The sequence below is a fragment of the Agelaius phoeniceus genome, chromosome 6 (genome assembly GCF_051311805.1).
Source record: "Agelaius phoeniceus isolate bAgePho1 chromosome 6, bAgePho1.hap1, whole genome shotgun sequence".
Taxonomy (NCBI): Eukaryota; Metazoa; Chordata; class Aves; order Passeriformes; family Icteridae; genus Agelaius; species Agelaius phoeniceus.
This window is the reverse complement of record NC_135270.1, coordinates 38,715,735-38,848,578: the sequence shown is the minus strand read 5'-3', so window position 1 is coordinate 38,848,578 and position 132,844 is coordinate 38,715,735. Positions and strand designations below refer to the sequence as shown.

The following is a 132,844-nucleotide window of genomic DNA, read 5'->3' as shown; positions in this document are numbered from 1 at the left end:
ATCTGTGACTGAATTGGAGTATATAAATAGGCTGATATAAAAGGAAAACTGAATGGGTCATAAAAAGCTACTTCATAACCCTACTACCATGTGAGAAGAAAACACCATGTTGGAATGTTTTTCACTTTTTCCAGAGGTCCTGAAAGGTCTCCTGAATCAATTACCAGGACTTGGGGCTCATGGTACTGGGTATGATCTGTGCCCTGCACCTTGTTTTGGTAATATGGGAACTACAACTTTCATTGCAGTTGTTTCTCCTCTTCATGCTGAGTCTTCAAATACTTTTTTTGGGTGTTGATCTCAGATTAAAAAAATTTCAATAGACCGGAGCAGATCACCAGCATATTTAATGACATCTGTATCCTCTGACTGAAAATAGCATGCACGCATCTGGAGCTCATATGCAGCAGAGGGTGCAAAAGGGAAGCTCCCCCTGTCTTTTTTAGACATCAGGAGAAACTCAAGAGGTGAGTTCAAGCTGCTGAAGTGTGTGTTTTCCTCTCCTGCCCTTGATGAGTCCTCGGTGAAAACCCTCACATTGACACGTTCACTTGAGAAGAGGTGGTGGTAATTCAGTTTGGTTTTATCAAACTCATATTAAGAGATATATCTCCTCTGTCCTTTTAGAAGCCTCTTCCTAACTCGACTTCCTAGGGCCAGAGATCACAGGGCCATTCTTTAGGATGTTATGAGCTGCCTAACTGACCTACTGAAGAGCTAGAAACAGCCAGTGTATCAACAAGGTAGTAATTGTCTCTTTTCCAGCTGGCCCCTTTCAGTCCTGTTACACATTCCCACACACAAGGGCAGCAAAGGTAAATTGTGATGTAGTTTGCAAAACCTCCTGTGAAAGGGGGCAAATCAGTCCTCCCTGTGCCGGCTCAGAAGACCTCAGACATCAGCTGAAATCCTCACCAGAGTGTGTGTCTTGCCTCAACTAAGGTTTTGCTGTTTCAGCTTGAGGAAGCTGCCAGAGTTTATTCAGCATGTTGAGTCCTTGTTCTTAGTTCTGCTACTGCTGAATTGCCTGGTATTTGGCCAGTGATTGAACTTTTCTCTTCCTTGGTGTCTACAGTGACATCCAAAATCAGAGCAAGGCTGTGAATTAATTGAGTATCAGTTGCTTTGAGATTGTCATATAAAAAATGTTAAACAGTGGAGCTCTTCTTTGTAAAGTGACCTAATTTAAAAAACCTGAAAGGCAAAGATAATACCAGTACCTCTAAGATACTTTCTGGCTCTTTCCTTCACCTGACAGCATTGAAAAGGAAGCACAGATTAACCACAGTCCAGTGTTGAAAATGCATAAATAATTGTTTCCTAGAGCTCTGTTTTTACACTGTCCTTGCTGTTAGCTGGCCCCTGATGTTGGGAGGAAGGGAGAGGGGAGTATCTGGCACCCAGATTTGTAGGCCTGCGTGCACGGCAGCCCTGTGACAGCTGCTGGAGATGTCACGGTGGCTGCCATAAGCTGCCAGCCCTCGCTGCCCTGCACAGCTCTGGGGCTGCACAGCTGGTGTGTGCTGCCACTGCCTGTGAAACCCAGCTCTGTATGGCCTGACAGAGGTCCCCACCCCTGCTGCAGCAGCAGTACACTGAACAACTGTAAATCCAAAAAATTCACTTTTGTAGGCCTGAGTTAGAAAAAAATTAATGTGGGAGATGAATATCTACAGCACTTAGAACAGCCAGGAGTTCCTGTCACACATGGAAAGCAGCTCTGCTATTCCCCAGTAGCATAACTTCCCATGCAGTACCCTGGTTTCTGCAGAAAGAGCCATCTGAAATTTGAATCCATCAAGAGCTAGTAGTAAAAGAAGTACTCTCTAATAGTAAAAGAAGGAAAAAAAAATACTCTGGATCCACTGTAGTAGCACAAAAAAAAAAGTTAAGCTATAAGAATGATAGATTCACTTTGCAGACAGGACATGTTGCAAATATCTTTACTTGAGACTGTCTCCAAAAAATCACCAAATGCCTAGTGAGAACAGCCTGGCTCTCAAAGGGGTGTCATTTTCCATGTGCCTTTTTTCACAGTAAGCAATACTGGAAGGGGCTAATGGCCCATGCTTAGGAAATCTTGACAGTGGAGCAAGCTTGAAAACACCCAAATCGAGCTCCTTCATTCTTCACCATCTGTATCCTCCTCTCTTTCCTAGGTTTCTCCTGTCTCTTGTCTCTTCTCAGCTGTCTTTTCTCTCACTGCTGCCAGTGCCAGGACCAGCCATGGTGCAGCAGGAGTGTGCCTGAGTGTGGCTGCAGCCTGCACGTTTTCTCTGTTACTGGAAGACAATAATAGAAAATGTGACCAGTAACTTCAGCTGAACAGCTTCTAGGACTCACTGCAGGCTGGAATAATGACAGAAACATTTTTAAGGGGTTGATTTGTGCTCTCCAGGAATTCCTGGTGGGGACTCCAGTGAAAAGAGCAGACCCTGCTCCATCTCATCTCTGAGGCCTCAAAGCAGACTCAGGCTCTGGCTGCCCCCTGCCCACCCTTGGTAAAGCAGGGGTTGACATGCACAATGCCAGTATTCTTTGCCAGCATTTTAACAAATGGCCTCTCATATGCCCTTGGGCTGTCACAAGCCCTCTGCAGTAGAGGGAATTGTATTTGTAGAAATAAGTGGGAGAAGAAGGCAGTGCTGCTTTTCCAACAAATGCATGTTAAATGCTCCTGGAAATGTCTATACTTCCACACATTCATTATTTGAGAGCAGATTAATGTGGCACAGTGTTTTAGGGAAGGGAGATGGAACATCATGCTTAAGTGCACGTCTTTTAAATTCCTTTGCAGAAACTCAGTGCAGCTTGTATATCTTAAAAAATTGACATGTTTGTGTCACCCTAGGGGTGAGTCTTTTCCAACAGGAACAAGGTAGCAGTGTGTTGGAAGGCTTAGTTAGAACTGATCACCTCCAGTATCCCTTGTAGCTTGTAATGTAGGAGTTCTTATGTGAACACATGCTGGAGTCATTCCCCATCCAAGAAAGAGATATTAAAACCCCAAACCCAGAAGTTCACTATTAGTTGTAAGTCTTTTGCACTAGGTATTTGCTTCCCCCCTTTTTTTCTGCTGCATGCCTTGTGTGATGTCCCAGCTCCCTGGCAGTTGTGGTACTACTTAACCTGGAGACTCTGTCTTGGGGATTTTTGCATTCGTGCTTCCCTGGAGACTCCTCTCCTTCCACTTGGATAACAAAACAGTTTTCATTCTTCATCACAGGATGCATCAGAGGTCCAGGTTCTCCTGACCTGCCCCTCTCTCTGTGAAAGTGGCTGTGATGGCTTACTTTCCATCACCTGGCTCAAGCCCCACCAAACACCTATGGGGCGGGGGGAGAGGGAAGGTTCTGAATCTTTGCTCAGCTGTTCTTCCAGGGGTTTACCCAAGAAGGCAGCCAGCCAAAACTGTCAGCCTGAGCTGGAAATAGCAAGGATGGGCAAAGTTGGCAAGAGGTTTCATGCCAAAATTTGCAGTACAATAATTTACCAGAGTTGCTAGCAGCCCCAACAGAAATGGGGCCCCAATTATCTGCAGTATTGTGTGAGCATATGTATTGTGTGTGTGTGTACATATATCCACCAACATAGTGAGACTCTGCTTATCCTCGAGAATCAGCCATGTACACAGACAAAGGTAGAAGAAAGGAAATAATATTTCCTATCTTCCAGATGGGGCATTGAATTTTGTGTGGTTATTGTGACTGTGTAAATGAGGTAATTGCACACACGTGGTCTGCTGTAGGATTGCTGAGTGCACTCTTTGTGGTCAGTATTTTTAGGGACTTAAAGAGCATGAAAATACATAGCCGTTAAATAATCTTTATTTTAAAAATGACATTAAGAAGATAAGTAGTACACAATTTACTGAGGGGGGTGGTGGGGTGGTAAGGGAGGGGAACAGGACATCACTGGTGACTTCCTGGCAAAACAATTAAAGACACAAGCACCAAGCTGACACACAGATAAACATTTTAAGGGCACTGGTGTAATGAAGAATTTGGGTGGAGCTGCCTGCTTCCAACTGCTTGAACAAAGAAACTAACAAAGAAAAAATTACTAATTTTGATAGTAAGCTAAACAGAAAGTTAACAAAACATCAGGTTTAGCATCTTAAAATGAGACTAAGCATGATGTTGTGGAAGCATTTGCTGACTAACTAGGGTTGGATGCTGAGAAGCAGTATTCTCTACTAGAGATCACAGATGCCTACATGTTTTCTTTCAGCCCTGTGTAAGGTGTTCATGCTGAGAATGTAAGTAAACAAGTATATCAGCTTTGTCATTTTGAAAGCATTTTGAATAGTAAGTACATTTCAGTTAGGAGCTGTGGCAATTAGGGAAAACAATTATTTGAGTTAGTAAGCTCAAGTAATCTTGACCTACTATGCTACACATATGCACTAGAGGTGTCACTCTCAGAGGTCTGCACAGGAGCATCTTGGACATTTCCACTGATTCCTTTCCACTTGTGTATGTTAGAAAGACTGAACCAGTGACTGGTAGGTCATTGTCAGCTCTCCATTTTTGCCAGGGCAATAACCCAAAAGGTCATCAGCAAAAACATCCAAACCAGAGCCAGGCAATGAGGGGGTTGCCAAGCATTCAAGGATTTTATGGTCAAAACTGCTGCATGTGTGAGCACATGTGGTGTTGCAATACTGTGAGTCTGTGTTTCTTAATGCACTTACTGAAATTAGTAAGGACCACCACTGTCTGTTTAAAATCTCTGTGTCATAGTCTGACTCTCTATTTCAGTGTCATCAAGGTGTCAGCCAAAAATTCTGAGGTGGCAGTAAGATTTGCTATGGAAGAATCCAAAATATGTACAGCTTTTGGCCTCCTTTTGGGAAGGGGCTGATTGAGGAGTACAGTACATGTTGTTGGCCTTTATTTATTTTTAATGACTCATATTTTGGACCTTATTCCTGTTTGTCGTTCAATGCCAAACAGAAATTACTATTTAGGTCAAGCTGCTGTGTGGTACTAATAGAAGCAGACATCAGTTTTGTTGATGGATTTCACAGCTATGTGTTTTGCAGAATGAAGTTCCCTCTCTAGGCTACTTCTGACATTTAGCTGTGATGGTGTTAATACCAGCTTCCAGTGCTACCTCTGCTATTTTACTTGCACATGCTCAGCTGGGGAATATGGCTGGGAAGCTACCTTTCAGCTATAGCTTTTTTTTTTTCATGCAGACTCTGAGTACAGCATCTTCTGCTCCCAGATCCAGCTTTCAGGCCATTTCATGCTGCTGCTGCATGGTCCCAGCTCTTTCCTTTTCAGCTCTTCCTATGCATTGGTGTGATCCGTGGTCCTCTTGGCCCGTCTGTGCCTGCTGCCAGCTTTGCTATGTTCTGCTTCTTTTACAGGGTTGTTTTCTAACTCTGACTCCCCTGGCTCTTGCTTAATGCTTCCTGATGAGTGACAGCTTTGGAGAGGAGCCTCAGCTCATGCCCTGAGGTTTGCAGCCTGTGTTCTGGTCCATGCCTCGACTCAGATGCTGGTGTGTCTCTGCAGTGAGGTTTGCTACACTGCTGCCCTGGAGCCAGTGCCTTGGGCATGCATGGAAACAGGAGACCTGCTAGCTGAGGTGCCAGAAGGCTGGCACCAGCAAATGGGGTTGCTGCAAGCCTCTCATCCCTTCCCACCAGGTAACAGAGTGAATTGAAGTATCTCTGCAGTACAAAGCTGACACAACTTAAGAGCCACCATGACCCATTAGATGGTCCATGGGAATTGTTAGATAAAATTAAAGAGGGGTGGGGCTGGTTTGGCTGACTGCTGGTGTAACTGTGTCTGCAAGACTTCACTGAATTTCCTCCAGTTCTCATCATCTGAGTATTGGATCTCTACCTTCAACTCTGAGCATCAAGATTTCTGAAGATGGATCTTTAAACCAATTTATGCACAGATGCTCAGACCCTGAGCTACAGCCAAAGATATGGGCTGAGAGAGAAAGTACAAAAATGGATCTAAGGTACCTTTGAATTTCCGCATTATCTGTATTACTTTGCTTGCTCTGATTAAATGATACTTTAACTTGCAGAATAGCCAGACATGAGGTGGTTAGCAGTCCTAATGTCTAGAAGGCTGAACGTACCTCTTAAGGCTACTATTTTCTTTCTTTCCATCCTCAGATTTTTCTGCAGGTAAGAGGAACCCTAAAATCACTTGATTTTTTTTTCACTTTCTGAGAGGGCTGTGCTAACAGGAGCAGCATGACTGAGCACAGCCTGATAATTAGGTCTGGTTTTACTTACATAGATAACAAGATGGTTTCTGTGAAATTTCCCAATCCCTTTCAAATGGATCCTCTTTTACAGTACATGTACGATATAAAATCCAACACTGCATTAATTTTCTCCTCCTGGTTTTGTCTCTTGTTTTTGTGTTTGGTTTTGTTCAGTGGGGTTTTCTTTCCTGGTCAATTTTTTCACCCAAACTTTACATGCAAAACAGTTGATGCCACCCTGAAACTCTCATAACAGAAAGATGTTCTTACCACTTACTGCTTTGAGATGATAGTTCTGCTCTGAACTAACAGTGTTAGTTGCAGCACCCACATTTAATCATAACTGTGCATATGGTTCAGCTCTCACAGATAATAGGGATGAGTATTTAGTAGCTAGAAAGATGTATTTTACTGAGACTTCGAAGCAGACCATTCAACCCAGAGCTAATGGCCTTTCAGAAATAAGGATTTATTTTATTTTACTGTCTTGTAGCTACAGTGATAAGTGACTTGGGATTATTCCTTCATCCTTCCTGCAAGTGGCTGCAAAGGGCATGGAGGGAGTGGAGAAGACAGAGCTGGTCAGAAACTAATTCTGTCCCCTCCCCATGTAGGCCTTAATAGTAATGAAGGACCTTGGCAGAGAGGAGAGCAGACAAACATCCTGTATTTGTGGATGACATCCCTGCTCACAGCCTAAATTAACTGTCAGAGATACCTAGGCTCCAAAACAAGTATTTCCAGTGCATGGGAACGGGCTCACCTTACTGCTGTGATCACAGCACAGGAGAAACAAGGTGCAAATTTCTCAGCATGACCAGAGCAGCCTGGTGGCTGTCTGGTGGGAAGAGCAGTCATACACTGCTCTGTGCCCCAGAGAGGAGGCAAAGCCTCCAGACCCAGCAATGACCTGAGCCTGGTGCTAAACCCTGTCTAAACAGGGTGCACTGCACCACACTTGAGCCCTTTCCATCACTCCCAGCCCTGAGCAGCCATCTGTCTGTTCCTGCAGCCATTGGGTTTGCTAAGTCAATGAGGACTTCTCCCCATAAATTCCCACTTTGCTTCTGGCATGACCTGGACTGTTTTCTCTGCCCTGCCTTGCAGAACAATCCCACCTCTTCCAGTCATGTTTCCTTTACTCTTCCTACAATGTTTTCAGAAATGTATATGAGCTATCCAATTACCTCACCCCTTGGTGAGGGAAGTTGGAGAGTACAGAGGTCAATAGACTGGGATCTCTTTCTGCCCAAACTGGTTCACCTGGATATTGGTTCCCAACCAGTCTTCCTCTGAGGTGGGGAAGGGGCAAGGCGAGAGGAAAGTAGGAGAAATCAGGAGCAGGAGGGCTTGTTCTGAAAGAATTAGGGGAAATTGTGCCAGGAAGGAAGCTGGGAGTGATGCACATCTGATGGACAGCCATCCCTTTCTCCTCTGTGTGCTCCACGTTTCCAGGACAGTTTTAGGGCACTGAGCATCCAATCAAGAGGAAGAGGTGGATTAGGGGGAAGAGGAAGCAAGGAGCCAGCGGAGGACTGGCAGCACCTAATGAGTGTGTAGCATGGGACATCAGTTAACACTCCTCCTTCCATGGGGAACAGCTTTCTGGAAGTGGAAGTTCTGGTCTTCCACTGCTATGCTCATTGGCCAGAGAAGATCCTGAGCGGGAAGAGAGCCATAAGAACCCTTGGATGCACCTGTCACCTGTGTTTTCCAGAGAAAGGCTTTCCAGACTGGCTGTCAAGAAGGCTCTTTCCCATCTACACTGCACTCCGACCCTGGTCTTTGAAGCTCTCCCTGTAAAGCCAAGGCTCAGCCTAATACTTTTAATCACCCCTACCAGTGTTTTTTTCAGAAGCTATATTTATGACAATGTATACATTAGATACAGATTGCTTAATTTGCATAGGTGCCAGACACAGAGTTGCATGAAATTTGGCAGGTAAGCCCAGACGCAGAGGGTGTGAGTGTTGCAAAAGGGAGGAGACAGGGCCCTTGTTTGTGTTCCTGTGAGGATTGCTGCTGGCAGAGCAAAATGGGTTTAACTGGAAACCAAAAGGTTTCTGATCAAAGCTGTGAAAAGGCTTTAAAACACATTCTGCTCTCCTCCTGCACTGCACCAGTACTCTCTTATTCTTTGCTTTAAGCAAAAACTTCGACTGTGGTCAAATTATTATGCGTGTGAAGAAGGTGCCGCAGGAGGCAGCTGCAGCAGGTTTTGGCAAATCAGGGAAGTGTGAGACATCCTGGTGGAACCCTGTCAGGTTTAGCAGTGATGGTTACACATTGTCTGCCTGCCATCTCCCCCACCTCCCTGATGGGGTCCTTGCCCTGGCAGTGGCCAAAGCAGGGGCTTGCTGCCTCAGCCCGCACAGACCCCACGGAGAAATTGCCTTTCTCAGCATCTGCTCGTTTCCCCTGCTGCTGGGACAGACGGCACTGGAGAGGGCACTGCAGACATGGGGGAGCTAAAGCGTTACAGATTGCTGCTGTTCAGGTCGGCAGAGCCCATCTGTCAGGGCCTTTAAAATGCATCAGTCCCAAGATGGAGGTTTCCAGTTCAAATCAAGCGGCTTTACTTTGATGTTATTTAGTAGAATCTGCTCATAATTAACCAAAACCTTGGATAGGCACCTCTAGCCAGGCAGTTCAGTGCATTAGCACAAGCAGCTTGCTCTCTTCCCTGCAGAGTGGAGCAAGGTCAGGAACACACCTCATCCCTTCCTGTTCACAGCCCAGGGCTTTGTCTTAAGCCAATAACAATGGTGGGCTTGCGCAAAAACACCCAGCTGTAAATGAGAATATCCCTCGCAAATGCTCGAGTCCTGCTCTGCTACCTGGCAAAAGAGATTAATATTCTGTGACTATGATACCTCAAGAAGGGGAGATATGTTAGAGTTTTGCAGACCCTTTGCTCATGAATGAGAGGATCTATGTAGAGTTTAAGATGCCTTAAATCGTACACTTTTATGAGTTTTCTAAGTGGAAACATGGCAGAAATTTGCTAAAAAGCTAATTGAAATTTTGCCTGTTGGCAAAAGGCCAACTACAAGTAATTATATTGGAGGCACCTGTTGACAAGTGAGGTTACTTAAACCCTCTTTGATTTGATCACTTGTCTTTGGTAAGCAGAAGGCACATCATTGGACATTCTGCTGTCTGAGGATGACAGCAGACTGGGGATGTGGTTATCTGCTTTCACCTACTCCACTCTGAACACTCCCTCTCAGAGGCTGAGTGGGATGGCCAGAAAATAGGGAGGATGTGGTTTCTGAATTCTGAATCATGACAGTTTTCCTCCAATACTCTTATTTGTAGTAATGTAAAAATTACAGCCTGGTAACTAGACTGTACTTGGTCTCAGGCTCTATGGGCCTTGACACTAGCTTTTTAAATTTCAGGACTAACCAGACTAATCAAATTTAATTTTTTAATTAAAAGTTCTCCTAAATTGATACTCAATTGGAGGTCAAGCTGAGCAACAGCATTTTGGAAGTCATTCTGTTACTTACACTTCTGTTTGCATTTCTTCCCAAGGAACTCTTAAGTCCCACAGTAATTCTCTTTGTAAAACCTTGTAGTAGAGTCAGATTCAGGCTGCACACTAGAAACAGATAATATGAATGAAAATATTCCAGCAATTTGATCTTTGCTATTTCAACCTGTGTTTGAATAGATGCCCCTCAGAAATTCCTTCCAGCCCTATTTGTTCCATCCTTCATAATACCTGTGGGAACATGATGACTGTAATGAGGTGGATGTCTCTTGCTTGAAAATATTTATTTCTAACTGGTAAACCAGTTAATTACATGTGTACATGTGTAGTTAAAAAAAAATCAACCAAATTCGACTAACCAATGAAAAAACAACCCCAAAAAAACTTTGTGAGGCCTCCAGAACCCTTAATCTGTACCTTAGAATAGCTGAACTCTATGTCTGTATTTTAGACAGTAAAGATATTATTAATATTTATTCTCAGATCAGGTTAGAGCACTTGGAAGGGAAATCTGGTACTTTTGTCAGTTTTTACCCAAGTCCTTTCTGGCTAGAGGGTTCAGCTGGTGCTTGGGTCACTTCTCTTCTGCATCTGGGTAACAGCAAGTGAACAAAGCCTCAGGTGATTAGCAGTGGTTCCTGCAGGGCCCCAAGAGGTGGCTTTTAGAGATCTCTCAGCAGACTTCAGTTCTGCCTGGTGACAGGATTATCTGGGTTCCTGATCAGGACAAAACAGAGATGTAGTACATGCCACAGATATTCCCCATGAGAACTTGTGCTTACAGCCTGAAGTTCTGCTGCACTAAGCACCAACTCCAGTAGTACATACAGGATTAGATATTGGTGTAGTACCTGACCCTCTATGTAGTTTAACACCAAACTCAAATTCGTTCATACATTCAAGCTTCACTTGATTTAATGATCACCTCTTCTAGTCTTTTCTCAAGTTAGCTGACTCATATAAACCTGTTACTACTGTGATATTAACCTTTTTCCTGGCTACTGTTCAGTTTATCTCTGAAATTCATCTTCAGGCTTTGGACCATTCTTGCTGTGAAAGCTGAGCAATACTAAAATGCAGAAATCTGACCATCACAGTACATCATAAACTGCCTACACCTCATGGAAAAATCTGACAGATGCCTTACTTAGAAATGCTTTGGTTTAGGTGTGTCATTCTATTTGGTTTTCTTAATACGTTGCTATGAAAACAGGGTCATGGTTTAGAATTTAATCTTCTCTCTATTCCTGACTTCAGTTGTAACCTCTGTCCACGTCAAAATTAGCTGGAACTTCATCTTTACAGCACAGACCAGGTTTGAAAGAGATCTTTTAATCTTTTTTCTTTTTTCCTGTAAAGATCTGAAACCTGAGCAGAAAAATAATCAAAGTTTTCTCATCCTTTTAAATTATTCTTAGTGTGAATTGATTTTGTGGTATTGATTTTAGGAATACTATCTGTAAGCAGCTATATTTTGTGCAATATACTAAATAGTAAAAAAAATGGAGTGCATGCATTTATAAAAAATAGAATACTTAATTTATACCTGTAACCCATGCCCCTATGTACACAGATGTAATCATAGAAATTCTGTCAATCAATGTAGCTGCTGGTTACATTATTTCATTTATTTTCTATTCTATGTTCTCACTAGAAAAGATGATAATAACCTTGCAGTTGTTTTTTTTCAGCGTAGAACAGCATATACATTTGAAACTTACTGGGAAAAAACACCCCATGAATTTCCATGCATAGTTGAAAAGGTAAGAAAATTAGTGAAAGATGCATTGCAGCATCACACAGAATAAACCAGGCAGCACTTTAAAGTTCCATATTCACTATAGGAAGGTGGATTTAAATTCAATGTCACAATGCCATCACCTGCCCTAGCTGAAATAATGCCTTGTTTCGTTTCAAGGTGGTTGCATTTAAGCTATTAAAAAAAGAACCTCAAAATAAGCAAACTTTCCCTGGAAATTTTCTGCTTCTTCCTTGCTTCAAAAGGATCCAGGAAATGGTAGACATACACATAGTTCAAATCCAAGTCCAGGGCCTGATGAATAGGCTACCAGTCCTTTCCCAGGGAGACACAGCAGGGAGGGCTGGAGAGGGCTGGTGCAGGGATGAAGGGCTCCTCGGGGCTCTCCCTAGTTAGGGCAAGAGCTGCATTTATGCATAATCATTTCTGAACTGCATATTTTCCACTCTTTTATGAATTGTCTGCTATTGCTTAAGGGTTCATCTACATGCTGGTTTTGGGATTCATTTACCTGTAGAGCAGTTCAGAAAGAGGTATGGGTATAATTCTATGGGTATAAGCTATAGTGCTAAAAGTACTGTTAGCCCAGTAGAACTATGTTCACCCTAGCAGGGCAGGCAGTCACTTTATTTATATTCTTAAGTTTAAAACATTACAAAAAATTAAAGCATTCCTGAGAGCAAAGAGATCAGATGAATGAGCTATATTGCAAAAGCTGGTTGGTATATACTTTAGTGTTTATAATGCTAATGTTGGTACTTTAGAATAATCTGCTATGTAACTTAAAAATAAATTCATAAATCTTTCTGTTTATTTTAGTTGTGATTATTTTGTCTCCAGCTCTCTTGTCAATGTGTGGCTGCTTAACAATAATTAAACTGCACCTTATGAAATGCATTCATCCAAGATGGTTTCTTAGAAATCTAGCTTGCCATGAATTGCTTTAGTCCACTTGGCATTGCAGGTTGGGACTCATTTGCCTCACCACAGTAAGGAGAACAATTTAAGTAATTTCACTTGAGGTCTTGGTTAGTATTTTCTACCACTGTGAAATGATGTAAGAATTAAAGGATAACAGGAAACTCCCTCAAATCACATTTTCAAAAGCATTTTCCAAAAGTGGCTATGTTAGTAGACTTTATTGTCACCAGAAAGCCTCTGGTAATCTTACAAAGCATCTGCAATGAATAATCTTCTCCTCCCCCATCCTTATTTGTTGCCAGAAACAGCTTATAAATGCTCAGTTGAAGACGGTGCCAAATTTTGCTTTTAGGCACACTTGTAAATAGAAAATATTTCCATTGATTTTGGTAGAATTATTCCAGATTTATACAGATGGAAGTGGAAGCCAAATTTTGCCGGGGTCTTCCCTTATGGGTGCCACTTGGTGCCCTGGTCAGCTCCAGAGCTGCTGCCTCTGGTGTCAGTGGAAGGCAAGTGCTTCAGCTGAATCTGCCCATAATTTGACAAATTATTATAAACAGATTTGAACAAATATTTCTTTACAAAACAAACTGGTCAGCAGGCTCCAGGCTTTAGTCTCCTGATGCATTTTACAGGAAATAATATCAAGTTAGCTATTATGAAACTACCCCCTCCTCACACACGCATAATTGCTTCCAGCTTGCTGATTATTACCCTTTCTTTAACTGATAGAGTGAGAAGAGAAATAAAAATATCTCCATACAGTAGGCCAAATCCTCATCTGGTATAAATCGACATAGCTCCATCAAAGTCAATAAAACCATCTTGATTTACACCAGTCAAAGAGCTGATGCACTATAATTTTTTTACTTGCTTTTAAAAATAAAACCTTATGTGATTGTGTAACCAACATTACAACAGAAACCAGCATTTTCTTTTGTGAAGTAAAACGTGCCCTCCCTTTGACTTGCAAACATTTTCACTTAGATAGTCCTTCTATGGCTTTTTTTTCTTTTGCCTTCTGGCAGAATGCTCCTACCACCCTTGTGTCATGAGTGAGGTACAAACTGGACTGAAAGATAATCACATGCAGAATAATAATTTCATGGGGTAATGAGGACAAAGAATGAAATGCTACCACTACTCTTTCACCCAAAAGAGGAAAGACAGCTAAGCGAAGCACAAAGTTTAAAAAAAATTATTTCTGACATTCTCTCTGATCACCAATCTCCAATTAACAAACTTATATTAACAGCACCAAGAAATTAGTAATTCTTACTCAGGAATGACAGTACTGTAAACTACTATTATAGATTAAGTTTCTTAAATAATCTTTAAAATCATACAATGAGACTTATTACAAGGTTTACTGAAGCTGATAGAAACTCTCTATGTGCTCTCTCTGGACAAACATTTCTAAAGTCTTTTTTCGGTGTTCTCTAGGGGCTGTGAAACACATGGTGATTTTTTAAGGAATACTCTTTGTCTCTTGTACTTCTCAAAAGCAAAGCAAGCTGTTCACAGCAAATCTTTTACATGCATTTCAGGGAGTTCTAAGCATTTCCGTGCAGTATATTGTCCAATAAAGGTCTGGTCTTTCCCAAAGCTTCATTTTTTTGGCTGGTTGTTTTGATTGATTTGTATATTCAGAAATTCATGATAATTTCAACAACATCTTGAAAAACTGGAATGATTTCATTGTTATTGCTGACACAGTTTTGTACTGCTTCAGCAAAGACTTTTAACAAAATGTACATTTATTAATTATTGGTATTTAGCAGCCCCTAGCATCATGCTGGTAGTTTTGTTAAAGTTAATGGTGATATTTGCAGGATTGCAGCCTTTAATTTCCAATTGCTTTTTTGAATACTATAAAAATTAAAGTGTAATAAAAAAATCCATTAGCATGAATTTCCAAATGTTTTAATTCAAAATGCAGTCAAGATTAAGCTTGCTTTTAAATACATATTCCATTGCTTTGAATAACATCTTGAAAATCATTCTATGATGTCTGGAATTCAATTGCAAAGACTGAATTGGAATTCAGTCACACATTCTAGTCTCTGTTTTAATACATATTTTTTGATTCATAGACCAGTCTGAAACACGTTCAGAATTGACTGGAAAAGTTTTTATAGTAAGACTTGAAAATTTGCATATCATATTTGGTGTATATCACTACACTACTTATTTTGATTTGGAAAAGATTGCTTATCTCCATTACACTGGGGGCCCTTTAGCTTTGGGATCCTGCTTTCTCTGAAACCATCACTTTAGACTGCAACCCTTATTTTGTGATGAGGCTTTTCCACCTGGTCAAATGAATGAATGACTGAGATGCTGATGCAGAAAAATTAAATTCAGGCCCTTTATTCCCCCTCTGTAAAACATGACTTGAAACATGATCCCTGTAGAAGACAGGAGTTTCCCAAGTACTCTCTAAGCAAGTATTTATAGGCAAGGACTCTCCAGATCTGTGCAGGGGAAGTTAAAATAAAACAGAAATTGACAAACACTTTCCATTCAGTTGGCATTGAAAGAGTGGCCCTGATGGAAAGAAAGGTGGTGGTAGTTCTTGGCAGACAATTCTGTCACATGCAGGGTAGCCAGCCTTGGATAATATGGGCAAGGAGTATCAAGGCCTGTTGGGGACAAACAAAAGCTGTTCAAAAAGTCAGGTCTCGTCCTCCCTGGTACTGATGCAGACAAGTTGCTACAAAATGAAGACAATGAATCAAAAATATTTTACTTAGGTAGAAAGTGCAGTCTTTCACAGGGCCACAGTTCAGGCTTGCAGGCTCTCAGGACATTTCTGGGGCTGTGGGAGCTTGGCTTTCAAGCTGATGGTTCAATGACCCAAAGCAGGAAAGAGGCTGCTCTCTACAAAGCCCATTTCCTACATAACTGTGGAGCAACAGTCTCATGCCAGTATGGGCACTTGCAAGGGTTGAGCTTTTCCTAGAAAAATCACAATTGTTCTTTGAGGAAGTTGTGCCAGCTGATACTGAGATGGATGATCTGGATGCTCTATGCACAGGCCATTTGCCAGCAGGTTGAAGACCAGAGACCTGGTGGCTGTGGTGCCCCATTTTGGGGAGACTTCAGTCAGACCAGCTCTGATTACTGAAAATTTGTCAGAGCAGGGTGCTTCCAATGACATGCTTCAAGTTCAGAACTTGTTTAAGCAGAAAACGCAAATGTAACCAGTTCCAACTCAGGGTTCTTTCCTCTAAGCATAAATCACATATGAAATAAGTGTAGGGGATTTAGGTAACATCTTAGACTGCTTTTATTTTATACACTATGGCAAAACTTTTATTTTATTCCAAAGTGTAGCAACAAAGATTGAAAAAGAACACAGCACCGTCTTGCCTTAAGCATGCTGAAGCTTTGTGGCATCTTTAGACTGGATTCTTGGCTTTGGAGACTAGAGAAACCAGAAAGTGTACTGGAAGTGAAGTCAAAACAGCTTGTTACCCAACTTGCTTTTTCCACAAAGTATTGAAATATTAAGAACTCAGGCAAATAATGCTTGGATACAACTCTCTTTGTTTGTGTTGAGTTCCATTTGTTTGTCTGAAGCCAAACCGGGTGAATAATTTTGCATTCTTTATCTTAGCAGTCAATTGTGTGGTTCTGAAATTTGAGTAAGATAAGATCACAAACAAGTAAAAGCATGTGTAGGCTGAAAAATCAATATGTTTCAAAGTAACAGTTGAGAAACAAATTATTCCTGTACTAATAGGCTGAAAACTGGGCTTAGAGATTCTGCTAGAGCTGATAGTATTGCTAACAGTAAAGCATTTGAAAGAAATTTGAGCTGCTTCCATAGTTATATTAATCATGCCATGACCTAGAAATAAGATGGCCAGAAGACTAAAAATGGTAACTGTAGCATTAAGGATTTTTTAAGCTTCTCAGTTTTTGCATAATAATCAGATCTTGACAATGTAGTTCTTTTTAATTACTCATCCTGAGGTCTGCTCTTCCCATTTATCCTGAAATTTTCTAATATTTTACTTCAATTATTCAGAGTACTCTCTTGCTAAGATGTTCTTATTTTTCAGTTCAGGACTCAAGGTCATTGTCAGCAAAGAGTGGCAGAATTCCTGCTAACTTAATCACATTCAGATCTATACCATGCCCAACGTCAGAAAGCCATTAATAACTAGCTTATACCAACCCAAGTCTGTTCTCTGAGTGATGATACATCTCAAAAATAGTTTCCTGTAAATGAAATCTACATTTCTGTACTTAATTGTTACTTTCTGGGAGTCACTCTTATCGTAACCTTTACACTTTGCTGAAACAAAACACTCATTGCCCTTGAGAATCCCCTGAATAAGCAATACCTAATATACAATTCAAGAATAATCAAAGGCAATAAGTGAAAACTGTAGGCTAGCAGCAACATAAAGGTTCACTTTGCCACCAGAATCTGCCTTTTCCAGCCCCTGCTTCATCTACAGCATTTAAAATGATGTAGAATTCAAACACCTGTTCAAAAATAGAACTTCCAGTCTCTGTGTCTGGTACATAATTCACCAGGACAGGACTAAACATCACCTGTTTGTATTTCTATCTATATGCTGAAGTCTTCTGAGTGCTGACTTTGTCCACAAGCAAGCCATACATGTACTGTAAACATCCGTGTATTTATAACACAGAATCCCTCAAATTCTCATCACCTCAGCAAATGACTGACTTTTTAAAAAAGCTACACATGCAATAGCAGTGTCATCCTCTTTGAAGGTATTTTTTTGGTTAACAGCATTTTTGAGAGAAACGCTGTGTTGACAGGAAAAAGGACAGGTTGTTGAGTTATGAGTCTGTGGAATGATTGCGGCAGGGAAGACTCAGCAGCAACAAGTAGAACTGTAAACTAAGATGAGTGTCAATTCAGTGCTTTGATGAAGCCAGACTGACTCAAGTGGCATGTTGAGGCAACCACACAGAGTTTTATCTGCTTAGTTCTACATAAATGTATTAAAATAAAAAAAAAAAAACAACAAAAAACAAAAAACCAACAAGGAAAAAACCCTCAGAAATCAGCAGAGCTACATCTTCCCAGTGTGGATCATACTAACAGTGCTTAAGATGGAGTTTGGACTAGAGGCCTCAACATGTGAGAAGCTCCCAGTCCAGACTCTTTGATTTTTATGAGATGGGGAGAACTGCTGATAAAGGGATCTGTGTAACTTAGAAAATCAAAATCCTCTCATGTGATGTTAAATGGCTGAGAAAAGAGTAGAAATGAAAGAAGACTGATCTATTTTTTAACCTGTTTAAGAATGACTGTAAATAGTTTGATCTACATGCCCCTGAAGTTCCAAATTTATTTTCTTAGAAGTTTTTCAACAGCTGTGAAATCACTCATTACTTGCCATTACAGTGTAACTTAGAATAATGAATGACCACAGACATTCTAGAAGAAAAGCTGGCCACTGAGCATACGTATTTAAAGGGAAGATTATGACTGGATGGTGAGAAGCAGAAGTTGGAAGGGATCAGGACTGGCAGCAAAGGTAAGGCCAGGCAGGGACAGCAAGTGGGACTGGTGCATACAGGACAAAAATGTGTTGTGTGAAGATGAAAACCCTTGTAGTAGTGCTAGGAGCCTCACACATACTGTGTGAGAAGCCACTGTCATTTCCAAGGGAGCCGGGCTTTCTAATCTGGAGAAGCCGGAATGAAATGTCAAATCTTACCAAACTTGGCAATTTCTGTTAGAATGTGGCCTGCTCCTGTTCTAGGAAGAGTTGTGGTGTTGTGAATTGATCCTATCACTTACAGGTTAGTAATTTCTAACTTTGTCTTTCCAGCACATTGATAACTTTTAACTCCATGACTGGGATCCTTCTGGACCAGCGACTGGAACTTGTTTAGATTCCAGAACTGGTATCCCAGCCCTTCTGAGGTCCCAATGGTCTTTCAAGTCCCTCTTGTTTTTCTAATCCAAGCCAGGTAGCACTGTATCCCTCTCAATGTTTGCAGGGGCAGCAATCCACAGCCACATACCCTGGGGGGAGGTTGTGGAGTAGAGATAGCAGGAGGTACCTGTGGAAGGGAGATGGGAGCCAGCACTGGGAAGAGTAGGACTCTCACTCTGCAGGCCTGCTGCCCAAGCCATTCAAGGGTCAGTTCTGTTGTAACAAGCCCATTATACCTGATGGTAACACCATTTAGCCTGTGCCATTGGTACCTGGGTTGGAGCTTTAGGTCTAGTCCAATAAAACCATCATGAAGTCCCTACAATCAAATTGATGGCTAAAAACCCCTCTTTGGAGCTGTATTCAAAACAAAAAACACAACATGGCATTAATAAGATCCAAATGGAATTCTTACAGTAATACAGACATGGTCTTTATTTTTTCTACCAAGTTTAATGTGGGCCTGGTTTGAAATGTACTACAATATGCATTACTTGTTATGAATAAGGAAACCACTTATGACAGAGTACCCAATGGCATCTGCCATTACAAGTGACTTAAAAGCATTCTTAAATACTATAAATATCCCAAGGAATTGTGAATTCTGTCTCCTACAAAAACTTTTTATAACATCAGAAGAAGCTTACTTTTGATGTACACTACTGCTGTGAAGCTGGATATGACAGTTCAATGCCAAACTGTGTTTCTAATTGATAAGGATGCAGTTAAAGTAACACCAACAATTGATATTTCCTCATGATCTAAACTATTCTGGAACTATCTGTTCTAGGCAACTGTAACAAGTTCAGAGATAAAAGAAAACAAAACCAAAACCAAACTGAAAAGTGTGACATTAACAGAAATGTTATAAATCTATAATTTTTGAAATTGAGTGCTGAAAGGCAAGGTGAAGTTCACCTTGTACAGATAACATCTATACACCACTTTCTTTGTAAAGTGTCAGAATAGGGAGTCATCTGAATCATCTGATGTGTAACATTTTTCTTATCTTTTTCTGAGACAAGGTGCACATAAAGTGATAAGGAGATGGAGCAAATTAGAAGGTGAATGTTGAAACAATGAAAAGGGTAATTTCAAACAGGTACCTGTGTTGCCTTTTAATTTTTTGGTTGTCATGTGTTCATCCCTGTCGCTACCTAACCTTCCAAAATAGGATACAGAGGAAAATCTTTCTTTGACCCAGGGTTTCATGCACCTGCAGAAAAAGAGGACAGAATGTGATCGTTTACATCAGTAAAGCAGCTTTAAACAGGCTGAAATCAGCATCTTTCTCAGGTGTCTTTGATCAATTCCCTTCTCAGTCAAATGTAGAAAGAGACAAGCCTGAGTCTGGAGAACATTAGCCATCATTTCATTTTGCTAAGCGAGCCATACAAGTTTATGGTGTCTCTAGATAAGGGGTTTTATGTGTTACCTACTACTTTAAATTATTATAATCCTATCCCTGCGCTATTCAGGCTGCTTACTGCACTGGCAACCAAACAGGTTTAGTTTGAGGGTGTGAAGTCCTCATTTTCTCATAACTGGCATCACCTATCTCTTAGATGCACATTGAGCGTTCCTCCCACTAAACATCTGATTGTTGGTAAAGGAAAAATAACATTTTCTTCCTGGCATAAGAAGATTTTATTGGAATGTTTGAATTAATTTGTCTTCTATTGGGAGGATAATAGGGCAGTATGAACTCTATACCTTCATTTCAAGTTTTTAAAATAAACAGATGGTAAGAAATGTCTTCTTCTCAAAACCTGTGCTTGGTCCTCAGGTCCATTCACTGCCCCAAATGATTCTTTCTCTCTTTTCTTTCTTCTTCCTTCTCACACAGTGTAATACACAGTCAGCCCCAGGATTTGTTGCTAGTTATAAAAGGGCAAAGGTTTTACATAACTCTAGGCAACAAGAACACAAACCAAAATTTCCATCCCCTTGCTCTAGGCAACTGCTAGACAGAGGGTTGGAGGTTTTGTTCTGTTTTGTTTTGGGGCTGGTGGGGTTTTTTGCTCCTAGAGGCAGTGTCTTTGCTCTTAATTCATTCACATCAGCCTGGGAAAATCACATGTACTGCCTGGTCTACTTCTTGCTCAGGCCTTCAGCAATGGCTCAGCCCCTTGCTTGGGAGAGCTGCTACCTCCATGTTTCCAGAGTAACTGCTGTACAAAGACACATAGCTCAGAGCTGACTCCAGTTAGCCTGAAAGAAGAGACAGGAGGGCAGCCAGATGTACAAATCTAGTAGATAACTGTCAACAGATTAAAACTTTTTGATATTGATTATTAACAATTTTCAACATTGTAAAATGTTGACTCCTTTTTATTACTCCACAAATTGTCATTACTTCCTCATCAGACAGAAGCTTGAGAGCATGTTTGTATAAAACAAGCAACAGGAATTCTAAAATGATATCTTGGAGAAAAGCAGACATGCCCCAACCCTATTAGCTATCATTAAATAGTTTCTCAATGCTTATTCTATCCTCTCTCCAAAGATGAAGAATTAAAAAACACAAACCAAAACAAAAACCAAAACAAAACAAAATGGAGGATAGGAGAAGAAAGATATGACAAACATTTTGTTTAATTATCTTGGAGTTTGTTTTGTTATTTAAAGAATTAATCAGCTGTTCTTAGCCCAGGGGGAGCATTCTGGTGGCAGAGATTCGCTGCAGAGCAGGTCCATGCTTCCCATGCCTTTTGTTTCTATGGTCTGGGAGTCAGAGTTCAGAAGCAGGGAAGTGTACCCTGTCTCAGCAGGCCTAAGCCTGGCAGAGCTGTTTCTGGAGAAGTGAAAATACTTATGGCTGGGGCAGTTAAGCTGGCTCTAGACCTGTTTTGAACTATTGGAATTGTGCCAAGGACCTGGCTCAACTGATAGATTTTGTTTTGAAGTTGCATAAGCACAAACTTGCAAGACTTGATTATTTTTTTTTTGTACAGTGGTGCAGTTCATATAGGATTATTTAAATAGCAACTACAATGGAGCCCATATAACCACCTTTTATTTTACCTTAATTACATTCCTGGGTGCTGCATCCTTGCTTGTTGGCCTTTGTGTTCTGATCTTACAGCTGCTCCAGTGTTTTGACATACTGAGCACCACTGAATCGTTAAAGATTCTGCCCATGTTCCTTCAGAAAAATTTAGATTTTACTCATCCATATTATTTTTATTGGGAAAAGATAATCAGGTTTCATAATGAGCACAAGGGAAATTTTAGTATGATTGAACTTATGTGGGTAACATTCCATCCTTCTGAATACTTTTTCATCTTACTGTGGACTCTTCATTCAATTTCTTTAGAAGTTCTAACATTTTTCCCCTTGTAGACAAAGTTCAAAGCTTTTCCCTTTGCAGACATTTTGCAAAGGCTTTAAAACATACTCATCTGGAGAAAATAATTATCTCTTGAAATACATAGTTATTGATTGCCAAAGGAATTAATACACTACACCTAAGTGTAAAGGAAATAGCTTGTAAGTCAGCTGACAGAGATGGATTTTTATCTTCACTACTACTGTAGGAGGGAAACATACTAGGACACATATTTCAGATAGTTTAAGGCAAATCTCCCTTTGGTGGGACAGGCATATACTTACACCAGTCATCTGATACAGAATTAAGCAAAGTTCCTACACAAGCCAAATCCAGATAAAAGGAAAAAGTAGTCTATGCACAAAGCTTTCGCTGACTCATCTAGACCCCTTTTTACTCCTACTTAACTAAATACCTTTAAAACTCTGTGTTAATGTGCGAATGTAGTGTTTACACCTTGTTTCTCAATGTGTCCACCTGACAGTTCTCAGCAGAGACACTAAAGTGATGCCAGAATAACTCTAGTTAAACTAGTTCATGGTCTGGTCTGCATGCAAAGCTTATGATACATCTAAGAGTAGGATTTAAGAGTAGAATGTGTTAAAAAAAAAATCAAGAAAGTTCTGTTCTGCATTCTCTAACACTGTGAAACCGTAACAATTTACAGGAGCTTTTATCTTTCCCTAAATCCTTATGAACTGATAGTTTACAAAATAAAGAGAGAGAAGGAACAGACTTAATTTTAGAACAAAGGATGGTCACATGCACAAGGTCTATACACCATTGAAATATGAATCACTAGTAGATTCATTCTGGTTAACTGAAGAAACAAAGTCCAAATTATTCCCAGGAGCATTTTGTTGTTTGACCCCCACTGGAACTGATTACATTTTATGACTCTCAGCAGAAGGACCTCTTAATTTCCGTGAGGTTTTATATATAGAACGCACCGATGCGAGCGCTGGACGCGATCCGGCTGGTGCAGGGGAGCAGCACAGCCGGCAGTGCTAACCCAGCACTGTTTCTTACCCTGTTGGCTAAAGGGGTGGCCAAACCCAGCATGCACAACCCACAGGCTTCAAAGCTTTTACCTGGCTTGGAGCCAAGAGACACTTCCTACCCAATTTTGGCCATCAAGCTGGGGAGGGCTTTGGGCCTCCCTAGAGCAGGTGGTGAGCTGCTCCATGGTGTGTTGGTGGTGCAGGCCTGCCATGCCGGGGCCAGCAGCAGCCCCAGCCCTGCCTGGGCTCCCGACACACCGTCTGGGGACATGCCGGACAGACGGACGTGTGGAGGAGGCCGAGGGGATGGACTTCCCATGGCAGTCACAGCGCTGAGCCTCCTCCTCAGGCAGCAGGCCTGGGCAATGGTGGCCTCCAGCCCTGCACGCCCCTGTGAGATGGTGAGGTGAGCTGTGAGGGCTGTCCCTGCTCCTCAGCCCGCTCTGGTCAAGCTTTAACTGTCCTCCTCACCCAGAGGTGTGCAGGGAGATGCTCCAGCTCCACCTGAGACAAGGCCAGCCCTAATGGGCAGCTGTGAGGGCCTTCCCCTGTATGGCTGCCATGGCCCACTACAGCCACAGCCCCCGATGGATGTCACAGACCACTAGAGACCCCCGAACTGCTCCTGGTTTAGGCACAAAATATGTGGTTCCTGCAAGTGGTTTTTTTCCAGATCCCACCATTATTGCCAAAGTCCATCCAAATCCCACTGACAGGCCAGCCTGTGAAATGGTGCCCGCCAGGGTGGCAACGTCAGCCTAACAGAAACAAATTAATGGCAGCAAATAAAACTCTTCTGGCAGCATTTCCTCATTCACACAGTCAGACTGAGATTCACCAGATGAAGAGCACTGCTTCTATTTGGTTCTGCAAAGCTGTTTGGAGTCACCACTTTTTGTAACCAGGTTTTACATGAACATTAGGAAGAATCCATATGTGTTGGACTCAGAGATAGGCTGTACTCACAGCCTGTTGTGGAACTCATTGAGAATCCCACCATGGACACAGACAGGAGCTGTGTTTCCTGGCATACCTTTCCCCTTCCTCCTCCCGACTTTTTGACAAACTGTCCTCCTGCCAAGGATATTCTTTTAGACGGTGTGAAAGAATTATTATTGGGGGCAGGGGGGAGGAAGTGTTTTATTTCAACTTGTGTCAGCTGCTAAACATTTTTATCCAAGCATGTGCGCATGCAATATGCACAAGTATTAGATAATGCTGAGGGTTGTAACTCCTTTTTCTGCTAAACTCTCAGTTGCACAACAGGCAAGAAATGGAGAATTGAGGTCATGCATATGCCTTGCATGGTTGAAAACCTATCTCTGAAGCAGGAAATTCTCTCACTGAACTTCACTTTTTTCACAGAGGCATAACACAACCACTCATAAACATTAGAAAATAAAAATCAAGGCAATTCAGGGCAGTAATGGGAAAGCATGGGCATTTTTAAACTTGATCTGACCTTTTAAACCTTTCTTCTTGGTACTGATTTAGTGGGGATACTTACCGGTATAAGGTGTAAAAGAAATACCTTGCACATTTTCTCCTTTTTTCTCATTATTAGCTGCACTTACTTCACTGTACCTCAAATGAGTCAGTGGTACAGAGTGTAAGTGAAAGTTATTTTAAGGAGGGACCTTGTCCATTGCATCCAATAAGGACCAGGCAGAGCTGTAGATGACTCTTTCTTTTTGCACTAAAGGAAGATTGCACTTATAACTAACTTTCTGATTTCTGGGGGCAACACAGTGGTTGGTATGCTGGTTTAAGTGTTCTTGTCTCTGTAAATCTGGATTTACATGCAATGTTTTCCAACATCCTGTAATTATAACAAGGATGAAAACTTTTAAAATGTATTTTTGGCTGAGATATTTATGCCAATTCAACCTTAAACATGCATACATTTAGAGATATATTATGATACATTGAATCACTAGAAAGTGTTCCTATAGAACAATAAACTGTGTGGATATAAGCATTTTTGCAACTTTATATATATGTCCACACTGTAGTCTATAAGTTCTATGTGTGAAGGCAGTCTTAGGATTGCCTTTGCCTTTGCTTTTTGTCTAAGAACTTCTTGGATGACTGGAAATTACAACTGAAATAATTGTTGCTTCTTAATTCATAAGTTTCTGAAACTAGCAATTTCATTCTATCAATGTTTACATTTTCCTCCTTGCTATGAATGATTAGCAACTGTATGGTAACAATCCAAATAACTTTCCAGCTGTCCTAAGTCTTCCAAAGAGAGCAAGACTAACATACGCACTGGATTTACCACCTTTAAAGTTCGTTTCCTTCAGTTCTGCTCTACATGCATGCTTTATATAAAACAGACATATTTATGCCTGTTCTAAAGTGCCTGACTTTTAGAAATGTACTACTTTTTTAGAAATGTTCTACTTTAAGAAATGTAGAAATTCTGTCAGTATCTCACTTTCTCTTGGGTGTGAGGCACCAGCATGGGTATTGTGGGCAGAGGTGTCCACCTAAAACATGTCCATCCCTGGATCTGTGGGAGAAGGGAGAACGATCATTTGGGTTGAGCCTGAAGAGTTTTCCTTTCAGAGGATTTCCCTGGAGTATAGCATTTCCCAAGGACTATATTCTGTGGCTGTGATATACCTTCCCTCAAGGTATAGGACTGAGCAGGCTTGGATCCTGTAAAAGCTCAAAATCCAAACTGAAGCTTGCTTTGTACGCAGAGCAAGCTACCAGCTAACTCCAGCTAACTCCAGCCCCCATCTGCCTTGGCTGAAGTGCTCTGAGCATGAGCAGAAGCATTGTGGTGGGGCTGTTCCACCTGTACACACCCTGACTCACCTGTGTGTGGTCAACTGGGGAGACATCCAGAGTCTTTTTCAGCCAGCTACTCTCTCCTTCCAATTCTGCTCTGATCTGGGATCTACCATCAGAAGAGTGCCTGGATAGTTAACCTCTTTGCCTTAGCTTTGAAGGTCTTCTGTTAGAGATGAGTAGCAGGACAGAAGAAAATAAAGTGGAGGACAAAGGAGTCTCATATTAAAGGGATAAGTCAGAATACTGGTCACGGTTGTGAGTCATCACATTTGTCAAATGAATGACTCAAAGAAAATCCAGCATGGTCTGTATTTGATTGAGCAGATGTATATGCTTCAGATTGACTCATCACTGTACACTCTGACTAAATAACCCAGATCAGCTACTGGGCCAACTTCTCTTCATGTGCTCCTCAAGAGAAATTGCACTGCATGGGATCATTTCAATGTGCAAGAGGGTTTGTCTAATCTCAGTATTAGTGACAAAAAAACCCCACAAAAACCAAAAGCAAACAAACAAGTTGGGACTGTACAGTCATATAATAAAATCATAAAGTAACATCCTTGAAATTATTTGTTCTACTCATCAACTAGACAGAGAGGTGTTCAATGTAAGAAATTCAAATAAGATGAATGCAAACTTAGTAAATGGTAGGTTAGAATTATTCAGCTTGAGAGATTCCAATCTTAAATTTGACTGTACAAAGAATATCTTAATCATACAGATCCAGGTTTCAAGCACATTGATTCAGGATATTTAAGTCTATTGTAAAATTGCTCCAGTAGTGACAATGTGCATATGTAGCAAAAATTAACAAATCTGCCCATTATTCAGTCTTCATTCATTCAAAATCCTTAATCAGCCATCATTCATTCTAAATATTAGTTAGCAATAGAAATTCAGCATATTTTAGTGTAAGAAAATTACAGTAGTGTCAATGCTCTATATCCTGTGCACTATAACTGTAAGAGAGAAAACGCGGTAGCAATCCTCTCAGAGCTTAAGCTGGTTTCAGAGACACTATTATGAAATGAATAGTGGTTTCACAACATCATTTTATCATTTTGTAACCAGGTTAGAGGCCAATCATACATGGTCATTGCTGCAAAGTAGATAAGGTCAGAGTTCCTCCCCACTAGTATAAAGTTATCAGCTTAAATACCTTTAATAGTATTTTCTGAGAGAGAAAAAATAGGATGTGATTAAACTTTAAAGGAACGTATCTCTTAATTTCTAGAGTTGCACAGAAATTAAACATGCAATATCTGTTAAAAGCAGTGAGAATCATATGTCTAAATCCTATTAAACTGTGAAAAAAATTAAGAATGTGGAATGCCTTTTCACAGAATGAATCCAATGATATAAGAAACATCCCAGTGCTCCCCAAGGGCTTTGTGGAGGGATGGGCTCTGCTGTACTGGGTGTTATTTAAGCTCAAAAAGAGCCAAAGCAGATTCTGGCCATGACTTACTGCCCTCTATGATAGCAACAGACGCAACAATTATGCCTGCATTTGCAACTGTGGAATGCCTGTCTTAAGGTTATTAAGAAACTACCAAAAATTGTGACCACACGAAAAATTCACTGTCAACAGGGATTGGTTCTTTACCTTTATTTGTGACTCATGAAAGCAACAAAGTAATGAATGCATCCAGCAGCTGCAGAATAAGGAACCTCCTGTTCTTGTGATCACAGAACTACTTTAAAAGTATGTTGAAATATAACTGCGCCAGAATGAAAGAAAGATTAAATGTGTTGTGAAAAATCATGTGTACTTCTTCTATGGCTTCTTTTTTTGACTGAAGAATGTTATTTATAAGTGAGTATGTTATTAAACACTGAACATAGTGCTTTACAGCCAGTAAAAGACAATAGACCAAATGTTACTGTTACCCACAGCTGGAGTGGATTGATAAAACTAGCACATTGTCTTTGTTCACATAGTTTAAAGTCTAAATAAAGATATATGATCAAAAGAGTGAATTGACTTAGCAAGGTGACAGAGAAAGGGCAAAAGGTGAAAAAAAGCTGTATCAGTAAGTTATAAAATGCATAAATGGATAAATATTTTGCTGGGTGCCCTAAGCTTTAAAAAAGAGATCTATGGTTAATGTTTACATTACAGAAAATAAGCATTTTCAAAACAGCATTTGGAATGGAAAGGGATGACACTAGTCTCCCAAAATCTACTAGTGCATTAAAATGAGTCAATGCTTGCATATATGTTATACTTCTCCCTTTATATATGATCTAGTAAACTGTGAAAAAGGTGTCATTGCTATCATGTCATTTGACAGAAGAACTTACTAGCAATCTATCATTTACACATTTTCACATTTATCTTTTCAACCATATGTTTTTTTACCAAAATTATAGTTGAGAACCTAGCATACCATTCAAGGTCCAAGGATGTTCTTCATTAAGAAATCCAATTATTTTTTCTCTAAATTCAGTAAAACCTTGAGACAACAAAGTGGCAACTTTGCAGAAAAAAATAAAAAGAACAAAAAAAGCAAGCGAGCTAGTGGCTAAACACACTGCAGAATATACTCTCCCAGTTGCATGATAATATAGGTAAAACTGAGTAAAAATTCTCCTTTTGCACTGTTCCAAGTATAAGATTTGGACAAGCATTAGTTATTCCAACATAAATTCAAGTGTGATTTTTAAACTGACAACCCTTTTGTAAAATATTGCATGTGCTCTACTTTTTTCAGAATAACAACAGTCACATATGGAATTATTTTGTAATGGACATAGTTGAATAAAAATTTTGGAGCATCTTTGTGTAAAGCAGCTCCTGGTAGTTTAAAGAGGGGAAGAAATAGGATAAGGAAATGAATCTGTAATACTGGAAAGATCCAGTGAACAGAAATTTAAAAAAAATTTAAAATTGTGGGGAGCTTTGAAGGAGCAGCTGGGCAGGGGTGGGGGAGGCTGCCCCAAGCCTGGGTTGACTCTGTCCCTAGGAAATTGTTCTACCCTTGTAAAGCATAGAGACCAAGTGTTTTATAAGATTTTATGTTCCAAATACAACTTTTTTTTAAAGTTCTGTGAGTGAGAACTGCAATCTCCCTGACTAGGGAACTATGTTTAATATATCTGTTAGTGCATAAGTCATCTTCTAAAAGGAAAGCAGCTTCATTTTTGCTGTTTTGTGGTAAAATCCACATCAACAACCCCACTGAATGTTACCAGTCATCCCATTCCTGCATCTTGAATTAAAACTACTTTCAGTAATTTGTAAAAAAGTCCCAAATTATTGTAAAGACTAAGCATTGTGTTAAAATAGAAGAAATATTCCTGAGGAAGGAAAGTAAGTTTTTTCTGATGTTTCAGAATTATTTTATGTTGATTTCTCAATGCCCACTTAGTAGACATTTAGCTGGCATCATAAAAACCTGTTCTAGGTCCTGCTGACGTTATTGTAAGAAGAACCAGAGCCTGGATTTGTAGATTTTAAAGAACAAAGGTGAAAACTAAATGAACTGCTCCTCTCTGTCCTAAGAACACGAAAACACAGTGCAACCCTATTACTCAGTGAGGATCTGTTCACTGGAAAATCACTGAGGGAATAATGAGGGGGGAAGAACACGAGGAGGAGGAAAAGGTGAGAAGAAAAGAGAAAGAGGGCAAGAGAGAGCAAAGAGGAAAGGGGAATTTGCTTTTGATGTCACAGTTCTATCAGCTCATGCATTTTTCATGGATACCAACTAGTGCTAAAATAATGCTGTGCTGACAATACAAGCATGAAAAAAAGCAGCCAGGTTCCCAAATATCATGATACTGGCTTAAAAAAAAAAAAAAAAAAAGGATTTACAAAAATTTATAACTCAAAGCTTTCTTTCCCTTCTAGTTCATAAGCCTTTTGGGGCTGCCTATTCCAGCATTTCTCTCAAACTTGAGATTTATTATTTTTAAGGTGACCTGAGGTTCCAATTTAATTGCATCTGCTGAAGAGCTTAAAACAAAGCTAAGTGTTGCAAAATCGCTGCAACCCTGAGCTGGCAACACTAAATGTCATAAGCATGGCGTACTATACAGTTTTGAGCAAAGTTGACTAAAAATTACCAGATGTTAGATACAAGTGCATTAATTAAAGTAGCATTTGTGCCCTTTGCTAGAAAGAAAATAAAACCTGAAAGGGAAGCCAGCTGGTAAAGGAAAATAAACTGGTAGGACTCAGGAGTTAAGCTGGTTTGCAGTTCAAGCTTTGTAAACTTAATTTGAGGAAGTGAACATTAACATTTTTCAGTGTTTTTGATTAAAACCTGACCTTTTAAAAATAGTTAATGGATTGTATGTATACATTCTTTTAGGTTTTAGTCACACTTGCTACAGCAGCACCGATTGCTGCCTTTACTTGCAGAAGAAGAAAAACCATGCACAGGTGCAGGAAACAGCACCGGACCTTTATTTGCAGGAACGGCATTTTCAGTTGTTGAATTATTTAGGTAGCAGCCTTCAGATATTAACCACCTCAATAGTTCTAAGGACTTTCTGCAGTTACTCTGTAGATTTTTTAATATAAACACTTCACTTAGTTCTGATTAAGTACAATGGATGTGGACTTTCTGTGGTTTTTGTCTCCCAACCTGGCTAGCACTCTTAGGAACACAATTAATTTAATACTCCAGTTTTAATTACCAATGACACTGTAAATGCATTAGTGTTTAAAAAAAAGGTAATGAAAAATGAATACATTAATGAAACCATTTAATGACATTTTCGGTGAACTAGAAGGAAAAGCAATGTTAGGGGGCCAACGTACAACCCTCACGCTCATCTTAATTATATACAATCGCACTTTCTGCAAAATACACCCGCACGCCCCCGCCCGCGCCGATAGCACTGTGGCTCGGGGGCTGTAACTGAGAGAGCAACGTGCCCGGCCCTGCACTGTCAAACGCCGAAATCCGCCGGGATCAGCCCCGCAGGAGACACGCCGGGGCCCGGCTCGCAGGGCAGGTACGAAGGGCAGAGAGGGGGTGGCTCCGGGGCCGGCGGTCTCACAGCTGTTCGGCGGCCCCTCGGCACCGGCTGCTGCCCCCGCGGGCGGAGGCGCGGGCGGGCAGCACCGCACGCCGCAGGCTCGGCCGCCCCGCCGAGCCGTGACCGCTGTGCCGGGGTCGCCGCGCTAAAGCCGCCCGCAGCCCGGCCCGGCCCGGCCGCAGCGCCGCGCCGAGAGAGCCGCCTTTCCCCCCCGGCAGCCGGGCTGCGCGCACCCCCCGCACCGGAGGTCTCCGCTGATAATTCAAAAATGGAGGATGCGCCCTCTCAGCCATTAATTAATAATGTAGCTCGCTGTCTTCCTGTGTGACACACGCTGGAAGGCACCGAGCGGCCAATAAAGATGTAGGGGAGAGCAGGGGAAGGCTCCTCCCCGCAGCTCTTCCTGATTGAGGGCTTGAAGAAGTAGATCAAAAACTTCCCAGGAGCCGGCGGGGGGGGCGGGGGGGGGCTGAGGAAAGGGAAGAAACGCGGCGAGGGGGACCGCGCTCCGCACCGACCGAGCGGCGAGCAGAGCCTGCGGCCGCACCAGGTGGGCAGGAGGGGAGGGAGTCCCGCAGCCCCCGCTGGACAGGCCGGAGGCCGGGCTGCCCCCCGCGCCGCGGCCGCGCTGTCCTGCGGCGGCGGAGCTCGGCAGCCGCCGGGCCGGGGTGAGGCGAGGCGCGGGGCGGGAAGGGCGAGGACCCTAGTTAGGCAGCGACCCGGCAGGAAGGGAAGGAGGGAGATAAGTGGTCGGCGCTGCCCCTCCTGGGTGTTTGCTTTGCGGAGAGGAGGAGGAGGCGGAGGCGGCGGCGGCCGCGGGGGAGTGGAAGTTGGTGTCCGGCCCGGCGTGTGTGGGTCAGAGGCGGGGGAAAGGGGGTGACCCGAAGGCAGAGGCGCCGCAGGAGACAAAGCGCGGCTGGGGTATCCCCGAGCCGAGCACGTTGCGCGGCTGGCGAGGGGGTTGCCGCCTCCGCCCGCCGCTCGGCGTCATGGCCCCATTGTGAGGCGGGCGGAGGCGGAGGAAGGTGCCGCCGTTGGTCCGCGCGCAGTCCCAGGCAGGCAACGGCGTGTCGGGCACACAAAAGGCTCCGCCGAGCCGCCACCGCCGCTCCTGCTCGCTCCTGCTCGCTCCTGCCTTGGCTCCCCCGGGAGGAGGGACACGCCGGGCCCGTTCCCTCCTCCCCGGGCTGGTGGGCGCCTCTGCCTCGCTTAATCCTTCCGTGTTTTTTATTCTCCTCGTACCCTCTGAAGCCGATCCTGGGGCAGGAAGAGAGCCGGGAGCGGGGCAATGCCGCTGCTGCACCGAAAGCCCTTCGTGAGGGTGAAGCCCCCCGCCGACCTCCGGCCGGACGAGCGTGTTTTTTACTGCAGGGTCACTAACGAGATCTTCAGGAACTACGAGTAAGAAACAGCCCCGCGTCGGTGTCCGCGTCCCTATGTCCGTCCTGCACTCCCCCGCCAACCCCCCCGCGCTCCGGCGGCGGCGGGCAGGGAGCGGCTGGAGCCCCCAACCACTCTGACACCTGGGCGGGCGGGGAGGGAGGAGAGGGGATTCCCCGGATCGCTGCGGGGAGCTTTGCCGGGGGGTGTGAGTGGGGGACCGCGGCTGGCGCCGAGCCTGTGCCCTCGCGAGGGGGATGGGGGAAGAGAGGGCGGATCTCTCGCCTGGGGCAGGGGAATCCCTGCCCCTCCTCGCCGGGGGTACCCCGCAGCCCCCTTCGCCCTCGGGGCAGGAAGACAGCCGGCTCCTTCCCCCTTCCTTCTCTCGCTCCTTCCGCGGTGTCGCCCCTGCCCCCGCCGGGGAAGTGAAAGTTGCGCGTGTGGGAGGCGGCGGGCGGCAACGAGCGTCTGCCGGGCTCGGGCTCTCCCTCCCGTCCGCCCCCGCCGGCAGCCGCGTGTCGGCGGCACTCGGCGCTAGGCCGCCCCGCGGAAGGGGCCGCGCCGGGCCCGCGTTCAGCCGGCGCAGCGGGGCCGCCCGCCCGGCGTGTGCCGGTGCCCTATTGTTGTGCTGACGGCCGGGCGGGGGGTACTGGCTGCCGGGCCCGCCGGGCTCCTCCGGGCTGGGCTCCCCGGCCGGCTCCCGCCGCGGTTAACCCCTTACTGCCGGCCCTCGCCGCGCCGCCCAGGGCCGCGCTCGCCCCGCCTCCGCGGGGAGCTGCCGGCTGATCCGGTTGGAAATGGCCGGCGGGGCAGCGCGGCGCGGGCGCGGGGTCGCTGCACCTGTCCGGCGGGGCAGGGGTCCCGCCGCCGGAGCCCTCCCGTGCGGCTGGTGGGCGGGCGGGCGGCACAGCCGGGGGTTAAACCCCGCCTGAAGCCCAGCGAGCGCACCTGTCACCTTAGGAGCTTTTTCCCTAGTGAGGCTTTTATAGTTTCTTTTATCGCTCTTATATCCTTTATATATTTTTTTTCTTTTTTTTTCCCCCCCGTGTGTACAAAGCTGAACAGGATAGGTGAAATTCCCGTTAACGAGTGAAGGCGGATGGCACGGGTAGTCCCGAACTTGCAGCCACTCACTTCACCGCTTGTAAGAACAATGGACAGAAAGTATTAGCAAAACGTTTTTCAAAAGCCGATAAATTACGGGTTTTCACCACCGGTCTGATCCAGCAGCATTCCCACCTACAAAAGGCCCCCACATCCAAACTATAATTTTTTTAAAATGTGCAGACTAACAAGGTTAAACCTAAAATGCTTTTTGTTTGCAACATATGAAATAAAAGCACACCTAAATCTTTTTCATGTTTAGACTTGTTTTTGTTGTTCAAATACACTTGGCTTAATAAAATTTTAAAGAAGCTGGATTAGGTAACTTTGAAGGGTAATGCCTTACTTTTCCCTGAACTATATACTCTCAGGGTGCTGATTATGTTGTTGGGAGTTCTGTAAGGAGTATTTTCCTTATAGGGTGTATAAGAACCTAACAAGGGAGAGGTGACAGCCTCCTGTTTCTGTAGGAATTAAGTCCCCCTCCCCCAGCTTCTGATATTGCTTTGCTTACATTGATATTGATTTGCTTATTCTGATAAGCTACTTTTCTGGATACAATTATTATCACATCATTAGACGACTCTAATGTATTTGTTGACACAGGGAAATATGTTTCAGATACATGTAGTTTTACTAAAATTTCAGTATGGAGAGTATCTTTTTAAAATGTCTGTCTGTCCTCAAAATGTTTGGTGACTATTTGAAGTATTCTGACAGGCATATTTATACTGCAGAGGTGTTGTCAATAAGTATGAAAGACCAAATTCCTTACTTAACCAAAGTTCAGGAATTAAGGAGTAAATTTAGATGTGTTCACACAGGCAATCCCTAGAAATGTCAGGAGGTGGTTAGCTGAGAGGTCAGGCTTTAGAATGTGGTATTTGGGAAGACTCCACAGAAAACTCTGCTATGCTTGTTTTTTGTGTATGGGGGTGTGTGTGTTTTTGGTAATGGGTTTGTTTTTGTTGGTTTTGTTTTCTGGCCCTTTTTGTTAGGTTGGATAAAATTGGTGCATTGGATTGAAAAATGTAGTACTTTCTTTACCTAGCAAAGTGTTCTGGCACAGATGGGTTGTAAGTTTAGGTTACTGTTGGTTATGGCATAATCTGCTGGAGAACATAAGGTTGGTCGTCTTTTAGACAGTTTTAAAGGTTTTGATCTTTCAAAACATCGGCTTTCTCTGCTGATTGATAATGCCTTCTGAAAACAGTATTACCTATTTCTTTGCCTAAGCAAGGGCAAGTAGATTAATAGGGAAAGGGAGGGCCCACTTCTTTAAAATTGTATTAGCTGTTTCATGAAAGAAAGCCATTGTCTAAGTCAGACTTCTCTGAATCTACTATTTGAGTGGAGAATTTAAAAATTCCAGAGTCCGACTAGATGAAGAGGGCTGTACAGATATACATGATAATGTGAATTCACCCCCTACATCAACTGCATGAATGCTTTTAACTATTATAAACAGTTAAGACTCAAGCTGGGTTTGTGTTTGTTTTTTGTTGGGTTGTTTGGTGGGTTTTTTGGCAGAGCACAAACTTAGTGGTGAAAAGCTGCTTTCATGCATATGTCAGCTTTAGTAGAGTTGATTAGAAATCACACATTAGTATTACTCTTTTCTATATATGAAATGGTTATACTAATATGAGAAAAATTTGGCAAGAGTAGTATTTTGTAAAGTGACTTTCCTGTAAAGAATGTATTTCCTCTTTAATTCGAAATACAATCACATAATTTTGTAATCCTTTCAGAAGGGAGAGCCACGTCCAGTTATATTTATCCTTAGTAACAGAAACTGGGAAAGCTGATGTTTTCCATGCTTGATTACATTCCTGGTTAGAGGGACAGACCAGCAAGGAGAGTCTGTGGTGTCAAAGTAGAAAAATCAAGTACGGATGTGCATGAGATATATGGAATGCATGAAAAACATATTGAACCAGTGGGATGTTACCACCAGTCTTTGACACCTTGTCTGTGACAGTTAATAGCTGATATAGATGTGCAGAGAAAGCTACTACTAAAGTGTGGGAAGTCCTGTATATGAAGATAGTTTGAAAAAGACAATGATGAGTAGTATAGACACAGTGGTAGGAATGTTTCTCATTCTAGAACGTGATAGCGGGGAAGAGCAGTTTCTCCTCACCTTCAAACTTAGTGAAACTTCTTTAGAGGCTGACCTGTAGAGTTCTTGGTTACAGTCAAATAGAGATCTTTCAAAAGGCTTTTTAAAAACCCTTAATTAAATTAGGTGAATTTTCCTCTTTTCTTGGAGAGAAACTCATCACTTAAAATGTATTCCTTAATGCATAATTAACCTACAAATATTAAGTAATAAATGTATTTATGATGGTTTTTTGTTTGTTTTGTGCATTATTTGTAATGCAAGTTCTTGACTACTTCTGGAGACCAAGAGATTAGAAAACTCTGATCCAGAATGGCAGAGTTAGTCTTCTCTGATTACCCTCCTGTGGTACACTAAATGACTTGTTCTAACATATGCTAAGAAAAAGAATGGAAGTAAATATTAGCAATAAATGCTCTCGAAGCACACTAAAAATATAGTCAGTCTTAAAATCAAGAGGAATATTTGGTGTGTTCAAGAAAAAGCCGTAATTACTGGGCTGATTTTTATATCCGTTGCAAATGCAGTCAGCACAGAGGTTGCCAATAATTTATTTCTTGCTTCTGTTAATGACCTGCCTCCTATCGAATACCTACTGAGTAGTGGCATTAAACTACTACTCAATGATTTGCTGATAATTTTACAGTTTGCCTTACCTTGCATAGAAAACTAACTAATTAAATGAAAAGAGGCATCCAGCTGAGAAGTTGGTGTTAATTACAACTACAAAGACAAATTAGTTTTTAGTCCATGCTGCTCGAGTAGTTGAGCTGATGTGGACATCACCAGGGTGCTGCAGTTGCATTGGACATCTCGAATGCAGATGCATCCATGCAAGTGACGTTTGTGGATGTGTTTTGTATGAACTTCTCCCTCCATGTTGCCAAGAGCCACAGAGATCTTGAACCAGCAAGGAAGCCCCAGAAATCATAATACCCTAGATAAAGACATAGGGAATGCTTGAGATGTGATGTAGCAGCAGATGCTCTTGCTGTTGTGAAGTTAAGTTGGATGTAGAATATGATCAAGGGCATTATTACCCTTCAAGTAAAGGGAAAGGGTATCACTGCTGCTGCTGCCATTCCTTGGTTTGGTAGATGTTGTGTCTTTGTCAAGTGTTCTGTGATAACTGATGTGCCCTGGAGAGAGACAGGGACAGAAGGAGTATATTTAGTGGTATACTGTGGGATTTTGTTTTCTCTAAAACAAGTTAAAGTGAGATCCTTAAAACACTGCAGTGAAACTCTGCTAACAGACTAAGCCACAGATGGTTTTGATGCACTGTAGGTAAAGATAGCTAAATAATGCTTTCAAATGGAACGTAGCTGTTTTTCACACTATTTTTTTTCTTCCCTGTAAACTCACAGGGGAAAAATCCACACAAAACAAAAGAGGAAATGAGGGAGAATGAAACTAGATACACAAAATATGCTCATGTGTAAATAGAACATATTTACTTCAAATATGTTTCAGTTAAAATAATCTTAGCATTTTGTACTTGTAATAATCATGGATTAGGAATTTTTAGAAAGAGGTTTGTTGACTGGGATTTTTAAATTTTTTTTTCGTTGTTTTTTAATTATTTTTTTTTCTCCTCTAAGTTCAATGCTGCTGCTTTAAATAGCATGACTGCCCGGTGTCCCCTCACAAAGAATAACAGCAGCTCTTAAAGGGACACTGTCTCTGTCTCTCCCTTGCTCTCTGATGCCTCCTTGACTTTTTTTTTTAAACTTTACTTTAATGATTTTTAAAAAATTATATTCTGGTACATTTTTTAGTAACTCTTCAAAGTGTTTTTCTATTTCCTGGCTAAAGATAGTTATCAAGAGCCTCTTGGGTAAGTGAGACGCAAAAATATATTTAGAAATGCAGCTGAATGAAGATTGAAGTAAATGCTACTTTATCCATTGAATATCCATCCATAAAAATTACCTTGTTCTAATACAGAAATATTGAAATGTAGGGCAAGACAAGACCTGAAGTGATCACATTTCATCTATTCTATCACCTCACAGAAAAACCCAATCTAAACTCACAAAACAGATTTTTGTCTAACCTGTTCTTTAATATGTTTAAATAAGTATAATACACAATAAAGATGCACAAAGAATGACTGACAGCCATCTGTTCTTCATATCTTGAAGAGTAGTTTATCTAATTCTCTCTCCTTTGTTCTTGTCCTTTTTGTCTTTAGAGTAAGCAGGCCCATATTATCCATATACTGTCAAATATATTAAGTAGATAGCAGGATAGCAGATGGTACAAAAATCTGAAATTCTGTAGCTATTAAATATTATCCAGATAATTTATCTATCCCTTCCTCTTCTGTCCTTCTTGCAGCTGATGATTCTTCCTAAAGCATATCTTGCTCAGAGGAATCCTGTGCTCATACAGAAAGGATTATCTGAGCCAAGACCCTTCATTGTCCTCAATCTGAAATTTCCATTTTCATTTACAAAATGTTATGGTTCATCTGTCCCTCTGCAGTGAACACTGTCATCTGCATCAGTGTCACTGATGAACATTTGCCAGCTTGGGTTTGCAGGGAGACTGCAAGAAAAAACTGACTGTGAACTGTCCAATTCTCTTAACCTCATTGCTAGAAATTATTTGAACAGGTCTATCCTTTTAAAAATGGGAACAGTGTGGTTTGGTTTTGGTTTTTTTGTGAAGGGAATGAAATGAAACTTCAGTATAGGCATCTCATGTAGCATGCAATTGACTGAAAGTACTGTGTGCTTTGAAATAGCTGTGTTGGACTGAGAAAGCTTTCTGAGCTTGGTTTGTCATGTGTATTCAGTAGTTATCAATACTAGTCCATTAATATTTGTAAAGGCAAGTAAAAGCATTGTCTGAACTGGGGCATATTGAAAGATTGCTTTGCTGTCTGATCACTGATCCATAGTATATGATATGTTTTAACATGGCTTTGTGAATTGATGCATCATCTACTTCATTTAGAAAATGTTTTAATAAGCTGCTGTTCTTCTGACACCTGTCAAAAATGGACAGATTTTGACTAATGAAAGCTCTTCATTCTTGATTCCAATATAATAGCTAGTAAGCAAGCAGTAACAACAATGCAATTTTAGCCTTAATTGGAAATGTGTGGAAGGAGGAGAATCAATATTTACTAACGGAACAAGGGAGGAAAAGAATCTGTAGGAAAAAATATTTCAGTGCTTTTTTGTAAGAGCTATGCAAACAGTGAAGGAATAAAAACTATTTAGAGAACTACTTGACATTAATTTTTTACCTCTCCCATCTTCTAGTTTGTGAGTTAAGGCACTCAAAATCTGGAACTTATTCAAGTTGCAACATGTTTCTGCGATCTTAAAGTTATTTCGTGTTTGTACAGTTTTAGGCGCTCGTCTTAGAAATATTTGTGGAAATGGGGGAGATGTGAGTATGATATGACACCTATTAAACCCAGTGTGATTATTATTATGCAAAAGGCTTCTTATACATGAATATTTGTTTGCAGCATGTCTAAGTCTTGATTCTCTTATTGTAGTCTGTAATGAGAGGAGATTTTGGTTGTACAATAGCAATTTACCATGCCTGAAAAACGTCAAGTACCCCTTGATATGTACAAACTGTAGAGGAGTAGAGCTGCTTTTGCATTTCATGCTGTAAAAGATATTTGCAATTTGCTGCTGTATTAAATGTGAGCAAGTTTAAAATGTTAGTCAGAACTCAACTGTTTTCTTTCTTTCTTCCCCCTCTGACCCTTCTTCCTTTCCAGTGATTTTTTTGAGCGCACCATTCTGTGCAACAGCCTTGTGTGGAGCTGTGCTGTCACAGGTAAACCAGGACTCACATATCAGGAAGCTCTGGAATCAGAGAAGAAAGCCAGACATAATCTTCAAAGTTTTCCAGAAGCACTCATCATTCCAGTTCTCTACTTGGCCACCCTTACCCATCGCACCCGCCTGCATGAGATCTGTGATGAAATCTTTGCTTATGTCAAGGATCGGTATTTTGTTGATGAAATAGTGGAAGTACTTAGAAATAATGGTGCAAGGTAAGTATATTTAAAAATACTAATTTTTGTTTGTGTGTGCATTTTTGAACCCAAACCCCAGGGTAATAAACTCCATCAAACAAATACATCCAAGTGAGGTGTGATGCTTCAGTTGGCGATACTATTACTGCGCTTCTCTACTTTAATTAAGAGCAGGATTGTGTTGCTTGCTTGATACCTTCCCTTAGCTTTGAAGTAGCTGTGGAGATATGACAGTGTTCTCAGGTCTTGACACTGCATGTTTTTTGGTCTGTGTAGTGGATTTGCAAAGGAATGTTGGTTTTTGTGAAAGGTGGTTTGTTTGTAGAATAAGATTTAGTGAGAAATTAGGGGAAGATACAAATTTAAAAAACACACAACAATTTTCATGAATCATTCAGAATTAATGGCCAAACTACTGAAAGCTTAAAATAACTGATAAATGTTGGATTTTTACTTCTTAGGGAGTGCAAAAATTGTGACTGCATTTTCAGTGAAGTTGGGAATTAATTGTATAATATTTATAATAGTTGATTATCTGGAATTTAGGTTGATAGGGGTTTCTTCCCACTCAGAGTTAATGTTATTCTTACTGTTATACTGATGTATTTACTGCAAATGTTTTTATTGTTGTCTTAGACTGATTAAAACCTTGGAAGAATTTTAAGCTTCAGATGCATTCTTTCTCATATCATTGGTACATATGCTCTATAGTAGAAATAAGCTTGAGTCTTTGTTTAAAGCAGCTTCTAGGGGAGGTCTAGAAAAGGTTCATATTTTGTCTAAATGAGTTTACAGTTTTACCTAATTGAGGCTTAAGATGTGAAAAAACATGCTTAGCTTGGATGTACCTGCAGAATGGGTGCTAAAGCCTTTGTGGGTTTAGCTGTTGCTGCTGGGGTTTTGTTGCTTGTAGGGTCATTTTATTTTGCTTTTTTTCAGGAGGTAGGTGACAGCTTACACTTCAGAGTAGAAGGCACTCCTCTGGGTAGCCTGATACTTAGTGCATAGACTGGTGTTTGTTGGGTGATAGGAGCAGGCTGGTTCAAAATGGTCATTGGAGAACAGTTATTCTGTGTCAGTTTTTGTAGTGGCTGATCCAGATATTATTTATGGCAAATTTTGTACTACACCAGGAAGAAAAATCTCGATGCACTGCAGGAGATAGCTGTAAGGGAATTGGTATGGTTATGTACATAAGGTCAGTGCTTAATAGAAAAGCTTTCCTTCTCTTCACTGCTCTATTCTTTTCAACCAGTAAAGTGCCAGTCTGCAAAGCCAGGATGAGAACAACTTCGGTAGGGTTACTGCCTTCTGTATGGAAAACTTATATCCAAAGTTTCTTTCTCTCTTTCTCATCCTTATACTTGTCAAATGACTAGACTCAGGTTTCCACTGGTATTGCAGTATTTAGCTTAGAGAATGAGGTGTGTGTTTGTTTCATTTGTTATTTAGGAACCCAAATATTATGAACTGTCAGTATTGTTCAGCTGTTCTTTTTCTTTTGCTCAATGAAATGCCTTAGTATCTTCAGATGTAGAAAACAGTTTCCAAAATAATAGCAAAAAAAATTATTGTTCTTCTAAAAGTTTTTTCCCCTCTTTCTATTACTTTTCTAAAATATTTGCATGTGTGGATTGTAGCTTTCCAAACATGTTTCCAAAGGTAAAGCTGTGATATCACCTTAAGAGAATGCTGCGGGTTTGTTACCAGCTTTTAATTCAATCTTCTTGGTTACTTGCACTTGTGTTGAGATAAACACAAAATAGTTAGATGTGTATGTTCTACTTTCACTGATCAGTACATGTATAGGATAGAAGTTAAATTTCTTGCGCCTCTGAGATGGATACCTTTCAAAAGATTTAAAGTTTCAAATAAAATTTATTTCCATCACAAATTAGCCTGCTAGAGTTTGTATGTTTTAAACTACATAAGTATAAATTGGTGTAAAATGAAGAATAAAAAACTTTCCTTAGCTGATTGTATGCACCTGATATTGCAGACAAAGGTATAGCAGGGTACTAGTTCCGACCTTTAATACTAAATCCAGGAAACACTGCAAATAGCATGGTAATGCAGAGGGACTTTCATGCTCAGAGGTACATAATTAAAGAATACAAAGTGGGAGGAGGTGAGGTGTAGTTATTTGTGTGCCAATTAACAGTTGACTTTGCCCTGCATTTTGAAGTATTGCATTGGGGATTAAGTGTACCAACTCACGTTACTTGTACATAGTACGGCTTTCAGCAGAGCCATTTGCAGCTATGTTTTTGGGATCTTTTCTAGAAAAAGTTACCACAGTCCATCTATATTGTAATAGCATCCTATGAGAGCAACAGAATTTGGCAGATCATGAAAACCCAGTTGTTTTGTGGTGTTGTAAATTCTTCCACTGTTTTAAAGTTTTTTGCACATGTAATGTCAGCAGGATTTTTTGGTTTTCTGAGCTCTGTGCATCATTTAATTCCAAGCCTACTACATAATGCATATATAACTAAGCCTTGTTCAAACAATTTAAATATTGATATTTTATAACTCCTGACTTTCCATGTGTAATATACTCACAAGATAGACTGCAGCTTTCTAGATTTCAAACAAAATAAGCACTAGGGAGCCCAATCACTAGAAGGCTTAGCATTTTGGCTTAGTGGCTTAGTATAAATGTTTTTTATCCTTGAGCATATGAAGTTGTCTATAACACTGTAAGAGATGACAGCTGATTTGCAAAGAGAGGACAAGTTCTTTGTTCAGAGTGTAGGAAGATGATGGGTTTTTTGATTGTATGAAACCTGTGTGTTCTGGTTTTTGCAGAGTCTAATGCTCCATTACTTTTTCTGGTCTTACGTCTCTTCTGGTTTCTAGCCTTTTGCTATGGTGCTCAGTTTTGAATTTGGCTAATTCTGCCTTGTTCCTGAGGTCTGGTAAGAGGAACTCAGGAGAGTTTGGGATATACTGTCCTCCTCTTGTTTTGGTATGTCTGGTGCCTCCAACAGCTGTTATCAACCAGAAACAAATTGCAGAGAAAGCCCCCCCCCCTCCCCCCCCAATCCTATCATATGCCTTGTTCAGGTGGTCTCTAAAAATTATGGGTGCATTTTGGTAATCTGTTAGAAGCAACAAGGAGATAATTCTGCTTGCTCTTTAACCCTTTCAAGTGATGTATTGATTAAAAATGGCCATCTTTCTTGGTTTGTGTCTGACTTTTCTGGCCAAACTGTGGCTGACTTTTCTCCAAAGTGGCAGCTGTGCTATGCCTTCAAACACAAGATGCTCAGATTTCCAGTTAAAGAAACGTAGGAATTGTGTAACAACATTTTCCTAATTCTGCCTTCACAAAAGACAAAATTACTATTTGAAATATTGGTCAGAAACATTATAGAATAAAAAGAAAACTTAATCTAAAATTAAGTTTGAGTTGCTAAAGAATTGAAACTAGTTGACATGGCAAAATATTGTTCATTAGAATGTCACATTGCAGTTTATGGAAAGTAGTTTATTGAAAAAGGCATGGAAATTATTTGAGATTTTATTGGGGGGAGGATTAGAGCAATATTTCATGTTAGCCATAGTCAATTAAGATGTAAAATAAGTAGCTAATGTTTTAGCTGACACTTTATTGAAGGAGAGGAAATATGTTGATCACATTACTGGAATTGCTTCCTATATTTGACATTCAAAACTGGAAGTTCAAGACCCATCATGTACCTGTTGGTCTTTTGATTTTCCACAAGGAATAGTGTCTCTTGCAGGAACCTGTCCATTTGTTGCTGTCTTAGTACTGTGTTTTATTATTGATACTTGAAACTAGTGAAATTGATTTTTAACATTTTGACATCTGAAGACAGTTACCTGAAAGCTGAAACTATGTGGTATGGAAGGCCTACCTGAAAATAGTAACCTCAGCTAATGCCTCAGACATACAAAAAAAACCCCTTCAACAGCTTAACTTGCTCAGCAGTAAGACCTGTTCTTTTCTGCCTAAATTCAGCATCATGCTTTTTGGATTTTACAACTGTTTTAATTTGTTGGAGGAAAAACTACATTTACAGCCCATGTAAACAACATATTGTGATTTATCATCAGTATTCTGAGTCTGGGTGCTATCACAAGAAGTAATGTCCTTCTTTATCAGGATATATAAGTGAGCAGTTTGATAATTAGTTAATTAAACTATAAGCTTTTGGTGTGACTTGAGCAGTGAGGAGATCTGACAACTCTACTTCCACTCTTGAAAATAGCTTATGTGGTGATGTCTTCCCTTCCCCATGTGGAGGCTGGAGCACAACTGATTCTTGTCCATTAGTTAGTATGGCACTTAAGTAAAAAATCAGCCACTTACAGACTGAAATAGATGGCTTAAAGGTCAGTGTGTAAGAAGGAAGAAAATAATACAGAAAGGAATATCTTTTTTTCATTGAATTTGACCACTAGATGACACCACTGCAAAAGAATACTTGCCTAATGTCTGTGACCAAGCAACACCAGAATGCTTTTAAAAATGAGCCTACTTGCAGAAGTAGTAGATGATGTTCTGTTAGGAAAATTGCTGCATCTGATCATACATTTGAATAGGGTAAGATCCTTTCTCTGCTTTGAATGATCTGATATTGACAATTGTCAAGCTGCAGGAAACAGATAATCAGAGATCAAACTTCTTTTAACTCATCAGTTGTTTTCACTGGTGTCCCAGTGCTTTAGGAGTGTTCATTTAGGAGTGGATTAACCATTGCATTAGGCCAATTAAAAGATTTGCATACTGTTTTCATCTCTGTAAGTCTTAACTGGGGCACAGGAAGCATGTTGCTGGTCAAGACTGTAGCTGATAAGGAGTTAGGATGGTGGAAGATAATCCTTGCAAGAGATAAAGTTATAGCTAATTTTCCAACTTTTCTATTCAAACTGGCAAGTTGCTTATATCTATCTGTCTATATCTATATATCTGTAGTTGTCTTCTGAGTGCTAGGATGAGTTATTATATAATAAGACCACTAGGTAGTGAGTGACAAAGTGTCTTGCATGTTTAGACTAATGAGTTACAGAGAATTTAAATGATTTAAATTATAATTACTAATTGTGTGGCTTTTCAGTGGTAATGCTTAAACGTAAGTTCCTGTATGCATAGGAAGTTTACTACTTTATTTTGAAAGGTAAATTTGAAATTCCAGAAAGTATCAAAACTAGCATGGATCTGTGAAACAGCATCTCTGATAGTACTGGAGAGCAGCTTACCTATTCATAATGGAAACACAGTATGCATTTTTTCAGCATAGCTGTTTAAGGATCAGTCAACTTCTGGCCTGGAAAAATCATGTTTAACGAATTTACTTTCCATTGCCCTTAAATCTTTTGGGATGTAAATGTAAATTTTTTGACTAATAAATATATTTGTATTTGAGTAGTGGAAGCTATGAGATGATGATATATGGGAAAGAACCTGCAGCTCTTTTCTTATGGATTGTTAAAACAGCTGTTACAACAATTGGCACTGCCAGTCTCTGTTAGCTCTCATTCTCACATTCTCTATTTTATAAATATAAATTCAAAGGTAAAGGTTTTGGTTTGTTTTATTGCTTACTTTTTTTTAATGCTATGAAACAAATGCTGGGCAGTCAAAATGATACATATACCAGTGTAGTACTGTCCTAATTCTGCAGGAGACAGCTGATACATCTAGTCTGTACTTGCTCTTTTCCTAAGCAAAACCGTGTTTCTTACTACTTTCTTTGAAACATACAATCTTAATTATAACTTGAATAAAGATGCTAAAACCCGAAAGCAGCAGCTCTTTCTGTACTTTAGGAAGCCGTTATGTGCATAAAACCTGTCTCCTTTTTGTGTGCTTTTGTTTGTGTGTGCATTAAACAGTATCAGTTAGCTTAGTAAAAGATGTCACTTATTCCTTCAGATCTTGTCTTTTACCTCTTTAATTACTCTCAAGCGTATGAAAACTGTTAGGACGAGGATATGAGTGACTGCACTTACTTGACATTTGCTTCTTAAAAACTTCCTAAAAGCTCACAAAACAGAATGGTGCTATAGCTTTTTTTTGGTGCTTTTTAGCACTTGCTACTGCAGCTTCTTGTATTACTCTTATGGGGGTTTCTGTATTCAACTAACTTCATATTTTTTTAGAAAAAGTGTGCTTTTTTAATTTTGGCATTTGAAAAACACTACTTTCATTTGTGTGTCTTAAAAAGTGAATTTGCTTCTGATTCACTGATCATTGTGGGTTTTATTTTAAAAGCTGGCTTCAAAGTGTTGCAGTGTTCCCCCACTGTCTCATTTAAAACAGCCATGTGCCATCCAAGGGATAGTTTTTGTCTGCTTATCATAAAGCATAAAGAGACACATTTACAACTCATCTGAGCCTTCAGGGTATCTTGTTTTTTTGACTTGAAATGGGGACATAGCTGAATACCAGACTATTATTTCTGTCAGAGTAATTAGTGCCAGCCAGATCAGAAGCTGGTGTGCAGAATGCTCAATTGAGGAGCTGTGAGAAGTGGTCTCTCCTCTCAGAGCCTCTCTAATGCCAGCCTTGGTTGGACGTAAAGGCCTGCTTGGGAAGGCCTTTGGGAAGAACTTTACTGGGAAGAAAAAGTGCCAATAGTTGCAGGGTCGAGGTTTTTCAGATGGTATCCTGTAATGGTTTGGGCCTGTTACATAGCAGATTCTCTTCTCTTGTTTAAACTGTGTTCTTCTACTTCTCCAGCAGCAGTAGATGGAGATACCTGGCCCGTTGCAACTCCTGATAGCTTGTACGTATATGTGTCTTTGAGTTGCTGAGATGAAGGAAAGAATTTGTTCTGGTTTGTTTCATTCTAAAGAGGAAGGGAGAAGGCTGAGGAGTATCAGGGAGTGTGAGAGAAAACAGACTGGTGGAGTCACATCCTCCAGCCCCTGAGAGAAATGCAGTGGATGGAAGCTTGGCAAGAGTCAGAGAAACCCTGACCCTCTCACCATCAGGGAGAAGGGGGGACCTAAAAGGTGTGGGTCAATGGAAACAGGTCCCTGTCCAGGGAGACAGGACAACTCCCCCCAGCCTCCCCTTCCTTTCCAAGTGGCCTTGCAGAAAATGTATGAAGGTCTGCAATATGAGGGTCAGACAGAAAATAGTGGGGATGAAGTTCTCTCTTGGAGCTTGCCCAGAACAAGTCAGTCAGCCAGATGGATCACAACTTTGGGTGTTAAGAAAGAAAGACAGGTGATTGTAGGTGATTCCCTTTGCAGGGAAACTGAGGGCTCCATATCTGGATCCATTCCACAGGCAAGTCTGCTGCTTCCTTGGGACTTGGGTAAGGGATGTCATCAGGAGACTCCCAGGACTAATTGAGCCCTCTGATTATTACCGACTTCTAGTTGTGCAGGTTGGCAGTGACAAGGTTGATGAGAGAAGTCTCATGGCAGTCAAGAAGAACTTCAGGGCACTAGGGCAACAGATTGAAAGAACAAGAGCACAGGTGGTGTTTTCCTCAAATCCTTTGGTAGCAGGGAGGAAAATGCTGAAAGGAACAGGAGAACTCACCTGATCAACATGTGGCTTAAAGGCCATCAGTGGTGTTTTGGCTTTTGCAATCATGGGACAGTTTCTGTGGCACCAGGCCTGCTGTAGACAAATGGGGTTTGCCTGTCTAAAAGTCCATGAGTTGGCAGGGATGATTGAAAAGGCTTAAAATTAGGTTTGAAGGAGGAAAGGGATAAGACCCGGCTTGCTAGCGTTGGGGGTGAAATCAGTAGTCTAGCTGAAATGCATCTATATTATACTGACTCAGAAATGTGTGAGCCATGTTGGAACATGCAGTGTTAGGGAGATGAGCCAGGGTCTCCTAAGGTATTATAAACCAAAAGGGAAACCACCAGAGAATTATCTCTAAGGAATTCAGGGGTGTGCTCCTCTAGGAAGGTGACACAGCTGACAGCCCAGCTGAGGGTGCCTTTGCATCAAAGCACACAGCATCAGCAACAAACAGTAGTTGGAAAGCATTTTGCTGCTAGAAAGCTATGACCTTGTTGCCATTACTGAAATATGGTGGGACAAATCCCATGACTGGACTGTGACCATTGATGGCTGCAGGCTGTTCAGAAGAGATGGGAGGAAGAGGCGAGGAGGGGTTGCCCCCTACATCAAGAGGTGGATTGAGTGTAAAGAGTTGTCTCTGAAGAACAGCCATGAGCAGGTTGAAAGCCTGTGGGTAAAAATCAGACACTGAGGCAACAAAAGGAAGCAAGGTTGGTAACAAAGGTTGGTAACTCCTACAGACACCCCGATCAAGGTGTCTGTATTGACAAAACCTTATTGCTTCGTCAGGAACTATTGCTGACTACAGGAACCATTGCACTCACAGGCTCTTGTCCTTCCTGGGGTCTTCAATTACCCTGACATCTGCTGGAAAATAGCACAGTGGCCTGGCTGATAGGGACCTGATGTTCAAACTAAAGAGCAAGAAGCAAATACACAGACAGAAGAAGATGGGACTGACAGGTGACCTGGGAAGAGCAAGGCAATGCTGGAATTGAACCTTGCAGGGGATGCAAAGGATAACAGGAAGGGCTTTAACACGTGCATTAACCAGAAACGGAAGGTCAAGAGGGTGTAACCCCCTGATAAACAGTGCTGGAAAACTGGTGACAATGGATGAGTGGAAGGCTGAGGTAATCAAAAACTTACTTGCCTTGGTCTTCAATGGCAGCCCCTCTTCTCCCACCTCTTGAGTAGATGGACAGCTCTCCATCCTCCTCTGCATTTATCTGTGGTCAGTGTTTGTAACTTGCATATGCCCTAGTTCTCATCTATCCTTCAGTGAGCTGCTTAAAGTAGGTGATAATAACACAAGCTTACCCAGCATTTTGCATTGGTTTAGGGATTTTTGGGTTTTTTTAAATATATATTCTTTTGTTTAGTTTTTTATTAGGTAGTTGAATCCAGTTTCATGACAATTAATAAATGACAGTGATTGCCAGAGCTGCAAAAAGCAAGCACCATGTATGTGGCTGGAAAGAGGAGTGGCAAAGGAAGATCTCCCCATTTGACAGGAGCCATTAAGTCATCTCTGCATCTTGTGGAGCAGCAGCCTAGGCTGCAAGTGCAGTTTGCTTTTGTATAACTTCAACCTACTTCAACTTCCTTAGAGTTCTGGGAGTGACAAGGTTCGGTCAGACTTTAGTTTTCTGTTAGATGTAGGCTCTTCTAAGCACAGCCCAGAATAGTTTCTGCAGAAGGAGACTGAGTTGGGTTTCCTGGGGAACTGTCCTGTGCCCCAGTCTGTAGTCCCTAGCCCTTGGGTTGCTGGAGTTAGTTCTGTTCTTTTGCTTGTGCAGCTGACCAGCCCTACGCAACAGTAATGGAAATCAATGGAAGTTCTCAGTCTTCTTCATTTGAGAGAGAAGATACATTTTAAAAATAAATTATGTTTGTGATACTGAACTCTGGCTTTGTGTTGAAAACCTTTGGACTCCTGTGTTGTTCTTTGTTGTTTTGGTTTTTTTAAAAGAATAAAGATAAAACCATAAGGCTAAGCGTTTATTGGAGCCCTTACTATAACAGACCTCAAAGATCTTAGTTTCTGAGCCTAACAAAAACTAGATCTGTAAGCATGAGGCCATCCTTTCAATGAGCCAGAAGACCCCACTGTTGATAACAGCCTGTAGTGCAGAAATAGGTAAGCAAAATTGTTGTAAGTATTGTCTGAGCTAGAGTTGCTGGGACTGTTGTGTGCAAGTTCCTAATGGTTCTATTCTCAATTTATTTTGAAAGCCTTTGGCATTCACTCAGTGTGACTGTAATCTTTATTGTAATTTGAAGAAAGTGCTTCCTAACTGATGGGGATATTTAGGGTACATATTTATGTACGTCGATGCTGCTGTCTTTTTAGATTGAGTTGCCCCCAAATCTTATTTTATGGGAATAGTGAGCATGGTTTGACATAAGCTGTGTAAAGATTTTGAAGTATCTTTTTTAGGAAGTGTGCTTCATTTAAATGTCTTGCTTCAGCTTTCAGCTATGTTGTTTTATGTGCCTTATAATATAAAATAAGAGTTGCTGTGAGTGAACTCAGGGAATTGTTAGGTTATCGAGAAGAGCAGACCACTTGCACTAGAAACAGTGTTTTTGCCACTTAGTCCAGGGAATTGGTGCTATTAGCCATGACTTGACTACAAGCTAAAAAAATCATTCATAGATTATTTCTTTAATGCCAGAAGGAATGGTTGCATCACTGTCTTTAATCTCCTGTCCATCAGCAAGCATTAAATTGCACAGGATTGTGCTTTTATTGCACCAGGTAATGTGTGTTTCACTTGATTCCTTCCCCAAAGGTTTCTGGTAATGATTTGAATGGCATAGAAGATGGAGTATCACTTCCTTTCTAAGATAGCTTAATCTGTTAGTCATTCTTCCTGCTGAAAAATAAAGGGGAAAGGGGCGGGAGTGGAATGCAGCTGTTATTGGGGATTTGGCTGCTTATTGAATCAAGCATATAGAATATGTAATTTCCATTCTTAGAAAAAGAGATGTGATGCCCTGTAAATTACGGGGCGCTCGATGGATGAGCAGGTAGAGCCAGTGCTGGAAAGCCCCTCGGTGAGTGGAACATGAAGTGGTTTTGTGCGGGAGGACGGCCCGGGCCGGGCGTGCGCTGAGGCCTCTTTGTCAGCGGGGGCGCGGGGGCCGTGCCGTGTGCGCCCCCCCTGGTGGGGAGCGCCGGAACTGCACAAGCGTGTCGGCAGCCTCCGCTGGTTTCCGTGAGAAACTAAAGGTGTGGCTTCATTTGAGTTGGACTCACTAGGAAATGTACTTCATAACCTGAAACAAAACTAATTCTACTAAGAAGACTTTTTTTAGGAGATGATCTTTGTTGGATTTAAAAAAACCCAGCCTAATAATACACATTCTGTCATGCAGTTGGTTCCATATTATATAGGATGAAGAGGCAACTGTGATGTTCCAAATAGTAGAAAACCAAGTTACTAATAATAGACTTTACTTAGAGGACTCAGAGTCTGGTGCTGGGCCAGGCCTTAATAAGCCTTGTTGGACTTGGATTGACTTTGTGAGCAGTCACCAGGTTCTACCTCCACTATACTTGGACACTCTTGGTTCTTCATACAGAATCCATTTAGATTTTTTACAGTTAATAAGCTTGGTCTCCACTGTCTGGGAAGACATGTCTTCCAGACCAGCCAGCTTTGGAAACAAGATAGGCTGCATTGGAATGGCAGTGTGCCTGTGGCCAGCAAGTCCAAGTGGGCTCAGGCTGCCTCTGCATGCAAGCAGCTCTCGTGTCCCCATGGACACTGTAAGGATTGGTCATATTGTTGTCTCTAGGAGTATATAAGGATGTAAATAGTTTTGTTGGTTTTTTTAAATTAAATTATTTTCATATTTTTAAATAACGTGCTGGAGCAAGCTGGACCTCCCTTCCTATTGGAGAGAGCAGGTACAGAGTCTAACTGCATTACTGATCCTTGATAATGTCACAAGAATACTACCTAGGATATTTTAATGTCATTATGTTATTTTAATTCTTTGGGGTTTTCTCAGGCTACCACCATCTTTCCTTTCCCTTTTCTCTATCCCCAGTCTTTTCCATGTGTGCAAGTTTTTGGCAGTACTATCTGCTTGCAGAAAGATGTGTTCAAGAAATATTTTGACATTGCTTCCTTTTTGCCAATGTTCAGTTCAGAAAGAAGAACATTTAGAATTTGTCATGGATTTTGTGAGGTTTATTTGTTTTTAGCCTAAGTGTGACACCACTAGTTCAAGCCCAGAACTTCGTGTATTCTTCATTTTACATATTTCAAGTGGGACTGCTTGGTGCCCTGAGAAGAAAATTATTATGTGTTCTTTTCCTCCATGCTTTGAGCTTTTAGTGGTAGAATGTGACAACATCCATTGTCTACAGCAGTTAATTTTCATGAATCAGACAAGGCTTTTGGATGTTAAACTAAATAATAGGAACCATGGAATTCTAGAAAGGGGTGAAAGTTAGTGGTTAAGAACCAGCTATAGTACAGTTACCCAGCATGAAGTGTTGACTAATCATACTTTTTGATATGTAGTTAATTCTCCCTTTTATAACTAGCATTCAGGATGGCAAAGGAATAGGCTTGTTTTGTCAATTGTGTGCATGCCAGATGGAGCCTTAATATGTGTCAGCAGATAAATGGGCCATTATTAAGATTAGATGCATAATGATCATTTCAGCCTTGTTTATTTAGGTCATCAACAGTAGTAGATGATGATCTCTTACAAGTAAAAATACTTTATGATCTCAAAATCTTTTCCTTTTCTTAGACTGCTATGAAAATAACATAGGAGTTTTGTTGTCTAGTTTTAAAGTAACACATTAAGTTAACTTTTTAGTTTACTTAAATGAGAACCGAAGAAAAACCTCAGAACCACAAGTAACTTGATTTGTTTCCTGAGAAGTGAAGCTGATGGCTGTGTAAGCAGATGAATTTGTCCATTTATTAGATGGTGCTTACGAAATTGATATTTTACCTAGTATTTCAGTTGAAGGCTCTTGGTTACTTACTTACTAGACAGTACAATGCTCAGTTATGTATGTATTCTTAAAATAACATCTGCTACAATTTTAGGCTCCTTGTACTAGCGAAAGACTTTTGCCATTAATAAATGTCTGTGTTTTATTGCAGGTTGCAGTGTAAGGTTTTGGAAGTCATAGCTCCAGCCCATCACAATGGAATGGCGAATGGGCACACCAGCAGTGCTGATGGGGACACCATTGTCATCAGCGACAGTGACGACTCAGAAACGCACAATAGCTCTGCACAAAACGGGTACAGGATACTTTTACTGAGTGTCATGCTGACTGGGTGGGAATGAGATTAAAGCTAGATGTGTCAGAGTCTGACTGAAACAAATTACTTGATCTGTATGGATTGTGAGCGTTTAGACAGCTGAAGGTGACAAGCTGAACCTTCTGAGGTGCAGGCTCTGCTAACGCACCAGAAAACTGCATTATGAGAAGTGCAATACCTACAGATTAATCATTGTTTATCTCTTTGCAATGACAGTGTTTTTGCTGAGCGATGGTGGAAGAGCTGTGTGTACCTCTTCGTAGTTCTCTGTGCTGGGACATCTGTGCTGCTGTAGCAGAAAGTGCAGCATGTGCTGCAGTTGGGCAGTTTGGTATCACTTCACTTCCATTATGGGGCTCAGAGTTGACATTACTGTATGACAGGAGGACACGCTGTTACTGGAGCTCTCTGAAAAGTCTTCCCAGAGACTTGTTGTGTTTGTGTCCAAAAAACCAAAAACATAACAAGCTTTCTTCATTGTGCATGTGTCCATATAAATATATCGTTGTATTTGATGGATTTGGTTATGATGTTAGGTGTAGTGAAACTGTGTGTTTTGTCTTGAGGAACTTCCTATGGGCTGGAGTAGCCTAATAACATTGAATAGGAGAGCTTCTTGGTTGTAACTGTGTTGTTTATCGTGTTGGAGTGTCCCTTTACTGAGCAGTAATTGAGCCTATCCTAGCAGTATACTGAGAAGAAAGACTTCTATGTTTCATAGGCATGATGATGAAAGAGGAGTCTTTGAAGTGGGCCCTAATCTAGGATCTAGCAACATACGGGCTTTGCATGAACTGTTACTGACTTTAAGATGTCACATGGATGCAGAAGTTAATCTTGTTGATTGCTTTATGATGAAGTCATGTCCTGACATGCCTAGAATAACTAGGGTAGAGCTCCTCACTTGGTTAAGAAAATAACATGGGATAAATAATTTTTAAATTTCTTTGCTGTCTCTTGAAGGCAGTGTCTAAGTTGTTCATGAAGATGTCCTATGTATTTGAAAAAATAAATGCATTTTCAGTATTCCAAAAGGCATGTGGCATTTGAAAGGAGGTTATTGGAATTAGGCAAGCATGCACAGAGCTGACTGTAGGATTGATCCATTATAGTGCTGTCAGTTCCATGCATGCAGAGCTGGTGGTAAGACTAAGTCTTGCACTCCCAGTCAATCTGTTGTTCTCCCCAGCTGATTAGTTATTTTGACAATGCAGAGAAGGGAGGGAAAATAATTTCTTTCTCTTAGAAGGGGAGTTCTTGTGAGAATATACAGGCTTTTGAAGCAGTGTTCTGGGACATATCTAACATTTATGCTGCAAGTTAAATTGCAAACCTCTTGTGTCTTTAAAATGCTTACTGTAACTTTTAAGTGAGTCTGTTTATAACAAATGTGAGAGTGTAGTAACAGCAATTTTCTAGATATATTCTGGGTATATGCAGACTTGAAAAGTATTATTTGCAGAATGTGTAAAACCTATCTGTAAGTAGAGCATTGTCATGAATTTTTGTATGCTAGCATATAAGATTCTTTGTACCATTGCTCAAAACAATGAAATCTCACTGAACTGAATGACATGGTTTTGCATCCCTAGTCTTTCAGAGACTGTATTTTGCTGTTTATGGAGAGACTTGCATATGGAGAGTATGGATGTGAGTCACCTTGGGACCAATGTCAAATTGATATGTGCAGGACAGTTCTGCCTCAGCCTGCACACAAATCTCCAGGTTTTGAGACTGTCTTTGTGCAAAGCTGCAGTGCTGTTAAACAATGGTACAGCAGATGCTCAGGGTGTTTGTGAGGGAGGGGGAGGGGAGCACAGCACAGATTGATGGGCCATCTGCAAATATTTTTCCTAAAGAATCTGTAAGGCTAGAGAATCTTAACTGAAAATAGACATCATTAGAGATCTCAGCCTTTCTGTGACCCTACTCCTCCTGTCTGTGTGGGGCAGGAATAGCTGTGTAGTCTGTACAAATGTTCCTGCTGACCTTTTCTGTTGTGTTTTTCAGTAAAAGTTGGGGTGGTACAGGAAGAAAGAGGCTATGATGCTCTTACTTTCCTTCAGAAAAACAGGCTGTGCTCTAAGGCCTGGCTTAAATAGCAAAAGGTAGCAAATCTTCTGAGTTCTTAAAACATTTCTGCTATGCCCTGGGAGCCTCATAGGAGCCACCATAGGATAGTGGTCACATGGAGTAGTAGTGTTCACACCTTAAACTGATAGACTTTTAAAGGTAAGGTTGAACTCTTGTGTTGGCTTTAGCACTCAGCAACAACCTGGAGGTTTGAGGGGCTTTTGCTGCCAAATGCATACAATTCAGCTGCAACTTAATTATTCATGTCATTCCTTTTGTCAGGGCTGTGAGTAGTGTGAATCATCAAGCATCATCAGAAATACTAGAAAAAAAAATTACTGGTTTGCTGGCTGGTTTATGGCAATAAATTTGGGTGTTTGTTTAGTTTGAATTGAAGATTAATTTTGGGGAAGGGCTAATTGTTTCTGCAAGTTTTGGGATATAAGAGGTAACAGTTTTTGGAAGTAATGTCAGTGTAACCTTACTATCCAGGGCTTTTAGCATCTTCAAATGAGTTTTTAAAATTTATTTGGAGGAAAAAAATTTGTAAATGGATATGTCAAAATGTGGGCATAGCTTGTCATTAAAGCTATATAATATCTTCAGTACAGTAAAATCTTTCTTCATATGTAATTCTTATGTTTCCTTTCTTCCTCTTTCATTCCTACATTGCTTGAATCCAAGAATAATAATGATGGGTAGTCCTCTTTTTATGTTATAAGGAAAAACCAAAGTACCTGGATCAAAGGCACCTTAAAATCTTCACCAAAAAGTTAAAATCAGGATTTTGTTGCAAAGTGCTGTTGTGTTGTCCCTAGAACGTTGTTCTTAACAGTCTTCAGGTTGCTCTGTTTTGTTGTTGAAAATACTTGCAGAAAATATTTGCAATTCCAAGTGGGCAGTTGTTGTTATTGCTCAGTACAGAGTTCCTTGTCAGAGGCAGCCATGCCATGGGGATCAGTTTGCTGACAGGCTACCTGTGCAAGGCTTGCACTGGAGCGTGATGAGACCATAAATGATTGTGTTATTTACCTAGCATTCTTCAAGGGAGTTTTGTCCATTCCCAAATTTAGTGAAAGAGAAAAAAAAGCCACTGCCTTTTTCTGGAAAAGTGGGACAGCAGTCATTTTAGCACTTCAGGACAACATTCTGGATCCTCCAACTTCAGTATTTTTTGGTACAATTTTTTAATTTCTGTTAAATACAGTAAGATACAGGTAACTGTGGAAAGACTCAGACCAGATAGTGCAGATAGGTGTCCTGGACAAGGTAATTCAGGAGGATAAGGTTGAAGGAGCAGGGTTTATTTAGCCTGGAGAAAAGGAGGTTCAGGGGGGACCTGAAACCAGGGTGTAGTTGATCTCTTCTCCCAGGTTGCAAGTGACAGGATGAAGTGGCCTCAAATTGTGCCAGGGCAAGGTTTATATTGGATAATAGGAAAAATTTCTCCACTGAAACATCAGGCATTGGAATAGGCTGCCCAGGGATGTCATGAAATCATCATCTCTGGGAGTGTTCAAAAGGCCATGTGGATGTGGCCCTTGAAAATGTGATTTAGTGATGAGCACGATGGGGCCAGGTTGGTAGTTGGACTCAATCCTAGAGGCCTTTTCCAGCATTAACAATTCCATGGTTCTAAGGTCTCAGGGGTTACTTGGTACTGCTCCCTTAGTACTGTGCTGTCAGAGTGTAGCATAGCTGTAGTGTAAGAAGAAATTTATGTTCAGGTCATGTGGGCAACATGCCAAAGTAATTGAAGGCCTGATGAGATTATTACCTGTCAGTGGTTCACTATAACCTTATTAAAAATGCAAGATTCTCACACAAGTACTAATCACATTCACTTGACTGCAGTAGAAACTATTGTGATATGGGTGAGTCAGTTGTAGTTTTTACCTACTAAGTTGCAAAATACTCTGTATTTTTTCTTCTGGATTTGTGTGTCAGAACTGTGCTGAGAAGATTTTTGTAAGGGAACTCTGCTGTGAAATGGATCTAACCCTTGCTAACTCTAATGTGTTTTATATAATGCTTTACAAAATAAAATATAAGCAAAAATAATAATATTTTTACGCTAAAGCTGCTAGATAATCTATATAATTTTTAAAGATTGCTTTGTGTATTGAGTTACCTTTTTCTTCCTCTTTTGCACTAAGCAAAATTTTTACTCTAAATTTGGCAGAGGATGTCAGGAATATATTTACTTCTTTGGATAATAACTAGAAACTCAGAAACTAAGCAGAAAAATTTAGTGTGTTTTGATATTACATTTGGGCTATTATACATGATCCACTGAAATTGAGAAAGATTTACACGAGCTAAGAAGAAAAGATTAATGATGAAGAGTTAAAAATTTCATTATTCTTTGGGCCCTGAATTTGATTGCACAGTATTGAAGCTTAGAACCTATTCAAAATGTGTAAATAAGCTGATAGACTTTTGGTTTCATATTGGTACTCTGATGCCTTTTATTTTGTATCTGAACATCATGTGTTTGGGCCATTCTTCAGCTTACTAGATCAAAGGCCTGGAAAGGCAGTGGTGTGTGATGAGGTGCAAGTTTTTCCTTCATACTATCCAAAAATTCCTGGGGACAGCCTTTATTACTTTAGCTTTCCTGTCTTAGACAGGTGGTCATGGAAGACCAAGTCATGGTATGACCAGAATATGAAGGCTCTTCTAACAAACTTATGTAAATATGTTAAAATCTTGCCAGTGGATATACTGGATTACAGTTGATCTCTGTTTTGCTAATATGAATGGCTGGGTGGGCTTTTTTCTGTTATATTTCTTAAACTGTGTTTGGTCTGAGTGACTCAACTTTAAGACTTCAGCTGTGATGTGCATGAAGTATCATGCAAGACACTGCATGCAAATCACAGCACTTATCTGTAGGTCTAGTAGATATGTTCCTGTTTCCAAGTCTGTCTTTTTTTTGTCAGTCCATTTATTATTAACTATGCTGATAATTTAATCATTATAAACTGTTTTTCTTGAGAACTTTGCAAATTATTCTCATCTGAAATGACACTAACGGTGAATAAGTACTGTTTTGTTTAATCTGTAGTTAATAATGTATTTATTAGGCATTGGAAGGTTAACATTTCTTGTATTTCTCTTTCACAGAGTTAGTGGGGAAAAACAAGAATTGTAGCAAATTTTATTTTCAGAGCATTGCAAAGTACAGTTCTCAATATCATGTGCATGTTTTTCACAAGGCTAAAGAACAGCAAGTGATGTACTGGTTTATTTTTTCAAACTCCACCTGAAAGCATTTTGTAAATGCTGGAAGGACTGACAGTGATGAAATGCATAGTTTTAAATCTCCTAGTTCATCTACATAGCTGCTTCAACTTTCCTTCTTGATGAAATAAGAAGATGACTGAATTCTTCCTGATAAAGCAGTACAAGTCTTGATTACAAATTGTCACCTCAGGAGAAGTTAGTTCTGTTGTTTAATGCCAAAATGCAACATTATTTAAATGAAGTCTTATTAGTTCAGCTCTGTTCATAAATACATTACTCTTCTTAAAGCATATTGTCTATGGCAGAGCCCCTCTCTTTCTTGAAAAGGAGTGAATTTTGGTAGCACACCAGAACCTGGGTGTTATCCACCTAGGAAGAGGTGTAACAAAACAGTTAATGGTATGTTAAAACTGAAGAAATATTTTCCATGGGGGGGAAAACATCCAGGTCTCTGTAGGAATACCTGTAAAAGGGAAGTGCACTTTGGCTAATAAAGTATGTAGCCTGATGAGCATTTATTTTGAAGTGTAGATATGTTATGGTTTCTGTTACTTCCTGTTATTTTATGCTGTTGGTAAAGTGTTGGATTTGGTTTTTTTCCTAAAGTGTTATTTTGGAAAAATATTTTAGGTGTTTTTTACTTGTTTTGCAACACAATTGGTAGATCAAGGACTACTAGTTTTACTAATTTTATTTATTTCTGTCTTTTGGAATCCTTTCTCACCATCTTTTCCTCTTTTTTCCTGTCTTCCTGTTACCATCATGAGTACTTAAGAGTATTAAGGAGACAATTTTCTGAAGTGTAGGGATGTATCATTACTTGTCTCTCTCTCTTTCTTCCTTCCCTTCTTATCTTCCATTTCCTTGCTAAGAAAACATCCCTCATTGTTCTTCCTGTTCCTTGCAGGAACTGGTTTTAATGCAGATTTAAATATAGTAGCAGAAAAGTTGGCATAAATTAATAGGCCCTCTTTGGTCCTGGTGGAAGTTACAAGTTGGCTATTTTTAAGAAGTCCATTGTATAGGCATATAAATATATTAAATGTGTAAAATATGAGGCTGATGATATGTGAATGTAAACTTTTAATTTTTAATTTTTTTTTCCTAGGGAGAAGAAAGCCATAATTGATCCTTCTTTGTTCAAATACAAAGTCCAACCTATTAAAAAACACCTATATGAAGCTGTTATTGTTAAAGCATCTCAACTAAGGTAAAAATTAGTATGTGGAAGTTAAAACTATACTTTATAACTGTGAATTGTGTAAGATTTTTTGATATAAAATGACATTTTAAAACAATGTTAGAGCTCTTAATTAAAAGCACTGGAATAGAATACTCTAATACAGACCTTCTGTATCAAGGATTCCAAGCTTTGCTAGCATTAACACAGTACCAACTCCTTGCAGGTCTCTGCTTTCATTGGCACACAGGTGAGACCTGCTGTTGTTGTCTGCAAAAATCAGATTAGTTACCCAGTGTGCAGTGAGCCAATAATTACACACTCAAGAGAGACAGAGGTTTTTATTTCACAAGCCTAGGTGATCAGTGGTATTCCATAAATCAAGCATGTTTTAGCAAGAAAAAGATTGAGTGTTCATTGGCTATAAGTTACATAAGTTCTCTTACTAATTACTTTTCTATTTTCTATTTGTTAATTATTCCAATTAATTTATTAATTCCTACATCTTATGGTAATTAGTCCACTTGCTCAGTCTTTCTCTTTTGAGTCAGCGAGTTTCTTGGTCAGTGGTCCTGAGTTGGTGGCCACAGATTTTCCCCTGCAGAATTACCTTTTACCCAGTTGGAGCTGGTTTGGTATAGTTGCTTGGTTGGGTTTCCTTACCCTGGGAATTTTACTAGATGTCTTTGTGACCCTTAAATTCTGTGTTCTTTGTGACCACTGTCAGTGGGCATTCTTATTCCCAAGCTTTATTAACCTCCCTGCAGGTCTGAGACCACTGAAGTATGTCCAGCCCTAAACCTTAACAGGGCAATTCTACCAACAAATAATTTATTTTTCTAATACCTGGACATCACTTATAGTAGCCAACAACCAAGCTCTCAGTTTCATGCATTAAATTTCCTTTTGTGTTGATTAGGCTTGAAAGTATACAAAGATCAAACATCAAAGAACATCCTTTCTTAAGGAAATTTTTATGTATTCCACATTTTGCAAGACTGTGACTTCTGATACCTTGGCTACTGTTGTCATTGATGGAGTAGATGGAAAAGAGTGTGTGAACTCTAATAACGATAATAACGAGCTATTGGAGTTGTGAGCACTCTGGTAGCATTGCTGGTTTGAAAAGTTAGAGCAGACACTGGCAATCAGATTAATTTAAAATAGAAAGGTGTAGAGGTTTTGCTTCTTAAATAGCAAATTTCTCTCAAATTTAGTTAAAATATCTGTTCAGAGTAATTGTTTAAAGCATCCAGTTTATATAAAGTTTTGATACACAAACTTCAGTTTACGTGATTACAAGTCATTTAGTTCCAGCACAAATCAGGATTTATTTTTCCATTAACTACTCCTATGTAATGAAGCCTTTTCCTTCCCATGAAGTAATGCAGGTTCCCTGGAATGCCAGGAGCCAGTAGAGTGCACACTGTCTTGTAGAAAGAAGTGGCATAGCTTGACTGAGAAGTGTGTGAATTCACCTTGTCACTTGTTGGCTTGCCTCCCTGCTTGAGAGATGTGAATGCTGCTTTCCTGCTGTCCCTGTTTGTTTGTTGTCCTCCCTCAAACAATCAGACTTGAGTTTTAGTTAGGAATTTTAAGAAGTATTTGGAGGATTTACTGTGGATCAAAAGGGTGTTTATAAAAGAGGACATAACAGAATCTTCAAAATAAAAATTGCAGATGCATAAACCAACTCTTTAGGTACTACTTGTCTTTTTTTTTTATTCATAAGGAAAATTTTAATTCAGTTGTGCTTTCAAAGAACTATAAGTAAGAAAATAAGAAAAAGTTCAATCACATGGTCTATCACATGTATTCTTGCACATAATTTTGGCTGTACTTAAATACTAATTAAAGATGTTAGTTGATAATACTACCTTTCTTTCCTAATACAGCCGGAGGAAACATCTCTTTTCTCGTGATAGACTTAAACTTTTTCTGAAACAGCACTGTGAACCACATGATGGAGTCATTAAAGCTAAGGTAAGCAAGAAGACATAATTTATGGGATAGAATATTGACACTATTTAGTATTTTTTTGCTCTTCTCTCCTAGCTGCTCAGAGCTCCTTTTAAATACTACGTCACATTTAGGTTTTTGCTAAGTATAATATACTTTTGATTAGTCTAGGACATGAATTGTTTTCATTCTTCAAGGTATGCGGCTGATACTTCTAAGTTGAATAAAAATGAACTGGTTTTGTGTTGGTACAGTAAACCAATATTACTCTGTTCTAATTCTTTTAGCTGGAAAGCATTTTATAATAGATTGAATTCAGTCTCTGTATCTTCAGTGAGACAGGTACTAGAGTTTAGGTGGCTGGAATGGATTTTTGATAAGGCCTTGGATTTTGGTTGTGCATGTGTTTGTAATTTTAGATATATGGTGATACTTGGAACAACTCAGACTGAAGTTCACATCTTAGTGGGCACCAGAGGACTGAGAATTTGAGCAGCTTTTCGCACAAGGCAGCAATTTCTCTTGCCTTGCTTGTTGTACCACAAGAGATCCTGGACTCCTTCCCTGTGTATTGCAGCCTTGACCCTGAAATCCTTGCTATCTTCTTGTTTTTGGAAAGTAGCAGGGATTTTGATTATGTCTGTTATTTTCTCATACAGCTGTGTAACTGCTCATTCTGCACAGGAAGGCTCAGAGAGATGAGTCCATGAGAGTCTTGCCTCTGAAAGCTGTGGAAAATAACAAAGGCAATGAATTTCTAAATAAATTTGTAACTCCTAAGAGTCTGTCTCTTCCAAAGAAATGGAAATAGAAGAAAATAGAGCTGAAAGGGATAAACCACCCCATTCCTTGGGCTTGTTAGTGGTCATTTTTACCCAGCTCACTGTACCACATTAAGGACTAGTCATCTATTAGTGATGCTTTCTGAAGCCTCAGGAAAATGGTTATATTCTATATATGTTTATTTGTCATCTTGTCTTTATTTGGGCTTTCTGTGGAGTGTCTTGTTCTCTTGCTGATTGCCTTGCATTTCAGTTATGTTAACATGTCCTGTTTGGAATGTCTCCTTTGTATCCTCATCTGTATTCTCCAATAAGGGCAGATTTCCTGAAGTCATGGTTGAGAAAGTAGACTTGAAAAGAACCTTTGACAATTTGGAAAAATCTTCCTCTAGAAATAAGTACCTGTGTAATAGAGAATTATGTAACTCTTCAATAAGTTAAGTTTCTGCTTTTATCTGTCAAAATTTATTCTTGACACGCTTCAGTAACATGCTAAGAAGACACTTATGAGCTGTGTTTGCTGAAAGGCATATAAAGAAACAACATCTTACCAAATGAAGCCAAATTCTAGTTTCAGATGGGTGCTGCATACATTATTATTATAACTTGGTAGATTAACTCTTCACTTACACTATTTCAGAGGTTTATTTCTTATCCTCAGTTAAGTAGTTGTGGATATGGTTGCTCCTACTGTCTTCTTTTGTGAATTAATGATTGATTAGTTAGCTTATATTTAGATTATTTAGCTTATATTTTTAAAAAGGTAAGAATTTCACCATGAATATCTATTTTCATCTTTCTTACGAAGGCAACATCAATTGAAAAATATAATCTAGCAGAACAAAACTTCTCCTATTTCTTTCCTGATGAACCACCCACGTTTATCTTCAGTCCTGCAAGCAGACGGCGAGGGCGACCTCCAAAGAGGGCATTTGCAAGTCTTGTAAGTAATAACAATTCTAATCCCGGATGAAGACACATCAGCATAGTGTAGGAGGTACTCCTATTTGTCTGAGTTTTCAGATCATTTGAAATACAGGGTTGACATTGTGCTTCTTTTATTTTGAGGGCAGTTGGGATATATTCCACAATTGCTTTAAAGTAATTGCTTTATAGTCAAGCTGGTAAAAGTGATCATAATTGATATGTTATCATCTTATTTTTGTTATTATTTCTGGGATCCCATCAAGAAACTAATTTCTCAGTGTGTTGTGATGACAAACAGAACTTTTCCATTCTGGGATTAATAAATAATTTACTAAAAAGCTTTAATTTGAACTCTCATATAAAATTATGTCACTTGCCCTCAGATACAGGTATGTCACTTGCCTGTATTTAAACACTGAGACTCTTGGTCACTATATTACTTTATTATGTTTTACAGAACAGTTGAAAAATTGGGAATATCTTTTGCTGGTCATTTCACTGTAGTTGTTATGCTCTTTTTTTTTTTCCTCTCCACCTCTAAATTCTCTATCAGGAGGACAATATTAAACCTAAACAAAACACCCCAGGAAATAAAAGTAAAGTATCAAGGGAAAGAGCAAGGTTCCAGAAGCAAAAAGAAGATGTGCAGGCCATAGGTAAGTTGAAGTTTACTCATATGACCAGTAGAACTAGTTTTTGCAGATTTCAGAGCAGGCCATAATTAGGGTGCTTTTGGGGTTGTACCTTTCAAAGGGAAAATGTATTAAGAGTGTACTGCCACACCACTATGGCCAAGTGCTTCTTTCAATAGTTAGCACACTTGTTTCCTGGTTTTATTTTTTTTTCCATGTTAGTTGATTAAACTGGGGAAATGTAGGAAGCTTGTGGCCCAACTGTGTTGATTTCTCTCTCAGACAAATAAAGAGCTAAATAATTTTTTGTAGAAGCTTGGCTGGTGAAGTCATGTGTAAATTTTACCAGCTGAAGGTGTATCAAAGCACGAATGTGTAACACAAATCCGTTAGTTTTTCCATTTATGCATTTTCCTCATACAACAATCTCAAAACTGAAAAGAACTGAAATATATTTTGATTTTTTGGGGGGGTTTAAAAGATTCAGAGATTTTTAGTTTGGACTATTTGAATTATTTTGGCTTAGTTTTAACCTGTTCCAAATCAATTTAAATTTGATTTCAAGTAGGGTAGTAAGGTGATCCATATGCCTTTTGTTTGGGTTTAACTAGATAAATTGGTATCCCTTCTTGAGGACAAAGTTGTTATGCTCTTTTTTTTTCCTCTCCACCTCCAAATTCTCTATCAGGAGAGAGGTCAGACAAGGACATATTCTTCTGGATTGTAAGGATTGCCTTTCCTAAGGAAAGGCTTTCATCTGTGGAAGTGTTTCAGTGAACTTTCGGTTCTAGCCTCTCATCTTCTTGAAGACAGAATTTTTTAAGATGGCAAGGATATTTAGAAATTACTTAGTCCAGCATCTGCTTAAATAACAGCACAGTTGTCTGACACTGCTTTGGGCCTTTCCTTTATAGCAGATGGGGACACTAGAATTTCATGGGTTCCATTACACGTGTGTGGCCATGTTCTTGCACAACAAGCATCTATTTGTTCATGTGCTGGGAATGACAGCACAGACCGACGTAACAGCTGATCAGTGTCAAAGCTGCTTCCTCTCTTGTGTGGACAGAAACTGCAGCTTCTAGAAGGGTAGTTAAGACACATTTTCACAATGTGAAAAGGTAGCAAGTTACCAAGTACCTTGAAAAATTAACCTTCTGAGTGTGTTGAAAGCCCCAAGGATCAGCTTCACTGCATTTGTTAGCCAAATTCATACATTGCTGCTATGTGCAGTAGCTATCTGTAGAAGGGACCTAGCCCATTTTCAGAATGTTATAGGAAAATACAATAAAAGTTTTTCTTGTTAGTACTCTCCACTTGGTAAGAGTGAGGATTTTTTCATTTCATTCACATATGATTCTAGCTTCCCTGTTTATTCAGTTAAAACAGTAAGACCCCCTTTTATTTGTTAGCCTGTGTGTGGGTTGATGGGTGCTGTCTGCCCACAGAAAGTGGAAATTTATATCCTGTTCTTCTTGTACACATGACTGCAAAGAGGCCTGCATCTCTTCAGGCAGTAGCATTTATTATTTAAAGTTCAGCTTAAACTGTGTAACTGAAGTAAAATTTGAGCAAAACACACTGAAATACTACATAGGTTTCAAATGTATTGACTTCAGTAATTGAGTAAGAACTAAATATTTAAAGATCACTTATTTAAAGGTTTTTACCAGCAGAGATATTTCATGGTTGCGTGCCACACCTGGTTGTGACATGCTTTTATTAACCAGTCATTACTAAATATGTTGCTGTAATTATATGTTCGAATCAGTTCTCATCTTTATATGTCAATTGATAGAAACCAATAAACAAGTAATAACCTTCTGTATACTCATAAAACCAGATATATTTAACTTTATTACCTGTTGACAACTTCGTAAAACATGTCTAATACATAGGCTTGAAACTCTGATTCTGTAAAGAACTTCCAAGTGTTTGAATTTCTGGTTGGTGTGGAAACAATTCAGCTTTCAAAACCATATCTTTCTGATATGGTAATTATAAAAATGCAGTCTATTTATTGGTTAAAACTAAGGTTTTACAAAAGAAAAATAACTCAGGTTTGTCATTTTCTTTTATAGCTTTTGAAAAAGCTAAATTAAAACAAGAGAAGGCAAATGCTATAGAAGCTAGGAAAAAGGAGAAAGAAGATAAGGAAAAGAAGAGAGAAGAATTAAAGAAAATTGTGGAAGAAGAAAGGATGAAAAAGAAAGAAGAGAAAGAGAGACTCAAAATAGAAAAGGAAAAAGTAATGCTTTTGAAGTATCTGTGTTTCATATAGGAACAGTATAATGGCTTTCTAGTATAATGGAACAGTATAATGGCTTTTTGTTTCTTAGTCTCTGTTTGAAGTTATTTTCCATTAATCATTTTCAGTTTCTAGAAATGAACTTTATAAAAATAGGCAGTTACAAGATTTGATGATGGATAGTATTTCTGGTTAACATTCTCTATAATTTTAGTTTACCAAAAGTTGATTTTGAATTTGAACTTACATCTGAAGTTATGTGGTGGGTTTAGGGGTTTTTTTGCCAATAATGCATAAAACTATTTGATTTAATAATTGTCTTCTCTTTGAAGTATCTGTTCTGCATCAGATTGACAGCATATCTAATGGTTTTGGGTTTCTGTGTGGATTTTTTTTGGATGTAAATTACTAAGTAACTTTTTTGTCAAGTTGAATATGAAGAAATTAAAGATTCCACTATATTTTACCACAGTGACATTCACTGTGGTTGAATGGATGTTGTAGATGGTCTTTTTTGAGGCAATGTTCATCAATGTGTGTAATTTTTGATATTTTTTCTTTAGTCATTTCGATTAAAAAGAAAACAAAACCCAAAACATCCCCCCAACAAAAGCAACAACTAATCCAACAATGTATCACCTCATTTAAAGATATTTGCTAGTATCGTTTTATACAAAATAAAATTAATAGATTACTCCATTCTAATTAAATGTGATGTTTTACTTTTTAGTGTGATTGAGTAGTAAGTAAATGGCGCAGTTTTAGAAACTGCAGTAAGACCATGTAACAATATTTATATGCAATTGTGACTGTTTTTTTCAGGAAAGAGAGAAGCTGCGTGAGGAAAAAAGAAAATATGTGGAATACCTCAAACAGTGGAGTAAGCCTAGAGAAGATATGGAGTGTGATGACCTTAAGGTATGATTGAATTTGGGATAGCTGAGGATTGTAGTTTGCAGAGTTCCCAGATGGATTAGATTCCCTAATGCAGGGACAAATATAGATCTGATTGGAATGCTAGAAGCTGTGAGTCACCTGCAGTGTGTAATACATATTTCCCAGTGGCAATGCTAATGGGATCATCTGCATCTGCATTTTCAACCTCCAGAAAAGCTTTACAGCCTGTGCTCAGTCTGCAATGGAGTATGTTCAATGTGCTGGCATTACTGAGTGAGGGGTATTGAGTATACCTGATTTTTCTGTGAAGAATGCAAAATGAACTCACTTATAAAAATGTGAGTTACATAAAAGGTTTGAGTAATGAAAAAACTAAAGTTTTGGCTGCAAAAATTAGAGAAGATATTGGCTTGTTACTTCCTGAGGCATTCTTTTGATTTAAACTGTAGTAATAGAATATAAATATCATGTTTAATTAACATCTTTCATGATGATATTGGAAACCTGTAGAAAGTAACAAGAATTTGCTTCTCAAAAAACTTAGGATTCACACAGGAGTATAGTGTGGCTGTACACCACAGAATATTTTCTAGTGTTATATGTTTATGTATGCTTTACTGGGATTCATTCTGGCAGGGGGTAGCAAAAGGAGGAAAATAGTCAGAAACACAAGGTTGAGAGTTTGAGGTACACAGGGAATTGTAACAAGTGCAAGGAGGGCAAGTGGAAATAAAGGAGAGTGTTAAATGAATTCAAATGAAATCACTGATTGGGAGGAATATGAGAGCTGAACATATTTGCAAGGAGAGCTGTATGGCCATTGAAGATGGGAGTGAAAACTCCTAGCTATGTAGAAAGGGAAAAAGGTCATTGCTGAAAGGGGAGAGCAAGCTGTGAAAACAGTGCTGCTGTATTTCTACTGGAAAGAAAAAGGAGGGGTGGAAAAGCAGTGTCATCACTACACTGAGACTCTGCTGCTCTACTCACCTCACTCTGTGCCTGGTGCAGCCTCACCTGGAGTACCGTGTGAGGTTTTGGTCACTGCAATAAAACAAAGACATTAAGCTATTAGAGAGTGTTCAAAGGAGGGAAAAGAGGATGGTGAACGACCTGGAGAAGAAGCCATATGAGGAGTGGCTGAGATCACTTGGTCTGTTCAGCCTGGAGGAGACTGAGGGGACACCTCATCACAGTCTACAACATCCTTGTGAGGGGAAGAGGAAGGGCAGGCACTGAGCTCTGCTCTGTGGTGACAGTGACAGGACCCAAGGAAATGGCCTGAAGTTGGGCCAGGGGAGGATTAGGTTGGATATTAGCAAAAGCTTCTTCATGCAGAGAGTGGTTGGGCACTGGAACTGGCTTCCAAGGGAAGTGGTCAAAGCACCAAGTCTGATAGAGTTCAAGAACCTTTTGGACAATGCTCTCAGGCACAGGATGGTTCACATGGATGGTTCTGTGCAGGGCCAGGAGTTGGAACTGAAGGTCTTTGTGGTTCCCTTACAACTTAAAATAACCTTTTATTTTGTGATTCTGTGAATTGACAAGATTTTAAATAAAGATGAGTTCAGGTGGGGCCTGCTTTTGAAAAGATTCCCATCTCTGGAAATTTATGAAATATCTTACTGTGTTCTTTTGAAGCACAATATTTGGCTTTCTTCTTTATAATATTTGTGAACTAACACATTTGTGGAAAATAGACATAATTCTGAAAATTATTCAACTATGTGTGCTAAGAAACAGTAAATGAAGACAAATCTTGAAGGATTACATGAAAATAGTAATTTCAAAAACAAACGTGATGTTAGGCACTGTTATCTGTGGTTTGGAGGTGGTGTCTCTGTTAAGTGGTCTTGTTATATGGTTACATCAGCTCCCTTTAATGTCTTCAGCTACCATAAATGCCTTACAAATGCAAAAAACTCAGTGCCAGAACACACAGTTGTTAGACATGATCTTGCATATCCTAGTATTAGAAGGGTGCATTTTATGTGAACGTGTTGGGGTTTTGGTTTGCTTGTCTTTGCAAGCAATCATAAGTAACTTCTAAGAGTATGTTTATTTTGGCTTGTTCAGACAGTTCAGGAAAAGGAAATTCAAAACTCTTGTGAAATAATACAGGTATAAAGGAAAAAGCTTGACAGTCAATGTTTTTAACTTGTAGTGGGATTAACTTCACTTAATAAAGATTCAAACTTCATGGACATGAGTAAACTTTCTCAAAAATTTTACATTCAGGTTGCATGCTCTTCAGTTTCAAAGTTAATACTATCACCAGTGTTACCATGATAACTGATCATGTGTCCTGTGGGACTCATTTTAGTAAAACACAGAGACACTCAACTAATACATTCCTTAGGATAATAGTCTCTTTGGTTTTAATGACTTGTGTACTTTGCACAAACCAAATACTGTATTAAGTGGTCCCATTTGGTTTGCAGGAACTTCCCATTCCAGTGCCAGTGAAGACGAGACTTCCTCCTGAGATCTTTGGTGATGCTCTGATGGTTTTGGAGTTTTTACATGCTTTTGGGGAACTTTTTGATCTTCAAGATGAATTTCCTGAAGGAGTGACTTTAGGCAAGTTGTGGCTTATATGGCAAGGTGCCCCACTTCGGTGGTTTCCCTTCTACCAAACAACCAAATATCTTAAGTGTGCACAAGTACCACTGCTACAGAATTTTCTTTGTGGCTTTAATCTGTCAGTGCCAACACTTGTATCAATCCAGTTTTCAGTTCGTGGTCAACTCCAAGGGACTTGTAAAATCAAAACTAGTTTTGGTGTACAAGTTGTTATTCTGCTTATCAGAAGATCTACCTGTACTTTTTTCTTGCAGTTCTCTATTAAGAAAACAATGTTTGGTCAACACTTTTTCTGGCACCATCATTCTAGGAATATATGCAGTAAATTATGGAAACGTAATTTAATTATCATACCTGAAGGGAAAAAAAAAATGTTTTCATTCTTCAGTACATAATTTTTTTTCCAACTTTGCGGCAAAAGTGACGCTTCTTAAACTTTATTCACAGAGGTTTTAGAGGAAGCTCTTGTAGGAAATGACACTGAAGGCCCACTATGTGAATTGCTGTTTTTCTTCCTGACTGCCATCTTTCAGGCAATGGCCGAAGAGGAAGAGGAAGTGGCCAAAGATCAAATAGCTGATGCTGAGACCAAAGGTCAGATCTTTAATTTTACTGCTGAAAACCTGAAGTTGCACTGGAATTAACTTTAAGCTGCATGATTTATGGCACTCCTTTGTTTAACCTTGTCTTATTATGCATGGATATTGTATGTAAATGGGCTTGCTTTTTCTCTTTAATCTGAAATTAAAGCCTTAAACTGGGCATGGACCACAGAGTCTGGGGGGAATAGAGAAAAAGGAAGCTCATTGTTACTATGATTGTGTCCAGCAAAGCATAATAAGCTTTTAACAGCATTGCTTGTGTTCTGGAGGTGCAGGAAGCATCTTTACCTTCCTCCTCTTCCTCCAGCACTGTTACATATTTCTCCTGAGGGTCAGGAAACAAGTAATTTTCCTAAGTCTTCTCAAAGATATCTGTATCTCTAAAAAAATCTGTACCTAAGTAGATTAAAAACTAAAACTCCCCAGCACAACTGTAATGGTGAATTAAATATTCATTGTCCTTCAAGGCTTGAAGTTATGCATCCACAACTCCTGGATACTACCGTGTGTGTTCTTTCACTAAAGACTCTCACAGTCACTCTGATTTTGGTCTTTCCTCTAAAGCTGATGTCTCCATTTTTAGAGGCATTCAGTGTATACTAACCACTGATCAGAAGGAAGTGCAGGCTTTGTTACAAATTTGTAGTCCTGTGTTTATGGACTGCCAAATTTGCTGACTAAAGGAGAAGCTTTGACCCATCCTACTCGCCTTTATTTTATTAGAGGTAGGTACATAAGAGCACTCCCTCTTTGAGGTCAAGTGAATTCCATGGTGCCCCTGCAAGCCAGGTGTGTGAGTTAAACAAAAGTTCCTTTAACCCCTCCCTTGAAGATTGTTTATTTTCATGCTTAAGATTGATGTCCAGTCTATAACTTATATAAAGCATGGACACTGTCTTTAATAACAGTGGCTTCTCTTGTTAATTGAATAGAGATTTGAGACGGTGTTAGTAAATTTAAACTGTATTTTAATTACTGTTGAATTTAGCTATTAAACTGTATTTGTTAACTACTGAGAGTATTGCCTTGGCAATACAAACAAGGAATTACAATCAGGTAATAATGGAATAGTTGATTAGATTCTATATTATTTGTATGGCTGATCAGAAAAAACATAATGTAACTTTAATATTTTAATTTGACATAATGGGGCTGATAATTGCAATAGTCTTCCATTTTGTTTCTAGTTTAGCAGAGTTGTGGGTAAGGCACTTCATTTATTGTGTTTTACTTGCCTCAGAACTTTCATTTCTTGTCACTCTTGTTTAGACATCTTCTTTCCCATAAAAGATCTACATAGTCTTGCCTGTGTAATTCTGGCTAACCAAACTAGCAGTAGTCAGCATGTTTGCTCAGTTAAATTCTGTACAGGCAGCGTTTCTGCAACAGGGAACACCACAGATATGTGGTTTGGGGGTGTGCAGTTCTTTCTCAAAGTGTGTTATATAGTTAAAGTGAAAGGGGAGGTGCAGAGATGCATTTTGCTGTGTCTAGGTGACAGTTTTCAAACAACATCCTAGAGGACTGTTGTGGATTTGCATTTACATATTGTTTGTATAGTTTGTGGTTTTATTTTGACTTGGTGACTTTAAGTGCTTAATAATTTGGATTTGAATAAAGTGAAATTGTTGAAACAGCATACATTGCTGAAAATACTCTGCCAACCCTCTGGAGAAATACCTGTAAGTGCTGAGGAAACCTTTGTTTAAGAAACAGGAACTTGCTGTTTCTCCCTTTCACTTCCCTGCTTTCCTGGTCGGTTTGCTTATGTATGATGGTCATTAAGTGCAGGTGCTTGATTTGGTGAAATATGATTTATTTGTAATGTCTTAGTAATTGTGTTTGTGCAGAACAGGCTGTATGTGAGTTATAGATAGAAAGTGTATGGTGATAGCCAGTATCAAAATACATTATTGGTTTGAGTTATGCTTCCTAAAAACAAAATTATGATAAGAAAAACAGTTTGTTTGAGGAAAGGAAATACAGGTGTTCTTGCATTGCTACTTGTCTGCACTTTCAAGTGTGTTCCTGGATTTGTTCTTGCTGCCTTTAATGTTGCCATTGTGCATGTTCTGCGTGTTGCGGTTGCTTTAACAGCTTAGATGTTGTTCTCCCTATATATAGCATGTGGTGCATGTCCTTAGCTTTTAGATGGGTTTTTTTAGTTGCATTTCAAGATCTGTAAATTTTTGTCTGGATGTTGAATTGAGTTTTGAATACATTGATGCATCTGTAAATACCATCCCTCTTTTTGCTTTGTCTGCAATTCTCAAAACGCAGCTTCCTTTCCTCCCCTCCACAGTACAAGTTTTAATTTGCACTAGAATAAAGTGTTTATTTCCTTAAAGATTTAACAGAGGCTTTGGATGAAGATGCAGACCCCACAAAATCTGCACTGTCTGCAGTTGCAACTTTGGCAGCTGCATGGCCCCAGTTACATCAGGGTATGTGTGGGTTTCACTTCTTGTTTTGTTACTGTTATTATTTTGCTCTGTATTTTAAAGAACTATTTTTATATTTATGTACATTTAAATATCTGTATAAAATAACTGTTCATTCTTCTCAACTGTAGGCTGCAATTTGAAAAGCTTGGATCTTGATAGCTGCACTCTTTCTGAGATTCTCAGACTTCACATTCTAGCATCAGGTGCTGATATAACATCAGCCAATGCAAAATACCGTTACCAGAAACGAGGAGGGTTTGATACTACTGATGATGCTTGCATGGAGCTGAGATTAAGTAATCCTGGTCTCTTGAAGAAACTTTCAAGTACCTCAGTATATGATTTGTTGCCAGGTAATAAAAGAATACATGTTAGGCATTATTAGATTGCTCAATAAGTGATTAATTTTGCAACTGCTTTAGACCAATAATGGTCAAAATTTATTGTATCCTAGAATAATTGAGTTTGGAAAGGATCTCTGGGGGCTTTATGTAGACCAACACTCACCCCCCTATGCTTCAGTCCCCACAAGCACATCCCACCACATCAGAGATTGCAGAGCTAGGCAGTTTCATTACTTCTGAGTAGCTTTTCTTTCATCTCATTTTAAAAATGTTAGTGTTACTTGAATAAGGGGATCTCTCTGGAAGAAGCATTGGCGTGTTTGATTCAGCCCCTGCTTTTTTTCCCGTTTGTATTTGGGTCTTTTGTTCGTTATTTGGAAATGGAGAAAAATTTCTGTCAATTCTTCCTTTGTCTCTACTTTGAAGATAATACTGCATTTTACTAATTTTGGTGGTAAAAGTTAATAAATTAAAAATAAAGGCTTGTGTCTGTGAACAAAGCAGATATGCTTTCAGGAAATGTGTCTGCATGTGCTACAAATGTTTGTTCACTTGTTCTTAAGTGAGAACAAATCCAGTTTGGAGTCTGTAAGATTTAGGCTTATTATCAGTTACATAGTGAAATATAAACATTGGTCCAAATTTTATTAGGAGAAAAGATGAAGATCCTTCATGCTCTCTGTGGGAAACTTCTGACTCTCGTTTCCACTCGAGATTTCATTGAGGACTCTGTTGATGTGCTACGACAAGCAAAACAGGAGTTCCGGGAGCTAAAGGCAGAACAGCACCGCAAGGAACGAGAGGCAGCAGCAGCCAGGTAGAACTAGGATATGGAAAACTAAAGTTTTGTGCTACAATTGAGATTAATGTCTCAGCTGCAGAAGTCATATGAGAAACAGTAGTAATGTTTCTGTTCTATGCTGGTTTCCTGGGACAGTAGACAGAAGTGAAACTTAGTTGTGCTAAATGTTGTTTTCCCATATTTCTGCTATTTTTGGATGATGTTGTAGTATAAAAGAAAACTATTTGGTGGACAGACTAGATATTAGATTAATTGCAACTGTTTTTTTATATCCTTCTTACTATTAGGATACGTAAGAAAAGAGAAGAAAGGTTAAAAGAACAAGAGTTAAAAATGAAAGAGAAACAAGAAAAGCTGAAAGAAGAGGAGCAAAGAATTCCTGCTGTAGAAATATCTGTTGGGTATGATACATAGTATTACTGTGATGTATAACATAGAGCATTTTTCAGCTTTGTGGCCAGACCTCGCATGTGTAGTTTCATTGACTAGATCATATACAAAGCTATATTTTAAGAATATTGTCCTTAATGTTGATTTTATTTTTCTTCATAATGGTGTAGAATTGGTAAAAAAGTTACCTTGTAAAACTGCCTGTTTTTCTGTAGGGAATTAATTATATTTGCAAGATGAGGCAAAAATGTGTAACAAGCATTTTACAGAATGGTACATACCTTTTGGGAAGGAAACTTTACTTAGACATGAGAAAAACTCACAGCAATAGAACTACACTAAGATGTCTCCAAAAATGGTCTGATGATAATAATAATACTCTTCAAATGAAAGTGTGGGCACCAAAGAACAGGTTTTAGTCCTTAATATAGAACTTCACATTTACAGTTCAGTGGGTTTCTTCTGGGCTTTAATATAGTCTGTGATTTACGGTTGGTTTTTTAAGAGCATTATAGGTGTTTTACTAGTTAAGTACTTGGGAGATAAAAGTACTCTTTGTGTCAAAGATGCCATGTTTTATTGTGTCTTTCTTATGGTTGGTTAGTCACAGTTTGTTTATTTTGCTGTGTCAGTGAGGAGGAACGGGAAGAGCTTGATACTAGCACAGAGAGCAAAGAGATGGAACGTAAAGAGCAAGATGCGGACACAGTCACAGAGGATGAAGAAGAGCTGGGACCAAACAAAAAACGCCGGAGAGGTAATGCTATAATGGATTTGTTTGTGTGCCTGTGCACCTGCATGCATGCACCTGGCAAGCTCTTGTGTTTCATAGTAAAAGCATCGATCTTTGCTGTAATTTTCTTTTAAGGAAACAAACCCACACTAGAATATGATCACAATGGGCTCTTAAGTACATGAGCCAGCCTGGTGTAGTTCTAGTCAGCTGTATGTTCTTTCACATTTCTGTTTCTTCTTGTCTTCCATACATGCTGTGTGGATTCCTCTGTTGTCTAAAAATGTTATGGTGTTGCCATTACAAGTACTTGCCTGTATAGAGACAGTTGTAGGAGTTTCATCTAATAGGACATGGTATGGGTTTGATACTTTTAAAATTTTTTTTTTAGTAAAGTGCAAAACCAACTGCTATTTCAGAAGAAAACGTTAGATCATGCATTTAGGTATAGTTTTCCTTTGTTAATGAAGCAGCATGCCTCCTATACAAGAATAAAACCAGACTTATGCCTAGATTTAATTTTCTCAGCAGTGTGCTAGTAGGAACTGCAGTGCAGTAAATGGTGCTGCCTGCTGTTCCTAACTAAACATAGATGTCACTACAGGAGGAAGAATTATTGATGGCTTTGGGCTGCTAGCTCATCTTTGTCTTTCTGCTGGGTAGGCTTCATGCTGGTGTCTGTGCCAGTGAAAGTCCTGGATGATTGTGGACTTAAGTTGCAAACTTGTACAGTTCCTAACAGTACCTGGGAATTCTGAGTCATTCAGTAATACATGTTTACATGTTTGTTAGAGCTTTGCCATGCTTTCAGGTTTCTCAAATACCCATGTGTGAAACATTGCAACTGGATGACAAACAAGTGTTGTTATTTCATTCGTGCAGCTAGGGAACTGAAGGTCACACTGGAAACGCGTAGAACTTGAGTGTTGACTGCATTTTTCAGGTTGCATGCATCAATTATGAGACATGTTGGTCTAGATGACAACCAGGACTTTAATACTTTGGTGTAAACGAAAGACGTGAACTGAAATGTTTTCAGCTGGTACAAATTGAGGGGGGAAAATAATAGTAAATACTTGATTAGTTTAATTTTTAAATGTAAGATACCTGAGTTTGCTATATAAGCTGCTATGTAGGGATTGTGGTCTTTCTTGGGACCTTTGGTGGTTTAAGATCATCATTTTGAGTATGATAAATAAAGTCAGGATCACAGTTTGTATTCAGTACTGAAATTGCTAGAATTCTACTTTATATAAGATATTTCTATTATACATTTTTGCATTCTTAAAATTTTGGTTCTTTTTGTATGATATTGAAGATTACAGTGTCAATAAATGAGACTTAGTCTAGTTTCTGCAAAGAGAGGGTGTATTTAAAGTGGTTACCTGTTCTTCAAGGGAATGGGGGTTAATCACTTGAGTTTTTCTTTTATAAAGCCAGTATTGTCTCTTGACTGAGCTGATGGTCTTTGACAGTGCAAGTTTGGATAACCAAAAAGGGACAGAACTAAAACTTGCCCTTTACTTGAGTTTTTGGTTTAAAAAATTTGTAAATTAATTCCTATCACACTTCTTTTAACTTAGGAAGGAGAGGGCAAAATGGATTTAAAGAATTTACAAGACAAGAAGAGACCACTTGTGAAAAGAGCGAACCTCTTACTGCTGAAGATGAAGAAGCTTTAAAACAGGAACAACAAAAGAAAGAGAAGGAACTGTTAGAAAAGATTCAGAATGCAACAGCCTGCACAAATATCACCCCGTTGGGTCGTGACCGCCTGTACCGACGCTACTGGATTTTCCCTTCTGTTCCTGGATTGTTTGTCGAGGAGGACTATTCTGGTCTCACAGAAGACATGTTGTTGCCTCGAACCTCTTCCTTTCAGAATAGTGGACAGTCTTGCACAAATGAACCTCAGGTATTCAGTAAAACTGGAGAGTCTTTGAAATCCTCTGAATCTACCTCCAATATTGACCAAGATTCACGTACCAGTGTTGTCGTAGAGGTGCCAAGGCCAGTATACAAACCAAACCGTTGGTGCTTTTACAGTTCTCGGGAACAACTGGACCAACTCCTAGAGGCTCTCAATTCCCGAGGACATAGGGAGAGTGCCTTAAAAGAAACTCTTTTACAAGAGAAAAGTAGAATATATGAACAACTAAGCAGTTTTCCTGTGGAGAAATTCCATATTCCAGGTAAATGAAAGGCTCTTGGTCTTAATTTGATTCTATGGATTAAATTTCTATATAATATTATAGAAATCTCTAGTTCTAATTTAACTGTAATTTCTAGGGTCTAAGAATTATCCTTAAGCTTTTTTTGACTCAATGGAAGACAAGTTTGGTTTTTTCCCTGCCTTCTATTTCTTTTTTCTTCCTACTTGAGAGACCTTTGTGGTATTTTCTGGTGTTTCATGCTAAAAAAAAGCAATAATTTTTCTGTGATCTTACTGCTTAGTAAACCGGGATTGGCTTTTAAACAGACAACTTTAGGAAGTAATTTTAGCTTTGGAAAAAGATTAACTGAGGAATAAAAGTTAATACATGTTAAAAAGCCGTGTAGCTGGGTTGGTTGTTAGATGGATTTACATCTGTGCAGTGGCATTTTGTGATATTATTCTTTTCTGGGTTTTGTTTCCCTTTTCTTCCTTTGGCAGACACTCAGTGCAGAAGGAAGCAGCAGGATAGCAGATGTTTTTATAGCTTTTTAAACATAGAAGTGTACTGAACACCATCCTAGACCTAGGGTTTGGGGCTGTTTCCTTTTTCTCCTAGCCAAGTATTTTGACATTTAGTGGCAAGGCATTGGCTCCAATTGCTGATAAAATTCTGCACATACAGTTTACAGCTGGCTTGCTTATAGCATGTTGGTGGGTAGACAGTGTTACCAAAGTGAGACTCCCTAGGGTGATGTTTAAGAAATTGCATTTTATTTTTAATTATGACAAATTACTTTGAGGATTTGGGGTTATCTGTATTGGGGCAAGGGAATATTATTCACAGCAGACACAAATTCTGTTTTCCTGGAGTGGGTATGCTAGGACACACTGTGAGCACATCAGATACTGCTAAATTTATGACTGATCTACCATCTCTTTTGGTGGAAACTAGCACAGGACAGAGTTTTTGCATAGTGATTAAGCTTTATTTTGGGGCCTTTTTTCTATATTGGGTTCTTTTATGTGTGGTTCCTTATTTTCTTAATCCCTGCATCTTTATCTGTGTTTTGGGTGTTGCTTTCTGCTCTGAAGCAACTTGATGTCCATAGTCACAGATTTTTCTTCTCTTTTAATTAAGTTAGAACTGTTGAATAATATTGATTTTCATTTTAAAAAAAGAGAGGCAGCCTTGAATTTCACTTTATTAGAGATCAAGAAAATTCAAATGCAGTGGTCCAATACCAATGGTGCCACACCACTGTGTGATAAGCAGGGACAAATAGCCACGTGTAGGTGTACTGGGTTGGGAGCTTTTCTGCTGTGGACTCCTGATGCTGCCCTATTGCCTTCACTCAAATGACTTGTAGGACAAGAGGGATTCTCCTGCACTGTAGGCTGCTCTTCTGCCTTTTCAAGTTCCTGCTCAAAAGAGCATGGAAGTAAAATTGGTATGTGCTATTACTTGATTTTATTCCAGTATCCACTAAATTCTCCTTGTTAATTATTTGAAAAGCAGTTGCTGCTTTTCTAGTTCTGCTCAAGAAAAAATACTGCATTTCTTCTCTGCTTTTAAACCAAAAAAGACTTTTCCCACATCCAGGCAGTAGAGTTGCTAGTCCACATTTGAGAATATTTGCATGATTGCTTTCAGTTACAGGGAATCCTTTCAGCAATTTGAGAGCACCTTAGAAATTCATCCTGTGCTTTCTTAGCAGCGGCTTTATTTATATTATCTATTAAATACCTCTTAAATTGTTGCATGTACCTTCTTATCACTGCACTCAAAGGTTTTAAGGTAAATCCTGTGAACAAAAATGTTCAGCACCTATGCAGACTTGCAAGCATTAATTTAGGATTTGGGCAGACTTTCAGCTCTTTCCTGTGGCTTTTGAGTTTTTGCATGAACTTTGAGTTCTCTTGGGAGTAGGTTTTTACTTGAAAGCCCATCATCATCAGCTCTCACCTTATTTTCATAAATTAGCATGTTGTCTTGCTCCTTTTTCCCTGCCTTTAATTAGAGGACACAGTCAGTCTTGTCTGTACCTGTATCATCTTATCTTTTTGTTCTAAGGTTAGGTTTTCAAAAGAGATTTTATCTTGTCTTGTTCTGTTAGGTTTTATGATTTTCAATTGCACATGCTTATTTTAAGTGTTTCTATGATAAAGATACACATGGGAAAGACAGTTGAAGAGTTCTCTTGTAAAGTAAGAGCAATCAAATGATAGAAATGTGACTTTATTCTCTCTCTTTTTGTTCTCCTCCTAAAGTAAGGTTGATGTTACTTATCTACTATTTTTGAAAGAATTTTAAGACAAAAGAACTACTTTTAAATTAGCAAGGGTTTCTCTCATGAGTTGTTATGAGTGGATGCCAATCCTCTATTGGCCATCTCTTGGTCATCATTAGCCTGCCTGGCTGAATCAGATTCCTTAGCTGGCACAGATGTTGGTGTTGGCACCTCGTTACAAGAAGGGAATTTTGAACCCATGTATTCAGCTTGTTCTGTCTTGTACTATTGTTCCCTCTGCCAACAGCTGCTTTAAAGGAACAAGATCTACTAACACCAAATTACTTGCTGTTCTTGCAGAAAAACCTCAGAGTGATGTCAGACCTCCTGTAGGCAGGGGAAGGATGCAGAATGTCCATGATGGATCTCACCCATCTGCAGAGAAGCAACTTGAACTGAGACTTAGGGACTTTCTTTTGGACATTGAAGACAGGATCTACCAAGGAACATTGGGGGCTATTAAGGTATTTGTAAATGGTAGAATGTGGGAACCTCATGGTGCCATCAAGTCTGTAACTTAAATGAGAACTCTTGCATGCAATGGTTTTACTGAAAGCATAATTAAATTAAATGTAGATAGTAATGGGTACTAAAAGCTTGTGTCCTTTGATTCTTTAGAAACCTCAAATTTGTATATTTGCTTCAGGTTACAGACAGACAGGCTTGGAGAGCAGCCCTAGAACATGGGCGATATGAGTTTCTGAATGATGAAAACAAAGAAAATGGCATTATTAAAACTGTGAATGAAGAATCTGAAGAAATGGAAACTGATGATCATGATAAGTTTATTGTGAAAGACAGGTAAGAGCTATAGTTTAAATAATGGTTCTTCTCTCTGAGTTTTATAGCAGTGCTCTGGCTTTGTTTGGCTGGGGACTTTTTGACCTTCAAGTTATTATTACCCTCAAATTCTTCTACATGGTGATTTTTAAGACTGTGTATCTTAAAAAGCAGGATTTTACTTTGGTTTATAGTCTGTAAATGATGCTGTTCTATTGCCATATAAGACTAAGGCACCAATTTCTACATCTTTCAGTATTCAGATATTACACTGCTCAAAGTAAACATTAATTATCAAAGAAGGAACATGTGGATTCATTTTGAAGTAATATTAAATGCAGGGAAAAAAATTACACTGGCAATTGATGATGTGTTTCCCAGAAGAACCTCCCCCCCAAAAAACCCCAAACCAAAAAAACCTCACACAAACAAAAAAATGTCCAATAAGACACAAAACCAAAACCCACCAAACAAAACAACAAAATCAAAACTCTTCAATTTCTGAGAAGAGTATAGGGGTATTGTAAAGGAAAAATGGTAATAGTAACAAATCTCTGGTTGAACTGGCCTGTTCACTTACCTCGTGAGTCATGGTTAGAACCACTGGGGCAACAGGCCATGGTCTGGATTAACTTTAAGCTTAGCAGCAAAATGGAGATGTGATCTTACAACTTTAGGAATGATAATACTTCTGTGGAGCAAGCTGCAGCATAATGAAGGAAGGAAACCTCAAATCCTACAGTGTTGTAGCTGTAAAGTGTTTTGTGGTGTTTAGTTTTTAAACATTTGAGACAGATGTGGCTCTCTGATAGCAGTTCTTGTTGTAAATCAAACTTGAGAAATCACAGAAATGGTGAAGATTTCCAAATTCTTAATTCTCTAAAGTTGCATACTTGTCAGAAATAAATGTCTACCTTAATATAGTTAATGCATATGAAATTGTATCTCTTGATAGGATGTGAATATTGAAATACATCAGGAAAAAAGATTCGAGACAGTCATTGTACTAACATATTGTTTGCCTTACATATTTTGTGAGGCATTTCTGCTGTTAGACTTCTATAAAAGCTGTATTTCTGAGTGGACTAATGAATGCTGTGTTGGATGTTAGGAATTTGAAGTTCTTCAGGTATTTTTCTCATTTTATTTCAGTTCTCATTCATCACTGTGAATTAGAATTTTCCTGTTAGACTGTCCTTTGAGTCAGAGTTCTCTAGTTCCATGCAAAATGGGTGGGATCATCCTTTCTATTAATTATGCAGTATACAGACATTTGGTTCCTGAAAACCACAATATAGAAGTATTCCACTGTTTTAACTAAGAAGCTGAAATTTATCTGTTTCCACTTAATGTTGGGTACTTGTTCCATTGCCAACTCTTAATTCAACTGCAGAACTTTGTAGCTTAATTTTTTTCCATTTGATACTGACTCCATCAGAGTTTCTGAATAAAGTCTACTCTAATAAAGTCTTGCTTGTTAAATCAGAGTATAGGATTCTGAAATCATGTGACAGATTGCTTTTGATGTGGGGCTTTTTATCCACCTCAGAGCAAGTGACATCTCATTAAGACCTTGGAGTTTGACTAGTGAAATGTAAATAACACTGCAGCTTTCTTTCTGTTTGCTTTCAGGCTCTCAAAATGTGTGTGACTGCAAAATATAATGAACAGCTTTTAAGTGTGAAAAAAGAACAGGGACAACCAAAAGCATTGCTTATTCACGAGAATAAGGCAGAATCCAGACAGTTTTAATTAGTTAATTTTTTATAAACCCAAGTAGAAATGGAATTTTGCTTTCAGTAGTGTGAGCTGCTCTCCTACACATTATTTAATGTTTGTGGTTCAGAAAGATTAGCTACATTTTGAAATTATTGCTTAGTCTTTTGGTCCTGTTCTGTTCTGTTGGAAAACTGCCTCTTTGGTGGTCTGCTTGTTTGTTTGTGGGGTTTGTATGGTTGGTTTCAGGGGGTTTTTTAGGTTGTTGGTTTTTGGTTTTTTTTATTGTTTGGGAGGTTTTTTAACCACCCTTACATAAGAAGTTAGTATTTTATAAAGATCCTCCAAGCATGAGGACATACAAGTTAACAATTCCTGATTTACATTTAAAAATTACTTTGTTTTTTTTTTTTAATTTTCTTTTCAAAAATCTTTTGAATTGTAGCGATCTATGTAATTGAACTTCTGCAGGTGGATGTGTTCTAAAAGACTACATTTTGCCACTGGAAGTGTTTTCATTGAAGAATTGTTGGGATTACATTCTTCACAGAAATCTACCATAAACTAGCTGATGGATGTCACATCAGATTTTCTGGAAATCTGAGTTGTTTTGAAATTTGTCATCCATATTTCTTGCAATTTATGTAACTGTTACCTAAAGATGAATTGTCTAGATCAACCAGGCTAGCTGAGCAAACATAAGCATTAGGATAGCTCATCACACTGTGTGCTATCTGTTCATGTCAGTAATCCATGTGAGTACATGGAGTTAAAACAAGAAGCTTCTGTAGATACATTTGCAAGAATCTCTGGTATTAACTTCAGAGACTTCAAAAGATAATTTAATAAATTTCTCTTGTAGACTTGTTGGATTAAAAACCGAAGCTCCCAGTGCTGCATCAACAAGCACAAGTACTCCTCAGCCAGTCAGTAATGTGGTCCACTACTTGGCATCTGCACTGCTTCAGATAGAACAAGGAATTGAACGCAGGTTCCTCAAATCACCTCTTGGTAAGTCTCAGAATTGAAACTCTGTCTCTAGTCTTGTGTAGGATTTTCTAACTAACAAACCAAACACATCCACCCCAGCACTGCAGTAATACCCCTGACCCCTAACCCACTTGCTTGTTTTGTAAGACTGGATGCTTTAGAAGGACATCTTGGGGAAAAGAACAAAAAGTTAACACACCCACATAAATATTGATATATATATATATATATATATATAATGTATTAATTAACAAGCAAATTCTTAAATGCATGCTTATTGAACATAGATTTTTTCCAGTGACCTTGTTTATGTGGTGCTACAGTTATACTGATGCATTGGCAGACAAATTGAACCCTTAGGCAGAAATGATCAAGCTTTCTGGGGGAACACTATAGTTCAGAATTACTGTTGAGGCCAGTATATCATGCAGTTCTTTTGTTTTGTTTTGTTTGCTTCTTTTTATACCGTTTCAATGAAAGCAATATAGACCTAGTTTACCTGGATCATCTTGTTCAGCAATAACAGAATACTTACAGTGAAGTGTAGGAAATACTTACATTGCAAACATTAAGATTCTCTGGTTTTGTGTTTGTGCAGTAAAACTTGGAAATAAAAGGTTGCAAGAAAAATTTAAACAACAGTAGGATTACAGCTTGACTTTGACACGTATTTCTTACTTGGCTTCCTCTGAAGAGGCTCTGGAGGTGAGAGAGAGGATCCAAAGTGCATAAAGTCAGTTTGTTTTCCCATGATCCCTCAGGTCTGGATTCCTTAGGATCCTTTTGCAATTCAGAAGTGGACTTTGATCTTAAAGAAATGTGTAAAGGTAGTTCCTCCTTCCCAAGGTGGCTGTCTTGGTCAGACTTCCTGTCTTGATGGCACACTGGGGATGAGCTGTGCTCTGTGCTTGCTGGGCTGCTTTACCTCTCACCTCTGGTTTGCCAGTGCAGCACATTCCAGAGCAACAACTGCTACACTCTGGTAGACTGATACTCTTCTGAAAGTCACTGTGTATAAAATCTTTCTGCTCTGGCAGACTCTGCTGTAGTAGTTGAAGACAAAAGTGCAGGTTTTGGTGTGTTAACACAAGATGTTAGGTGCCCTGTTGCGCAGTTGACCTGAAATTTTTTCTGCATCTTGGCTGCTCCTGCATGGAGCCTGCTGTCTGGGTATCAGTTGCCACTGAAGATGGCTTTAAGCTAGATTTGTGCCAGAGACTGACACCGTGGGCATGGGCTCCCTTCCACAAGCTTTAGATATCAGTGTGATGACCTCTAGAAGAGGGAAGTGCAGCAAATGATTGAGATGAAAGGGGAGAGCACAGGAATAGTTGAAACCGCAGCTGTTTAAAAGCTTTACTTGGCTGAGTGTTTGGTCAACTCAAATATGTCTGCACTTTCCAAGCCAGGCATGATACAGCTTATTTCCTGCTATATGACTAGATTGCAACCTGTGCAAGAGTTAATTGACAGTGCCTCTAGCATTTGTCCTACTTTTCATGTACAAGTTGTAAATACATTGTGCATTATATGCCTCCATTTCCATACAAGGTCTGTGAGTATTTTGCTGACAGCCCCTTGCTGACAGTTATAAGTTTACTATTCCCCTAAGGGGAAAAATATGGTTATTAGCAGGCTGTGGCCATTGGTCGTGCATCCTGAGTTAGAGGAAAAAGACTAAAAGAAGAAAAATGCCCCAGAAGTATTGGAGAGAGAATTTTTTAGCAGTCTTCTGTCTTCTTTTTGGTGGTTTCAACTCTGCCATAATCTTATGTTGGTTCATGTTTTTGCCTTACCTTTGGAATGATGGTGGGTTGGCTTTTTTTTAACCTGGAAATCCTGTTCTCTTAGGTGTTTTATACTGAGTGGCAAAGAGAGTATAAAAGGAAAGCAAATAGATGTGTTTTGCATGTCTTAAATCTCTGATGTTTGTTTACTGTAATGTGCCTGTGGATCTCTTCTGCTGTGAAAAATGCTACTGCTCTAAGATGACAGTAATGTATAGAATAACCTACATTGCTGAGGAGCAGGAAGGATCCCAGGTGTCCTCTGGTCTGGCTTGCTGCCCTAATCATTAAGTGACAGTGTCAGGTTCCCTCTTGCTTTTTGGTGCCAAATGTCTCATGTTTTCAGTTGCGTAATGGGCTGCTTTTAACAGGAGGTGAATCTGAATGAAGGCAAGATTGTGTATGTACAACAGACATAGAAAAGTTCTCTACTCAGCTTGACAAGGAGGTGTTTGTAGTGCTTTTAATGACAAGTGGACACTTGTTTTTCAGGACTGCTGTGTGCTCAGAGCTGTGATGCATTTTTTCCCGACCCCTCTAAAGTGTGACCAACAGTTTTCTGATGATAGAAATTATGAGTTTGTAACCACTGGGTTTTAGTTTGAGGAGTTTCTAGTTTTGTCTTACTGTTCTTATATAGATTACTGTGTCTCTGCACTCATTTGTTCTGGGTTTTTTTCCTACAGGAGGGATTTTTTTTAGTAGTTGTTCCAATTATTTAAGGGAAATTCCCCCCCACCCCTCCCAACAAAATGCCTTGGATATCTGTTTCTCATGTTAAATCTGATAATCCCAACTTTTTTGGCTGATTGAGTTACCATTGAAGTAAAAATATTGGAAGTCAAGCAAGTGCTGGGAGTTCTGTTTTTGTAGCAGTACAGGGGGAACACTTGCAGTAAAAAGAGTGCCCTTGCATTTCTGCTTTAAACCACACTGAAAATGTTCTTTGTCATTATTTCAGTTCTTGCTTTCATGGCAAAGTTTATTTGCCCTCTCTATCCCTCCCTTTACTTTGCTCTGTTCCTATTAGGGAATGGAGCTATACTTAACAGTTTTTAGTTTTCATTTATGGCTGCTAGTCCTAAAGCCAGCACAGTGAAATTCCCTGCAGTCACTGGCAGGTTTATGCTGGTGGCCTCCAGGGTGCAGAGCAGACAAAGGGACCCAGCACAGCAATAAAAGGACCAGCTGCTCCTCTCAGCTCCGTTTTTGTTTGAGGCTCTATCAGGCTGCCAAGAGCCTTGCTGGTGATTCTGATAGGTTTAGAGTTGAGGTGCATACCAAATGTTCAAGTGGAAGAGCAAGAAAAGACTGACAGAGAAGATAGTGATGTGAAAAGAGATCTGGAAACCCCAGAAATGGCCCCTTCAGCCTCACAGAGCTGCTAGATGCCCACTAATCTTCTGTTGTCTGGTGATGAAATGTAACATGATTTTAATTGTATGCATTTCTTAATTGTGAACTGTCTTTTTGAAATCTTTTCATTAAATATTACTATGAAAATTTGGTTTTTCTTCCTTCAGTGCAGCCCAAGGTAATGTTACAGGAGACTCATGGAAGGGAGGGAGTGCAGTTGCAGTACATTGTTTTCCTGCAAAATTTTCAGAGTTAAGATGTAAAAAAGCCTTTTTTCTTTTTTGAATAGTTGTTTGAAGGAAACTCTGAAGTCCTGCTTCTCAGAAAAAAATTGTTTGAGAAGGAAGAAATGCAAGCAGTTTTTATTATGAATTTTGCTTCTTTTTTGATATAAATTTACTCTTCCTTGCATTTCAAAATACTTTGCAGTGCAGTAATAGGTCTCATCATTCCTTTTACAGAAATGTGAAAGTTGAGGTATAAAATGATGAAGTGATTTGGTTGCCCTGGAGTTCAGTGAGGCACGCACAAAAAAGTCTGCCTTCTGCACTAGTTCAGGATTTCAGTCATTTAAGCATCCTTCAAATTTCCATGCAAAAGGTTGGATTCTAATTCATGGGAGCACCTTTGAGATTGATGGAGGGAACCATTTGCCTGCTTTGTAACTTGTGCCATGCACTCCTTGCATGACAAAAAAAAACCCAAACCAACTTTTTTGTTCCTTTTTGCTTGTCTTTATTCAATTACTTTCTTTTTAGATTTTATCTTTGTTTCCTGTACTCCCATAGCTGTTTCCTTTCCTATTTATAATTGTCCTCATAATAGCATCAGACATCTTCCAACAGTATCCTGGGATATGACAGGTATATACACAGACTTTTTTCTTATGCTTCCATTACTTCCCTGCAGAGTTGCATGAGCAGAGGCAGCAAAGGTGGAAATGGGGTTTTTTATAATACAGAATTTTTGTTTACTCTTCAGAGAAGACAGTCTAAGAAGGTGCCTTGTAATTGGAGCAGATGAGGTTGACCATGGCTCTTCCTTCCTGAGAGGTTAATTTAATCATTTTAATACTCCAGAACACACCTGCATAAAACCATCCAAAATACATTGTTTCAAGTGGACAGATGAACTAATTCTCTTGGTCCTTGAGAACTGTGCCCATAACCTGGCTACATTTTTTGAGCTGAGGAGGTTTGTGGTACCACAGACCAAGCAAATTGTTTGCTGAGAAAAACCTGTGGTTAGTATCTGCTCCTGTGGCCATTTGCACCAGAGTTGGACAGAAAGGTAAGGCAGGGTAGGATTCAGAGCTTTTAGTTCAAGCATTCTGTTTGTAGTGGGAGTCAGAGTAAACACTGGGATGTGCAATTCCTCCATGCACAGTACTCCCCTACCCTTCACTGTCTGCACATATTGAGAACCACTGTTCACTGTTCAAGTCATGTTTTTAGACTACACATTTATGGAATATAAAAATTAATTAAAAAATAATCTTCCATGCTTCAAAAAGGTATTTGAAATAACTCTATGAATTTAATGTTAGGTAATGCAGAAGATGATGAAAGGCACCACTGGGGGTATAAAAGGAGGAAGAGAGTGAAAGACAAGACTAGTCAGAGTGATGGTAAATTTTAAATGTTACTTGTATTGCTAAGAATTAGAAAGCATTGAATATTTTATCAGGTTTTCTTTTTTTATTGGTTTTTACTTAATTTTGTAGCCAGTTCCTTACATTGATGGTATTGAAGCCAAAGGTTTAAGCATGAAACAAATATAGCTCAAATATTTAAAACTAAGAAAAAGGTTTCTGCAACCAGAAATAAAGAACTGTATTTTTTTTTTCACTTTGGGGCCAAAATCTGCCTGTTCACATAATCATGGGGTTTTTTTCCCCCTTTCTTTTAATGTCCCCATTTTTTTCTGAAACTTGACTGCATTGTGCAACTGCATATCCTTTCTAGAAAAACTAAAATGGAAAACCCTTCCCTGAACTCAATTAGCTATTGATAGATGAGTGCATAGATCTGTCAAATGACTTCATTTGCATTGTAGCAAGGCTTGGAGGACTTAGCTGACAGAAGGGTATCCCACTGCGCAGTGTAGAGCTGCTCAGACACAAAGAAAGAGGCCATTTCTCCCTCTGAGTTAACAATATAAATGAGAAAGATGATGGATGGAAGAAAAAAGTGTTATTCTTATTTTACAAATTGGGATCTGAAACAGTGAGTGTTGTTTGGCTTGCTTGTTTCAGCAGCAGGACATACTGAAGCAGGTTGTGGTCAGGAGTTTTCATCTCTACTTGCTCTGCAAATTCACAGTTGCAATATATTTGTTTTGTTGTGTGATGAACTATATTGGTAAGCCAATCCAGGCTGAAAATAACCTCCAAATAAAAGTAATAATGCTCAAGCTGTCATTGTTAGCCAAAGAAATGCTTGCCAGACTATATATATGCTTAAGATAAAGTGTCTTTAAGAGTAAGAGTTACAGTACAAATCTGATTTAAGCAATTTTAATTTTCTTACTGAATTAAAAAAACACATGGAGATATATTGCAGTACTGTGAAAAGGACCTTGTCTACTGTCTTCAGAAGACTGAATTTAACACAGCAAGCCTAAGATCTAAGTACTAGAAAATGTTAGGAAATACAGGTTTGCAGTTCAGGAGTGGCTGTATTTTATTTATGAAGCTGTGTTGCCTGTTTATCCTCTGCCTTCTCCCATCACTTCTCTTGTGCTGCTTGCTGCTAATGCAAATGTATGCAAGATTAGACAAATCCTGGCAGCCAGTTGATGAGAAGGCAGAAGGGCCTTGCCAGGAGAGCAATTAGTCTCATTTTTGTTCTTTCATTTTATTTGTTATTAGATATTTTCTCTTGTAGTCCTGGGAATAAATCATTTGGCAGACAGGTGCATCACAGGCCATTCGTGTGCCCGCTGTCAGTAGTCCAGCAGGCAGGGTGGCATTATATACTGGAGTGCATCATTAATCAACTGAGATCACACAGTAGTAGCTGGACTATCACTTTTAGAAGGGAAGTCTGCAGACATCTCCATAACCACAAGCACTGTTGTATGGTCTCTTCCTGTCCTCAAACCCTCTTACTTTAAAATGCAAGAAATAACTTTTGGCTTCAATAAAGAAACCAGCTTCCTGCTCAGGAGCAGCAGTGCAGGGTGTCATTTATACCTTCTATTTTCTCTCAGGTTCTCAAACAGCCTGTTTGCTTCTCTAGTTCCCAGCTGCCCATTCCCATTCAGTACTGTCCCCCTCGTTACTCAGTGTGTGTGTTTGCGTAGCTGCTCCCATGGCCTGGATTGCAAACCAAAACTATTTGAAAATACCATCTAATTTCTCACCCTTGTTCCCTCCCCCGTTTATTTTTAACTTAATTAGAGACTCAGGTGTTATTTGGTTTGACACTCGATGTGTACCACGGGTCCCTCCTGTGTGTTACATTGCTTAAAAGGTATTAAGGAAACAGTTACATTTCGTCCAGGTCAGTCATCCAGCCTGGTCAGCCACACAGAGATGCAGGTGCTTGTGAAGGCAGAGTGAGTGCAGGGCAGGATTGAAGGCAGTGAGGCATGGGCAGAGGGCTGCAAGGCTCTCTGGTAGATTGTACTGGAGCAAGTGTGGGTGAAAAGTGCCCTTCAAGCTGTTCTTTGCCAGTGAAGTTTCAGGTAATTTCTTTAAACGTTTTGGGATTTCCAGATGTAAATACAAAGGAAGGTAAATTGGATATGTGATCCTTTTTTCATGATCTTAAGTTATGTTTTATACTTTATAAATTGAATCAAATTAGGTTTCCAGGTTTATATCTGAGTTTACTGTCTTATTAATGACCTATGTATGTGCAAGTTCTAAGCTTAATAGGTGTTGAAGAGTAAAATATTAAAGCTCCAGCATCTTGGAAACTATGTAGAAAATACTCCAGTACTGAAGAGATAAGACAAAATTATTTTCCCAGTTTGCTACTTGCTGTCTGTTTGACAGAGTATTACCTCTTACTCTAGAATAACCTGGATCTTTGAAAAAGAAGTTTGATAATTCTGTGGGGGTTTGTCATTTTTCTTATTTTTTTAAATCCCTTTCTCCAATGGAAGATGCCAGTGATGGTGGACGGTCCTATAAAACAGTTCTGGATCGCTGGAGAGAGTCACTTCTTTCTTCTACCAGCTTGTCCCAAGTCTTCCTTCACCTGTCGACGTTGGACCGCAGCGTCATCTGGTCCAAGTCCATCCTCAACGCTCGCTGCAAGGTGTGCCGGAAGAAAGGCGATGCGGAAAGCATGGTGCTGTGTGATGGCTGCGACCGAGGCTATCACACCTACTGCATCAGGCCCAAGCTGAAGGTACCTCAGGAGAAAGGACTGCTTCCTTTTCACACAGAGCTTGAATAGTTCTTAAAATGCTAATGCTTTTTCATTTCCCCTTCTGTTTCTAGGTCATTCCTGAAGGAGATTGGTTTTGCCCAGAGTGCCGACCAAAACAGCGCTCTAGACGCCTCTCCTCCAGACAGAGACCTTCTGTGGAAAGTGATGAAGAGACTGCTGAGCAACTAGAAGGGGAAGAAGAGGCAAACTATGATGAGATGGGACAAAGTGAGGAGGAGCATTATGAAGAAGAGCAAGATGAGGAGGATGAATCGCAAGAGGAGGAAGAGATAAGGTAAACAGACTTGTTAAAATATCACCTTGGTCGTTATTTGGAGTAGTTGTTCACATAAGCATGTATCTTGAAACTCTAGTATGAAAAAAATGTTTATTTTTAGAAAAATGGCAGCTTGTTGCAAATTTGGCTCTTACCAAAAGATTTAATACTGAATACAAAATACTGAATACAAAAGCTAGGGCCTCTGGACTTGGGTTCATTTTCAGGATAAAAATTCCAGCTTTGAATGTATGGGTGAGAGAAGGCCATCAGAGCTTTAGTTCTGTACAGCTGCTGTGTGAATGTGAAGTGGAAAGAGTTTCAAACAGTAAAGGTTTTCTGGAGAAAACCCAGAGTTATTTTTGTCCACTTTTGAATTTTTGAGGACTAGATGCATACAGTATTAGAACATTAGAGAAAACAATCCATTGGAGGCCACAGGACATTGGGAGTCCCTGAGGACTAATGCAGTAGCTGTTTAAAAAAGGCCAACAAACAAACCAAACCACCTTACCCCCAAAAATCCCCCCAAAACCATAACAACACCAAAACAAACAAAACCCAAACAAACAACCCAAGAAAATATCTTTGAAAAACAGCCAACCAAAAAACACTATACAATCAACTAAATAATACAAAGTGATAATTTCAATAAAAATTTTATTTGATGCACATGTCAACAACATAAAAATTGAAGGAAACTTTTCTGATCTCAGAGTATTTTTCTTCTCTTTTTTGTACAGTCTTTTGAATTGACTAACGCAAGCAGCTCTGACAGTTGAGATTCAGTAGTTGGAGAGAATGTGCATGTCCTTGGGAAATAAATTTATCTCTGGGATCTTGTCTCTTCCCTGCAAAGGAAGGGGAGTCTCAAATATTAGTTACAAAACCTGACCAGAGCATAACTCGTATAAGTAGCATTTTACAACTGCGCTTTATTTATCTGGCTGATAATAATGTTCAGAAATTTTAGTAGCTAACATTTGCTGTGAGAAATAAGTGATTTAAAGAAATTGATAGCTGGTGCTCCAGTTAATGTATTCTTATTGCATAAGCTGCAAAGGTGATCAGAATTCTGAAAATTCCTTTAAGGTATGTACTCCACATAATATTTCACTAAGAGACCCCAGAGGAGTATTTAAGATAATGGTAATTTTGGGTGACTGACTGCATCAGGTTGTAAGCCAGCTGCTTACCAGTTCAACCTTGAATGGCTGGGTTTTTTAAATGCTGAATTAGAAAACAGGGAAGAGAGACGCATGGAATTTTGGAATAAATAAACATAATTGTTCACTTTGTAGCCCATCAAAACAGGGAAGATCTCAGGTCAAGTTTCCATTAAAAATGAGAGCAGCCAAGCTCAACAATCCATTCTCAAGTCAGAACAGCCAGCGTCAGGCAAGATATGCTTCTCGGAGCCAGCCAATTGAATCTTCGTCAAAAACGACCAGAAGGGGTTTGAGAAACATAAAATCAGCCTCCTCAGCAGTGACTAAGCCCACTTTAAGATTTCATAGCCGGACCACTCGTCAGAGCCAAAGTTCATTACCAGCAGATGTTTTTGTGGAGCTACTTGGTCCTCGAAGAAGACGAAGAGGACGAAAGAGCGCTGAGAGCCCACTGGGAAGCAGCCCCTCCAACTCCCTCGGGTTCCGAGTTGTGGATACTGCAGAGCCCGCTGAGCGGCTCAGGAAACTGCCAGTTGCTGCTTCAAAGCTTTCCCTTCCTGTTGCTGAACCCAAGAGAAGAGGCAGAAAACGACAATCTACAGGTTAGAGAAATGTGTTTATCACAGCAAAATCCACATTCTGTTCCTTGATAAAATACTTGCGTGATAGAGCATGGAGATCATGAGTAGTGGTTGAAGGCAGTTTTGCCACTTCCAATGAGACAGTTTTTCTTTCACACTGACAAAACCTTAAAATTTTCAGCCATCTGAGATTTATTGTGTCCATATTTGAAATTTCATATTTGCACACAATATGCTCTACAATAAGTGGATTGAAAGTTTGGAAGTGCCTTAATCCACACAAATGGATTGAAAGTTTGGAAGTGCCTCAATCCACACAAATGGAAATGTTTACTTGTAGCTTTTATGATTTTATTTTATTAAAGAATCAAACAGTGAAGAGCACATATAGAGTGAAATTGGGAATATACACACAGAACAAGAAACTGCTTCCAGAAGAAAAATGTTGTCTGCCTGGTATAGGGCTAACGGTGTCTGTGCTTGTTAAAGTAATACTTTGATGGTAAGGAAATACTTGGAAAGATACAATAACTTTTAAAACAAAAAGGACCCAGTGTGAGACTGAAGAGCGTAAAAGAGCTTGCACTCCAGTGTAGCAGCCTTGTATTCTTCACCATTTCTGTCTGTCACTATTCAGAATGTCTGAACTTTTCCTTTAACTACCCTGCTGACTACTCTTGAAAGCAGATAAAACCAATCTGAATAGAGGTTTTTGTGAAAGTAAAAGTTAGGAGCAGGCAGCTTATTCTTGTTTTTCTCTAACAGGGCTTTTCTTCAAGTGTTTAACAAATTGTTTTAAGATTGAAATCAGTGAAAAAAATCACGTCCAAAATTAATGCAATGGAGGAGGCACCCAGCTAAGGCCTGGTACTTAGCATTCTGTATGGCAAGAGAGACATTTTAGTAGTAAATGACAAGACTGGACTATAGTTACTACTTTAGGTCAAACTACATGCCTTGTGCTTTTAAACTACAGTTTTAGTACCCCAAAATAATGGTGTTTCAGCTTTTTATTAATTTTTTAAAAAATTTTATTTTATTTGTCAGGCTTTTAATCTTTATCTGGGGGATGTTGGGTTGGTTTTTTTTCCAGAATCATCTCCTCCAGTATTGAGCAGGAGAAGTTCAGGACGTCAGGGCGGAGTCCATGAACTCTCAGCTTTTGAACAGCTGATAGTGGAGCTGGTGCGGCATGATGACAGCTGGCCTTTCATGAAACTGGTTTCCAAAATCCAGGTAACTGACACAACTCTAGAGGCAGCAGTAATGGCTGAGAGCCCTGCTTGCTGCTGGTAAACCTGGGGAATATACACCATGGTGCAAACTGCAGGATAGAGCCAAGCAATGGGATTCAGGAGAACTCTTGCATTTCAGCTCAGATATTTCGTGTCAGAAATAACTTCCACAATTGATGTGGTATTGGCAAAATTTTACATAAACTTTTCACTGGGCATTTTAAAATGTGAAATGCTTTGGTTTTAAAAAACCCAGAGTTTGGTGTTTGAGGCTCTGCTAAAACTAGCAATAATAGCTGTTTAATAAAGACCTGAAATGCTGAATTCAGAGTCACAAATAGTTGGAGGGGTAATCTATCTGGACAAAGAGAATGATGTACAAATGTGAATGAACAAAGTAAACAGAGGAGGAGAGGAATTTTGAATGAAATGGAGAATAGTGACTGCCTAATAATAGAGTATTGGAATTATGTTGGGAAGGGCAAGAATCTGGTGAATGCAAAGAAAGATGGAGAATTCAACTTAGTTTTGGTGCTGAAACTAAACTGCTAGAATTCAGTGCATTCTGGTTTGCCTGAATCCATCACTAAGGGATAGTCTCTATATAGTTGGAAGGAGAAATCCATACCAGACCCAGATTTTCTTCATCATGATAGATATTTTGGTTTAAACTTTTAGCTGCCTTTAAGACAATGTAAAGGATACATTGAATGGGCAGTGCACAGCAAGCCAGAAAGAGAAAAATACTTCTTTTCTTTTTAGTAATTACATAAACAGCACTCCTAAAGGAAAAGGAATGAAAAATATTTCAGTTTAATTCTGTTTTTTTACTGATTCTTCCTTTAGGTTTGTTTGCAGGTTGCAGTTGATCTAGAATAAAATTGCAGGCCATAACCAAAACCTTGGTTTTAAAACATAAATGGTAGTGCATGTGGGTACCTTTCCTTGGAGGAGGGGAAGACATGTTTGGATCAGATACCTTTTTCTTTTGCTTCCCCCACCCCACTTTGTGAGACTGGCACCCAGGAATTGGTGCTTACTGGAATTCAAAACTGGATCCAAATGATCAGTACACTTAAGGGTTAGGCAGTCCTTTTCCTCCCCTGACTCTTGATCCCATAGTACTTGCGTAGAATCTCCTGCTTCCTGCTCTTCAACACAAGTGAATGGAATCTCTGAATTTTGAATGAATAGTGGTGGAGTCAAAATGATTATTACTCATGATTAAAGAGCTTTTAACATTGTAATAGATTGCAGGAAAAATAAAAAATTTAAAATATTGGAAATAATTTTTGTACTTGACAGGTGGGAATAGCTGGAACAGCACAATGCTTATCTGCTCATGCAATTTTCTTATAGTTGTTCACAGGGCATTTAGGAGTAGATTTATTTATTAAATTGCTGGCTAATGTTTGTTGTAATCTGCTACTTGAATGATAGAAAAAAAAAAAACAGTGCCTGAAAACTGGTATTCAGTTCAGGGAATGAAGGTAGTTGTGTAAGACTCCTCTGTTTATTCAAAAGCAAAACATAAATGCCTTTTGCTGATACATTATTTGTTTTAATGTTTTACATAGGCAGAATTTAAGCTTCCCTTTGTTTATCCATTAATCTTTTTGTTTGAATTTTTTCTTTTAGGTACCAGACTACTATGATATAATCAAAAAACCTATTGCCTTAAATATAATCCGTGAAAAAGTGAATAAATGTGAATATAAGTTAGCATGTAAGTATTATTTATTGAAAGGGGTATATTGTACCATGTTCTCTCACTTTAAATCCTTGTCCTAAAATAGAACTGTGTTGGATGATTAGAAAGCTGAAATTGTGTTTGCTTTGGGGTTTTGTGGTGTTTTAGGTTTTTTAAAAGAGCAATTACTAATACTTTTTTAAAATAAAATCTGTTGAACATAGTTCCTTTCCTACTAACATACATGATGGATAGATAAGAAATGGACAGCTATGAAACTTCTGGTAGTTCTCAAGCCTTTAATATCAAAGAGTGACACTGATGGAATAATTAGAAAAGGTACTGTTGTTCCTGTCTCTGATTTGTATTTCCTGTATTGATAATCAGAGAAACTGAAGAATGTTGACATGGAGCAGCACCGATACAAGGATAGAAACTCGATACACGTAAAGACCTTTTTGTGTTGCGGCTCTGCATAGGATCACTGTACTGATTTATTGGTGCCATACTGTTTGTCAGACTGCTGATGACTTGAAACATGCTAAATTAACTTATTTTATTCCCTAGCTGAATTCATTGAAGATATTGAGCTGATGTTTTCGAACTGCTTTGAATACAACCCTCGTAACACAAGTGAAGCAAAAGCTGGAACTAGACTTCAAGCTTTCTTCCACATTCAGGCTCAAAAGCTTGGACTTCCCATCACATCTGGTAACGTGGACCACACCGCTCCCGCGGCGAAGAAATCTCGAATCTAACCTCTGCCTTCCAAAGGAGTTCTTGAGGGAATTTATTACATTCATTAAAATGGATTGTTAAATTACCCAGTCGTCATGTCTATTTAAAGCAATAACAACTGTTTAACCACCTTGAAGTGTGGCCTGCACTATATTCTCAATATAATATTAAGCACTCAGGAGAATGTAGGAAAGATTACCTTTGCTACAGTTTTATTCAGTGTCTAATAATTTTGATAGATGTACTGGATACAGTACTGGTTTACAGAGGTTTTGTACATTTTTAATACATTCATGTGTCCAGATATCTTCCAGAAGTACTTTGTTTTTTCCTGCACAAAATAACGTTGTTTCATCCTCTAGATTTTGTAGGAGCTGTGGTATTGAGGGCTTTATCAACTCAGAGAAAATCTTCTGCTGTAGCACAGTTGAAGAAACTGTGTGTGTTGTTAAAACTTGTTTGAGCATATCTTCTCAACACTAATGAGTACAACTGCATATCTTTTCAAGTACTGTACCAGTGCTGGCTGGAGGTATTCGGTCTGAGTTTATTAAGTAGATATTTATTTAGCATTCAAAGTAATTTGTGAATTTGTTTTGTATTTATAAAATTTGTACTTGGGGCAAAAAAAAAAAAGTCCCATAACTTTTTAAATTTTGGAGGGTGGGGTTTTGTTTGTTTGTTTGTTTTTCCCCTCTGACTTGATGATCAATCAATAAATACTTTCTTGTGTCCCTGGCAGTTCTTCTAGCAATGAGTAAATTTGCAGGACTGTACTCTTAAATTTCTACATTCAGCTTTGGAAGTGTACAAATAAAATGACACATTTTTTCAAAGTATGTTGAGTTTGGACTTCCTCTTGAGTTGTACTGCTGCACCACCTTTCCATTAATTTCTGAGGACAGTTTGCTGGAGGCAACACAGCAGAATGTGGTTCCAGTATGAGTACCCCAGCCAGCACTCTGGGCAGCTGCAGCCACTGTGCTAGCTGGTCTCTGAGGTATGCAAGTGTCCATCAGTTTGTCTGGAGTAACGTGAGTTGGGTAAGTTGTATGGATCTTTAATTTGCATCTCTACTGTGTAAAATTCACAGATTTGTTCAGTTGACCAGCAGCTTCTTTAAAGTATCCTTAGTATGCTTGATAGTTTTATTTTCAATATTTATTAATGTAAATTTATTAAGCTCAGTTTGAGTTAATAGGTTTAAATCAGTCCCGTCCTCTTGGAGATATGCCATAATCCGAGAAAAAACTATGGAGTGGAAGCCTGGGGATAGGAAGGAGCTGTAGGAAAAACAAACATGAGGCTTGCTGCTGCTGGAGCATCTTTCCCCCTGTGTTTATGCAGCTTGTGTTAAAGGGTTAAAGCCTGAATATGCTCCTAACAACTACTTGCTATGTAATTGTGGGCTTGCTTTGGCTGCTGTAGTGCTTACCTTGCCTTAGAGGTGTGAGAATGGGCATTCTCTTGAGTTCAGGGAATGGGTGTGGTGGATAGGAGACTGATCAGTTCAAAGTGTTGCAGTTGTGGGTTGGTGATTTTTAAAAATAATTTTTAAAAATTATAAGAATGAGAAGGGGGAGGGATGTTGTTTAGAAATGTCTGCTAATACTTCTGAGTTTCTGTGGAAAGCTTCCACAGAAAGCTCTCAGTTCAGAGCTGACATCTCTGTCTATATTTAAGAGACATTTTTTGTTCCCACAAAAGAAATGCTCCCAGTAAAGAATGCTAAATTCTGCAAGGAATATGAGCAGCAGAAGACTTGGTTGCAGGGTGTAAGCTGTACTTGGTACCCCTGCATCTGTCCAGTCCTGTGAGGCTGTCAAAGTCCTGACTAGTAGGTTGCACAAACAGTTGTGCTCATTCTTGTTCACATGAATAATCCCCATTGACTTGAGTGTGAATACATTTTGAGGAGGGGCACAGTGAGCTGAGTAAGTCTGTCTGTGGCAGATGTAAGTTAAATAATTTCTGTTCCAAACCTACTCCCAGCTGTTCATTCCTAACACTCTTTTTCCAGGGTTATTTCCTTCAATAGCATCCCCTTAACAATGCAGCTATAATTTTGGGTTTGGATAGAGCAAGTGGGAACAGTCCAACCCAAATCTCTGCTTGACAATGGTGTTTGTATGCTTGTGCTCAGCGAAGTTACTGATTTCCCTTTGAGTTTGCAAGCCTGAGGCCTCACTTACATACACTGAAGGTGAAATACAGGAGGTGCTATTCTGCTTTGAACAGCTGTGCTCAAAATACTCCTGTCTGCCATATGTGCAGTTCAGCTCTGACTGTCCTTGGCTTTGGTGGTGCTTGTGAGGCATGAACCAAGTCCTCAGAGCAGACTGCCTGGTCTGGTACTTTCTTTGATGCTTTTTCAGACTTCAGTGATGCTTTTTCTTAGCTGTGTCAGGACATTTTTTTTTATGGCCTTTGGGAAAAGGGGGGTTACTTCTGTCTCCCTCCTTGTCTTAGGGGCTGAAATATTCATGCTCCTCATCCATCTTTTCCCCCTGAAAGTGTGTTACCATGATCAGCCATCCCACCTGATGTTACCATCAGAGTAAGATCTGTACAGTATCTGTCAGGGCTTCAGGCAAATTTTTCACAAAGGTGTCAAAATGGAGAGGGTGAGCAGCTTCGTTTTGGATTCAGACTGATGAGGCTGTAGAAAAGAGGCAGTAGGCTTAGTTGAGTGTAAGTGTAGCATCAAGTGTAGCATCTGTGCTCTAAGCATTTTAACAAGATGCAACAGTGAAAGTCTTGCCCTTCTTGGTAGCTTCCATAGATCTTAGCCCTGGCATGTATCTGGATACTGCAACACCAGCTGCTTTTCCTGCTGTGCAAATTCTGCCCCTTTCATTCATTTCAGAGCTGAGTAACTGCCCTAGGCAATTTCTTCTGATGTTTTTTTGTACATGACTCTTCAGTAGCCGTGGGACCAGTCCCTTTGGGCTCTCAAAAACTATTCTCTTGGAATAGTTTTTTAGAGCCCAAAGAATCCAAAGGATTCTCTTGTCCAGGGAACACCAGAATTTCCTCAAAGAAATCTTGCTCACCTTCTGGCCACCACAGGCTACCAAAGCTGCAGAAGACCAATCCCCACAGTGACTGCTGGTACTAGAAGCAGCCCTTCCTACCCAAGCAGGTGGGTAGGAAGGTGAAGGCCACTTCAAATGCTGGCTGTAGCCTTCTGTGGTGGTTGCAGTCAAGCTGATACTGGCTGTTAAGTGTCAACATCAGCGTAGCTAGGACTTGTATCAAGTCCCTTCACCTGTATTAGGAGGCAGGTGATGACCTTGACTGGCATATCCAGTGTCAGATTCACCTGCTGGAAGTCTGATTTCTGGAAGTCTGTAACAATGCTGGAAAGCTTGTGTTGCTTTGGTGTGGCAGCCCATGATAGATGTGAGCTAGCACTCTTCTTTGTGAGGGGTATGAGTTGGGGCCAGTGCCCCAGCACCCACTACTGGATGCCTCTTTTGTGGAGGGTGAGGTTTTAAGGACTTAGCACAGAGCACTTAAACTAGTATTAACAATAAAAAAAAATATTATCTTAGCATAATCTTAGCAAATAGGGGCATTAGAAACCAGTACGTAGCAGCTGAGAACCAGTTTGAATGTACATATATAGCTCCAGGGAGGCAGACCCTGAACAGCCCCACTGCAGTCACCAGCTGCCCCAGAACCAGCTGTCCCTGCATCTGTCACAGTGCAGAAGTGAAGAGCCTTCCATGGACATGTGCAGGGAGCAGGTCTCTGGGGACAGCAGACCGTGCCAGAGTCCTACCCAGCACCATGTTTGTGCTGCACTGGTAATCTGGTGCTTTAGGATTTAGGAGATTACATTTGTGGTTTATGAATCATTGATGTAACCACTGAGTTAACCCTTACCCTGCAGTGATCTTTCTCTTCCAAGTTTTATCTGTTTGTATTCAATAAATAACATCTAACACAGGTCACGTTACCTATTGGGGATCCCTGTTGTAACTGATCACAGTGATTCTAGATAACACTTCTTGAGGCTAGCAAGGACTATTTCTGCCCTCAAAAAGCCTTCTCACTCTAAAGAAGTTGCCAGTGTCCAGACAACTGCAGGAAGTTTCTTGTACAGCATTTGGCTGTAACTCTGAGAGATCTTTCCCTTGCACTCCTCAAGTGCCTTGATCTTCCCAACAGTGACATAGTCCAGTTCTGCAGGGCTGCTCCTGGTGCTTTACCCAGCCTGCTGCAAGGGCATATTCTGAGATTTCTCAGCCTACTACCAAGTGATGCATTCTTCCTCCTGCCCTTCATCAGCTACCCACTTCCCTTAATTTGGTGCTTCCTTAGGCAGTGCAATTAAAAGCTTGCCTTTGAAGTGCTCAATTGAGTATATGTCCAGTATCAGGCCTGTGTAAAAACTCTTCGTCTCCAATTATCACCAATAAGAACACTTCCCATTTCAGGGCACTCAGGTTTGAAGATGATATCTGGATGAAGACTGATGCAAAAGGTAAAATAATTTGTGCTGCAAATCAGAATTATAAATGCAGGTAAGTAAACTGATTACCTTGTTTCCCAATAGGGATGCTGATGTAGCTCCATCCCTAAAACACATTTTGTATTTGTGGATGTATTTGTATATACTTAGGCAAAGTTTGGGATTTTTAACTGCTCTAAGTCACTGACTATTAAAACAATGGTTAACATTCATGAATCCTAGAACTTAGAGAATGGCTTGGGTTAGAAGGGACCTCAAAAAAATCATCTTGTTCCAACCCTGCTGCCATAGGCAGGGACACCTTCTATTTGACCAGGTTGCTCACAGACCCATCCAATATGGCCTTGAACACTGCCACAACTTTTCTGGACAACCTGTCCCAGTGCCTCACCAACCTCACAGTGAAGAATTTCCTCCTCTTACATAATCTAAACCCACTCTCTGGTAGCGGGAAGCCATTCTCCCTTGTCCTGTCACTCCATGCCCTTGTAAAAAGAGCCTCTAGCTTTCTTGTAAGCTCCCTTCAGGTAATGGAAGGCATTTTTTGGACTGCAATAAAATGCACATCAATACAAGCTACACCTGAAACGTTCTTGGGGCAGAAAGCCACAGATTGCATGTGTTTTCCAAAAAGTGCACTGAGACAAACTTTAGGTTTGTTTCTTTATCATAATATATCAGTTCCTGGGTTTGTAGTGCTTCTTTCCTGGAAAACTGCTGAATTTATTTTAAATATATATTTTTAAGGTGCAACTCAACCTTTAAATTTTTTTAGGGGTGAAAGAAGGAAAAAAAGTGTTCCTGGGTCTGCAAAGACAGGGCTGTATCAGCGGCTGCCCTGTGAGCGGCTCTGGGTACGCAGCAGCCGGCCAGGCTGGAGGTGCTCAGCCCACACCATGTCCTGCAGCCTTTGCCAGAGGGGGGAGAAGGCAGCAAAGCTCCAGCATTCTGCCTGAGCCTCCCTGCTTGCTCACAACGTTTATCCAGCTGTTCAGGTCACTCGCTTTTGATGAGAGAAATGTTTGATTGGGCCAAGTTTCCTACAAGGATGTTACATGACAGCATACTCTCCAAAACGCTGGCCGATGGCCATGGAAGATCAGCTTTCACTTCTGTCTTCTCTGCTGTTGTTCGTCTCTTTCCTTAGATTGATTTCAAAGAACCATGAAAGAAAGGGTCTTTATTTGAATAACACAAAATGTGCCACAGCATCGTGGTCTGGGGTTATTCTGGTGCTTGTGCTGCCCGGTTTAACCATGCCATATGGAGGGACTGAAAATGGCATGCTTGTCCCAGAATTTCCCTGTTACAAGGTTAGAAGGAATCCTCTACAAGGATTACCTTGCTCTGCTAGGATAGCACACAGTCCAGCTTTGCCAATTTGATAGTCTTGTCTTACCAATATATTTAGGATTTATATTGATAGTTCCTAGGGTAACAGTCCTATAAGAATGTGTATTATAATCTACGTGCTTTCCAATTTTTCTCTTTTGAGCACTCTACAGATAAAATTAGCTTGGAGAGGAAAGGACTTTGAAGAGACAGGCAGTGCTGTGGCTCATCTGCTGTGAATTCTGTGTTCAGAATGGCAGAAATAGGAGCCAGGATGTTAAAATGTTTGGGGTTTGGATGGCAGTTCTGCATTTGACACTGGGCAGCGTGGGGCTTCATAGTTGCTTTTCATGAGCATTCCTGTGCAGATCCCACCATCAGTCACATGCTGGGCTCTGCAGTCCTGGCACAGCTTGTGAATGCTGCTGTCACCAGAGGACACTTCTGCACTGACCGACAGGCCCCACGATCCAGCAATGGTTATAAATATTCCTGGGCCTCAGTCATCCTAAAGCCCATCCTCAACCACCAGAAAGTGATCTCAACTCATGTATTTAGCATGTTAGGCTGAGCTAAAGTTCTATTTTTAGATTGCTGTCTGAAAAAGAAAAACTTTGTGGTTTTTAAAAGGCACTATCAACTTTTTAAGCACTGTATCTTGTGAGGGGGCTTTGAAATGCTTGAATAGGTTTAGACGGTGCATCTTTTGGTTCCATAGTTGTTGCTTTTAAGAGGTTTCTTAGAACCAACCCTTGAGGTCAATCTTCATCAAAGAGAATGTCTGTCCTCCTTTTTGTCTGACCTTTAAAACTTCCAATCAAAACAGGCCATTTGAATTAATCTCTGCCATGTTCACACTTTAGTCATGGCTTTATCTATCTCCTGGAGAGTATTTGATCCTTTACTAGTGATTCTTTTTTGTATTTAAAAGATGTCTCCTTAAATCAGACCTGCAATACCATAGAAGTGCTGATCATGATTAGAAACAGTCCATTTTCCAAGGACTTTATTCCAACGTGATGACAGAACCCCAGCAGGAAAAGAGGCACAGAGCAATGAAGGTTAGTAGCAGAATCAGGCCAAGCCTGGAAGACTTGGGATTAATGCCTGAAAGATCTGTACAATCTGTGTACAGTAGTGCTTTGCACTTGTCCAGCACAGAAAAACAAGGATTCCTTGTCCTACCAGGAGCCCTGTCTCAGGGGGGGCTCTCCTGTAAAAAAGAACATAACAAAATTGAATCATTATACACGTTACGTGCTAGCCAGCCCCAGCAACTCAAAGGTCTGCACACACCTATCCTAAAGGAAAAGAGCTTTTGGAAACCATTGCCACTTTTTCCTGGAGGTGCACCAGTTTAAACTGTGCCATCTGCTGAGATGGCTGGCTGTTTCCTAACTTTTGGCAGCTGTCCTGCAAACCAGGCTGAGGCTGTTCAAGAAATGACCCTTTCCAGCTGTCATGCTTGTCTGCTGAGAGGAGTCACTGCTCTGTGGCTCAACAGGTTTTCAGAAACATAAACAAGATGAACTCACTGCTAAGAGAATTGTAGATGTGAACTTCAGTAACACTACTGCTGTCCTTACTCCTTCTTTGTGTAAGATCTATTATATTTAGATACTAAATATAATATAATATGTAATAGAATATAATTAATATAATATTGTGAGCAAGGAACCAACTGTTGAGCCACAATACAGAGTAAGGAAAGAAACCACACTTTTATCTCTCTTCTGATTTCAAAAAGAAACAAAAACTTCTGCTTCTGTGCTGTGGTAAGTCTACTAAAATCCTAGCATAAGAGGCACCAGAATTTGACTTTCTAAGCTTGAGGATAGAAACTTGGAGACTGCCAGCATATGGACTATCGCTCATTTTTTAAGACATGGGGAAACTGTAAAAATTGCTGAGTGCTGTTTATGCATGTGCGTAGCAAAAGGGCACTGCAGCAGTTGGAGACACATTTTGTAGGGCATAGGGAATTACAAAGGCTAGCAGGATAAACAGTAGCAATTTCTTCTAGTGCTACAAATGTGTAAACCCTTGTAAAAGTCGAATATGTGCTAATTTTTGTCTTCTGTTTTTATTAATAAGGCTGAGCGAAGTTTCCCTGTATTTTAAACTGTAGAGGAATTTTTTGTTCTGTTCTGCCATTATTTTTCATGTTTCTCTCACAAGACGAATTTTTATTTCCTTTTTTTGCTGTGTTTAAATACCATCCTTAACACGACATCATTACAAGACATAACATTTTAATTAAATCTCTCTTTTGCTGTCCATTGACAGGCCCGTGGCTGCCCGGCGTTGTGATTCAGTGACACGTGTGAGAGGGGGAATTCCACCCTGCCCCGAAAAACATGTGGCTGCTGCTCCTCAAGCATCCTTGCTGGGCTGACGCTGGTGCCGCTCCCTGCTGCCTCCTCCTGCCTGCCCTTCCGGCATACGGCATCAGGTCAGCTCGTCCAGGGAACGCGGACGGCTGACAAGCGAGGAGGGGAAAAAGGAGCTTTTCCTCGGCCGCATCCCTGCACGGGCTGGAAAGGGCCTTCCCCACCTGGCAGGGGAAGAGGCTGCTTAACCCAAGTGAGGCATCGCAGCGCTCAGGCCGGCATCGCCGCCCCGGGACCGCGCTCGCCGCCCCTCCCGGCGCATCCCCGCGCCGCAGCCAGCGGGGCGGCGGCAAAGGCTCCGGGAGCCCCGGGCAAGGCGGCGGCAAGGCGGGCAGCGCTCCCAGCCCCGGGGCAGCAGCTGGCAGGCCGGGGCTGCGAGGCGGCGGCGGCGGGAGCAGCCGGGCCGTGACTCAGCCCGGGAATGTCCTGGCACGGGCGGCCGCGGCTCCCGGTGAGGGTGACGCAAGGGGCTCGGCGCGCCCGCCCCGCCGCGGGCAGAGCCCCCGGGCGTGACCGGCCCCCGGCAGGAGCCGCTGCCCTGCCCGGTGCGCTGGGAGCTCGAGGCGCCCGAGGGGGATTCGGGGACCGCTCCCCTGGACGAGGCCGCTTAAACCTGCACAAGTGACCCGTGGGAAAGGGATAGTGGAGTGTGGAGCTGCCCTGATGGGGCTGGCTGCGGATCCGTGCCTCACACCAGCACACGCACACTGCCCCTCGCTTCAGGCTCCGGAATTAGCGCACAGGGAGGCACTGCAGGTCTTCCTAACTTGAAGCAAAATCGTGCCAGGATCCACAACTTAAGAGACAAATATATTTACTGATGGTTTTTTGCTTGTGGTTTTTTGTTTGTTTGTTTGTTTTGGGGTGGGTTTTTGGGTTTTTTGTTTGTTTGTGAGGGTTTTTTTTGGGGGGAGGTTGGTTTTTGTTTTTTTGGGGGTTTTTTTGGTTTTTTTTTGAGGAATGTATCTGCAATGTAAGGAAAGAGAAAAACTGAAAAACTCAGTGTTAGCATTTCACAGCTTTTCTCTAATGCTCTCTTACATTACCGAAAGTTAGACTTTGTCTGGCTTTCTTTGCACTCCCACTGAAAATACAGAATTGTTAGAAGGAAACTTGGTATTTTGCAGAGGTACACAGGACAGCAAAGGAGAAAAAGAAGTGTCCTGAGCAAAAGATCACATCAGATGCAGTTTCCTATGGATTTCTCTTCCTTGACAGGTTGATTTTTTGAACTGAATGGTATTAAGACTCTCTGTCATTTCAGTGTGCATCTATGCAAATTTCTCTGCTTTTCCTTTCCCTCTGCTCAGTCCTCTTGAAGGTAATCTGGCTACACCGTAACAGCTCCAATGCCCCTAGCAGAAACCAACAGGTTCCTGAATTGGACTGGTAGACATATAGCCTCACTTTCTTCTATCTCAAAGAATTATGAGATTATTTTATAAAATTTAATTACTTAATTATGGATCTTAATTACTTTTGTGACCTCTATTCTTGTGTCAGATTTAACTCAAACAAGCTAACAAGTCAAAAAGTCGCTGAGACAAGGACTAGCCCAAGTCAGAGAGGGGATGCCTGAGGAGGCCAAGCAGAGGCCTTGCTTCCATGGGAAATGAAGCTGAAGTGGTAACACTGAGCTCAGCGAGGACCACAGAAAAACAAATAGGATGCACAGAGCACTAAAGGAAGGGACTGTGATACCAAAGAGCTTCAGTGCATAAGGCAGCTTAGTCGATTATAATAATTTCTCACTAATGACCACCCAGGAGCTGAATCCAAACAAAGAGTGCCTCCTGCTCCACGGTGAGTCATTGCTTCCATCCACAGAGGGTAAAGGGAGCCTTGGAGGGCTTCCTCAGAGGCATGTGCTCCACAGAGGGTATCATTCACAAAGCTTTTAGTGCTGCTGCTGCTGCTGCTGCTGGGCTCTCTGAATCATTGGGCTATTTCGGTGGTGCCTGGTGGGATGCAGGTCTTGTGGCACAGGGGTAGTGAAACTCGATGCTTCTCAATGCAGTGAGATGCCAAAGTGAGGAACCAGCTTTGTCTGAGTGTGCTTCAGCAGTAAGATTTGCTTGGTCATTACTGCTTTTGGCTGGATACTGGCCATTTCTCTGGCCTCCAAAGTTCACCAGTGGGCTCTGTCACAAATTCCTTCTCTGATCACTGCAGTCACCAGGAGTTCAAAATTAATTTCCTTGAAAATGAGAAACCCCTTTCTGTTTACCTGTGACCTGTTTTTCACCTTTAAGAAATGCTCTCAAATTCTGGCAAACTCATTTCTGTGTCAGAGATTTCTGTAAAGTCACACTCCTTCAGCCTGTGCTGCTTCTGTACTCTGGTGACTGCCAAGTATCAGTCAGTGATGTGCAGCAGCAGAAGCAGCAGCCCTTGGTGCCTGGGTACCTCAAGTATGCACCTTGTGAGGTGAAGAGAGCATCAAGCACTCCTGATTCATTATTCAGTTTCCATGGTGTTAAAAACAGAGGGTGAGTCATGCACAGTTTTGCAGTTGTCATCCCTGGAGCACCTATCCAGCCACACAACTCTGGAGCTGGTAACTCCACACCTTTCATTTTAGGAACCTGGAACACCATGTAGGTGACTGAGGGTGCTCGGCCAGGACATGAGACTAGGGCACTCACACACAGCAGATTCCTGCTCCTGTGCACATGTTAGAAGTTTGCATGGCAGCAAGCGTGGTCAGCAGCACCAGAGGATGTAGTGCACATGAGCACAGCTACACCTGCTTGCCAAATATACAATAAAGGTACTCCTTCCTGAGTCCCACATTGCTGGCACTTACACAGGCAGTAAAAGTAACCGAGTCATCTGGAAAAAAAAGACTTGAGTCAAACAGCTCAGTGGCAGCAGGAAGTCTGGAATGTGTGGCTGTAAGGAGCTGAGGGGTAAATACAGCTCTGGATTAGTGATTTCAAGGCTGATGAATCAAATTTTGTATATTGATTATGCAAATCAGTCTTGAATTCTGCAGCCAGAGGGGAGGATATACCCAGAGGGCCGGCTGTAACTCAAAAAGGATATTGGAAACATAGTGTCTCAGCTGATCAACAAGGTAATGTGCAGTAATGGAGAATGGGGGGAGAAATGTCAACACATCCCTCACACAATGCAGTATGAATATACGAATATATATGTATCTAAAACACATAGAGGAATCTAATACACATTCACACGTGCTGACAAACACTGGCTTGTCGGTTTCTACCACCATACTGGTAGTAGTTCAAGTGTTTGGGGGAGAGAGAGCTGGCTGGTCACAACGCAGGCTCACAGGTACAGCTCCTTGAGGTCCTCAATGTTTAGGATTCCTTGGTTTTCAAACACACCGGTTCAGGGTGAGGAGTCACACAGGACTGAGAATCCTCTTGTCCACTTGGATGGGCTAGAAATAAAATGCTGTGTTTGTTGCCCTGTGCCTGAAGCCCTGTCCAGCTCAGTATGGAACAGTAAAACACTGTCGGGAAAGCTGTCCTTCCTTGTTTTCCTGTAAGTCATTTTCTCATCTTTTAATGCACCTTCCGCCCTACGTGCTGTGTCCCGCCCCACTGTCTGAGCAGCTCTGCCAAGACGGCAGAAAGAGCACTCTTTGTGCCGGGTCCCTTTGTGCCCAGGGCCCTTCCCTGCACAGCCCGGGGCAGCCGCAGCACAGATCCCCTTCCAGCGGGGACAGGGCGGCGTGGCACACGGCAGCGGCACAATGCCGCCTGTGCCGCCTGCTGGGGCAGCCTGGCAGCGCCGGGCCACGAGCCGTGAGCAGGGGGCAAACCCCTCAGAGCAGCACAGAGCGCCTCGGCCCGGGGAGCGGCGCCGGGCAGGGCGGGCAGGGTGGCTGGCTCCGAGCGGCCGCGCCGCCCGTCGTGCCCCGGCCTGACGCTGCTGCTCCGGGCCCAGCCGAGGGGCCGCCTCGCCCCCTCGCAGCCAGCCGGCCGCTGCCGGGGCCCGCTGAAGGGGCCGCCCGGGGCTGCGGGGCCCAGGCCAGGCACCCGCAGTCCGGCGTCGGCGCTGCCTCGGCCGGGCGGCCGGGCGGGTCCCGCCGCCTGCGGGCCCTTCCCCGCGGGGGCCGGCCCAGCGCGGCCCGGCGGCGGCACGTGGTGGCGGCGCGGCCCATGTGACCGGCCCTCCCCGGCCGCTGCGGCTCATCCCCCGCCCGGCCGAGTCCCCGCCCGCCTCGCCCCCAGCGCAGCGCAGCGCTCTCTGCGTGCAGCAGCCCCGCACCGCAGGCAGCCGCCGCCGCCCCGGGACCCGGCGCCATGGTAAGGGCGGCGCGGCGCGGCGCGGACGGGCGGGGAGGGCGGTGCGGGCGGCTGGCGCGGCCCGGCGGAGCCGAGCGAGGCTGAGCGGAGCAGGCCCGGCCCGGCGCGGCCCCGCGGCCTCCGGCGGCCATTTTAGTCTAATTTTAGCCGGGTGCGGGGGGAAGAGGACGCGGGAGCGGCCGCGGGGCAGCTGCGGGCGGCGGGGCTGGGGCTGGGGCCGGGGCCGGGCCCTGGGGCCTGGGGCCTGGCCGGGCGGGCGGCGCAGCGCTCCCTGCGGCACCGCCCGGGCGTGCGAGTGCCCGACGGGGCGGTGAGGGGCGGTGGGCGCGGAGAGAGGGGTCCCGCACTCCTCGCGAGGAGCCGCCCGGTGCCCGGGCCCGAGGGGCACCCGGGAGCGGCCGCGGGGGAGCGCTGGGGCAGGGCGGGGGTGCCGGCGCGCAGGGACGGGGGGTGCGGGGCGGCGGGGCTCCACCGGCCCCATGAACAAAGCTGGGAGAGGGGCCCGCGGCTCTGCCCCCGGGACAAAGCCGGCGGCTCCCTGCGAGCACCTGCCTTCCCTCCCCGGCAGCCTGCGCTGGCAGCGCTGCCTCGGCAGATGTAATTGCTGGACCGAGAGCAAGGGCGCTGCAGATGGGCTGAGCTCGGTTGCTCACTCGCAGCGGGGTTTGCTAAATTATTTTAATTTTGCCTGGAGCTGCCCGTTTGCCCTGCCGGTGTTTTGTTTCCTTGCTGTTTTAGGCTCTTATTTTGAGCGGCTTGCGAGCCTGATGGGGAGCTGTACAGTTGTAATCGGTATTTTTATATGAACGAAGATCAGTCAAACAATACTCCCGCAGCAGTATGAAGTAAAATTCGGGAGTTCTTAAGGCGCGGTGTTGAAGCTGACACAATGCAGAAAGCATTTCTGCTGCTTGTAGAGCCTTACCTCACGCAACAAAATGAGAATCATGACAGTGCTGGATGTGAGCTGCTGCTGTAGTGTTTGCTCTACTAGAAAAAAAAAAAAAGCCAACAAAAATCTATCCACCAAAACCCCACCCCCTCCTATCCCAACCGAAAATTACAAACTCCTCTCCTGTCTTCAGTTCCTACCCCCCCATCACTCCCTCTTCCCCTCCCCCCCAAATAAGCCAAATGCATGATAAGGTAAAGGAAAACTGTTTGAGCAGTACAGTTGTGTGACTAGTTGTATGAAACTGCTATCCAGAACTGCTGAGCTGAAAATGCTGAGATCTACAACAAGAAACTACTGAATTCACGCCTCCTTTGTATCCTCTGCTCCAGTCCTACCAATATTACTAAATTCATAGTGTGTTCAGGTCGAGTTTAGTATTTTTATTCTTACGGGGGCAGGCAGACTTTATCTTGCACTGTGGGCTATCATCGTCTTCTGGTGAGTGTTAATTTTTGCTGTTTAAATTATTCCTTTGATCTCATTTTACAGGCTTCTGGAGTAACAGTGAATGATGAAGTCATAAAGGTTTTTAATGACATGAAAGTAAGGAAATCTTCAACCCCAGAAGAGATTAAAAAAAGAAAGAAAGCTGTTCTCTTCTGCTTAAGTGATGACAAAAAACAAATAATTGTAGAGGAGGCAAAGCAGATATTGGTTGGTGACATTGGTGATACTGTGGAGGACCCCTACACAGCCTTTGTGAAGTTGCTACCTTTGAATGATTGCCGATACGCTTTGTACGATGCCACATACGAGACAAAGGAATCTAAGAAAGAAGACCTGGTATTTATATTCTGGTGTGTGAAAGTAAAGCTTGCTGTCAAAATTGAATATTCTGGAGCTACCACTGGATGACTTAGTAACTGTTTGTTGTTGGCTTTTTTCTTTAAAGGGCTCCTGAAAGTGCACCTTTAAAAAGCAAGATGATCTACGCAAGCTCTAAAGATGCCATTAAAAAGAAATTTACAGGTATGGACCTAAAAATGTTTTTCTCGTTAACCACTGTGCCATTTAGATGTTGAGGTTCTCACAAGTACATTGTTGTCCATCTGTCTTTCAGGTATTAAACATGAGTGGCAAGTAAATGGTTTGGATGATATTAAGGACCGTTCAACACTTGGAGAGAAATTGGGAGGCAACGTGGTAGTTTCACTTGAAGGAAAACCCTTATAAAAAGACAGACAAGTGCCATCTGGATCTAAGGAGCTTCCATTTCTGCAGCTCGTTCAATTGGAATAGTATTAGTCTCCCCATCCCCTCCCCTCCTCAAAAAATAAGCCCCTTCCCCACCGCCCTGAAGGAGATGTCATTGTTAAGCAGTCTACCAGTGATTGCCATTAGACTGTTTGATCCTGGTAGTTTTATGTAGGATCCAAGGAATGCTTTCACGTCATCCTCTTGGCCAAAACTGACGTTGCAGGCATTCCTTGCAACATGTTCAATGAATGTGATAGTTAATGTAAATAGTCTAGCAGACAGCAAAGGGTAAGCTAATCGAATGCCTTGAAAGTATTGTCCACTGGTCGGATGGTAGACTCTCTACAGTATTACTTACAGTTGCACTTGATTGCAGTTCCATGAGGCTCTTGTGCATTCATACACCTCACCTGCCTTGACAAGCCTATTTTTGTGACATGGCAGCACACAACACTATGCATTTAAAGCACTTTTTTGTAATATGTTTGACCCGCCCCCTCCCCAAGGAATGCCAATTAAGTTGCTGTAACTGTGTCATCAAATTATTGTAGTACCTCAGTTTCATTCCTGTTACATGCATATCTTTATAAATGAAGTAGCTGTTATGATGCCTTTCGTTTTCCATTGAATGTACACTACTGAACAGGAGTAGAAGTTATCTGTTTACCATATGAGTCTTGAAACACTAAAGTTTTGTAAAACATCAGTCATGGTGGCAATTTCTGTATTAAAAAGAGCCTTAAATGGAACATTGTTCTTTGAGATCAAAAACTGGCCACGTTGCAATAAAACTTGTGGCTTATTACAGAACGTTGCCTTGTTTTCATTGGAAAATATAGTTTTTAAGTGTTTAAGCATATTTCAAATAACTTCTGTGGAAAGTATTGTAAAGGTAAACAATCATTAATCTCATATTGAATAATGCAAGTTTTTAATACTGATTTAGGCACTGCTTTACAATACTTTGTGGCTCTGTTCTGGCCGTTCAATAAAGGACCTGCTCCTAGTTTACCGTAAAGTAAAGAAGCTACCACTGCTGGAGACCATTAGTTCCATGAAACACTTGTGTCAGAAACTCAAAAATACGAAGTAATTAACCATGCAGTGTGTTTTGTACCTGAATGTTCTTAAAGTTCTACATGCCAGAGTAAAACCTTGCAGGAGTTTTTACAGCTTGCTGTCTTTCTGGGTAAGGTGATGTGTAATAACAGTTACATGCAGAGTACGAAGCTGGGAAAAGAGTTTTTGTTTCTTGAGTGTTATAGTTAGACCGACCCAGTACAAGAATTAGCCTAAATGAACTGTTCTACTTGTTAGCTTCTATGTAAATAGAACTGGAAAGTGTTTGCCACTACTGAGGCTTGCATAGGGGACGTGTTTTGGCTGGGAGCCAAATAATGCTCTCCTTATAGAGAATTTGATCTGCTCTGTGTGAGCAACCCTCCGTTAGCCAGAGCTATTTATGGCAAACACATGCTTTTGTATCTTGTCATCGTTATCCACAAATGGCAAAACTGGACATGATTCTCCTGGTATGCATAAAGGAGCGCCATTAGGCAGCCACTGGCAGCTGAACTGTACATGCTGCTGAAGGAATGCTCTTTTATCATTACCTTATTTTAAAAAGTTGGTAGAGTTGAACTGTGGAGCTTTTAAATGCAGGCTCTTTATGTTCAGTTCATAGCCCTTTTTCAACAACGAAGCAGATAATAATCCAAATACTTTCTCTATTTCCCCCCTCCCCCCAATAGTTTAAATAACCTAGTGGTACTGTGTTTAGGCTCTCTTGTCCTGTAGAACTTTAAGACTTTATTTCAGGCTTCTGGCTATCCCTGTGACTTGCACACTTCATTGTGTTTGCTGTTCTATGTAGACTAAACTTTACTAGAATTTAAGTAAAAAGGCATGATGACCACTGACTTACTAAGTGTATTAATGAGTCTTGGTTTTGTTCTACAAAACTCTCCTTTCAGGTACCTTTTAAGATTGCAAAATAACTGATGGTATGCATGTTGTCTAGGTGAAAAAAAAAAAATCCCACAACTTTTTATTCCTCAAAATAGTCTATTTCTGATCATTCATGTTGTATGCAAAGCCCAGTTTAATGTAAAGATACCTGTGCTTTATGTTCAACTTGACTTCAGTACAGTAAAATGAAATTATCTTTTAACTGATTTTTCACAAGGAATAAATTGTTTCTTTAGAAAAAGCCAAAATGGAAAATGTTAAATTTTAATAAACCATTTGAATTTTCATTTTAGACAGTAAACTTTTTTAAGGAGTATTGTGTTTAAATTTATTGTTTGTTTTTGCTGCAGTCCGGAAAAATGTCTGTGGCTTTTTAGTTGAATATTACAGGTTTATTTTTTTTTTCTTTTTTTTTTTTAACTAGCTTAGGTGTATATTCACTCAGTCCAACTAGCTATGAAATTGAAGCACAAACTGTCTTTATGTAAGATTCCTACCAAATTAAAGTTTTGGATCCAAAAGGATCAGCCTGCCTTCAGTTTGTTCTTGAAATGAATGACTGACTGACTGATGTGAGGTCCAATTCAGATGGCTTGCTTTTTAAAAAAACAAAAACAAAAAAACAAAAACCAATAAAGTGCTACAGAACTGTTACTGTTTGAATTATAAAACAAATGAGAGACAGCTGGCATCTGTTCCAAAATGGTTTGTCAGCTGTTGTTTTCTGTCATTATGCAAAATGGTGAGGGCCTCATTGTGATCGAGAAGTGGAGGAAAATCCTCTCAAGTTGAGTATCTTCTGTGTATCTCTGTGTAGACGTGACTTTTGGATATCTTGGCTTCAGTTATTTTATTGATAAAGAAATGTTAAATTTTTCATGAGAGTAGCTTGTGCAGAAATGGCATTTTTCTTCTAAAATAATATTTCAAAGCCAGCAGTTTTGTTTGATTTGGTAAATCCTGGAAGAGGTATAGATAGATGGGTTTGAGTTCTCTGAAAAGGAAAACCAATCCAAGACTAGAGTGTGCAAGTGAGGTTTATGCTTGTGGCGATTTTAGAAGTGCAAAGCTTAAATTTGTATGGACTTGACTGTAAAAATGACTCCTGGTCACATCATGAAGCAGAATTTGAGTATGCTCTGTTAAACCCAAAGTGTTTCACTAAGGGGAAGACTTTTCCTTCTCTACCATTCCCTCAGAACAAGTGATGGAATACAGCAATTGCCACAATTTGATAATAAGCTTTACTCTCTTATGCCAATTCCAGTATAAACCAAATTTTCATGTCTGCCTATTTTTTATAAACTTCTGTAAGTCCCCTTTAGTTTGTGGTGGCGAGTTAATGATTGTAGAGTGAAAACACGGCACTAATGGTGGATCAAAGATCATCAATGTAGCACCTGTCTATTGAACTTCTTTGAAATATTTCTGATTTTGAAAACCTGGTATAAATAAAATTAATTTAAATGTCTTCAGTTGTTGAGTTTGTTTGTGTGCTAGACATCACCTACGTTAATCACTTTGTTGTCTTTGGACTGGGAGCAGCCCAGATACTGTGAAAGAAGTTGTGGAATACCTGGATTTTTTGTAACAGGTTTCTTCTGCTGCCCATTCAGATCAATATCCAACTGTAGCAAAAGCCAGCACTAGTGGCTCTGGAGATGGATATAAAGAAATTTTTAGTGGGCTGGTTCTAGATAGCCTTTTTCTTTTGTTGGATCCCAGCTCGTATGTTCAGAAAATTAGATGGCTTTTATATAGAAAATGTAAAATGTATGTTTACACTGGCAAGTCATTTCTAGTACAGGGAAGGAAGTGAACTGATGTGTGAAAAAACTGACTCCATGAAGAAAGATCAAAATATTACCGTTTTGGTATCAGTGGCCTGTCTCTTGTTAACGTAAGATTTCTTGGATCTGGGAATATGTTATCTGGGAGAGTTAATTTTGTAAACAAAGCTGTGAAGAAACAGCTTCATTGAATTCTCTGGAGAAGGCAGACTTTAACAATGTGCATTAAAAAACCCTTTACTGTTTATCTAACATAAGCCTTCTCTATGGCTGTGGGGAACATACATAAGAATCTGCATTAAAAAAGAATGAAAGGTCTCTGAAGTTTTTTTGAATAAAAATTACCGTTTAGCTTAAAAATGTTCTATTTTTACTAAATTCATATCCAGTGCTTGACCCTATTGAATTTGGACATTTTTCTGCCTCACCTCCCATTCTGTTGAATCTACAACAGTCCCCATACATCTTACTCTTTCTTGCATTACTTATCTATGCATTCTACTAGTAACCTCTGAAAAATAAATACAACAGTAAAAATTAAATCTTTTCATAGGAAGTTCAAACAGGTGACATAATTTACGTTCATTTAATGATTTCATAGAATTGTCTTTTTACATTATAAAGCTTAGGAAAAAATGTGCTAATTGCAGGTACTGAAAGTAATTTTTACATTCCTAAGATTCTGTGACTGTCTTTTTAATAACTCATTGTGGATTAATGTTTCTGTTGTCAGCTTTGCTTCATAGATATTTAGAAAACTAATGATTGGAAAATAAACTTGAAGATGCTGCTGATTATTTTTAGAAGTTTCTAAATGTCAATTTGGACTATAAAATAATATACAAACTTCAATTTCCCACTACAAGCCTAATTTTTATTCTTGTGTGTACAGGCTTAGAAATGTATGTGTAATCATGCCTCTCCTCTTCCACCTCTTTATTTTTAAAAACAGCTGTGTCACTGCAAATCCCTACCATCTGCCCACTGTCTTCTGTAAAGGTTTACAGACAATCTCCACTTGTACCTTTCAGTATCTATTTTTCCCCTCTCTTGTTTGTGATTGTAGGAGTTTGGTTTAGAAAAACTAACTGCTGTAACACTGTGCTCCTCGAAACCTTTTCTATTATGCAGAAAGTTAAAAGCATCAGTTAATCTCTGGTGAGCACAGCTGCAGGGTGTACATTGGCTTGGAAAAAGAGATGTCATTTTGAGAACCAGTTTAGAGAGCCTTATTTGTGTCTGCTTCCTCATAGTGGCAGCACTGCTTTCATCTGTGACCTTCTATTAAAGCTGATGTGAGAGCTAAGCTTTTCTTCCATTTTGGCTGTTTCAACAGAAAATGGAATGTGCTTGTAGCAAACAAGGTGCAGGGAAGCAGAGAAGGTTTAGAAGCAGCAGTTTTTCATAGAGACCTGTACATCTGGTGGGGGGGAAAGGGTTACAGCAGAGGATTTGTTTCCTTTTAATTTCAGTAGGAGCTTGCAGCTGTAATGACTGGGCTTATGTTATCTTTTGCTCTGCCTGAACAAACTGATTCCACAGTCTCAACTGTCTCAATGCTTTCATGCAATGAAATGTGAACACAGCTCTTTATCAGTGAAATGTGGTTTACTCCTACAAAAGTGTGAAGCCCTGCTACAGCAGTGCTCTTGGTTAACCATGTCATATGGAGAGATGCACCTAAGCCGCATTTGAACAATCCTTAAAAAATGTGTGGCTTTTGATTACACCAAATACAATAATTATGCTATTACACGGGCACTGAGGACGAACGGATGTAGTTCTTAATTAGGTGACTGCAAGCTACAAATATAATTCATGGTCATATTTTTGAATCTTAGCCCTGTTATTTAAGCATGACTTAAAGATGAAACACTTCCCAGTCCACAGAATTCATTGCCTTCACAAATTCTTTTAAGCAGCAGTAGCATAATTTTAGCTCTTCACTGAATATACTGATGCAGAATCTGTCACCTGAGGGTTTTTAGTTGTCTGCTTGACAAATTCCTTTTGTAGTGCTGCATTATTTCTCTGCATCCATACTTCAAATTCAGTTCCCAGAACTCTCCTTCCAAGTAACCAGAATTCCTAAACAATATTTATTCTGTGTGACTAAAGTAGAAAGGCATCTTGTAGAACACCCATAGGAAACAAATGCACGGTATTAGCCTGCGTGGCCACTGAACGTGTTTGGCCCTGCGTGCCATCTCTGCCTGTTGGGTTATTCTGATGAAAGGTCACCTCATTCAGGTTTCTGTGGAATAGCCCAACACAGAAAATTTGTGGAAACAGGAAAGAATGTTTTAATTCTGAGCAAATGTTTTTGCTCAGATAAAGACTTTGCAAGCTGGGTGTGATAACAACTTTTCGATTTTTTCTTTTTACCTGTCCTGACAAAAACACCTGGCTTTGATTCTAGCCAGTTTTATGGATTTAGTTAGACAGGTGCACTGGTTGGAAGTATCTTCAGGACAAGCTATATTTAGATATATAACCTTTTGATAATTCTGGCAGTTGCTTTGATCTCATTATTTTAATTCACTCACTTCACCTCCATTACAATTTTAACTGCCTAGTGTTCAGCACTGCCAATGTTATCTTGCAACACAGCTTGAGGAACATTTAAAAGTAGTCATCATCAAAACTAGTAATAATATAAATCAATTTTATTTATTTATTTTATTGAGCTAGTCTCAGTTTTGCAAGGACAATGACAACTCTCTTAGAAAGTTAGGTGGTCTTGCAGGAAGTTCCTGACTGACACCTGCCTTAGATCTTTGTGATAAGATGGAAGAAGTGTTGGAGCATTCATATCAGAGCAGTTTGCTTTGCTTTCTTGCATGGCTGGATGCATTTCCTCACCTGGAAGATGTTGAGGTCACTGTGGTATCAATATTTAAAGTATTTCACCTTCTCCTTCTGACTAGAATGGACAGACTGCAATTACAGTTGAGTATGCTCCATTTTTCCTAGGATAATACAGTCAAGGATCTCAGCTATAAATTTCATTTTTTTCCTGATTACCACAAGGGAGAAAAGAATGTGTCTCATCCCACTGTGCAGCATAAGGCCAAAACACAGCACTGCAATCATATGCAGGCATCATAATTGTTTTCAGCTATTGTACCCAGCAGGTACAAAATGTGACCTTGTCAAATGAGTTGTGCGTGGTCTTGGAAAACTCCAGAAAATACAAAGTTGAGATACTTCCAGTAATTGCTTTGTGCACACCAGATTCAAGAAGCATGTGGCTAGCTCTGTGTTTATCTGCAGTTATTTTGTGCACAAATTAATAATGGCACATAAATATATATTTAACACTAATAGTAATTCAGAATCTTATGTTAATTTAACAGCTATCTTCTATGGGAGATAGTGAAGGTAAGGTTTTACCTTTTTTTGGTGTTTATTTTTGTTTTTTAGCAATGGTGTTAATAACCAGTTTTTCTGCTGTAACAGCAAACTGTGGAAATGTGAGAAGAGTTACTTCTCTTTGCATCAGCATCTTACATTGTGTGCAAATACACACCCTCTCAGTTTCTTCTTAAAATAGTGTTTGGATCACATTCAGTGGTTAACAGACAAGGACATAGGATTTTTGTAAGTCACATTTTACAGTATTAATGTGAGCATGCATATGTTTTTTGAGCTGTGAGATAAAAACTTTTAATTACAAAAGGGCATATTTTGGGAGAAAAAATTAATAACTTTTTAAAGCTTATAGTTTCCTTCGCTAGCACTTTACTTTTTATTCCTGAAGTTACCCATTAGGATCTGTTTTTTCCTTTTTGTTAGTTTTTTTGTTTTGGTGTTCTCACTTTCCCCACACTGCATCATATTTCAGCCTAATATGGACTGGATAAAATTGTTATCAAAGGAAGAAGGTATTATGTATATAACATATACAGTTTCTGTAGGAAAGACTAAACTGTTTGCTTGACCCAGTTTTATGGAGCTATTTCTTTCTACAGAGATGGGATTCAGTCAAGGAAGAGGGACAAATGGGTTTGCTGAGAGTATTTAGGAGCACTCAGTGGGAATGAGATTATTACTGTAGTGCTTAATCCTGAAATAATCATACACCATCTCATCAACGTTGCATCAGCAACTGAGAGACATAAATATTCCAGCTACTTTGTGATATTTGTCTGAGATAATTTTCTATTATTATAAACTTGGAGCCCTCCAGATGAATATAGAATATTTCTACCTGTGATCAATGTTTTGATGTTTTCACAAAAATCTGTTGTCTCTTTTAAAAGATGATTTCCAACTAGTGGAAATTTATTTCTGAAGAAATACATCCTTTATGGGTCTGAAAATTAAAGTGAAGGTAATAGAAGCAACTACTTCCCTTAATCTTTTTGGGGGAATTCCTGTAATGTTTTAAGGCTTGATTTTCCATCTGTTGGGCACAGTATGAAAGAATGCACAGAAAGGCTGTTATGGTAACATAGTATCTGTTATCACTGACCTTAAATTCATTTAATGGTACTGAAGTTACAGGCCATGCTCTATGCAAAAGGAATAACAAATATTCTCAGATTAGAATTTGTCATTTTCACAGACAGTAACATTTAGCTCCCTTTGAACAGGTGTAAGTGTCCTGCTGTGTCTTTGTTTCGCTGAGGATGGAAATGACAAACCCAAGCCTTTCCCCTGCCTTTGATTTTCTTTGTGTCCTATCTCCTCCAAAGCACTTTCCCCTTCCTCCAAAGCTTTATCCCTGAGATATTGCTCACCTGCTTCCTCTAATCCTCTTATTTACCTCACTTACCTCAGTTTCACTTCCTTTCATCCCTTTTTTACTCCCTGATAGTTCTCATTTTCCTCTGGTTCCTTCATATTAGACATGTCCTTTAGTCTTGATCATAAACAGAGAGAAAACAATTAAAAAAACCCCCACAAACCAAACCACTTTTTATCTATTTACTATTTTCTTTTATTAAAAATATGAACCCTTATGAAGAAATTATTCAAATTGAAACCTGACTACCAAAGTTTACCAGTGTCAAACAGTTTGAAATAATCTCTTGAGATGTTTGAGCAGTTCCATTTTGTCCACAGGGTTTAACTCAGAAATCCAGACTTCACCATTTAGATGGGAAATTGCCATATTGGGTTATTTTATGCTCTCCTCAGTGCCAGAAGCATGAACGCTCCTTTTTTTGCAATCATTAAAGCATCTGATTTCAGTTGATAACTTCCATGAAAGTAGTTAAGTTCTTAGAGTGTGAGGAACTGCTTCAGATGCATGAATTTATGATATATTGAAAACTGAAGCTGTAGAAATAGTGTGAAATAAACTGTGTATCAACACAGAAGCTCCAAGTTAATTGCATGGCTCACTGGTTCATTGCCAAATGCACTGGTTCCTAGCAAAATTGAGAACATCTCAGTATTACAAAATGTATAGAAAACTGCTACAAGCATTAGAGGCCATATTACAATATTACATGTTTAAAAAGTTAGATTCAATAAATCTTGAAGTAACCTTTTGTATAATCAGAAATTATATTAATACAATACCTTTCAAGTGTTTTTATCTGCTTCCTTTTTTGGAACCCTGTATTAGGCTTCTTCATCTCCTTGGGCTTTTCTCTGCAGTCAGAAGCACTAGGAATTGACAGCATTGCAATAAGGATGTATGTCCTTTTCCTGATTTTAAAAAGAAAAGAAAAAAAAATCTGATGAAGAGATATATGAAGTAGAGCCATCTGAGGGTGCTATTTGACAACCTACTGAAGGCACTCTAATGACACCAGTGGGATAAGAGGGGCATTCCTGCACATGCTGGGCTGAATGCCCCCCTCATTTCTGGTGCTCATATCTGCCTGGTCAGGCAGTGAATTTGTCAATCTACTGTTCTCACTTGCTTTGGAAAAGTTTTGGTTTTTTTTTGTTTTTTTTTTTTTTTTTTTGCCTGTTTAGGGAGGCACAATGCCTGAAATGTTTCAGATGTTTCAGAGAATTGCCTTGGTCAGCATTTGGTATGCAGGGTGTCTGTGGGGGAGCTAAACTTAGTGTTCATTGAGGGGCTGGAGCGTGTCCAGAGAAGGGCCATGGAGCTGGGGAAGGGTCTGGAGCACAGGGCTGGTGAGGAGCTGCTGAGGGAGCTGGGGTTGTTCAGCCTGGGGAAAAGGAGGCTCAGGGGAGACCTTATCCCTCTCTACAAGTGCCTGAAGGAGGAGTTTGTAGCCAGGCAGGGGTTGGTCTCTTCCCCCAGATATCCAGGGCTAGAGGAAATGACCTCAGGTTGCACCAGGGGAGGTTTAGATTGGATATTATGAAAACTTTCTTCACTAAAAGGGTTGTCAAGCATTTGAACACGCTGCCCAGGAAAGTGGTGGGGTCGCCATCCCTGCAGGTATCTGAAAGATGTGTAGGTTTGGTACTTGGGGATGTGGTTTAGTGGTTTAGTGATAGACTTGACATTGCTGGGTTAACAGCTGGAATCAATGATCAACTCAGCATATGCCATGATTCTATGATTTTATAAATGATTTTATGATTCATGACAGCCACCATGCTCTTCCATGTTGCTCAGTGTATTTCTAGGTGATGCTGGGCTCCTGTATCTTGTACAGTAAATCCAACACTTCCAGGAAGAACTGGACATTCTCTGTCCATATATCACACAGCTGATGTGTATACTCACAGTGTATTTAGCAAAGATCAGAACAATCAGATGTTTGGGTCTCTGGTAGGTAATGAAGGATTCTGACATCATCATGTTGTGTCTTATCTGGCAAACCTGGAGCAAAAATCTGGAAAGCCCAATGATCACTGGCATCTCAGCTTCTTCTTCTGCACATGCTTTAAACTGTGTATTCTTCAGCACTCTGACTCCTGAAGTTCACTGATGAAATTCAGGCCATCAGCACTCAGCTGCTGGTCATGCAGCACAGGACATGTAAAGGCATTTCAGTGTTTAGGGTGAAATTGGGAGCTGCACCACATCAGCCATGTGCATGCCTGACCCCAGCTCTTGCCTCCTCCTTCCCTCCTTGGAACAGTGAACTTCCAGCCACCCTTCCCCCATGAAATCCGTGATATGAATTAACTGAATTCCTCAGATTCTGAAGTTCTGACTCCAAGCTTTCAGGGACTGGGAATGCTGCCATGCCATGGTATTCTGAAGGGTGTAGGCAAGCATGCTCCATGTACAGCACAGTCACTGAGCTTTGACTATCTAAGGGACAGCTTCTACAGTGTTTGGGTTTCGCTTTGTTCACTTCATTAGTGAGAAAAACTTTGTTTTTTCAGCTTCGCTTTCCTGTTAGCATTCCAGGTGAATTGTATCTAGTGGTGTTTTAAGTGGGAAAGTAAAATAGGATTTACTATAGACTAGGTAGAAAACAAAAATAATAGGCAAAATAGCTCACCTGATGTGTATTTGGAATTCAAGCAGTGCATGTATATGCTAAAAATAAATGAAGTTGGAGGGGGATTTTGTCAGGATTGATGTAATCCAAGCATTATTAGGTGTAGTTCCATTAAAATCAGCAGAAGTTAGAAATGCTTATTAGAAGTTCATTGCTCTCTGGAATCATGAGAATAGTATGGTGTGATATTAATGGCAGTAAGGAAATGCACTGGGTGTACCATAGATGAAGCCAAACATTTTGCCAGCATTATGCATATTTCAGAGCATGCAACACAGATTTGGAGTTTTAGGCAACAAAGAGTCCAGACTGAAAAGTGATGGGTCTCAATATATACAAGAAATGCAGGCATGATTCTTTTAATAAAAATTCTTTTAATTTATCCTAATAGCTCTCACTTTTTAAATGTACCAAAAGCAATGATAAATGCTGTTACCATGTGGCCATTTATATCTATTATATAGATAATATATAATATTATCTTTGATACTGCCAAGGTACAAATCAGTGCTTTAACACACCCTCACACTGACTGCAGCATAACTTTGCATCTTGAAGGACACTGGTTACTGGTCAGGATCTTTGCCTGGTTTCTGCCTCCAGAACTGTACAAATATTCTGGTTTTTAGTGATAAGGGAGCAGCCATTTAGAAACCAGATACGGTGATGTCTGTATCATTGTGGTGATGATATATCATCCTATCTAGCTCACTTGGCACTTTGTAGATTCAGCTCTTAGAGATCATAACATGAACATCTCCACATCTAACACATGCCTTACTTGTGTTATTTGTCTGTTTAGTACTTCTCTTTAATAAGCCATGTGAACTTTTTTGAAAAATCATATTCAGTTGTCAGAACAATTCTTTATTTGTTTTGATGGCTTAACATCACCGTGAGTTTAATTTCATTCCTTCAGGAATCATCTCCTGATCACTGTCTTTGATCAGAGGTAAGTAAACCTGTTTTTCTCAGCCTAAGCTCCAGTGATGAGATGCCAAGAAATATTTCCATGCACTCACAATCTGGGAAGTGAGATAGGCATCCCTGTAAGTTATTGCTATAAAAATCAGTTACTGCTGTAAATTCAGCACTTCACATGTTGCCAGGGTGGGCTCACTGAACAGGTCAAAGCTGCTTGGTTCACTTCTTCTCACGCGGGAATTGCTTGGTCCTTTGCATTGCTGAAGGACAGGGCTGCCAAAGATACAGCCAAAGGTACACAGGCTCACAAAGGTACCCATATTCCAGCTGGTGTGGTGTTCCACAGCACCCAAAATGCCTGCAAGCCTGACCACAGAGCCCCACACCTGCAGATGTGGTACAGATCAGGACTCCATGCAGCATATGTGAAAGCTCACACATTGTTTTTCAATGCAAATCTGACAGAGAATAGAGACCCTGACCCCATCCAATGGAGCTTTCACTCCAGTCATTGGCTATTGCCTGCAATCAGGCCATATTGCTGCTCTTCCTTCCCCCTCCCTCAAATGTAAGAAGTGCAACTTAATTTTTTTCCCTAGTACTATGATGGGGATGATGTTTCAGAATCCTGCATTGGTGCCTTGAGGCCTTATTTTAATACTAGCCAAAACATATTCTTAGGCATAGTATTTTGTACCTGTACCATTCTTTATTTAGAATAGCCTTCCCTCCCCTCCCTGTTTTTTATTCTCTGATGTTATATTCCCTTTTTTCATGTGTTCACACCAAGGTATTTCTAGTAAGATAGCCTCCTTCATCCCCTTCACTGCTCTAGCAGCACCTCTTGGTGCCTGGTCCAGTCTGAATCTGTCTTTTCAGGACACATTTGACCATGCTTTACCACTACAGATTATGAAGATATTAATGCATTGCTTTCTCTGCATCACAGGATCCTCTGCCTTCTTGCATAGAAGTCTATTTATATCACATGACTAGTATATCTAATTTTTTTTTTTTCTCCTCTGCCTTTACAGAAATTTCTTTTGGCCTGTTCAGATCATCACTTTGCAATATTTGCTAAAAATTGCATCCTATTTCTGTTACTGCAGTCCTTGAGGTCGTGAAGGTCTTCCTGCATGATACTCCAATCCTCTTCTCTATCAGAAGTACCTACCAGTTTTTTGTTTTAGCAGATTTCACTTGCTCATTTACCTCTTATTTTTTGTGCCAAGATCATTAATGCGAAGATTAAATAAGACTGTTCCCAAAGTGAATCTAGGAAACTCCATTAATAATTCCCTTTCTCCTGACAGAGGACTACTCTTCAGTCAGTTTATTATATGCTTTACAGTTCATATGTTAGTCTTGATTTTCATCTTAATTAATATAATAAAAAATACCTTCAGGAGTCCAGCAAGATTAGGTCTAGAATCTATTTCTATAAAGAACACAAAAATATTTTATCAAATAAATGTATCAAACAAGTCTAGAATTTAGAATTTATCCATGATAGTGGTGTACTTTTATCCTATTTCTGATCCTTCTTTATCTTTTATGATGTTTCCCTTCCAAATGTGTCATAGAATCCTGATCATTATTCAGCTCACAGATACATACTTTGGCAGCTACCTAGTTAATTTATTCTCTTTCTTAGTTAAATCTAAAAACTAATATTAAGAGATTGAGATCTCAATTTTATTGTTAATAAATTAAACCCCAAATATTTGATTGTTCATTCAAAATTAAAATGCTAAAACAAGTAAAAATGATATTTTCTAACCCTTTGTTAATAATTATTAAACAGTGTTTCAGAAATGTATAAAGAGGGGAAATATGAAAACAATGAAGCAGCTATAAATGTTATTGTGGATGACATTCATAAATTCTGTAAACTGCATTTAGCCAAATTTGAATTAAGGAGCATGCTGTTATCTCACTGTGGGGCCCTACATGACTGCCTTGTCACCCAATATGAATCAATCAGACTCAGCTGTGACATTGCACATCCTTAAAATAAATTTCAGCATTGATGTGTTTTAGATTCAGAACCAGATGTAAACAGCAGGTGACCCAAAGGGGAGGAGGTTAAAAGAATTGGTAGAACATTGGGATGGGACTTAAGCTGAAAATGTGTAGATTTAACAAAGAGCCTTACTGAATCTGATTGAACCTTACTTGCTCTTCTAATTTGATTTAGTTCATACAAAGTTTACAGGTCACACACAATCATATCTCAAAAGCAGCCAAACCATTTTATGATTCATGTGGAAATCAGAGAGCTGTGTACCTTAGGACATTGGGTCAGAGGCATTGCAGAGGGATGTGTCAGCTCATGAATCATGAGGATGGCACACTTTAGAGTTCCTTCCTATAAGCTTGTCCCACAGCTACTGATGTGGTGTAATTCAGTTTTGGTTTGTCTGCAGAATTTTATACACTCTTGTACCACTGCAGAACAGTGGTGTGTTTTATGGATCAGAAATTAATGTACACAGACATACAGTAATCATGATTAAGTAAAATTCTTAGCTGTTGGTGGCTCAGAGCTGATTTTGTGACTATATGCCTGGAACACAGGATTACATGAAGTCCAGAGCTGAGAAAAATCAGCCCAGACTGGAGGGGGAATCCATTGCCAGAACATATTACTGTAACTCCTCAGTCTTCAGTGCTACAGCTGGGTGATTATTTGAGATTTAAAATAAGAAATACAGCAAATAAAATGTTTCTGTGAGAAGTGAAAGGTGAAATTTAGCAGAGACCTTTATTAGGTGCATTGGCAATTGAATGTTACCCTGTTTTGTAAGGCCTTTCTTTGTCGTAAGCACTGATTCTCTGGGTGGGGAGATTTCAAAGTCTGAATTCCAAAAATAGCATTGCCTTAAATGCTGGGAAATAAGCTGCACTGCAGGTTTGGTAAATCTGAAGGTTTTGTTCAGCCACTTAGTCATAGCTGCCCCCTCAAGCAAGAGATAGCAAAAGGATATTTTTTGAGAAGGTGGGACTAGAACAAACATAATGACCTGAAACTGCAGGGGTCCTTTGTATCTCATAAAAGAAGCAGAGGTAAAAGATTTCCTATTGTAGACTATTATAAAATGGCTAGAGCCAGTAAACTGTATATAATGATTTTGACTCCGTGTAATCAGCAAAGCTCCATTGACTTTAATAGAAAAACATTGATTTGCACTAGCGGAAGAGCTGAGTGGAAGGAGGTGCATTACTGATTGTCTTGTTAATGTGGATAATATTCCTGAAATAATTATCAAAAATAGAGATTATTAAGGGTTTGTGTTTCTTTTGTAGCTCCATTCTGCAGGTCCTTACACTTCCAGTGACAAAGCTGTAACAGTAATAGTGCACAAAGTGCAAGGAACGCTTCCCAGAGGGGAACCTGAACTTACTGTATTTTTTTTCCCTGATTTGGATGAGGATCCCTCACCAGTCCTGAGGCACACCTCCCCTCTCCCAACTGCTGGTATGTATTACTTTGTGCACTTGTACAGCATCTACCACAGGAGCAGAGGGGGGTACCTGAGAATTCAGCAGCAAAGAGCAGGACACTCAACTCCCTGCCCTTTGCATGGTGTCAAATATTGCCCTCACTGAAGATTTTTTTTTGAGTCCATATTATTCCATCAGGATCATCAGCAGGATTTGGCCCTACATGTTGTGGTTACTGTGTTAATTGTGGACAGAGCTGGACATGGCAGTTAGGATAACAGAGCTGAGATTCCCAAACCCAAACTAATGTTCTGGATTTGGTTTTGTAGCTTGGGAATGAGAAACTTTCATCCCAGTGTGAGGACTGGCAACATTTTCTAGGCTGGCTCAGTCTGTTTGCAGAGCCACCCATGTGTGTAGGGGTATAGAACATAAGTAAATAAAGGTAATATAGAAAGTAACCTTACCCCCTAAGGGATTGCAGCTGAGCCAATTATTAAGGTTTAGGAGCAGGCCTGATGTTAGGCCACAGCTGTAGCCAATCAGAAGAGTGTTATAAAAGAGTGGATTGGTTGGTTGAGGGGAACTGGAGTCAGTTGGCTGCTGCAAGGACAAGGAAGAGTCAGTGCCTAGAGGAGCTGCCTACAAGAAACATCAAGGAGGTATGAAACTCTAGCAATGTAGAACCCTTGCAATGTAATGATAATGGAGCTCTTGTGCTATAATGACACCACATGTGGCATTGGCCACATGTAAAATTCTCACTTAGGCTGGTTCACCTGCTCACCATCAAATTCACCCACTCAGATGCAAAAATCTGTAAATCAAAAGGCATTAATGTGGAAAAAGAACAAAAGGAACTCAAAGCACTAATGCTTTCTTTCCTTCCCTCTGACACGCATTGTCCAGCTGGGATACAAAGCATCTTTAACACTGCTTGGTTCTTCTCTGAAGAGCTGACCCTGGACCTGTTCATGAACATCACGAGCACCTCTCTGCCTGATTACAGGCAGTGCACGTCAGGGGCTTAACTACCAAACATTTCAGTTCTCCACATTGCAACACAAGGCTTGTTTGTGCTCAAGTATACAATTACAGTTTAGATTTCTACATACTCTTACAGTATCATATTATCTTTGCCTTGACCGCAGGACTATTGCAACTCAATAAAGTGCTAATGGAAAGCCAAATTTTATTTCATTAGCTTTCATTCCAGATTATGGCCTGGACAACATCATAAAGTTTTGCTGCCTAGAGGCTGATGGACAAGTGCTTTTGTTAGCTTTAGCCATGCATACTCTGTGCAGACCTCTCTGTCATACAAGCTATCCCAGCTGAATTTGTGCTTAGATGGGCTCAGTGTTTGCCTGATGGCACGTCCTGTCCATCAGTGAAAACCACTGCACTGCTCTAAAACATCACAGCAGAAGCTGAACAAATTTTTCCTGGTGTGCTCACTGGATTTTCACAGTAGGATGCTTTACTGTAATGCACCTGAAGGGCAGGATGAAGTAATGTACTAGGAATGCCACAAGAGGTTTCCTGATTGGTTTGAGCCAACCTAAAACTGCACTGCTGCTAAAAAGCATTGTGCTACCCTTAATACTCTCCCTATGTTCTTATTATGCTGGCCTAAAGGAAACTGATCCTGCAAGAAAAACAGGTAACTTGGATTAGCTCCCTCATCTCTCTGCCCCTGGGGCTGCACTGAGGGAGCACTGGGACAGCAGAGAGAGTCGGGGCATGACATAGACATGACTTCCCCCTTAGTGGGAGCATGGCCTTTGATGTGTGTCCTGGCCTCAGCTGAGATAGGGTAAATTTCCTGCCTCATAGCTGGTACAATGCTGTGTTTCAGATTCTGTAAGACAATAATGTTGGTTACACACTCATACCTTAGATGTTGCTAAGTGGTGCTTGCCCCAAGTCAAGGACTTTTCACTGTTTCATGCTCTGCCGGTGAGGAGGTAAACAAAAAGCTAGGAGGTAGCATGGTGAGGACAACTGACCAAACTGGCCAAAGGGATGTTCCATACCACAGAACACCCAGTATATAAAGTGGAGGAGTTACCTGGAAGGGCACCAAGTGCAGCTTGGTATGGGTTGGGCATTGGCCAGTGGGTAGTGAGCAATTATATTGTGCATCACTTTAAAAAAAAAATGAGTTCTGTTTATATTTTATTTCAAGTATTCAACTGTTCTTATCTCAACCCTGTGGTTTTACCTTTTTCTGATTCTCCTCCTGATCCCACTGGGGTGGGGAGTGGGGAGTGAGTGAGCAGCTGTGTAGTACTTAGTTGCCAGCTGGAGTTCAGTGATGACAATGAGCTTAATCCAAACTGCACCCTTGGTTGTTTTCCATTCATCATCTCCAGATGGAGAGAACTGGCCTGTCTGGAAGCATGGGCTGCAGCTCAAGTGCTGGTGGTCACACTGTGGGAATCAGTTACTAAGTGCAGCTATTATGATAAACCTGCACGTCTTGGCTGCTTGCAGTGAGCACCATCAGTTGAGTCAAGCTGTCTCAGAAGATGTTAACTCAAAAGCAGACAGCTGGAAGTAAAACTGCAGTGAAGCTAAACGGTGAGTGCTTTCTGTGTTGCAACTGGCTGTCCAACACAATTTAAAATTAACAAGCATCTGCATCTCCATAGCTGTTAAGTCAGAAAAAGAGAACCAAGAAAGTGATTGGTTGCCCAGCTAATGTCTCTGTGGCCCAATTGTTTTTTTCTGACTACCCCTCAAGTCCTAATGCCTCCGACTCTGCAGATACTACATAGAAAGGAACACATCTGGATGCAGCGTAGAATTTTTTTTTTTTACTGGACCTTTGAGCAAGCAAGAGTTTGAGACCATAAACAAAACATAGGATGTGTCTTAGGGTGGCTACTCCCATGCAGCTGTGCTGTAATTTGAATGTCACAACAGATTTACCAGGAGATGGAAGCAGCTTTGCTTTTGGGTCAGATATCGTCACATTTGAAGAGCTGTTCCTGGCCATTAAATAATGCCTCAGATGACTGTTGGTTTAATGCTGCTCAATGGCATCTATCAAACAAAGCTTTTCCTCTGGTGAACATGTCAGAAGTAACATGTTTGGGGTTTTTCTTATCTTTGATCATTATGAATTAGATCACTTTGGTCAGAAAATTGTTAGAATGCTGGTCAGGTAAGGCTCACCTGATATGTGCAGGAAGACAAAGAACACCGAATTAGTGTTTGGCTGGCTTGTGAATGTTGCCTCAAGCAGAACATGTTAGTGGTCATCACATCCTCTCACACTGCAAGTGATGTCCTACTAATATTGGCATTCAGAGGAAGCACTGGGAGACATCTAAGGTTTTCAGAGGAGAACTCAGAACAGTGTCTCTTCCAAGAGTACAACAGCAAAAAACAGTGACCAAGAAGCCGATGAGGAGCAGAATAGGAGGAGACTGAATCTAAGACTGAGGTTAAGCAGAGAGAAAAATGGAATGAGCTGATTACACAGAGGACCTAAAGATTTGGGAGTGAGGGGAAAGCAGCAATTTTGCAATAAGCTGGAGAGAACAGACAGCTGCCCTCAGTCAAAGCTAAAGGAAATTGGGGTATGGAATGGGGTGGTCCAACAAAGAGAAAGGAAGAGACAGACTGGAAGGAGAATAAGATATTAGGAAGGTAAAATGCTAAATATTAAAAAAGAGGGAGAAACAATAAAAAAGAAAACAAATCTTAGTATAAAAGGCAATAAGATAACAGGGAGCAAAAGATTACTAGTCCCCAACAATAGTGATATATACTGAATTAGGCAGAAAGTGTCATTCAGTCAGTTCTGACAACATAAGCAGCGCTGTGCGGTCCTTCCTGATACCCACTATTGTACCAGTGACAAGATGTGACAAGAGCTGCTTTGTCTTCCCTGCCTGGTGCTGCCCTGCTGGGGCAGAGCTGGCTTATGAGGAATGACATGTATGAGGTCAGTCCTAGCAAATCTGCTCCTTATCCTTCTTGGTCGCACTTTCATCAACAAGGCCTTGTTTATACTAAGGGTTCTTTTCAATTTTACTACACCCTAACTGTGACAAGCACTACTGTGAATGGTCTTCTGGTATTTTTACCTCAGACTCATCTCAACATCTTAAACATAAAGAGTAATAACACTGCTTTGGAGAAGTCTCCCATAATGCTCTTACCATTGCAGTTACTGACTGACAGAGTTAAGACTGCTGTGAAGCTGATATCCTAAACATTCTTATTGCCCTCCACAGCACATGGATTAAACCAGGCAGCTCTAAAACTAAAAACCTGATAACTGACATGGCAAAAAAGTCTCCTTGTTTTCAGCCGTCATGTCACCAAAATAGTTTTTCTTTTTCTGTTATAATAATAAATTTTGTTACAATAAAGAACTAAAAAATTTTGTGCTGTACTTGGTACAAGTAAAACCCTTAGTCTGGAGCAAAGGTGAGGCAGGAAATTTCGGCTTTCTCTTAAAAAAAGGACATTAAGTACTGGGAAGAATGATTAGAAAGAATTCTCTCAGAACGTTCTCTCAAATACTCCATGTTTCAACTGATTTATAAAGAAGGGACTGGAGTTTAGGAGAAGAGATGAGTTCAAATGCTTTAAAACCAGAGTAGGCAGCTGATGCTAATGAGTCTGTGACTTGTTTATAAACATTTCTCTGCATCCCTGTGAACCAGAGAGAACTACTTTACAGGCTCCTTCCTAGACAATCCAAATGCATACAATAGGAGACTGCATCTCCCAGCTGTGGGATATGCAGTCTCCTTTAGCATGCATTTGTAATGAAGAATTTGTGCAGATCAGTGATCATCTACAATCTGTTATAGAAATATGATGATTAGGTTAATAACAGCATGCAATCCAAAGAAGAAGAAAACTGTCAATATGTTCAGAGCTTAGAATAAGTGAATTTTACCTGTGTGTACTGCATAATATATTCTTCCCCTTACAGCTTCTTGGTGTTAGTTCATGGCACTGGTGAAAAATGAGGCTTTATATAGTTCAACTTTCTGCATCAGTGTAGTGCATATGGGCATTAGGTCATTCATGGCAGACAGTGTCTATAATGCCATGTCAATGAATTTTAAAAAGAAAGAATTTGATTCTTTCCTAGGGAAGAAGTGTGTTGAATTGCATTACAATATAGCTTCATACATGCAGTCAGCCTCTTGCACAAGGAAGCCAGGATTTTTAAAACTGCAGAGTGAGCCTTTTCTGAGTCCCTGCAGTCTGAATAGAAACCCACACATCCTTACTATTTGCATATGTCCCCATTATGCTTTGGAATTCACAGAAGACTATTCCACACTGAGGAACAGATATTTCTTTTCTTTTCTTATGGAAATCACTGTTCCTCAGAGTGTCTAGAAGTTACTGAGCAGTACTAAGCTATGTTTCTCTTTCTTCTCTATAATATTATACAATTTTCCCTGTCTGTTCTTTTAATCCTACATATCACATCCTCTTTCTGTTTCTAAGGAAATATGATCCATTTGATAGTAATTTTTTGCTATAAAGTGATCTATCTCCATAACAGGTAAAAAGCCTCTATTGCTAACTGAGCTTTTTAGACAGATTTTTTTAAGGTTTTGTATCCCTTTTCTTGTTCAGCCTTTAACTTCTAAGAACATTACACTTGGAAGTCTAGTTTTCCACAGAAATAAAAGGTAAATATTGATTAATCTTTTACAAAATGTAATTATCTGCTCTGTCATTAAAAAAAGAAAAAAGCACCACCATAAAGCTTTAATGATCTGGGTCCTTAATACAGTTTCAGTTAGTATCAGTAGAGAAAATTGAAATGAAGTATGTAAGGGTATAAAGTGTTTTTATCTCAAAACAAAAGGAGGAATCAATCTGTTACTGAGATACAGGAAAGCTGGTCCTTACAACCACAGCAAGATGCTCTATTTGAGCTTCACATGAACAGTAGTACATGAGGTAGTTGGAAGGAAATTTTGAGTAATTAGATTTAGAAAGGAAAGTCGAGAAACTTCTCAAAAAGAAAAAAGTGCATGAAGAATAGTTCCTCACACTTAAAAAACCCAACCAAACAAACATATCAGCTTATGAAATACCAGAACTACAGTTCCTGCCTATATCAAACGCTTGCATCCATTGAATCACTCCATGGTGAGTCATTCAGTGCAGACAGTACTATATGATATGATGCTATGGAGTGGGAAGACTGAAGATCTCCCCAGTGATTCTCTGACAAAAGCCAAATATTTCTTAAATTGTATGGCTTCTGATTTTCCAGGGATAACACGCTCAAACACAAAGGAAATGCTACTGGTTGGACAAACCTCGGCCGAAAAGAATTCCGAAACATATGGATATAGCACCATCTACTGACATTATGGGTCTTTGCAGGTGGATGTTTTTTCAAAATCGGGAGCCCTACGGGTTACAATAGCGCGGCAGCGTTCCCCCATCTAGAACGGGCTCGCTTCCTCCTTGTATTTACAGCTCTGTAAACTCAAGATAATGCTGATCTTTGCCTCAAGGGTTTAGCATCTTAAATGAGACTAAGAAAACATGGTATCTGAATAGAAAAAATGAGGAAAAAAGGGAGGAAAAACGAGACCAAAAATGAGTAGCTGAGTGAGTCAAAGTGTGTCCTGGAGCTAAAGGAGGATGTTGCTACTAAAGGGAATAAGTTCTCAATATGTCATTTGAAAGCCCCAACACTTTCCTTTCGGTTTTGAACTGCATTTATATGGGCCATCCATACAGTTTATCAGAGTCAGTGGAACTCACTGTTAAAAGAGTTTCCCTCTCCTCTATCCCATGTAATTTTCCTGCTGGTGAGATAGGTTGGCAGGAGTAAGGGCCTGCTTGAAGACCAGAGCTGGTGTAGACAGCCAGGTGTGTGGAGGAGGGAAGGAATGCGGTCACACCAAAGGACTGTCAGATTGTCTCAGTTGCAACTTGTAATTTCATTCTTCCTGGGTTATATTTAATTCATTGACTTGATTTATTATTGTTGTATAGACATAGAAAAGAGTGTGCAAACAGTCAAGATGGAAACTCGTTAGGTAGGGTGAGCTCAGCTGTCAAAGGAAACTGCTCCTGGAGCTGCAGAGCAGGTTGATTAAAGTGAGTCTTGAGAGAAGAGCAGTGAGAAGAGGCAATGTTCTTCTCCCACCTCCTGGCCAGGGTGTCCCATGGCACATACCATCTGTCTTGGCTGCTGAAGCAGGAACAGCAGGCAGCATGCATTGCTCCATCAGTGGGAAAGACATGGGCCTGGGATAAGTTGATCAGGACAGGATCAAAGATTAGTATTTTTTTAATCATCGTTTGGTATCAAATTTTAGAGCCATAGTAGCACTGCTGTTATGGAATACCATAGAATCACAGAATCATAGAATAGGCTGGGTTGGAAGGAACCTTAAAGATCAGCTGTTTGAATGCCTCTGAATGCAGGGACACTTTTTACCAGACCAGGTCCCTTATGAGCCTCTGTGCCAAGCAAAACATGACCAGCCCATGCTCCCAGAGCCACACTGGAAAGCTATATAACCTTTGGTCATCCTGCTAGATTCATACTAGTCTGCTGATCCACTTAGCTCTCCCCTGTAAGAAAAAATCGTGTCATTGCTCCTCGTGAAGCACTTCCTCAACGTCTTGACCTGGATTCTTTGGTTCTAATAAAATGTATCAGCAGTAAATAATAAATATTAAGAAAGCAAAATCAATCTGTCTCCAGTTTTTTTTTTCCCCATAAAAATAGATGTTTGCTGAGTGGAATGGTATATGATACTGAACCAGAATGTGCACAGATACAGGTGAACCCCTAGAAATCAGTTTTCTGTGCGC

General features: G+C 40.3%; 2 protein-coding genes across 5 annotated transcripts; both read left to right on the top strand.

Annotated features, from left to right (window-relative positions):
• Nucleotides 1-30,307: 30,307 nt before the first annotated feature.
• Nucleotides 30,308-95,717, top strand: BAZ1A (bromodomain adjacent to zinc finger domain 1A). 3 transcript variants are annotated; one of them, XM_054635850.2, is made up of 27 exons: nt 30,308-30,446; nt 31,722-31,871; nt 38,822-39,100; nt 51,734-51,877; nt 58,326-58,427; nt 60,293-60,380; nt 61,947-62,081; nt 62,619-62,721; nt 64,779-64,945; nt 65,768-65,863; nt 68,281-68,419; nt 68,870-69,016; nt 71,373-71,468; nt 71,597-71,821; nt 72,464-72,629; nt 72,902-73,015; nt 73,637-73,761; nt 75,321-75,929; nt 78,481-78,644; nt 78,827-78,981; nt 81,539-81,687; nt 88,920-89,167; nt 89,260-89,483; nt 90,767-91,236; nt 92,309-92,451; nt 94,089-94,176; nt 94,708-95,717. In XM_054635850.2, the coding sequence occupies exons 2-27, from the start codon at nt 31,759-31,761 to the stop codon at nt 94,896-94,898; spliced, it is 4,680 nt and encodes a 1,559-aa protein (XP_054491825.2). In that variant the 5' UTR covers nt 30,308-30,446; nt 31,722-31,758; the 3' UTR covers nt 94,899-95,717. The 3 variants fall into 3 exon arrangements, with proteins under 3 accessions (XP_054491825.2, XP_054491824.2, XP_054491826.2); XM_054635849.2 differs by lacking the exon at nt 30,308-30,446 and adding an exon at nt 30,866-31,020; XM_054635851.2 differs by lacking the exons at nt 30,308-30,446; nt 71,373-71,468 and having other exon boundaries at nt 31,390-31,871.
• An 11,476-nt stretch (nt 95,718-107,193) lies between these two features.
• On the top strand, nt 107,194-112,945 carry CFL2 (cofilin 2). 2 transcript variants are annotated; one of them, XM_054635007.2, is made up of 4 exons: nt 107,194-107,354; nt 108,799-109,106; nt 109,202-109,278; nt 109,370-112,945. In XM_054635007.2, the coding sequence occupies exons 1-4, from the start codon at nt 107,352-107,354 to the stop codon at nt 109,480-109,482; spliced, it is 501 nt and encodes a 166-aa protein (XP_054490982.1). In that variant the 5' UTR covers nt 107,194-107,351; the 3' UTR covers nt 109,483-112,945. The 2 variants fall into 2 exon arrangements, with proteins under 2 accessions (XP_054490982.1, XP_054490983.1); XM_054635008.2 differs by lacking the exon at nt 107,194-107,354 and adding an exon at nt 107,381-107,505.
• The last annotated feature ends 19,899 nt before the right edge of the window (nt 112,946-132,844 follow it).

Coding starts and splice junctions, on each gene's coding strand:
- CFL2 (XM_054635007.2), top strand. Junction 109,107..109,201: donor GACCTGGTATTTATATTCTG/GTGTGTGAAAGT, acceptor TTTTCTTTAAAG/GGCTCCTGAAAGTGCACCTT. Junction 109,279..109,369: donor CATTAAAAAGAAATTTACAG/GTATGGACCTAA, acceptor TCTGTCTTTCAG/GTATTAAACATGAGTGGCAA.
- BAZ1A (XM_054635850.2), top strand. CDS start 31,759: ATGCCGCTGCTGCACCGAAAGCCCTTCGTGAGGGTGAAGCCCCCCGCC. Junction 73,762..75,320: donor AAACAAAAAACGCCGGAGAG/GTAATGCTATAA, acceptor CTTTTAACTTAG/GAAGGAGAGGGCAAAATGGA. Junction 89,168..89,259: donor GCATCAGGCCCAAGCTGAAG/GTACCTCAGGAG, acceptor TTCTGTTTCTAG/GTCATTCCTGAAGGAGATTG.